The sequence below is a fragment of the Rhinoderma darwinii genome, chromosome 12 (assembly GCF_050947455.1).
Source record: "Rhinoderma darwinii isolate aRhiDar2 chromosome 12, aRhiDar2.hap1, whole genome shotgun sequence".
Classification (NCBI taxonomy): Eukaryota; Metazoa; Chordata; class Amphibia; order Anura; family Rhinodermatidae; genus Rhinoderma; species Rhinoderma darwinii.
Genome location: NC_134698.1, coordinates 66,959,084 through 67,103,262, shown reverse-complemented (window position 1 = coordinate 67,103,262; position 144,179 = coordinate 66,959,084). Strand labels below are relative to the sequence as shown.

The 144,179-nt window shown below is 43.1% G+C and overlaps 1 protein-coding gene and 1 long non-coding RNA gene across 6 annotated transcripts; both read right to left on the bottom strand.

Moving 5' to 3' along the window:
• Positions 1 to 59,564: 59,564 nt before the first annotated feature.
• On the bottom strand, positions 59,565 to 75,764 carry LOC142664574 (uncharacterized). The gene is made up of 4 exons (XR_012851320.1): positions 75,512 to 75,764; positions 70,293 to 70,398; positions 65,233 to 65,346; positions 59,565 to 62,014 (listed from the first exon to the last, which is right to left on the bottom strand). It is a non-coding gene; the product is annotated as an uncharacterized LOC142664574 (long non-coding RNA).
• A 5,603-nt stretch (positions 75,765 to 81,367) lies between these two features.
• On the bottom strand, positions 81,368 to 142,385 carry SYT16 (synaptotagmin 16). 5 transcript variants are annotated; one of them, XM_075843732.1, is made up of 7 exons: positions 142,126 to 142,385; positions 114,162 to 114,341; positions 99,188 to 99,400; positions 97,255 to 97,481; positions 93,722 to 94,156; positions 91,509 to 91,698; positions 81,368 to 84,690 (listed from the first exon to the last, which is right to left on the bottom strand). In XM_075843732.1, the coding sequence occupies exons 1-7, from the start codon at positions 142,136 to 142,138 to the stop codon at positions 84,377 to 84,379; spliced, it is 1,572 nt and encodes a 523-aa protein (XP_075699847.1). In that variant the 5' UTR covers positions 142,139 to 142,385; the 3' UTR covers positions 81,368 to 84,376. The 5 variants fall into 5 exon arrangements, with proteins under 5 accessions (XP_075699847.1, XP_075699845.1, XP_075699846.1 ...); XM_075843730.1 differs by lacking the exon at positions 142,126 to 142,385 and adding an exon at positions 108,711 to 109,290 and having other exon boundaries at positions 114,162 to 114,251; XM_075843731.1 differs by lacking the exons at positions 99,188 to 99,400; positions 142,126 to 142,385 and adding an exon at positions 108,711 to 109,290 and having other exon boundaries at positions 114,162 to 114,251.
• Positions 142,386 to 144,179: the final 1,794 nt, after the last annotated feature.

The following is a 144,179-nucleotide window of genomic DNA, read 5'->3' as shown; positions in this document are numbered from 1 at the left end:
CTACCCCTGGTCCCTGACACCACTATGGATCCCCGTGAGACCCTGGCTCAGCAAATGCAGGGTCTCTCCCTACAGGTCCAGGCCCTGGCTCAGAGGGTCAACCAGCCTGATGCTACCCTGGTAGTTCCCCTCACCGCACCTCTTGAACCCCACCTCAAGTTGCCCGACCGGTTCTCAGGGGACCGGAGGGCTTTTCTCTCCTTTCGGGAGAGTTGTAGGCTTTACTTTCGTTTAAAGCCTCATTCCTCAGGTTCTGAGAGCCAGCGGGTGGGTATAATTATGTCCCGGCTCCAGGAAGGGCCCCAAGAGTGGGCCTTCTCCTTGGCTCCTGACGCCCCTGAACTTTCCTCCGTTGATTGTTTCTTTTCTGCTCTCGGACTTATTTATGACGAGACTGACAGGACTGCCTTTGCCGAGAGTCAGCTGGTGACCTTACGTCAGGGTAAGAGACCTGTTGAGGAGTATTGCTCTGACTTTCGGAAGTGGTGCGTAGCTTCTCGGTGGAATGACCCTGCCTTAAGGTGCCAGTTTAGGTTGGGTCTGTCGAATGCCCTGAAAGACCTGCTAGTTAGCTATCCCTCTTCTGACTCCCTAGACCAGGTTATGGCTTTAGCGGTACGACTTGACCGACGTCTCAGGGAACGACAACGTGAACGTTTATGTGTTTTCTCCTCCGACTCCCCCATGATGCCTCCCGAAGCTCCGTTGCTTCGTTCCTCCCCGAAAGATTCAGAGATACCTATGCAACTCGGGGCCTCCGTGTCCCCCCAACAACGTAGAGAATTCCGCAGTAAGAATGGTCTCTGCTTCTACTGTGGGGACGACAAGCATCAAGTGAACAACTGTCCTAAGCGTAAGATTGCAGCCAGAGAACTTCCGCGTCTAAGTGATCATCGGGGAGGTCACTTGGGGGCACAGGTATTTCCCGTAAATATGAAACGTACTAAGATCTTGCTTCCCTTTCAGGTCTCTTTTGATGGTAGGTCTGCTACCGGCAGTGCCTTTGTGGATTCAGGGTCCTCTACTAATATCATGTCTGTGGAATTTGCTATGTCCCTTGCTATGCCTCTGATTGATTTGCCTAAACCTGTCCCGGTAGTGGGTATCGACTCCACTCCTCTTGCTAATGGTTATTTTACACAGCATACCCCTGTTTTTGAACTCCTTGTTGGCTCCATGCATTTGGAGCAATGCTCTGTACTGTTGATGCAGGGATTATCGTACGATTTGGTTCTAGGTCTTCCCTGGTTGCAGTTGCATAATCCCACGTTTGACTGCAATACTGGGGAGCTAACCAAATGGGGTAATGAATGTTGTACGTCATGTTTTTCTGTTAATTCTATTTCTCCCCCTAAGGAGGCGAATACGCTACCCGAGTTTGTTCAGGACTTCGCTGATGTTTTCTCTAGGGAGGCCTCCGAAGTGTTACCTCCTCATAGAGAATACGATTGCGCTATCGAATTGGTACCAGGAGCTAAGCTTCCTAAGGGTAGGATATTTAATCTTTCTTGTCCCGAACGTGAAGCTATGAGAGTGTATATCCAGGAATCCCTGGCCAAGGGTTACATTCGTGCCTCTTCTTCTCCGGTAGGTGCTGGCTTCTTCTTCGTGGGGAAGAAGGATGGTGGTCTTAGGCCATGCATTGACTACCGTAGCCTGAATAATCAGGTTCAGGGGGCCCAATGGTTTTCTAAATTGGATCTACGGGGGGCGTATAACCTTATTCGCATCAAAGAGGGGGATGAGTGGAAGACTGCGTTTAACACGCCCGAAGGCCATTTTGAATACCTATTCATGCCCTTTGGGTTGTGTAATGCCCCTGCGGTCTTCCAGAATTTCATAAATGAGATTTTGAGAAATTACCTGGGGGTTTTTCTGGTAGTGTACCTTGATGACATACTGGTGTTTTCCAAGGACTGGTCCTCCCACATTGAGCATGTCAGGAAGGTGCTCCAGGTCCTTCGGGAAAACAAACTGTTTGCCAAAACCGAAAAATGTGTGTTTGGGGTACAGGAGATTCCATTTTTGGGTCAAATCCTCACTCCTCATGAATTCCGCATGGACCCCGCCAAGGTTCAGGCTGTGGCGGAATGGGTCCAACCTGCCTCCCTGAAGGCGTTACAGTGTTTTTTGGGGTTCGCTAATTATTACAGGAGATTTATTGCTAACTTCTCGGTTATCGCTAAGCCCCTTACGGACCTCACTCGCAAAGGTGCTGATCTCCTCCACTGGCCTCCTGAGGCTGTCCAGGCTTTTGAGGTCCTTAAGAAGTGCTTTGTCTCGGCCCCGGTGCTGGTTCAGCCCAACCAAATGGAGCCATTTATCGTGGAAGTTGACGCATCTGAGGTGGGAGTGGGGGCTGTCTTGTCCCAGGGTACCAGGTCCCTCACCCATCTCCGCCCCTGTGCCTACTTCTCCAGGAAGTTTTCGCCAACTGAAAGTAACTATGATATTGGCAACCGCGAACTCTTAGCCATTAAATGGGCATTTGAAGAGTGGCGCCACTTCCTGGAGGGGGCTAGGCACCAGGTAACGGTCCATACCGACCACAAGAATCTGGTTTTCCTAGAATCCGCCCGGAGGCTAAACCCGAGACAAGCTCGATGGGCGTTATTTTTTACCAGATTCAATTTTTTGGTTACCTATAGGGCTGGGTCTAAAAATATTAAGGCTGATGCACTGTCGCGTAGCTTCATGGCCAGCCCTCCTTCGGAGGAAGATCCTGCTTGTATTTTGCCTCCAGGTATAATCATTTCCTCGATTGATTCTGATTTAGTCTCTGATATTGCTGCTGATCAAGGTGCAGCTCCCGGGAACCTTCCGGAGAACAAGCTGTTTGTTCCCCTGCAATTCCGGCTAAGGGTACTTAGGGAAAATCATGACTCCGCACTATCTGGCCATCCAGGCATCCTGGGTACCAAACACCTCATTACCAGAAATTATTGGTGGCCTGGGTTGCCTAAAGACGTTAAGGCCTACGTCGCCGCTTGTGAGGTTTGTGCTAGGTCCAAGACTCCCAGGTCCCGACCAGCGGGCTTACTGCGTTCGTTGCCCATTCCCCAGAGACCTTGGACACATATCTCCATGGATTTTATCACCGATTTGCCTCCATCCCAAGGCAAGTCGGTGGTGTGGGTGGTGGTGGACCGCTTCAGTAAGATGTGCCACTTTGTGCCCCTCAAGAAACTACCCAACGCCAAAATGTTGGCTACCTTGTTTGTAAAACACATCCTGCGTCTCCATGGGGTCCCTGTCAGTATTGTTTCGGACAGAGGGGTACAATTTGTTTCATTGTTTTGGAGAGCCTTCTGTATGAAGTTGGGGATTGATCTGTCCTTCTCCTCTGCCTTCCATCCTGAAACTAATGGCCAAACGGAGAGGACTAATCAATCTCTAGAACAATACTTAAGGTGTTTTGTCTCTGACTGTCAATTTGATTGGGTCTCTTTCATTCCCCTCGCCGAATTGTTCCTTAATAACCGGGTCAGTAACTCGTCAGGGGTCTCTCCTTTTTTTTGTAATTTTGGGTTTAATCCACGGTTCTCCTCCGTTTCACCTGGTAGTTCCAACAATCCCGAGGTAGAGGTCGTTCATCGGGAACTGTGCACAGTCTGGGCCCAGGTTCAGAAAAACCTAGAGGTGTCCCAGAGCGTACAAAAAACTCAGGCTGATAAAAAAACGTTCTGCTAACCCCGTTTATGGTCGGGGATCTGGTGTGGTTGTCGTCTAGGAACTTGCGTCTCAAGGTTCCGTCCAAGAAGTTTGCTCCCCGGTTTATTGGGCCGTATAAGGTCATTGAGGTCCTCAATCCTGTCTCCTTCCGGCTGGAGTTACCCCCGTCTTTTCGGATACACGACGTGTTTCATGCCTCCCTCCTCAAACGCTGCTCCCCGTCCTTGGCTCCCTCGAGGAGACCTCCTGTTCCCATCCTCACCCCTAAGGGGGTGAAATTCGAGGTGGCCAGGATTGTGGACAGCAAGATGGTCCAAGGCTCCCTCCAGTACCTGGTCCATTGGAGAGGATACGGGCCCGAGGAGAGGACTTGGGTACCCGCCCGGGATGTTCACGCTGGGGTATTGGTCAGGAGGTTCCACCTGCGTTTCCCCAGTAAGCCAGGTCCACTTAGAAAGGGTCCGGTGGCCCCTCATAAAAGGGGGGGTACTGTAAAGGATCTGCCAGGCACAGCTTCGGGGTTAACTCCCAGAACTAATCAGTCAGCACCTGAGAATACATCCCTGAGACTGACTCCTGCTTCCACCATTCAGGCTGGCAGGCTTAGGAGTGGGAGAACCTATCGTAACCTGGCCAGACTCAGCTAGCTCCCGCCCTCGGTCTATTTAAGCCTGCACTTCCTGTCCCTCGGTGCTTGTGATTCTTTCCTTGTGGTTTCCTGGCCCAGCTACAGCTCCTGCTATTTTTGATCCTGCTCCATACAGACCCTGGCTTACCGACTACTCTTCTGCTTTTCGTTTTGTACCTCGCACACTCCTGGCTTGACTCGGCTCGTTCACCACTCTGGTTGCTCACGGTGTTGCCGTGGGCAACGGCCCCTTTTTCTTGCTTGTGTTCCTTTGTATGTTTGTCGTGTTTGTCGTGCACTTACTGAGCGCAGGGACCGCCGCCCAGTTGTACCCCGTCGCCTAGGGCGGGTGGTTGCAAGTAGGCAGGGACAGAGTGGCGGGTAGATTAGGGCTCACTTGTCCGTCTCCCTACCCCCTGCCATTACAACCCGTCAGTCCCGCTGACCTGATGCATGCAAAATAGTAAATTGGAATCTTATGAAGGGAAATAAACATTGATTCAGCAAAGATACACAATATTTAAGCAATTTTCTGGTTTAAAAAAATATATACATATTGAAATAGCCTATTCTGAGTTAAAAGAGGGAGGTAATCGTTCAGGACCTTCATCTATTAGTGCTAAAAAAAGCAACTCTCGCTCTGGAGGACCCAGAACATCTGTGCATTACATAGGCAGCCCATTGATTTCAATAAGAGCTATGTAATGCTTTATTTCCCCTGCGGTGGCGCTGCTGGAAAATTCAACACTTCATACCAGGTTCTACCACAGATTACAGCTGATCACTGGGACATCCTGTCATCAGCTTATTGTTGGGGGACCTCCAAAGTGGACAACCCCTTTAAGACTTTCAGGACTGTACTGAGAAATAACATACACTCACAAAGCACTAGGATACCGCTTAGGTTGTCACAGAGGTGACACAGTTCTACATTTCTCAAACATATGTACAGTATCTGCCAACATAATATGTTTGTTCAAACCTAAACACTAAAACAAGCCCGTGCAGCATATTTTTATTCTTTCCACCTTTTTTTTCCTGTTTTAGAAAATAAATTTACAAAACACAAGTAGCTTTTTTATTTTTATAGGCAGCTAGAAATGACTATAAAGCCCAATCTTGTATCATTGTGTTAACATACAGAATCTTGGCATTGAACATAAGCTTCATGAGACAATAATGGCTCTTTACTAAACATTCGTACTAGTTACCTGAATAGCAGGAAGCAATTATACCCTGTGAGAACTCAGTACGTACAATAGACTTCCCATTCACACTGACAATACTAGTGGTTGCATGTTATATTCACAATACAGAAGCTGAACCTAGGTATTATTTATACTATAAAGGCTGTGTTCTATTGTACCAAACGCAAAATAAAAAAAATCCAAGTATGTAGCTGGTATAATTGCCAATAAATTATTCTTTTCGACCTCCTTTTGCATTACAATAATGATGGCTGTTACTGTATGGAATTACATAGTGAGACTCCAGTGCAAGCCAGTGTTCTGCATACGACACTATGAACAGAACACTTTCTTTAGAGTACATTATGTAGCAAGCCTGACAAAAATGATTAATTGCTAAGCTGGAGTCCTGGTATTCAGTATTTGCCAAAAATTGCAAATATCAAAGGACGGGTGTTCAATTTTGATGACAGTTATTTAGCAGCTAGATGGCTGTTGCTTTGTGATTAAAGAACAAACCGTTGTACAAGAACATCCAATAGATGAACTTTTGTTATTCCTGTTCTCTAAGATGTTGATTTATTTGTATTTATTTTCGTTTCACACATTTGTGGGGGGCCGTTCTGTATTTGTACGTATGCATTTGGTCATTGTTGGACATAGGTACCTTATAATTGTTTTGACATTTAGCTGTAATTTGTGTTTAGGGACTTTATCACCTTAATATTGGAACATACTCTCATTTTTCTGACCTGGTTTCTTTTTCTGATTGTATTTTTTTTTTTTTTATTCAATTTCCTTTACATAATTATGAGGCCAGTGACAGTCATTACATCACAGCAGCTGCAAAGGTTTCCTTTGCAGCAGGCACTAGACATTAGAAAAGATAGAAAATAACATATAGACTTCTATGGGAGAGTGTTGTGGGCATGCTCTTTGGCATGTACAGTAGTTACTGTGTAGTGAGGGGAAGAAAAGAGGAGGAAATGTTCTCATCATCTATTTTACTCTGTTATATGCCACCAGCTTAGGTGTTACCTTTTATTATAATCCTACTGTCAAATGCTCAACTCCATGCGATTGAGCGCCATCTGTCAGCCCCTCCAGGCCCCGTCATGGTGGGTTGGCTAGGTTGCCAGATAATACAAGGGCAAACTGCTTAGTGAGGAAGTATCTAGCTTCTCTTCCTTAGGTGAAATTCACACGAACGTGTGCGTTTTGCGTGTGCAAAAAACGCAGCGTTTTGCGCGCATTGCAGTTCCGTGTGGCATCAGTGTTTGGTGCGTGGCTGCGTGATTTACACGAATATGGCATCCTTATGACACACGGTTTTGATGCTTAGAAACTGCAATGAATGTGGTGGTTTTTTTTCCTTCATTTATTTAACTGTAGTGTGAATCACGCACGACACACGGAAGTGCTTCTGTGTGCTGTGCGTGATTTTCACGCACCCATTGACTACAATGGGTGCGTGATGCGCGAAACGCTCAAGTATGGGACATGTCGTGAGTTTTATGCAGCGGACACGCGCTGCGTGAAAATCACGGAATCTCTGAACGGCCCCATAGACTAACATAGGTCCGTGCGAGGTACGTGATTTTCACGGACATTAAATACACTCGTGTAAATAAGGCCTTATTGTGTTTTAACAAAATTCAATTATGCTGGGTGAATATAACTGAGAGAAAAGAAAAATAAGACACCCAACAGGGGCAGACATGCCATTGGTGCAACCTGTGCAGCTGCACAAGGGCCCAGCGGGTAAGGGGGCCCAGCGGGTAAGGGGGCCCAATGTCACCTTACAGCAGCATTCTTTTATCTTTTAGATTGCATGTAAATACCTGAGGTAGTATATTTTATCACTAACAATTACTAATGAATTGTTAGGGAAGGAACATACACAACATATTCAGGGCGTATCCACCTTGGACACAGCAGGGAATGCCGCCCGAAAATCTCACACCACACTGTGGCGCGTTATTTCGGGCGTACATTCCACTGCATATATTATCGCATATACTTAGCCCCTGCTTTCTCTGACGTCCGCTCTGGCCTCCCCGGATGACGTTGCAGGCTCATGTGGGATTGGCTGCAGCAGTCACATGGTCTGCTACGTCATCCAGGGAGGCCGGACTGGAGAAGAAGCAAGGAACTCTGGGTAAGTATAACTTTATTTTTTTCTTACTTGCTATTTTTGCGGCGGAATCACTGATTCCGCTGCAAATATCGCAAAATACACTCCTTTGTTGCGGGTTTAAGCACCCCATTGAATTCGATGGGTAAACCCGCAACAAAAGAGTTGTGTATCCGCAGAATTAATTGACATGCTGCGGTTGAAGTAACCGAACCGCAGGTCAATTTATGTACAGTGTTTTCGGCGGATATTTACCGCAGTGTGGGATTTACCGCAATTAATCCGTTGCGGAAAATCTGCAGTATTTACGCTGTGTATGTTTCTACCCTAAGAGAGACATAAGGTGGTGATCTATGATAAAACATCATCAAGGGGCCCATATATTCTTCTTACACAAGGCGCCCCAAGTTGTCTGCATCTGTCCTTGTGTTAACAAACCAATGTAGCATTTTTATTTTACACCCTGAGCAGTTTATGGAAATATGATGAAAAAAGATCTTCCGATTTCTAAAAATAAAGCTTTATGGGCGCAAAATCCACAAATAATAAACCTATATTTATATCTCGTGCATAGATTCCCTCCCATTTCTGCTGCCTCTCACATGGAGGATCTGCAAGTTATCTAGTCAGCCGCGGCAGGGGGGAAGGGAGCAGAAGGGAATCACTACAGTACATTTATTTGGCCAGAAAATCCATTTCGTTTCCATATGGATAGTGTTTCTCATAAATGTCTTATCCCTGTTTCGAGGCTTTATACCTAACCATGGTGCATTCATGATTTCTAAGAAAATCTTTTTTTAAACAAAATGTAGCAATTTTGTAATTAGTTCCATGCTTCCTTTTCTTATTTTATATTATATTTTATATTATTTTTATTTTGATATGTGCTTCCGTTCATTTGCATTTTTGTGCATTAAATGGAAAAATCTGATTAACAGGAAACCTCAGAAACTCAGAAAGATAAATTACTTTTGTTTAGTTGAGATAGGTTTGAGCTATGGGATCTGCTGTAAAGCCGTTCTATGCACAGCAGGGGAACTAGGCAAAATCCAAAACCGATTATAAATCCATTGAAGCTTGGCCGACACCTCACTCCTTGACAAACTGATGGAATACACTCCACTTGTGTTTTGTTTTCCTCAGATTTTCTGGAAAAGCAGCACAACTATGAATGTGAAAACATACATTTACTAAAATATATATTATATATAATATATATGTTCCGACACTATTCAGATTCCCCACCTGTGAACTGCAGGTTCAATCAGCAGAGTACAGGCACCATTTACAGCAGCCTGGATTGTGTTCATGGACTGCAATAGAGGCTTTCAGTCTGTGCAAGAATTACAAGGTAAGCCTATAATTTTACAGTTGATATATATATATATAGAGAGAGAGAGACAAAAAATAGGCAGCGCTCCGTAGAATAAAGTGGTACTTTATTAGCCTCAGGCAATGTTTCAGCTCTTTCCTCTAGAACCTTTCACAAGCCTTGAGAATGGCTCTAGAGGAAAGAGCTGAAACGTTGCCTGAGGCTAATAAAGTACCAATTTTTTCACTTTACTCTATGTTGTGCTGCCTATTTTTTGTCTATATCTATACGGGACAACGGTCTGTTCCCCAGGGCTTGCACCTACACGCTCGCTACCTGTGCTGCTGAACTTTGGATTACATATATATATACATATATATATATATATATGTAGACACTATATAGACAAAAGTATTGGGATACCTACTGTACACATTACACATACAGGAGTTTTTTTAGAGATCCCATTCTAAATCCATAGGCATTAATATGGAGTTGCATTTTCCCCTAAGATTTACCTTCACTGTGATTAAGGGACCTAGGCCGACCCCTGAAAAACAACCCCTCCTCCACCAAACTTTACAGTTGGCACAATACAGTCAGGCAGGTAACGTTCTCCTGCCATTCACTAAACCCAGACTCATCCATCAGACTGACAGATAGAGAAGCGTGATACATCACTCCACAGAACACATTTCCACAGCTCCAGAGTCCAGTGGCGGCGGCGGCTTTACACCAATCTATCCGACTCTTGGCATTGGGCTTGGTGATGTAAGGCTGGCATGCAGTTGGTCGACCATGAATACCCATGCCATGAAGCTCCGGGGGCACAGTTTTTATGCGGATGTTAATGCCAGAGGAGGTTTGGAGCTCTGCAGTTATTGAGCGTTGGCGACTTTTATGAACTATGCACCTCAGCAAACTTGCTGCGTAACTTTACGTGGTCTCCACTTCGTGGCTACGTTGCTGTGGTTTCTAAATGCTTCCACATTACATTAATACCACACACAGTTGATCGTGGAATGTCTCGGAGGGAAGAAATTTCACGAAATGGCTTGTTACAACGGTGGCGTCCTATTACAGTACACCGCTGGAATTCAGTGATCTCTTTACAACAACCCATGCAGTGCAACATGGAATAAAAAGTATGCCACAGTACAGGGTCTGTGCATGTGCCTTTGCCATGTGCATGGCCCTTTAATTTCACAGAGGACAGGCTGTTGTAAACAGTGTCTGTATTGTGTTATCAGATTTGCTGGTGCTCGTAACTGGAATGAATTTGGTAATAGGATTACATTGCATTTCTCTAATATAATATGTAACTTCAAACTGATTTCTTACTTTAAAGGAACACTGTCCATGGTTTTTTTCTGGTACTGCAGCTCTGCACAATTGAAATGAATGGAGCTAATCTGCAATACCATACACAACCTGTATATACAGGTGTGGCACTGTTTTGAAAGAAAGCTGTCATATTTTTCTAATCCTGGACAATCCCTTTAACCCCTTAATGACCGGGCATGTTTGTACCTTAATGACCAAGCCAGATTTGTCAAATCTGGTATGTCTGACTTTATCAGAGAATAACTCTGTGAAAGTTTTGAATATCCAAGTAATTCTGACATTGTTTTTTCATCACATGTTGTACTTTATTTTAGTGGTAAAAGTAGACTGATACGATTTGTGGAAATTAATTAAAAAATAGAAAAATGGAAGAAATTTTGTAAAAATTACAATTTTCCCCTATTTTTAACTGCAATATGTCACATATGTACACACATACTGCACAATTTTTTTAATTAAATATATATTTCTATCTCTTTACTCTATTTTGGCAGCACTTTTGAAAAAATAAAATACATTTTCAGCAATTTAGAGGACTTACAAATTGAATAATAATTTTATACATTTTGAAGTACATTTTGTTTTCCTGCACCAAGCCAGGTTTTCAGAGGCTCATAGGTCTCAGAGTGATGGAAACCCCCACAAATGACCCCATTTAGAAAACTAGACCCCTTAAGGTATTTACCTAGGGGTATAGTAAGTATTTTGACCCCACAGTTTTTTGCTAAATTTAATACATAGCAGGTGAAAAAAAAAAATATTCACTTTTTTTCATAAAAGTATCAGTTTGAAGACCAATTTCTTTGTAAAGCGACCATGAGAATGAAGAAACACACCCCAAAATCTATCACCCTGTTTCTCCTGTTTTCAAAAATACCAACATTGTGGCCCTAATGCGCTGCCTGGACACACGGCAGGACCCAAAAGGAAGGGAGCACCCGGAGGCTTTCAGGACTCATATTTTGCTTGAAAATGTTTTAGGCCCCACTGTACATTTGGAGAGGCTTTGAGCTGCCAGAACGATAGAAACTCCCCATAAACGACCCCATTTAGAAAACTAGACCCCATAACGTAATTATTTAGGTGTATAGTAAGTGTTTTGACCCCACAGTTCTTTGCTAAATGTAATGCATATCAGGTGAAAAAAAAATTAATTTCACTTTTTTCATAAAAGTATTAGTTTGAAGACCGATTTCTTTGTAAAGCGAACATGAAAATGAAGAAACACACCCCAAAATCTATCACCCTCTTTCTCCTGTTTTCAAAAATACCCACATTGTGGCCCTAATGCGCTGCCTGGACACACGGCAGGACCCAAAAGGAAGGGAACACCCGGAGGCTTTCAGGACTCATATTTTGCTTGAAAATGTTTAGACCCCACTGTACATTTGGAGAGGCTTTGAGCTGCCAGAACGATAGAAACTCCCCATAAACGACCCCATTTAGAAAACTAGACCCCATAAGGTATTTATTTAGGGGTATAGTAATTATTTTGACCCCACAGTTCTTTGCTAAATTTAATGCATATCAGGTGAAAAAAATAATAATTTCACTTTTTCATAAAAGTTTTTGTTTGAAGACCGATTTCTTTGTAAAGCGAACATGAAAATGAAGAAACACACCCCAAAATCTATCACCCTCTTTCTCCTGTTTTCAAAAATATCCACATTGTGGCCCTAATGCGTTGTTTGGACACACGGCAGGGCCCCAAAGGAAGGGAACACCCGGAGGCTTTCAGGACTCATATTTTGCTTGAAAATGTTTTAGGCCCCACTGTACATTTGGAGAGGCTTTGAGCTGCCAGAACGATAGAAACTCCCCATAAACTACCCCATTTAGAAAACTAGACCCCATAACGTAATTATTTAGGTGTATAGTAAGTGTTTTGACCCCACAGTTCTTTGCTAAATTTAATGCATATCAGGTGAAAAAAAAAATTTTTTCACTTTTTTCATAAAAGTATTAGTTTGAAGACCGATTTCTTTGTAAAGCGAACATGAAAATGAAGAAACACACCCCAAAATCTATCACCCTCTTTCTCCTGTTTTCAAAAATACCCACATTGTGGCCCTAATGCGCTGCCTGGACACACGGCAGGACCCAAAAGGAAGGGAACACCCGGAGGCTTTCAGGACTCATATTTTGCTTGAAAATGTTTAGACCCCACTGTACATTTGGAGAGGCTTTGAGCTGCCAGAACGATAGAAACTCCCCATAAACGACCCCATTTAGAAAACTAGACCCCATAAGGTATTTATTTAGGGGTATAGTAATTATTTTGACCCCACAGTTCTTTGCTAAATTTAATGCATATCAGGTGAAAAAAAAAATAATTTTGCTTTTTTCATAAAAGTATTTGTTTGAAGACCGATTTCTTTGTAAAGCGAACATGAAAATGAAGAAACACACCCCAAAATCTATCACCCTCTTTCTCCTGTTTTCAAAAATATCCACATTGTGGCCCTAATGCGTTGTTTGGACACACGGTAGGGCCCCAAAGGAAGGGAACACCCGGAGGCTTTCAGGACTCATATTTTGCTTGAAAATGTTTTAGGCCCCACTGTACATTTGGAGAGGCTTTGAGCTGCCAGAACGATAGAAACTCCCCATAAACGACCCCATTTCGAAAACTAGACCCCTTAAGGTATTTATCTAGGGGTATAGTTAGCATTTTGACCACACAGGTCTTTCGCTAAATATATTGGAATTAGTCTGTAAAAATTAAAATGTACTTTTTTTCTGAAACAACATAGAAATTTTTATTATTTACAAGGAATAACGAAGAAAATGCACCCCAACATTTGTAAAGCAATGTCTCCCGATTACGACAATACCCCATATGTGGTAATAAACTGCTGTTTGGACCCACAGCAGGGCTCAGAAGGGAAGGAGCGCCATTTGGATTTATGATTTTGCTGGAATGGATTTCGGTGCCATGTCGCATTTGCAATGCACTGGAGGGACCAAAACAGTGGAAACCCACCAAAAGTGACCCCATTTTGGAAAAACCTTCAAGGAATTTTTCTAGGGGTATAGTGAGCATTTACACTCCACGGGTCTTTTGCAGAGTTTATTGGAATTAGGGCGCGAAAATTAATATCAACATTTTTTCCACTAAAATGTTGCATTTTCTCATTTTCACAAGGGATAAAGAAGGAAAAAAACAACCATTTTTTATAAAGCAATTTCTTCCGAGGACGGAAATACCCCACATGTGGTCAAAAGTTTTTTCATTAGAAATGAATTAACCCTTTCAGGACTGATTCATTTTTTGCTTTCATATTTTAGATTTTCGCTCCCCGCCTTCCAAGAGCCATAACTTTTTTATTTTTCCATCAACAGAGCGGTGTGAGGGCTTATTTCTTGCGGGAGGAGCTGCAGTTTTTATTGGTGCCATTTTTTGGTACATAAAAAGTGATTCAAAAGTTGTATTACATTTTTTTTTTAGAGCGAAGGTGACAAAAAAAAATAATAGCGATTTTGGCGGTTTCAATTATTACATTTTTTTAAGGTGTTCACTGTGCAAATTAAATAATGGTATATTGTAATAGTTCGGACTTTTACGGACGTAGCGATACCAATTTTGTTCATTTTTTTACATTACTTTAGAAGAAAAATGCGAAAAGGTGTTTTGTTTTTTTAACTTTAAAAAAAAAAATTCTCACTACTAATAACTATAACTCTTCTACACATTTTATTAATTAATCCCCTTAGGGGACTTGATCCAGCGATCATTGGATCGCTGGTACAATATACTGCAATACTAATGTATTGCAGTATATTGTTATTCTTACAGGCTTCTGTAACAGAGCGATCGCTGTACCTGTCCGTTAGTACCGAGGGGACCTGCTGTAATACACAGCCGACACCCGCAGCATATGGAGCGGGCTCAGCACGTGAGCCCGCTCCATACATCAACCGCCGCACCATGACCGGCAATTAAGTCATAGTGCGCAAAGGGGTTAATGCACAGCGGATGGTTCAAAGTGAAAATTGCAATTTTCCACTGATACGCCATTTTAGTGCATAATATGTTGTGCCCAGTTTGTGCCACAGAAGACAAATACCTCATAAAACGTTAAGCGGGTTCTCCCAGGTATGGCGACGCCATATGTGTGGGCGCAAACTGCTGCTTGGGCACGCTGCATGGCTCAGAAGGGAGGGAACGCCATTTTGCTTTTGGAGCGCAGATTTAGCTTGGTAGTTTTTCTGTTTTGGGTTTCGCTGGTATTTCAGTTTATAATGTGGGGGCATATCTAATCTGTGCGGGGTACATCAGGGTATAATAAGAGGGTATAATAATGGGGTAAATAAATAATATTTCATAGATATGTGGTCGGTGTCGCACTGATAAATGGCGCCCGATCTTATCCACTTTTGGAACACTCTGCACATTTTGCATCGCCATATTCTGAAAGCCAGAACTTCTTTATTTTTTCACCACCGGAGCTGTGTGAGGGCTTATTTGTTGCGGGACAATCTGTAGTTTTCATTGGTACCATTTTGGGGTACATGCGATTTTTTTTGATCACTATTTATTCAATTTTTTTGCAATCCTGAGCAAAAAACAGGAATTCTGACACCGTTTTTTAGGTTTTCTTTTTGCGGCGCTCACCGTACGCTATAAATGAAATTTGTACTTTATTTTGCGGGTTGGTACGGTTACGGCGATACCATATGTATATAGGTTTGGTCCTTTTTTTTAGCGTTTGCACAATAAAATGACTTATTTATAAAAAAAAAAAATTCTGTGTCACCATATTCTGAGAGCCGTAATTTTTTAATTTTTTAGTCAAAAAAGCTGTGTAAGGGCTTGTTTTTTTGCGGGACGGATAGAAGTTTTTATTGGTACTATTTTCAGGTACATGCGACTTTTTGATCACTTTTTATTCTTTATTTAGGGAGCGATGGTGACCAAAAAAATTGCGATTCTGACGTTTTTTATTGATTTTTTTTGGGGTGTTCATCGTGCGGGAAAAATAACATTACAGTTTTATAGTTGGGTTTGTTACGAACGCGGTGATACCAAATATGTGTACTTTTTTAACGTGTTCATTTTTTTTTCTATAATAAAAGTCTTATTATAGGGAAAAAAAGCATTTTGTGTTTATATAACTTATAACTTTTATTTTTTAACACTTTTTTTAAAACATTTTTATTACTTTTTTTTACTTTTTTAACTTGTCCCACTAGGGGACACTTAGTCTTGCAGCTTTGATCGCTGCTAGAGTACATTACACTACACACGTAGTGTAATGCACTCTAACTGTCATTGTGACGTGACTGTCACACTGACAGGAAGCAGAGGAGGAACGGCCGGAGGCTGTTCCTCCGAGGCTTCCGTACATGGCAACCCGGAGTTCATTATCTGACCTCCGATTGCCGTGACAAGCATCGGTAGCCCCCACGATCACTTCGTGGGGGCTGCTGATGTGCTTCAAACCACTTAAATGCGGCGACGGCAATCCGTCGCCACACTTAAGGGGTTAACTGCTGAAAGCAGCGGCGATGGTCCGCTGTCCGGCGAGACTGATGTCTCAGCTGTCAGCGCGGGTCTGTCACTCTGTGTTTACACAGAGTGACAGTTTGAAATGCGGACGAAAATGAACGTCATGGTGCGGCAACTAGCAGCCGACCATGACGTTCATTTTCGTCCTTGGTCGTTAAGGGGTTAAACTTGCAAACTAAGCCATACATTTCTATAATTACCTTTGCATACAGAGCATAATGACAGCTAAAATGTAGATAAATGCCTAGATGTGATAACGCTGGTACGCTGTAAATCTAACCAGGCGCACTTATTCCAATTACATCAAGAACGCCATGAAAATACATCAATAAACACGAGAGTCCGACAAGTGCATTTCTTTCTTAGCAGCGGTTTTTTTCGCTGAGACATTGGTACATCTTCTTTATAGGCAAGTAGTTAAAGAGGCTCTGTCACCAGATTCTCAAATCCCTCTCTCCTATTGCATGTGATCGGCGCTGCAATGTACAGAACAGTAAAGTTTTGTTTTGTTTTTTAAACTTTCATTCTTGGCCAAGTTATGAGCTATTTTATATATATGCAAATGAGGTTTGAAATGGACAACTGGGCGTTTTTTTTTTCGTTATGTCCAACTGGGCGTGTATTGTATTTTTAACTGGGCGTGTTTACGTGTATAACGCTGACCAATCAGTGACCAGTCAGCATCATACACTCCTCTACATTGATTTACACAGTAGCGATGTGTAGCCACATACACAAGTGTCCTGATAATGAATACACATGAAATCCAGCCTGGACGTCATGTGTACTCAGAATCCTGACACTTCTGAATCTTTTCTGTGAGATTCCAGCAAGCCACGCGTAATCTCGCGAGATTACGGAGGTAAACGAGATTTCGTTTCCCATGCTGGAAATCTGAAAGAAAAGAGTCAGAAGTGTCAGGATTCTGAATACACATGACGTCCAGGCTGGATTTCATGTGTATTCATTATCAGGACACTTGATTAACGTTAATCTCTGTGTATGTGGCTGCACATCGCTGCTGTGTAAATGAATGGAGAGGAGTGTATGACGCTGACTGGTCACTGATTGGTCAGCGTCATACACGTAAACACGCCCAATTAAAAACACAATACACGCCCAGTTGGACATAACGAAAAAAAAAACGCCCAGTTGTCCATTTCAAAGCTCATTTGCATGTATATAAAATAGCTCATAACTTGGCCAAAAATAAACGTTTAAAAAAAAACAAAAACGTTACTGTTATCTACATTGCAGCGCCGATCCCATGCAAGAGGAGATAGGGATTTGAGAATCTGGTGACAGAGCCTCTTTAAATCTCCTTAAAAAAAAAAGATGAGTACACTTTACAATTCCAACACAAAAAAGAAGATAAAAAAAAAACACAGGGATGCCAATCCAGAAATATAAGAACAAATATAACAACTGCTTTAAAGTGAATGTCCACCCTCAAATACAATTTTATTGTGTTCACTTTTTATAGGTACAAAAGATCTCTAAATGAACTTCAGAAGCAGTGTAGCCTCCAACTTCATACTATTTATTTTATTATGCCCCCTAGGACTGCCCTATCAAAAATTATATTTCAACCATACCCTGCTTGTGGCACTTGTTTATCTCCTGAGATATAGACAATATTTTATTCAATTTTTACTTGTTACAAATCTGCTGAGTGCACAGGCGAGGGTGGTGGTTGCATCCGTGTTGTAATCTTTACCTAGAATCAGCAATATTGCAGAGCGCCTGCACCGAAAAATTGTTGTGAAGGAAGGAAAGTAGGGATAATATCCATAAGAAATGCAGTAAGAAAAAGCCACGGACATGGACCCCAATCTGTCTCACCTGCTGATACAACAGAAGCAGGAGAACGCAAAAAAAACAGACCCTTTTTTTTATAGGGAATGTATCACCTTTATTTCTATTTTCGTTTACTAATTAAAACCAGATAGTGAAACAATCTTTTTTTCAGATTTTATTTTGTTTGTTTTTATTTGTTGCTTGTAGATTTCATTTTATTCTATTTTCTCTACTTGATTATGGGGGCAGCCATATTGCCTGAGCTGCTGTTCACAGCATTTAGAGATATGCTTTACAGCAGCCACATAGACCACAGGAGGGGGATCCTTTGATTTCTATGGGAGAATTTTCTAGGCATGCTCTGTGACCTGTGCAGAAAAGGTGGAGGTGGGGTGCTGTGCCCATCACCTATTGTCAATGGTGGATCCTGTGTTATCTATATAGAGGTGTTACCTGCCATTGTAATCCTGCCTGTGATGATAATGAGATGACTGCTGAAAGGTCAGTCTATTATGAACGGTGGATCCTGTGTTATCTATATATAGGGGTGTTACCTGTCGTAATCCACTCTGTGATGATATTGTGATGTCTGCTGAGAAATGATCTCTACGGAACAGGAAGGGTCAGTATATTGTAAGGCTCAGTGGCCAGAATGAAAACTGCAAGACTAAGGCCTCATGCACACGACCATATTTTTTCCCACCCGTAAATACTGGCGTAAATACAGGTTCGGTGTCACACGTATTCGACCCGTTTTGCACCAGTATTTACGTACCCGTGCCCGTAAATACGGTTCCGGTGTCACCAGTATTCCACCCGTATTTATGGGCACGTTTTCGATGCAAAATTGCACTGTAGTAATCGGCAGCCCCTTCTCTCTATCAGTGCAGGATAGACAGAAGGGGCAGCCCTTTCCGAGGTAAAAGTAAAAGAAATTCATACTTACCCGGCCGTTGCCTTGGTGACGCGTCCCTCTCTTTACATCCAGCCCGACATCCCTGGATGACGCGGCAGTCCATGTGACCGCTGCAGCATGTGATTGGCCTGTGATTGGCTGCAGCGGTCACATGGGCTGAAACGTCATCCAGGGATGTCGGGCCGGATGTCGAGAGGGACGCGTCACCAAGGCAACGGCCGGGAGACCGGACTGGAGGAAGGAGGAAGTTCTCGGTAAGTATGAATGTCTTTTTTTTTTTTTTACAGGTTGCTCTATATTCTGCTCGGAATTCACTGTCCAGGGTGCTGAAAGAGTTACTGCCGAACAGTTAACTCTTTCAGCACCCTGGATAGTGACTATTTACTTACGTCGCCTAGCAACGCTGCCGTAATGACGGGTGCACACACGTAGCCACCCGTCATTACGGGAGCTCCATAGACTTCTATGGGCTGCCCGTGCCGTTATTACGGCCTGAAATAGGACATGTTCTATCTTTTTCAACGGCACGGGCACCTTCCCGTAAGAAAACGGGAAGGTACCCGTGGCCAATAGAAGTCTATGAGCCCGTTATTACGGGTCGTAATTACGACCCGTAATAACGGGAGTTTTTACAGTCGTGTGCATGAGGCCTTAAGGATTATTTTCTAATAAAGATGACGACAAAGAAAAGAAAAAAAACAAATCACTAAAAATTCTTTCAAAATTTGTTTAACATAAAAACTTAAACAATATGTCATTTTCCGATGACACATTTTATTTAAAGTGTCTTCAGCATAGAATTAGTATCCAGCATCTCAATGCGCTGAATACATAAACCCTGAGCCATGTGCCGAGAATGCTAATGTAATGCATTACAGGTTCTCCTCTGACAGAGAACAGCAAGCAGGATATGGGATCAATGTTACATATTAGGCAAAGTTACTGTTGGTGACCTCTGCTAATTATACATGTGAAGTTCATTAGAATTGGAGGTATGCTTTAAATGATAAAATTTGGTCTACCTGTAGTCACCACTAGAGGGAGCTTAGGAGTTTATTGCATACTGCTTATACATTGAATTCAATAATAACATGGTATGCCGTAAGCTCCTGAGCTCCCCCAAGTGATAACAGCAGGAAGACTGAATTCTATAATTTACCTCTACAGCTATAAAAAGTATTCGTAGCTCTGTATCAGAAAAATGGAGCACCTTCCACTAGAAAGATATATTAAGAAATTAATCAGGACAGATTGTTGGACCTTAAAACCACATGGTATTAAAAGGTGGAGATTCACTTTAATTTTACATTTGTTTTTATTCTCTTTTTTTTCCACTGCTCATATTTTGGACACTATATAATACTTCACATCCTTTTTTTTAATCTAATGTGTACACTTCTAATTCTTAGAAAAGCTGAAACCAATGATGCCTTAGAAAACAAATGGTCATAAAGTCCAAAGAATGAGGTATTGCTGCACTGAAGTTCATGTAACATCTGGCGCCAAGCAGGTGGTCTGCTATGACAAGGCTTGCTCTGATAGCTAAAAATCCCTCTGCTCATCTAACATATTGCATTGCACTCGTCTGGTGTGAAATTTTCTTGGATCAGAGAATCTACATCATCACAAACCCAGCGAGCATCTGCTTCCTGATGACACAAATTTGCTTATTCAAAAATGTGCATGGGAAAGATATAGGATCGAGTTAAGCTGATCTTAGGAGTTTCAATTACTTTTTTCTGCAACTAAAGTTCTAGCTTTATTATACTGCTGAGCCTCATTTCCCAGTAACTACGTCTGAACAAAGTTCTCTACTGAGGACGGAGCCATTGATTTATTTTATTTTCTTTATATATTTTTTGTATTTCCGCATGTTTTGTAGCATTTTGAACAGACCTCTACATTTTCATCTTTATACTAAGATCCAATTTTGCACAAATATAATAGGTTTATCAAAGGGATAATACAAAAAAATGGAACTTGCCATCCCTCCAGGGCTTACTCAAATACCATTATGTTACTACTATCAGCACTTACAACTTTAATACACTAAACAATCACTATAGACCAGGGGCCTCAAGCACGCGGCCCGTGGGCCGCATGCGGCCCCTGGGGCAGTCATCTGCGGCCCGCGGGACACAGCTGCTAGTACAGGCTCTGCTCCGGGACTCTGTGGAATTCTCTGACATCGCTGTCCCCATATGGACAGCGATGTCTGGGGCTACCCCAGAGCCGGAGTCCTGTGCAGAGCGCTAGTACAGGCTCTGCTCCGGGACTCTGTGAAATTCCATGACATCGCTGTCCATATATGGACAGTGTTGTCAGGGTCTTTCCAAGAGCGGAGTCCTGAGCAGAGCGCTAGTACAAGCTCTGCTCCGGCACTCTAGGGAATCCCCTGACATCGCTGTCCTCATATTGACAGCGATGTCTGTGGCTTCCCCAGAGCTGCAGTCCCCTTGCAGAACGCTAGTATCGGCTCTGCTCCGGGACTCCGAGACTCTGTGGAATTCCCTGACATCGCTGTCCATACATCGACAGTGATGTCAGGAGCTTCCCCAGAGCTTCCCCAGGAGTCCCAGTGATGTCAGGAGAACAGCTGAAGTCCCAGGAAGAGCCTACTAGTGCTCTGCCCGGGACTCCAGCTATGGGGTTGCCCCTGATATCACATTCCCGGTCCAGGAGAATCCCCTGATGTCACAGTGTATGGACAGTGATGTCAGGGGCTTCAACAGCTGAAGAATCCCCAGCCAAAGCGTCGACAATGCTCCGGCTGGGGATTCCACTCCTAGAGGGAGTGCCAATGGAGCTATCTACTTGGTGTGTGTGTGTGTGGTATTATCTGCGGAGGGCACTGTGGCAGCATCTGTTGCACCTTTCCGCTGGCCGTGCACCTCAATTGTGGCATAACCGCTCTGCTTTTTTTGGAGGCCTCATGGCTGGTCCATTAAAGTCAAAGGCCGACCATGTAGGCGACCATTCCTAGAAGGGGGTCACAGCAGTCGGCAATATCAGACTGGGATTCCAAGGTTCCAGCAGAAGAAATGATTCTAAGTTTCTACCCTCCGTCTATAAAACACTCAATCACTTTTAATTGCATCGTAATGTTGTCATTGTACACACAGGACATATCAATAAGATCAAATAGGTTATTTGTGAATTGATCCATAAGAAAAAGACACTTGTGACAAGTGATTGGTTCCAAAGTCACCACCATATGGGGTTTTCTTTCGCTGAACCTTTACGGCCTATTTTTGTGTCATTCCCTGGGCCCGCTAGAGGAACCTCTGGTACTTTGGCAGGCAGTCGGACCCTAGTTGTATGACCCCAACCATTTAGACATTCATGGCACATATTAGCGATAAAGTGAAATAACCCCTTTAAATTTAACACAAACACATTCATATATCGGAATCCCCAAGATCTCATCCATATTGAGATGTATAGTCGAAAGTTTAGGAATTTTCCGCTCTTCTCCTCTTCAACCATTAATGTCTATATTACCAAAGACAAATCACATTTTGCTGTTAACCCTACTCCTTCTTAAGTCAAAGCATATATTATCTGCCAGACCTAAGAAGGATTTGCAAATGAACTGGAATCATTATATAAGTCAACATTGTAAGGTTAATCAGATCACCATAGGCCCCAAATGTAGGATTAATGATGAGGTCAGTGACCCAATGCACATGATCCTAGCTGAATAATACCGCAGATGGACTGTGTTGCTGCTGACAGCTGAATAAGTGTCCGTAAGAATACCGAGCGCAACCGTTCCAACTCGGCAATTAACTGGAGCTGAAGCGCTGTTTTGGTTGGGAGAGGTGAAATGCTTTTACTCATTAAAAATCATGTTCAAGCTGATGTGGAGCAATTGTAAGATCAGCAGCCGCAGACATAAGGATGGCTCTGTAAAAAAAATAATTTGCACAGCTAACAAATGAGCGACCTTCTCCCGTACCGCTGAATACCTGTCTCAGCACACAACACGGAAGCTGAGCTGGTAGATTCTTGTCATTATATTTGTTCCTTGAAGATGAATTTGGCTAAAACATGCGCTTAAGTTTAATACACTCGCAGTTAGTGTATCTCACAGAATGGGCTCAGATAAATAAAGCTCTCATTCCAGCAAGGGTGGTATGTAAGGGCTGATGTACTGTATATACTGTATATTCAACCTGCCCTATATGGAAAACTTACACAATATTGGGACACCTACACATTACACCTACAGGAGCTTTTATGACACCCCGATCTAAATCCATAGGTATTTATATGGAGTTGCTCCCCCCTTTGCAGCTAAAACAACCTCCACTCTTTTGGGGGCTTTCCAAGATTTTGGTGTTTGTCTGTGGGAATTTTTGCCCATTCACACAGAAGAACATTTGTGAGGTCAGACACTGATGTTGGAGGAGACGGCCGGGCTCACAATCTCTGTTCTAGTTCATCCCAAAGACGTTACATGGAGTTGAGGTCAGGGATCTGTGCGGGCAGTCAAGTTCTTCCACACCAAACTCACCCAACCAACCATGTATTTATGGACCTTGTGCACTGGGGCACAGTCATGATGGAACCGAATAGGGTCAAACCTCAAACTGTTCCCGCAAAGTTGGAAGCTACAATTGTCCAAAATGTCTTGGTATGACGAAGCATTAAGATTTCCCTTCACTAGAAATAATGGTCCGAACCCTGAAAAACAACCCCATAGCATTATCCCTCCTCCACCAACTTCACAGCTGGCACAATGCAGTCAGGCAGGTAACGTTCTCCTGGTATTCACCAAATCCAGACTCGTCCATTAGAAGTGCAATTCATCACTCCACAGAACATGTTTCCACAGCTCCAGAGTCCAGTGGCGGCGGCTTTACACCACTCCATCTGACTCCTGGCATTGTGCTTGGTCATGTAAGGCTGGCATGCAGCTGCTCGACAATGGAACCCCCCATGCCAGGAATCTTCGGGGGCACAGTTTTTGTGCAAATGTTAATGACAGAGGAGGTTTGAAGCTCTGCAGTTATTGAGTCAGCAGATAGTTGGTGACTTTTATGCACTCAGCACCTCAGCACTCAGCAATCCCGCTCTGTAACTTTACGTGGTCTCCACTTCGTGGCTGAGTTGCTGTGGTTCCTAAACGCTTACACTTTACAATAATTTCACTCACAGTTGATCGGGGGGGATATCTAGGAGGGAAGAAATTTCAGGAACTGGCCTGTTACAACGGTGGCGTCCTATTACAGGACCACGCTGGAAGTCAGTGATCTCTTTAGAGTGACCCATTCCATCACAAATGTTTGTAAAGGCGACTGCATGGCGAGGTGCTGGATTTTATACACCTGTGGCAATGGGACTGATTGAAACATGTGAATTCAATAATTAAGAGGTGGGTCCCAATACTTTTGTCCATATAGTGTATATGTATGTGGGCTCTACCAGGTGTGCCAACAGGATTTGCTCAGGTACACCCTAATGCTGTAGAGTGCAGGACTAGTCCATACTAGTTTATACTATAGGTGAGAGAGTGATTCAAACATAAGACTGTTAAATATTTTCCATTGTCATTATTTATTAAGGGTTCCTTGAGGCGGAGAAGGTGATATATGAGATGCCTGTGCCGGAGTATTTATTTAAGAGATAAGTAAACTGTTTTTCACAATCCTTCCAATGTAACAAGTATAATAAGGTGACATTAAAGTGATAGTCACATTATTTTACACTGCGGTATATCAAGTAAACCGTACTTTGGCGCAAAATATTGATGTAAAGTACAACAGCCATGAGGTGGCATCAGAAAGAAACAGGTGTCTAACATGTTTAGCAATAGTGCCAAATTTATGATACAGCGTGCGCCACAGGAATTAATGTGGCACCATTTTTGCTTGTCTGGTCTAGTTTTAGCCTCACTAACTATTGGACAGTTGTACTAAATCTCCACCTCTGTGTTATGCCTTTGTGCAGGGCCTGAGGGGACGGTGCCTGACACAAAGATTCAACGAACATCAGTCAGAATCCCGGCACCATTCAAATCCCCCTCAGGCCCGGTACTAGGTATAACACAATGGCCCACATTTATTAAAGGGGTTTTCCAGCCAATAAGAATTGATGGCCTGTCCTCTGGAAAGGCCATTAATAGCTGAAGGGTCGGGGTCTGACTCCTGGGACCCCCACCAATCAGCTGTTTTGAAGGGGCTGCAGCGGTCCTTCCGTCCTTTCTTCTATCTCACTGTGAATCTTCGAGACGCATTTAGCGGTGATTCACAGGTATTGCAGCCTTTTCTCCTATTCACTTTAATTGGAGAAAAGGCTGCAATACCTGTGAATCACCGCTAAATGCGTGTTGAAGATTCAAAGTGAGCAAGAAGAAATGACGGGGAAGGACCGCTCGTATGAGCGCTGTGGCTGCTTCAAAACAGCTGATCGGCGGGAGTCCCGGGACGCAGATCCCGACCCATCAGCAATTGATGGGCTACCCAGAGGATAGGCCAACAATTTTTATTGGTTGGAAAACCCTTTTAATAATGTTGCATTTTGCACCAATGAAATTGTAGAGAGCAGTTGGTGAGAATTGCGCACGCCTCTTAATAAATCAGGTGCATCTGGAATTTTCTGACTGAATTTCTTTTTAGACCATCTATGAGCAGCCATAAAATTTTGACCTTTGACAAATTGGGCTAAATGTACTTCTACATTTTGGCCCTGCCTACTTTTCTCACCTGTTTCTTTTTTGGAGTGAGAACACAAATTTTTGTGCAAATGCAGGTCAATTTTAAATGCAACCCCCCTTCCAAATCAGGCATAAACTAACTAACAACTTTGGGCCAATGTATCAGTTTTGCATAGGGGGTTGCCCACTTTAGACAATCCTTAGAAATGTCCCTTGAAAATAAGTTGATCATAAAGTGTCTCCCTTCTGGGACACCCCAGAGATCAGCTGTAATCTGTGAGGAAACCGGGTGGTAAGTGTTTAGTTTCCCTGCAGCGCCACCACAGGAGAAATTAAGCATTACACAGTGCCCATTCATATCAATGGGCCGTCTGTCTAATGCAGGACAGAACAGGTCCCCCAGAGCGAGGGACGTTCTTTGTAATCACTCCTCTCTCTGGCTAAGAGATGAAGATCCTGAACAGAGGACCACCCCCCCCCCCCTCTATTAACTCAGAACTCCCTAGTATAGTGTATGAAAATGGGTTTTCCCAAACTAAACAGCCCCCATAAGCATTGGTAGCACCTGAAATTGCAATTTTTTTTTTGTCCTAAAAGCTGAGCTGGACAATTCTGACTATTTTTATGGAGCTAGAGACAATGGTGCGATTCACTTAGTACATTACAGTTAGATTAATCACTTTGTTTGGACGTGAATTACACCAATGCAATCAGAGCTGAAAGAGTTTGTTCTTATAAGATTGGCCAAATTTAATCAAGAATTGACTTAATGCTGTTATGATTCCAAATTACTTGGCACTACTCGTCCTGAGTAAAACAGATTGGTATCTAAAATATCAGATGCGCCTTCTTGGACACTAGAGGCTTCTGCAAATGCACTGGCAGCAAATTATTCCTGAACAGCATTTGGTAGATGAAACTGTTGTCATTAGATCTCCAGACTATGGAGCAACCCATAGAGACAGCGTTATTCATTGTATGGGCATCCTCTCATGCCACACATTGGATCATTGCTTTATTAGCCAGTATTGTGACTAGTGGTGGTTGTCATGTCATAAGAAATTGATGGCCTGTCCTCAGGATAAGCAATCAACATCTGATCAACATCTGATCGGTGGGGTGTCAACTCCAAGAACCCCCGCCGATGCCGTGGCAAGTGCTGCTTCCCCTTTATTCCTTATTTGCTCGTACTGTGAATCGCCGACACACGAAGGCTGTAATCAGGGGCGTAACTAGGAAAGACTGGGCCCCATAGCAAACTCTTGATCGGGCCCCCCCCCTGGGTGCCACAAGCAGCCCCCCTTATAAATAGTGCCCCCTGTAGAATGTGCCATACAGCCCCCTGTAGACAGTGCTATATAGCCCCGCCTATCGTCAGTGTCACACCCCATTTGTAGATAGTGCTTCCCCACCTCCCCCTTGTAGATAGTGCCATACAGCCCCCTGTAGATATTGCCATAAAGTCCCCACTGTATATAGCGCTATACAGCTCCCACTGTATATAGTGCCACACAGCCCCCTCCCTTGTATACAGTGCCACACAGCCCCCCCCCTTAGTAGAAAGTGCAGCACAACCCCCCCCCTTAGTAGAAAGTGCCACACACAGACCCCTGTAGATTGCGCCACACTCAGCCCACTGTAGATAGAGTCACAGCCCTCCCCCTTGTAAATAGTGCCATACCATTCCCCCATGTGTATAGTGCCACACAGCTCCCCCTTGTGTATAGTGCCACAAGGCAATGGCGCATCCGAGAATGTTGTATCAGTCAGGGAGATGTCACTCAAACATGGAAAGGTGGGTTTGGAGGTAGGACTATGTGACTCTTCAGGATAGCGGCACCGCTCCATGACCCTCTAATAAGTAATTAGCATATACTGTGCGCCGCTTTAAAAGTGGATTTTAAGGATTTTGCTGCATCTGAAAAAAACATAAAAGGGAATGTTTGGAAATCTTGTCAGGTCATGTATTACCGCATGTTGGCGGTTCAAGGGGTTAATCACTACCAGATAGGGTCCCATGAAATATACAATGAATTGAGAACAATACCATCTGCCCTGCAATTTTGTTATTATAAATATATCCTCTATAATTACAGATCCACAACCAAGCTCTGACATACATACAGTAACACAAGCAAGCTCAGTACATAAATACAGCACTAGAACCAAGCCCATACATATATACAGCACCAGAACCAAACTCAGTATATAAATACAGTGCTAGAACCAAGCTCTGACATATATACATCCCCAGAACCAAGCTCAGTACATAATTACAGTACCACAACAAAGCTCAGTACATAAATACATCACTAGAACCAAGCTATGACATATATACAGTACCACAACCAAGCTCAGTACATAAATACAGCACTAGAACAAAGCCCATACATATATACAGCACTACAACCAACCTCAGTACATAAATACAGCACCAGAACCAACCTCAGTGCATATATACACAGCACCAAAACCAATCTCATACGTATATACAGCACCAGAACAAAGCTCAGTACTTACATACAGCAACAGAACCAAGATCAGTACATATAAACAACACCAGAACAAATACAGCTCAATTTAGTGCAACTCCTGCCGTATAGGTTTGTACGGCGTAAAACTACAGCTCCCAGCATGGCCCGAACAATGGTAAGGATATGCTGGGAGATGCTGTTTCACAAAAAAAATCATATCCTAATCATCTCGCTGCAGATCATACAGTGACTTTAATACTGATTAGAGGCAGAATAAACATTTACATTCAGTGACTCACCGGTGACGTCTCAGATTCTAGTTCTTTTCTTCTCCCTCCGGTCCAGACATTTATGATGGATTTCTACCGGCCATGACCAATTTCTGCAGTTTTCCGCTCAGATGTCTTCAGCTTCTCACTTTTAAAACATTTCTGCACCTATAAACAAAGTTACAATTCTCAACACCTCTAAATATAATAAAGCGCCATACACTGCACCTCTAACTATAATAGCGCCAAACACTGTGTCCCTGATTATAATAGTACAATACACTGTCACACACACACACACACACACTGTGCCCCCTGTAGATAGTGTCCCCATAGCCCCCTGTAGATAGTGACCCCCATAGAGCCTCTGTAGATGGTGACCTACATAGAAGCCCCTGTAGATAGCATCCCACATACAACCCTCTGTAGATAGTGCCCGAATATGAACTCCAGAGCTGCAAGGCTATAGTGCTAACCACTAAGCCACCGTGCTGCCCTACATATAGTTTCCCCTGTAGATAGTGCTCCACGTATAGCCCACCTCTGTAGATAGTGTCTCACATATAACTCCCTCTGTATATAGTATCCCATATATATATATATATATATATATATATATATATATATATACCCCTGTAGACTGTGCCCTACATATAGCCACCCTGTTGCTAGTGCCCCACAGGTAACCCACCCCTGTATATAGTGTCCCACGTATAACCCACCCCTATGGAAATTACCCTAAAAAAAATAGCTCCCCTATAGATAGTGCTCTACATATAGCCCACCCCTGTATAGTGTCTCACATATAGTGCCCCACATATAGACCCCACTGTAGTTAGTGGCCCACATCCCCACATATAGACCCCCCCTGTAGATTGTGCCCCACATCCCCACATACAGACCGCCCTGTAGCTAGTGCCCCACATCCCCACATACAGACCAGCCCTGTAGCTAGTGCCCCACATCCCCACATATAGACCCCCCATGTATATAGTGGCCCACATATAGTTGACCCCCCCCTGTAAATAGAGCCCCCACTATAGATAATGCCATTCACAGTTTTATGAGAAAAAATACAAAAAACTTTACATACTCACATGATCCCGTTCCCACGGTGTGGCAGGTCTGCTGGAGCTGAATGAGCGTCGTCCAATGACGCTGATTGGCGGGACAGAATGACTGCCCTCATTCTGCCCCGTCAATCAGCACCTTTCAAGCATGGAAGCGGCGTGATGACGTCATCTCGCCGCTAGCCAATCAGCGTCATTATAAGGCGCTGAATGGTCGGGCCATTCAGTGCTAATGCATGTATTTGGCTGTCGCTAGTACCGGGGGCCTACGGGCATGAGAGGGCCTGTGTCGCCCGGCCCATACTTGTTGGTGGCTCTGCGGCACGTGCCCCATAGTAGCGGCGAAACCGCTGTAGCAGCCATAACGTATAGCGGAGCCATAGCGGAGGCACCTGGCATAGGGGGGTGTCGGCTAGCGCCGCGGCCCCGTATCGGCCGCTACGGCTGTTACCACGGTAGTTACGCCACTGGCTGTAATACTGTGAAGCACCGCTACAAGTGTGTAGGCGATTCACAGTACGAGCGGATAAGCAAAGAAGGGGAAGCAGCGTTCATACGAGCACCACGGCACCTTCAAAACAGCTGATCGGCGAGGTGCCAGGAGTCGAAACCCCACCAATCAGATGTTGATGGCCTATCCTGAGGATAGGCCATCAATTTCTTATGACTGAACAACCCCTTTAACCCCTTAATGACACAGCCAATTTGAGTTTTTTTATTTTTGTTTTTTTCCTCCCCGCCTTCCTAAAGCCATAACCTGTAGACCACTGTAACATGTATTGTACGAGCGCTGCTAAAAGGTGAGGCTTCGTTACTTTGACAACGTGACTATCTGGAATCTGATAGGCCATCATAGACTGTGGTCATGACAATGTGAGACGCCGTCTGCTGATTGGACGTTGGCCTGTCCTTACATAACGTTTTGTCACGCATGCGCTGTTGACTGTTGCAGACTCTGGAAGATCATATATCTTAATTAACCCCTTAAGGACACTGCCAATTTCGGCATTTAGGACAGAGCAATTTTTTTACATTTCCCCTCTTTGCATCCTGACGCTCATAACTCTTTTATTTTTTGTACGACGTAGTTGTATGAGACTTTGTTTTTTGCGGGTCGAGTTGTACTTTATGTAGATACCATTTTTTGGTACAAATACATTATCGTTTAATTTCTATAAATTTTTATTTTGGTGAAAATGCAGAAAAAAAGCCGTCCCACTGCAGTTTTAATATTTTTTTTTTTACACCATACACCGATCATCATAAATAATGTTATACATTTGTTGTACAGGTTGTTACGGTCGTGGCGATACCAAATATGTCTATATTATTTCATGTTTTGGGACTTATATTTTAAAAAGTTTATTTATTATAAAAAATGTGTGTTTCTGTGTATTTTTTTTACTTTTTATTTATTTATTTATCATTAATTTTTTTTTACATTCATTTAACTTTTTTTAAAGGGATTTATCATTTTGATTTTGTAACTGCAATGTACTGGCATAGATCTATATGCCAGTCCATTAGCCTGTGTACTGATTGTACTTTGGCAGTTGTTAGGGCATACCTCAGTATGCCCTAACAACAGGAAATATGTTCAGACAGCCCTGGGGTCCTTCAATGGACCCTGGGCTGTCTGGCCATACGAGTTGTGGGCTTTGATCGCGTCACAGTTATTTTCTGGGATGCAATCAATGTGCAGTCCCCCCTCTTTGAACGCCGCGATTAGCTTTCATCGCGGCGTTCAAAGGGTTAACGGCGGAGAGAAGATGTTTCTCTCCTCTCCGCTGTCAGAGCGGGGCCATGGCTGTGTATAAGGGTATGTTCACACGGCGGGGGTCCGTAACGGCTGAAATTACGGGGATGTTTCAGCCTGAAAACATCCCCGTAAATTCAGCCGTACCGGCATGTGCAGGCGCTTGAACGGCGCGTCAATTACGGCCGTAATTAGCGCTGCTATTCATTGGAGTCAATGAATAGCGGCTCCAACTACGGCCAAAGAAGTGACAGGTCACTTCTTTGACGCGGGCGTCTATTTACGCGCCGTCTTTTGACAGCGGCGCGTAAATATACGCCTCGTGTGAACAGACAAACGTCTGCCCATTGCTTTCAATGGGCAGATGTTTGTCAGCGCTATTGAGGCGCTATTTTCAGACGTAAATCGGGGCAAAAACGCCCGAATTACGTCCGTAAATAGGCCGTGTGAACATACCCTTACAGCCGTGGCCCCGCTCTCGATCGCGCGCACAGACGCGCACAGACGGCTGTCACACAGGACGAGTATGCTCGTCCTAATGCGCGAAGTGCTCGCCGCTCAGGACGAGCATACTCGTCCTGTGTCGGCAACCAGTTAACCTAGTTATTTCTAATATATGTCTGTGGTTCGGCGATTGGTGAGTGGCTCTGAACTCCTCCCCTTAATGAATATGCATATTTTTCGATGTTTTTCAAATAGTACATTATATTGTTTTTTTAACAATTTTTATTAGACATTGGACGTAATATGTTTGTAATAACGTTACACAGTGCTGTGCACAGATTTTTTTGTGTTGTATTAGCTAAATCTTGGCCTTATTTGTATGTTTTGATACTGATCACTGCTGATTATGCAATGTTTGCCCATGGGTATAAGGGTATGTTCACACGGCGGGGGTCCGTAACGGCTGAAATTACGGGGATGTTTCAGCCTGAAAACATCCCCGTAATTTCAGCCGTACCGGCATGTGCAGGCGCTTGAACGCCGCGTCAATTACGGCCGTAATTAGCGCTGCTATTCATTGGAGTCAATGAATAGCGGCTCCAATTACGGCCAAAGAAGTGACAGGTCACTTCTTCTACGCGGGCGTCAATTTACGCGCCGTCATTTGACAGCGGCGCGTAAATATACGCCTCGTGTGAACAGACAAACGTCTGCCCATTGCTTTCAATGGGCAGATGTTTGTCAGCGCTATTGAGGCGCTATTTTCAGACGTAATTCGGGGCAAAAACGCCCGAATTACGTCCGTAAATAGGCCGTGTGAACATACCCTTAAAACCCGGTTTTGCACATATCACTTTAGCTTGAGAAAAGTCCTGTCACAGGACTGAAACGTAGCTTAATATTGGACATGGAATAATAAACCACATCTTTGGAGTGCTGCGATCATTTTTGTATATATCTATAGGACCACTTGGATCAAGGTCAGGACCGTAAAGCACCCGCTATCATACTACGAAGTGCTGCTTTCTTCTACCTGTATATATATATATGTATATATATATATATATATATATATATATATATATATATATATATATATATATATATAGCGGACAAAGAAATGGCGACAGCACACTGCGAACACTAATGCCACCTAAGCCACTAACTATAAATAAATCTGCATTAGTGCTAAATCTACTTACAAATAGGGAGGTTCTTAGTTCACATTTTGATCAAAAAGTGTTTGCCCACCTGCCACGACAAGGCAACCTCTGTAAGGTGGGGACCTACTCTGCACATACACCCAGAACTGGGACTAAGCCTACATATATATCTGGGGATGGTAGGAACCAGCATTAAACTAATTAAAATCACCCAGGGCAGAATGGGAGGAGTGCAAGAACAAAAATGGAGGCAGTCACTAAGGGCACATATATGAATCACATAAATACAACAAAAGTTTGAACAGCACAGTCCAACAAAATGATACAAAACGTGTATTCAGGTGCAAGAACACCTGTGACTGCAAATATACAGCAGACAAAAAATGTCGACAGCACACTGCGAACACTAATGCCACCTAAGCCACTAAATATAAATAAATATGCAATATATATATATATATATATATATATATATATATACATACACACACACACACACACACACACACACACACAAACACTATATATGCACATGTACACAGCACAAACACACACAAATATGCACATTACATGCACACATTATACATATATAAAGTACACATTGTAAACACAAATGCACTTACTTTTTATGTAGGATATTTGTGAACGGAGTTCAGCAAGTTGATGGGGTGAGATTCTTCACTCAGCACTTCTCCTGCTCACAGCCCGACACAGAGCCCGGCCGACAGTCTCCCCTACCCCTCCCTCATGTCCCGACTGGTAACAGCAGCAGGATGGGAGGTTGTGTGAAGAGTAGGGAAGGGGGGCTGGAGGGGGAGATTTTAAAGTAGCACAGGGAGTTTTAGTAATAGCAGCACAGACCATGGCTGCTATTACAGTCGGACAGCAGTTCTTAGCTGCTGTGCCGCCCCCTTAGAAATGCTGTACCCTGCCGTCTGAGACACTGATCGTTTGGGCGGCCAGCAGGCGGTCCACTGTTCACGGGCCCAGTCCAGCCCTGCCGCCATGTATGGTCCGACACCCTTCCTTGCTTCATCCGGCCTCAAAACTAGTTATTGCACATGCGCCGCTATGGTGTTCTGTTGTGCTCACGCACCAGAACAGGACATTGAAGCGTAAGCTCGGGATTTCGTGTGTGCTGGGGGGAGGTGAGGAGCTGTCAATCAAAAGTAAGGAGGCGGAGTTAACTTCGGAAAGGCTTGAGGAATGAAGATATGACTCTTTTCGACTGATCTTACTCTTATGTTCATTAGCATAAGGTGCGGTGAAATGCTGGTGGAAAAATCCTGTGTTCCTAAACTCCAAAATAGGCTCACACCTGAAGGGTTTAAGGGTTTAGTCCTACAAACAAACTTCTTGCAGAAACTTCTGCAAACAAACATCAGTTCAATACAACTGAATGGGGTTGTTTCTGCCGTATTGAGATGAATGGGACAGTCGCAGAAAATTCTGCAACAACTCTGCAGCATGTGAATTTACCCTTAAGAGGTTCTCTTCTGTAAAAATGATTTCCTCTGTGCCCGGCCAGTCCTTGTAATCACATGTACTACTGCCTGCGCTGCCCACAATAGACTGTAATGTCTCTGTATACAGTGAAGGAAATAAGTATTTGATCCCTTGCTGATTTTGTAAGTTTGCCCACTGTCAAAGTCATGAACAGTCTAGAATTTTTAGGCTAGGTTAATTTTACCAGTGAGAGATAGATTATATAAAAAAAAAAAAAAATGAAAATCACATTGTCAAAATTATATATATTTATTTGCATTGTGCACAGAGAAATAAATATTTGATCCCCTACCAACCATTAAGAGTTCAGCCTCCTCCAGACCAGTTACACGCTCCAAATCAACGTGGTGCCTGCATTAAAGACAGCTGTCTTACATGGTCACCTGTATAAAAGACTCCTGTCCACAGACTCAATTAATCAGTCTGACTCTAACCTCTACAACATGGGCAAGACCAAAGAGCTTTCTAAGGATGTCAGGGACAAGATCATAGACCTGCACAAGGCTGGAATGGGCTACAAAACCATAAGTAAGACGCTGGGTGAGAAGGAGACAACTGTTGGTGCAATAGTAAGAAAATGGAAGACATACAAAATGACTGTCAATCGACATCGATCTGGGGCTCCATGCAAAATCTCACCTCGTGGGGTATCCTTGATCCTGAGGAAGGTGAGAGCTCAGCCGAAAACTACACAGGGGGAACTTGTTAATGATCTCAAGGCAGCTGGGACCACAGTCACCAAGAAAACCATTGGTAACACATTACGCCGTAATGGATTAAAATCCTGCAGTGCCCGCAAGGTCCCCCTGCTCAAGAGGGCACATGTACAGGCCCGTCTGAAGTTTGCAAATGAACATCTGGATGATTCTGAGAGTGATTGGGAGAAGGTGCTGTGGTCAGATGAGACAAAAATTGAGCTCTTTGGCATTAACTCAACTCGCCGTGTTTGGAGGAAGAGAAATGCTGCCTATGACCCAAAGAACACCGTCCCCACTGTCAAGCATGGAGGTGGAAACATTATGATTTGGGGGTGTTTCTCTGCTAAGGGCACAGGACTACTTCACCGCATCAATGGGAGAATGGATGGAGCCATGTACCGTCAAATCCTGAGTGACAACCTCCTTCCCTCCACCAGGACATTAAAAATGGCTCGTGGCTGGGTCTTTCAGCACGACAATGACCCGAAACATACAGCCAAGGCAACAAAGGAGTGGCTCAAAAAGAAGCACATTAAGGTCATGGAGTGGCCTAGCCAGTCTCCAGACCTTAATCCCATCGAAAACTTATGGAGGGAGCTGAAGATCCGAGTTGCTAAGCGACAGCCTCAAAATCTTAATGATTTACAGATGATCTGCAAAGAGGAGTGGGCCAAAATTCCATGTGTGCAAACCTCATCATCGGGACTGACGTTCTCTCCTTGCAGAGGAATACAATGGGTATGTCATACTTTCTATCTTCCAGGTTTTATCTCATTTGAACTTTTCTATATCATACACTTCAGGCACTGTGTGGACCACACATTGGATTTCAACAGTAAGCTCTGCATTTGCAGTCACACTTGCGCTGTTTGTAGCTATTTTCCTGCAGTCTCTCTTCCACAGAGGTTTTTTTGTATCATTGACTGCATCATGCCAATTTAACCTGGAAGTAATTTGTTATACTACCCATGACATTGTCAGTTACTGTTCCTTGTATGTCCTCTACATTGTAAGGGTATGTGCACACACACTAATTACGTCCGTAATTGACGGACGTATTTCGGCCGCAAGTACCGGACCGAACACAGTGCAGGGAGCCGGGCTCCTAGCATCATACTTATGTACGATGCTAGGAGTCCCTGCCTCTCCGTGGAACTACTGTCTCGTACTGTAATCATGTTTTCAGTACGGGGCAGTTGTCCTGCAGCGAGGCAGGGACTCCTAGCATCGGACATAAGTATGATGATAGGAGCCCGGCTCCCTGCACTGTGTTCGGTCCGGTACTTGCGGCCGAAATACGTCCGTCAATTACGGACGTAATTAGTGTGTGTGCACATACCCTTAGACGTCTCTTTGTTCATGCTCTGTATGACCTATCTTTTAATGTTGTGACATTCAATAAAATTTATACATTCTTTTTCAAATATTTGTGTTAATTGCGCCCTACACTCTATAGGTTCTATATTAGTTATTTAGGGCAATACACCAAGGTTTACTTGGCTTTATTGAGGTCTAGCCTTTATATATAGGCACTAGTGTAGCACATATTAACATATGTACACTAATTAGACCTTCCTCCTGCATGTACCAATCGGTTTATATAAGGAGCACACCTGTGGTTAAGACACCCGGTGTAGCCGAGGCGAATATGGGGGCACAGGCTGTTAGGGGGCTTTTGATTACTTCAGGACACTTTGTGGACAAAGAAAATGTAATGTTAAAAATATTGGCACGCCACATTAACGTAATTAGTATAAATTGCTGCCAGTCTTTTAACCCCTTGAAAAATACCTATTTTGCATATAGAAGAGGCTGGACGCAGCCTGCAAGGCTTAGGAGGGAAGCCTCCATGACGGACCTAGTAGGGAAGGGGTTAACTATGAGGGAGAGGTAGGGGGAGGTGGATTAGAGGCAGGGTGGAGTTAGGAGCCGTTACCAAGCTTCCCGCTGTTTTCGGCATTGAGCCGGAAGCAGCGGGAGGAGTAACATATACTGGCATAAGCTCCTCCGTTGTCCCGCTCTGTGCCATGTCGGAGGCCGACATACTTGCGCGGCTGCGTGCTGCAGCTGTTCACCACGGTCCCGGATAGTTGGAGGAGACCGTGGCGGCACTCACCAGGATCCCGGACGCCGAATCGTCGCCACGTCAGGCACGGCACACGAGGTCTGTTGCTGAAGGGGACAGGCTCCCCTCCCCCGGCCCCCTTCCTAGCAGTAATATGGCGGCGGGGGGGGAGTCGGCAACACCCGCTCCTGCTCAAGGGAGGCAGAGAACGCCTCAGCCCTGAGGTGGTCCCGCGGACACGGCGTCGCAGAGGGAGCCCTACAAAGGACGCTGCAGGCCAGGCAGCTGGGGGGGCCGCCTCTTCCCAGGCCCTGCGTCCTGGCAGGAATCCCCAGCCGCGACGGGGTCCGGCGGTAATCAGGGAGTCGCAGGCCGGGCTCCCTGTCACCCCTCCCCCATCGGATGCAAGATTTGGAGGACAATCTACGGCCGCCCCGCCTGGTGATGCTCCGGCCAGGGGGCAGACTTCATCGGGATCGTCTAGACGGACGCCTAGAGCTGCAGCGACGACGAGGCAACAGGTCCGGTCGGAAGTCTGGGTCCCAGCGGTCGGGCGGCAGGTTGCCGGCCCATCTGTCAGCGCGTCGTCGTCCCCGTGTAGGAGATGTTGGTGGGATGGCCAGTCGTCTGCGAGAGAGGAGCTGGAGGAAGGTGAACTGGACGTTTATCGGCGAGGTCAGGAAGGTCCGGCTGACGGGAACACAGCGCCTGGGCAGCCCGGTGAGTGCATAACTCCGTCTTTGTCATATCCTGCGATTTTTATGTCGGGTGTCGGCGGGGGGGCTGCTAGCGTAGCGTCGGCGGCCGGTAGCGGCGCGGTTGGGCGTGACGGCGCGGGTCTAGCGGACTTAGTGGGTTGCTTGCGGGAGCTGGTCGGGCGTCTAGATAAGGCGGCGGCTCCAGTAGTTACGGAGGTGACCCCGGCGGTAGTTTGGGAAGGCCCCCGGGAAATGGGATCGTTAAAGGCGCGGCCCGGGATGGCGGCGAAAGAGGCGGTCGCGGTGTCAGTACAGACCGAGGCACAAAAGGAAGGCGATAGGGTGCGTATTGATGATCGTGCTCGTGGGGAGGTGTATGTTTGCTTCGAAGGTCCGTTGGGGGCGCATTTAAAGCAGGAGGTGCGTGAGCGGATATGGAAGGACGAATATGTCGAGATTTTTTCTCTCCTGCCGCTTGCTAAATTCAATTTGGATAAGAGCAAGCGGGACGAGAGTAAGAAGGATGAGGAGGAACGTCGGCGGTATAGGCTTATCCCGCAGACGTTTGTCAATTGGTCGCAGGCGTTTGCCATATTAGCCAGTGTGATAGGGGAAAAGGTGCCGGAAAATTCTTCGGCGTTGTTTTGCTATTTTGATGCCATTGGGGAGGCTCATAGGGCGTACGGGGGGCAGGCGTGGCTAAGATACGACGAGCAATTCCGTCAGCGGAAAGCGGTTCGGCCGGCGATTCGGTGGGACCAGAAGGATATTGCTCTCTGGTTAAGGGTTACGGCTCCGGTTAGGCAGTCCTTTCCCGGGAGCGTCGGCCAGGGAGGCCAGTCCAGTCAGGTCGGGCAAGGCGTCGGGGCAAAGCTGGGATTCTGCTGGCAATACAACGATGGCCAGTGTAAGTTCGGGGCCACGTGCAAGTTCAAGCACGTGTGTTCAGAGTGTAATGGTGCATCCCACGGGGCGGCAAAATGTATGCGAAAGAAGAGGTCAGGGAACCAGTCCTCCTCGGGTTAGTCAAGGGGTTGTCAACGGTGAGGGTGGAAAGGATGGTCCCTTATCTAAATGAGTATCCGGATAGGGCGGCGGCCAAGTTACTTTACGAAGGGTTTTGTGTTGGTTTTATTATTCCTCCGCCTCCTTATGAGGTCCCGGTTACGCGGAGGAACCTTAAGTCGGCCTATTTGCATGCTCAGGTCGTGTCGGAAAAATTGTTGAAAGAGGTTTCGTTGGGTCGCATGGCGGGGCCTTTTGTTGATCCGCCAACAAAAGATTTAGTGGTGTCCCCGTTGGGTATTGTTCCAAAGCGCGAGCCTCGGAAATTTCGTTTGATTCAGCATTTATCGTTTCCCAGGGGTTCGTCGGTGAATGACGGGATTGATCACGAGTTGTGCTCCGTAGTGTATACCTCATTCGATAAGGCGGTGGGGTTAGTTCTGGCTGCGGGTCCCGGCGCGCTGTTAGCAAAAACCGACATCAAGGCGGCTTTCAGGTTGTTGCCAGTTCATCCAAAGAGCCAACGGCTGTTGGGTTGTTTTTGGAATGGGGCTTTTTACGTGGATAGGTGCCTTCCGATGGGATGTTCCCTTTCTTGCGCATACTTCGAGGCGTTTAGTAGCTTCGTTGAGTGGGTGACGAAGGGAGTAGCTGGGGTCGACTCTTTGATACATTACTTGGACGATTTCTTGTGCGTCGGCCCGGGGGGTTCGCCGGTTTGCGGTAATTTGCTTCATGCACTGCAGAAGGTGGCGGGGGATTTTGGGATCCCTTTGGCGCCAAAAAAGACTGAGGGCCCGGTATCGACTATTTGCTTTTTGGGTATTGAAATTGACTCGGTGGCAATGGAGTGTCGTCTTCCTGCGGATAAGTTGGGGGCTTTGATTCAGGAGGTACGCCGGGCTTGTAGGTTAAAGAAAATTACGCTGCGTGAGCTTCAGTCGTTGCTGGGGAAGTTGAATTTCGCTTGCCGGATTATGCCAATGGGGAGGGTATTTGGTAGACGTTTGGCGGCGGCAACGGCGGGGGTGCGTGCGCCACATCATTTTGTGCGGCTCAAGGAGGAGCATCGAGCTGATCTGCAGGTATGGGATGACTTCTTGGGCCAGTATAATGGTCGCTCGCTATGGATGGCTCCGGCACAGGATACGAGTGATTTAAATATTTTTACGGATGCGGCTGGGGCGGGCGGTTTTGGAGCGTACGGGGGAGGTCCGTGGTGCGCAGGTCAATGGCCGGCTAGCTGGGTGTCCAGTGGACTCACGCGGAATCTGGCCCTGCTCGAGCTGTTCCCCATCGTGGTTGCGGCGACCATTTGGGGGGACAGGCTCAGGGATAAGAAGGTTCGTTTTTACTGCGACAACATGGGGGTGGTGCTGGCCATTAATAACATCACGGCATCATCTCCGCCGGTAGTTCAGTTGTTGCGACATTTAGTGTTGGTGTGCTTGTCATTGAACGCGTGGGTGGTGGCGGTTCATGTGCCGGGGGTACGGAATTGTATCGCTGATGCTCTTTCTCGCTTGCAGTGGGACCGGTTTCGGCAATTGGCACCGGGAGCGGACCGTCTCGGTTTGGCTTGTCCGGAACATCTCTGGGATCTGGTCTCGGTCCCGTAGAACGATTGGTGGAAAGGTCTTTGGCGCGCACAACATGGAGTGCTTATTCTGCTTGTTGGAGGCAGTGGGAGGAGTGGGTAAGAGAGTTGGGTGACGTCAACACGGATAGAGACAGGTTGGTGGCACTTTTGTACTGGTTAGGGGACGCCTGGGAGGCGGGGTTTTCATTGGCAAAGGTTAATCGTTTCATGTAGCGTTTGGTTTTAAGTTGCGGGGCTTTCGGAATATATCTAAGGAATTTTTAGTGGGACAGGCTTTGAAGGGTCTGCGCCGAGGTAGGGTCGAGGCGGATTGTAGAAGGCCTGTGTCGTTTTCTCTGCTTAGCTCTTTGGGCGGATCATTAGCATCGGTCTGTCGTTCTTCGGCCGAGATGGAGTTGTTTCGGTTCGCATTTTCTTTGGCGTTCTTTGGGGCATTTAGAATTGGCGAGCTGGTGTCGCCTAGTACCAAGCGGGCAGGGGGGTTGAGACTGGGGGAGGTGAGCCTATATGCGGATCGGCTCGAGGTATGGTTGCGCCGGTCAAAAACTGACCAATTGGGAAAGGGAAAGCTGATAGTTTTGTTCGCCCTCCCGGGTTCAGCTATGTGCCCGGTCGCTTGCATGCGGGGTTTTGAGCCACGAGGGGGGTCTCCAGAGTTGCCATTGCTATGTCACGAGGATGGGTCATTTTTGTCCAGATTTCAATTTGGAGCTGTATTTAAAAAATGTTTGGCGGCGGTCGGTGTCACGGCTGGCCCGTATTCATCTCATTCCTTCAGGATTGGCGCAGCAACAGAAGCAGGGCGCTGGGGGTTGGATGATGAAGGGGTGCGGCGCATCGGTCGTTGGGAGTCCAACAGATTTAGGTCTTATGTCCGCCCCCATCTGTTATGAGTCATGTTGTTAGCGGTTAAAAAATTTTGGGTGTTGGTATCTAACTGTCTTTTCCGTTTCAGATCCGCCTCCGTGTCTGGTGTGGTTGTTGGGCCACTCTTACGTGCATTGGGGGGCTTTGAGGGCGGACGTCCGCCCGGACGGTCGCCAGTTGCGCATTCCGCGGCAGGATGCGGTTTTGCATTGGCTGGGATTTAGAGGTATGTCATGGAGCAGGGTGTTAGCGGAATTCCAGACATATTCCCGGCTGGATAGGGTTCCAGAGGTCTTGGTATTGCACGTGGGTGGGAATGACTTGGGGGTCCGCCCCTTTCGTGAGTTGGTGCGGGATATTAAACACGATATGTTGTGTTTGTGGGTTTCTTATGCCAGGTTGGTGATAGTGTGGTCGGACATTGTCCCAAGGAAACATTGGCGACTGGCTAGGTCAGTGGAAAGAGTCAATAAGGCTCGCATTAAAGTTAATCGGGCGGTGTCCCGTTTTGTAGCCAAAAATGGGGGCATTTGCGTGCGGCACAGGGATTTGGAGTCAGGAGTGGGGAACTACTGGAGGAGTGATGGGGTTCATTTGACCGAGGTTGGGATCGATGTGTGGAGCCTGGCAATAGCAGAGGGAATTGAAAGGGCGGTGGTGGTGTGGCGGAACTCACAGGCTTAAGGTGGTCAAGGCCTGTTTCGCTGTGGCGGGGGGAGTCCTTGAGGTCAGTCAGTACAAAATGGTGGGGGGGTCGCATCGGGGGTATGCGTCCCCCAAAAAAGGTACATGGTTGAAGACTTCATCGGGTGTTATCCCTTTGAAGTGGTCTTCTGGTGGTTGGAGCCATCTGCAGAGGTGAGCGGTGCCTCCGAGCTGGTTTACGGCTGGAGGTAATTGGTTGGTGGTGGTTGCAGATGGCTAACTCGGGGTGTTTAAAAAGGAATATCTAAAATGGCTTCAAGGACTTCCCCTGCTCGGATTAATGTTAACGTTAAATTGTTATTTATGATTCTGACCCATGTTGGGTCATGTGAATTATTAGAAGGAATTCTCTGGTTGGATTCCTAATTAGTTATCCGAATGTTTCGGATTTAAATGGTATTTTATAAAACGGTGAAATTAATAAACGACTGCTGTGGCCATTTCACATCCAACCTCGGTGTCACGTGTCTTTTCTAAAAGGTGGGGGTGGAGGGATAGGAAGGGATAAGTGAAGGTTCACTAACACACGACTCTACTTAGGCAGGTCATGGAGATATGCGCTGGCTTCCTCTAAAAAGCAGGTTAAGTTAACTTTATTCCTGTCCTTAGACCAGATTAAATCTTGTTTGAGGGACCTTTTAGTGTGCACCCACTGATTTAGCACTAAAGAGAACATATACATCGTTCAACCATAACATTAAAACCACCAACAGGTGAAGTGAATGACATTGACTATCTCATTACAATGGCGCCTGTCAGGGTTAGGATATATTAGGCAGCGAATGAACAGTCGATTCTTGAAGTTAATGTGTCAGAAGCAGGAAAAATGGGCACGTGTAAGGATCTGAAAGACTTTGACAAGGGCCAAATTGTGATGGCTAGACGACTGGGTCAGAGCAAGTCTTGTGAGGTTCTCCTGGTTAGCAGGGGTTTGTACCTACCAAAAGTGGTCCAAGGAAGAACAACCAGTGAACTGACGTCAGTGTTAAAGGGGAGCGAAGGCTAGGAAGTCCGGCCTGATCCTACAGAAGAGCTACTGCTGACTATCATATCATAAATGCGCCATTACACCCTATACATCTCAGTTTGCTACAATAGGCACATGAGCATCATAACTGGGCCATGGAGCGATGGAAGAAGGTGGCCTGGTCTGATGAATCATGTTTTCTTTTACATCATGTAGACGGCCGGGTGCGTCGCTTACCTGGGTAAGAAGTGAAGTAGACAAGCCGGCGGAGGCAGCGTGATGCTCTGGTCAATGTTCTGCTGGGAAACCTTGGGTCCTGGCATTCATGTAGATGTGACATGTACTACCTACTTAAATACTTTTGCAGACCAAGTACAACCCTTCATGGTAACTGTATTTCCTAATGACAGCGGCCTCTTTCAGCAAAATAATGCTCCTGCCACACTGCAAAAATTGTTCAGGAATGGTTTGAGGAACATGATAAGGAGCTTGAGGTGTTGACTTGTCTTGTACTTCCCCAGATGTTAATCTGATTGAGCATCTGTGGGATGTGCTGGGAAAACCAGTCCAATCCATGGAGGCCGCACCTCACAATTTACAGGACAAAAATGAGCGGCTGCTTGGTATCAGATACCACAGGACACTTCATAGGTCTTGTGGAGTCCATGCCTTGAAGCACAAGCGGGACCTACACAATATTAGGCAGGTGGTTTTAATCTTTTGACTGGTGTAAAGAGCTCAGAAATAGCTGCTGCATGCTGATACATCGACGTCACTTGCAAGACACACCACATGAAATTGTATCCACCGCGCACTTATACACATCACACGCCTGTGCAGTAAAATAAATCACAAAAAAGTATGCTGGAAAAACCAGCAAACCGTTCTGTGCACTTCACATAGTATTATACACAGGCCCCAGTGATGTACTGAGCAGCCAGTCTCATGCTCCGCAGTACGGGCCCATTTTTACCTGTTGGGTCCCCCAACAATCAGATGATCACCGGCGTTCAGATTCCGGCAATTCACTGTTGTCTCCAAAGCAGGGGTGCACTCTTAGGCTGGATTCACACAAGCATATTCGTTCTGTAAAGGACGGAACGTATTTCGGCCGCAAGTCCCGGACCGAACACATTGCAGGGAGCCGGGCTCCTAGCATCATAGTTATGTACGACGCTAGGAGTCCCTGCCTCGCTGCCGGACAACTGTCCCGTACTGTAATCATGTTTTCAGTACGGGACAGTAGTTCCACGGAGAGGCAGGGACTCCTAGCGTCGTACATAACTATGATGCTAGGAGCCCGGCTCCCTGCAGTGTGTTCGGTCCGGGACTTGCGGCCGAAATACGTTCCGTCCTTTACAGACCAAACATGCTCGTGTGAATCCAGCCTCAGTTCACAAAATGTAAGTGCATACTCAAATGTAATTTTTTAACCCAACCTGAGTGCATCACGGCTCTAGTGGTTGGCACAGGACCCATGACTTTTAATGCCCTGTGGGCAACATTACTCTTAATTCACCACTGTGCCAAAGAAAGCCATTGCTAACTATTCTTTATTCTATTGTGGAATAACGCGGCATTACATGGAGCCTATTGAAATCCATATAATGAACAGATACAAGAGAAAGCCGCTGCAAGGAAGAGGGTCCCAGAACTATGCGTTCTACTAGAAGGCTAATGGGTGGTGGTCGTTAATAGAAACTTTTTTTTTTTTTACTTATACCTTCTTATGATTTGAGGATTTATTTTTTTTATACTATAAAGACAAATTGGTCATTGTTTTGCAGCTTTTATCTTTGCCTTCCCTCTTAATGGATTTTAGTTTTACTATATACTCCTGTATTTTAATTTCACTGCATAAACTAATAGAATAGAACTAAAACAACATAGCCAGAATCTTTAGTTCTCAAATACACCAGATTTGTAAAAATGTTTTATTTAGAGATCATGGTGACATTTATTATCTCTGCTATGTTTTTCTGGAGTTTGTTAGCAGTACGTGCCAGTGGTGGACTCACATAAGTGAAGGTTATAGGCAGCCAGTGGCGTAGCTATAGGGGTCGCAGCGGTCGCAGTTGCGACCGGGCCCCTAAGCCTGGGGGGCCCACGGGCCCCCGTTGCCATACAGCATGTTTTCTGGCTAAATCTTCTGTGCCGTGAAGCCGGCACTTCCGGGTTACGGTCACATGGTACACTTAGTGTACCATGTGACCGTGTTGTCACGTGACACGGCTTCCAGACAGAGCAGAAGAGTCGGTGCGGAGGACTCCAGGTAAGCTGCAGTGTAATGTAATGTATTGTGTTGGAACGTTATGTATTGTAATGTAATGTATGTGATGCCTTGTAATGTATTGTGTTGTATGCGGTGGAGAGGGGGGGAGCGTTAAATCACAGCCCCCCCTCCTCCACCGCAAACTGCACAATACAGTATAGTACACATGAGTGTATGCAGGGGCGTAGCTAATGGCTCATGGGCCCCGATGCAAAGATTCTTACTGGGCCCCCCCCCCCCCGCAAACTTCTCATGGCCGATGGTCCGCAGCTTTCAGCTGCATCGCTGGGTCTCCTAAGTGACCCAACAATGCAGCACTAGCAGCCGGGGCATCACTACGGCTGGGTTCACACACCCTATTTACGGACGTAATTCGGGCGTTTTAGCATTGAATTACGTCCGAAAATGCGGCTCAAAAGCGTTGGCAAACATCTGCCCATTCATTTGAATGGGTCTTACGATGTTCTGTGCCGACGGTCATTTTTTTTTACGCGCCGCTGTCAAAAGGCTGGACCCAGGATAGGTAAGAATAATAATTTTGCTTCTTTATGTGTTACTGATTATTTTTGTGTGTTTGTGTTTTTTTACAGGTTCGGTTGTTGGACTTCGGATACGAGGACTTCAATGACGGCGTTTTTTTTATTCTCAATAAAATGATTAATGAGGGTTGTGTTTTTTTTTATTTCAATAAAATATTTTTTCTATGTGCTTGTATCTTTTTAAACTTTATTATCAACGCCTTAGTAATGGCCGCTGGCTGATTGACAACCTCCATTACTAAGGTGGGGCTTAATGTTAGCCGGTGCAGAGGCTACACTAACCCCCATTATTACCCCGGTACCCACCGCCACCAGGGGTGCTGGGAAGAGCCGGGTACGAACCAGTACCCGTCCATCTGTAGTGACGGGCAGGCACCGGGGTGGCCGCAGGCTGGTAGTATTAGGCTGGGGAAGGCCAAAATCAGTGGCCCTTCCCACCCTTGTAATGCTGCCTGCTGCTGCTGCTGTGTTGTATCCGGCTGGTTATGAAAATTGGGGGGGACCCCACATCGTTCTTTCCAATTATTTTTTTTTAAATGAAGTGGGGTCCCCCCCATTTTTCATAACCAGCCAGATACAATAAAGCAGCAGCAGCCTAGCATCACAGCATCACCAGGGTAGGAAGGGCCACTGTTTTTGGCCTTTCCCCTCCTGATAATACCAGCCTGCGGCCACCCCAGTGGCCGACCATCACTACAGATGGTCAGGTACTGGATCGTACCCGGCTCCTCCCAGCACCCCTGGTGGCGGTGGGTACCGGGGTAATAAAGGGGGTTAGTGTTAGCCTCGGCATCGGCTAACACTAAGCCCCGCCTTAGCAATGGATGCTGTCAATCAGCCGGCGGCCATTACTAAGGCGGTAGTAATATAGTTTAAAAAAAAACACAGACATAGAAAAAATATTTTATTGAAATAAAAAAAAAACCCACACAGCCCTCATTAACCATTTTATTGATAATAAAAAAAAAAAGCTGTCATCGAAGTAGTCCTGGAATCCGACGTAGTCCAACGACCGAACCTGTAAGAAAACACACAAAAAAATGATTAGTAACACGTGTTAGGCTTAGATACAGGGCCCATGTGTGATACTGTCTGTGGGACCCTGTATCTAAGCCTACCACAACGTAGGCTTAGATACAGGGTCCAGCAGACAGTAATCTTATACAGTATAAGATTACTATGTGCTGGGGCCCTGTATCTAAACCTACAGTGTGGTAGGCTTATATACAGGGCCCAGCAGACAGGATCACACATGGGCCATGTATCTAAGCCTACCATGTGATTGGCTTAGATACAGGGCCCAGCAGACAGGATCACGCATGGGCCATGTATCTAAGCCTACCATGTGATTGGCTTAGATACAGGGCCCAGCAGACAGGATCACACAATCTGTGATCCTGTCTCATGGGCCCCCTAAGCCTGCTACATCGTAGGCTTAGGGGTTGTGCAGTCCCTAAACATTGATGGCCTATCCTCAGGATAGGCCATCAATAGCTGATGTGTCTCCCGGGACCTGCAAATGAGCTGTTTTGAAGGGGCCGCAGCACTCGTACGAGAGCTGCTTCCCCTTCATTTCACTACTCGCTCACACTGTGAATCGCCGACACCGATTCACAGTGTGACCGGAATGAAGTGACAGGAATGAAGGGGAGCAGCTCTCGTACGAGTGCTGCGGCCCCTTCAAAACAGCTGATTGGCGGGTCCCGGGAGTCAGACGCCGCCAGTCAGGGCTAAGCTTACCTTCCTCTTCGGCCGCGGCGGGAGTTCTGTCGTCTCGATGCTGTGCGCGGCACATAGCGCTGTGACGTCATGCGCTGCGCACAGCGCTTGATGTCAGGACCTCCGCTGCGATCCGGAACCAGGAAGGTAAGTAAAGTATGTTACTATAGTAACAGGGGCCCGCGGCCCGAGTTACTATAGTAAGTTTTTATTGATGTGGTGCGGGGGGCCGTGGGCCCCCCTGGCTTCGGGGCCCGGTCGCAATTGCGACCGCTGCGACCCCTATAGCTACGCCAGTGAGTGTATGAGAGCGGGGCTGCGGCTGTGTAATACAGTCACTGCCCCGCTCCTGAGTCCTGACATGGATGTGCGCGCCGTCAGGATGAAGTGATGCGGCCGGCGCTGCACTAATGAGCGTCGGCACTGAAGACAGAACATGGTGGGCGCGCTACAAAACACCTCCATGTTCTGTCTTCAGTGCCTGCACCACCGCTCATTAGTGCAGCGCAGCCGCATCTCCTCATGCTGACCGCGCGCGCACTTATATCAGGAGCGGGGCAATGGCTGTATTACACAGCTGCAGCCCCGCTCTATAACGGCGGAGATCAGAGAAACCGCTCATCTCCGCCGCTATTCTCCAAAATGCTGCGATCAAAGCTGACTGCAGCATTCAGGGGAAAATGAGAAGGGGGGATGCCCCTGGATCACGTCACAGGGAATTCCTGTGACGCGATTAAGGGACATACCATATATGGGCAGACAGCCCAGGGTCTGTTGAAGGACCCCAGGGCTGTCCTACCATATTTCCTGTTGTTAGGGCATACTGAGGTATGTCCTAACAACTGCCTGTGTGCTATCAGCACATAGGCTAATGTACTGGCATATAGATATAGGCCAGTACATTGAAGTTTAAAAATAAAAACAAAGTAATGTTAAATAAAAAAAATACACATACACCTTTTTTATAATAAACATTAAAATAAGTCTCAATACATAAAACATACACATAATCGGTATTGGCGCGCCCGTAATAACCTGCACAACAATTTTTTTGCATCATTTATGATGTGTACTCTGTAAAAAAATAAAAATTGCTTTCAATCACTTAGGCCCCATTCACACGACCGTGCCCGCAATCAGGGCCCGCGATTGCGGGCACGGCCGGCCGCCGACTGCCACCCGCATTTTCGGGCCGTGCTCCCATACAAAGTATGGGAGAACGGCCCGCAAAATGCAAAAGGACGGACATGTTCCATAATTTTCGGAACATTTCTACGGCACGGACACCCATGAAAGTGAATGGAGATTATTTACGGCCGTGTGCATGGGGCCTAATTGTGAGGCACGAGGTGCGATGATGAATTTAACCTCCATGTGCCTCACATTAATAGTAATTAACACCATCATGTACCTTACACATTAACCCATTATGACTGAGAAACATGATGGGGTTAATTACTATTTATGTGAGGCACATTCAAAATTCATCATCACACCTCGTGCCTCACATCAGAAAATGGAAGAACTTTTTTTTATTTTTTTATTACTGTTGGCAAAGTAAACGAAGTATCGGTATCGAAGTCCAAATTTTGGTATCGGGACATCCCTACACTGTGGGTCGCGTCCCCATGGGGGTTCGTGAGTCACTCACCGAGGTCCCGTTTCCAATCAATGCTGGAGCAAGGAGCTGACATCTCCTTGATCCAGCATTCCCTGTGCTGTGAGCGGCTCGACGCAAGCAGGCGGGATGTAGCGACATCATCGCGCCTGCCTGCACTGAGTCACTCATAGTACACACCGGAGGAGGCGAAGGATCCTCCACTCGACGTGGGAACGGGGATAGGTAAGTAATTATGCACATATGGGGGCATTATACTGTATGGGGGGGCTGATATTGCGGGGGGGGGGGCCATTATACTGTATGGGGGGCTGATATGGGGAGCATTATACGGTATGGGGCTATTATGGGGGGGCAGTATACGTCATGGGGCATTATACTGTGTGGGGGCAGCTATGGGAGCATTAACTGTGTGGGGGCATTATACTATGGGGGCTGTTGGGCAAGGCGTCTGGGCATAGGAGCGCGCAGGGGCTGATGATGATGGTGGTGCTGCGGAGGGGTAGGGGGGCCCAAGCTGAATTCTTGCACCCGGGCCCATGAGCCTTTAGCTACGCCCCTGTAGGCAGCTGCTTATTAAAGCAGTAAATATCTGTAAAGGATACCGTGGAAACCTTCTTACGTCACAGATGAGTTTAGTGCAGCATTTTATTAAGTCTTAGAAGTTTGGGAAAAATAATTATTAGTTATTTTAAAATTAACAACATACTGCCACCTAGTGGAAAGAATAAACCATTGTCAGCGCCAAATACATACGACGCAACTGATTACAGAAAACAGGTTTTGCACAGGAATCCACTATATTGATACTGGTGGAAGTGCCAAGTATATAGACAGTTGCTGGATTGATGACTTTCATTCAAATAAATAAATTGTTTCATTTTGAATCATTTTACCATGGAAACTTAGACTTCAACGTCATGTCCAGGACCATTTTTTGGAAAGTAGTAGCAGTGACACTGTAGCCATGAGCCACTAGAGGGTGCTCTAAACCAATTAAATAATGGTGCAGATAAAGTTCTCAACCATGGCCCCAAAGTCCAACTGGGTTAGCCTAAAAGGGGTTGTCCACTTTTAGCAAATTAAAGAGTCTCTGTCACCACATTATAAGTGCCCTGTCTCCTACATAAGGAGATGGGCGCTGTAATGTAGGTGACAGCAATCTTTTTTCACAACGTTAGGAGCGATTTAAGTTTATGCTAATGAGCTTTCTTAATGCCCAAGTGGGCGTACTTTTACTTTCGACCAAGTGGGCGTTGTACAGAGGAGTGCATGACGCTGACCAATCGGCATCATGCACTCCTCTCCATTCATTTACACTGCACTAGCGATATAGATATATCGCTATGTGCAGCCTCATACACAAGCCCTAATATTACTACAGTGTCCTGATAATGAATACACATGAAATCCAGCCTGGACGTCATGTGTACTCAGAATCCTGACACTTCTGAATCTTTTTTGTGAGATTCCGGCAAGTGAAACCAAATCTCGTTTAGCTCCGAGATCTCGCGAGATTTCGTATCCGTTGCTGGAATCTCACAAAAAAGAGTCAGAAGTGTCAGGATTCTGAGTACACATGACGTCCAGGCTGGATTTCATGTGTATTCATTATCAGGACACTGTAGTAATGTTAGGGCTTGTGTATGAGGCTGCACATAGTGATATATCTATATCGCTAGTGCAGTGTAAATGAATGGAGAGGAGTGCATGATGCCGATTGGTCAGCGTCATGCACTCCTCTTACTTTCGACCAAGTGGGCGTTGTACAAAGTACGCCCACTTGGGCATTAAGAAAGCTCATTAGCATAAACTTAAATCGCTCCTAACGTTGTGGAAAAAAGATCGTTTTTTTTAAATAAAAAGCATTACTGTCACCTACATTACAGCGCACATCTCCTTATATAGGAGATAGGGCACTTATAATGTGGTGACAGAGTCTCTTTAATGTTATTTTTTTGTAAAAATCTAAATTTATAATATGTTCCAATGTGCGGTCTGTATTAATTCCTCATGGTTTTCAAGATCTCTGGTTGTTGTCATTCAGTAGGAACATTTAATGTTTACTACCTGAGGATAACATTCTGTCCATGGTCATGTGATGGACACGCAGGTGCATGGCTCGTTACAGTTGCAGTATGTGTATCAGACCTGTGTCTTCTAATAATCCCAGCACCTGTGTGTCCATCACATGACCGTGGACAGAATTTTACCATCTGGAAGTAAACAATGTTCCTACTCAATGACAACAAGCAAAGATCTTGAAAACCATGAGAAATGAATACAGAAAATATATTGGAAAAAAGTATAACATTTAATGACACAAAAAATAACATTAATTTGCTGAGAATGGACAACCCCTGAAATTCTGTCTAAAAAAAACAAAAAAGCAGAAGACCAGGCTGGACATGGTTGAAATCATGTTGCCAGGGTTTTCAGGCACAGAAGTGGGAAGCAAAGGCAGCATGTCCCCATTATTAGCCAGGCACTAGAGCCTCAAGGGGCTTTAATGGTCATCAGAGCCTCCATATATTATTAGCATTTATTCACCCATGTAACATTTGGGCTCAGTCTTTTTAAGAACTAGCTGCACTTTGTCTGCACATATCAGTGCCATGCAAGGATGTAGCTATAGGTGGTGCAGAGGAAGCAGTCGCCCCCGGCCCATTGTGTCTTGGGGCCTGTTCACGCTCTTTTGGCCCCCGTCGGGCTAATAGAAGCCTATGGACTCGTTTGGCGTGTACGTTGGAAGCTTTCCTGGCTAAACACTATAAACGTTACATAGCTACATACATAAGTTGAAAAAGGATCATCATGTTCAACCGTTCAACGTACGGTATAAAATGTTATGTAAGTAGGCCCTCAGAGGGCCCACGGGTGGCTCGGCCACAAAAAATAAACACCAGTATTATACATGTTAGATGGTAGGTGAGGTTCCTGCTACAGATTTTGCATTGGGGTCCAGGAGCTTCAACTTACCCGTCTGGTGCCCTGCAAACACGGGCAGAACATACAGCTCCAGGTTATAGAGCAAGGCCTCATGATCAGTCCTCTGACACTGAAGTAAACACATGGACACTTGTATTCGGGAAAATATGTCTACCCTTAATACCATATATATATATATATATATAGGGTCGGGAGTTATGAAAACAGCATAGCTCGCTGAGCTAAGCTGTTTCTGTAACTCCCAAAGTAGTGAATGGCAGTTACGGAAGCAGCGTAGCATGCGAGCTACACTGTTTCCGTAACTACCATTCAGTTCTACGGGACTTATGGACAGCGAGTTATGCTGTTTCATAATTCATCTGCTTCTGCCGCAACAGAGAGCGTCAGAACAGGGTTTAGGGGGCCCCATTCTAGAGATAGGTGCAGGTCCCAGAAGTGGGACCCGCATCTATCTGACATTTATGACATATCCCGTGGATATTTCAAAGAAGTAGTAGGACAACAGCACACGTCTTCAAATCATCAAAGTGGTTTTATTGTCAAGACATCCACAAACGACAGGCAACGTTTCGACCCATAGTGAGTGAGGGGTCTTTGTCAAGCCTGGCTTGAGGCTTTTTGTTAATCGTGTGAACATACCCTAACATAAACTGCCTCAAACGCAGATTATAAAATTCAGTTACAACTAAAATAACAGGCCCCCACCCCAAATCCTATGCAGCCGAGGGACCCAAGTAGGGACCTGAGATCATGTATGGCAGGGGTCTCAAGCACGCGGGCCGCATGCGGCCCCTGGGGCTGTCATCTGCGGCCCGCGGGACACAGAGCCGCTAGTATCGGCTCTGCTCCGAGACTCTGGAATTCCCTGACATCGCTGTCCACATATGAACAGCGATGTCTGGGGCTTCCCCAGAGCCGGAGTCCCGTGCAGAGCGCTAGTATCGGCTCTGCTCCGGGACTCTGTGGAATTCCCTGACATCGCTGTCCATATATGGACAGTGTGTCAGGGTCTTCCCCAGAGCGGAGTCCCGGGCAGAGCGCTAGTACAGGCTCTGCTCCGGGACTCTGTGGAAATCCCTGACATCGCTGTCCATATATGGACAGTGTGCAGGGTCTTCCCCAGAGCGGAGTCCCGGGCAGAGCGCTATTATCGACTCTGCTCCGGTACTCTGGGGAAGCCTCTGACATCACAGTCCATACATCGACAATGATGTCAGGGGCTTCCCCAGAGCAGGAGTCCCAGTTATGTCAGGACCACAGCTGGAGTCCCAGGAAGAGCCTACTAGCGCTCTGCCCGGGACTCCAGCTCTGGATTTGTCCCTGACATCTCTGTCCATATATGGACAGTGATGTCAGGAGCAGAGCTGGAATCACAGGAAGAGTGCTAGAAGCGGCTCTGCTCCGGGACTCCAGCTCTGGGCAAGCCCCTGACATCACTGTGGCAGCATCTGCGGAGGGCACTGTGGCAGCATCTACAGAGGGCACTGTGGCAGCATCTGCGAAGGGCACTGTGGCAGCATCTGCGAAGGGCACTGTGGCAGCATCTGCGAAGGGCACTGTGGCAGCATCTGTGGAGGGCACTGTGGCAGCATATATGGATGGCACTGTGGCAGCATCTACGGAGGGCAGTGGCAGCATCTACAGAGGGCACTGTGGCAGCATCTACAGAGGGCACTCTGGCAGCATCTACAGAGGGCACTCTGGCAGCATCTACAGAGGGCACTGTGGCAGCATGTACAGAGGGCACTGCGGCAGCATCCACAGAGGGCACTGCGGCAGCATCTACAGAGGGCACTGCGGCAGCATCTACAGAGGGCACTGTGGCAGCATCTACAGAGGGCACTGTGGCAGCATCTACAGAGGGCACTGTGGCAGCATCTAAAAAGGGGCTGCCCAATCTTGACATGTGTGTCTGCCAACTGAGCCGCCGGACTGCATTTAGCGACACTTAAACTGGAAAACAAGATTGTTGAAATAAGCTTTCAAGCCTTACTTAGCTGAACAATAGGTACAAACTAGGGAATTAGGGTACTAGTTGGGATCCCCAGTGATCAGCAATAATCTGTGGAAGAACCTGGCAGTAAGTGTTCAATTTCCCTTCAGCGCCACCACAGGAGAAATTAAGCATTACGTAGTCCCCATAGAAATCAATAGGCTATCCGTTTGATACAAGAATGTGTCAGGTACTGAGAAGCCTGAATAGGGACCTCCCTCTATTAGACCAAACTTCCTACCACCATTGGGATCCCCCATTGTCTGCAGAAAAGCCTCCCTTGAGAACAAAATTGTTGAGCAGCAAAAACCCACAGAAGTCAGGATAGGGATCCGCAGGACATCCTGCACATGAATAGAAACCTACAGGCAAAATAAAAGTTTTCCTAGCAGTTTTCTGTTCAACAACGCCCAGTCTAGTGACCAGTTCACATTTTTCAGTTTGTCCCCAGGCAAAATCCATTTCAATAACAGAACAGAATGAATAGAGATTTCTAGGACCCTTATAATAATTAAGTAGATGATAGAAGATAGATAGATAGATAGATAGATAGATAGATAGATAGATAGATAGATAGACAGACAGACAGACAGACAGACAGACAGACAGACAGACAGACAGACAGATAGATAGATAGATAGATAGATAGATAGATAGATAGATAGATAGATAGATATTGGATGGTTACAGTGGCTTGTAATAGGAAAGATCTGAACAATCGCAATAGTGAATTAATGTGGATATTGCATTTCGCTCTGCATCTTTATTAGTATACATACAATATATGTAGAAAAGTTTTTGTGCTAGTGAACATCATAGTTTGATGGTAGTTGGCTGGTGAATCTGCAGTGTTACTTGTTTTAACCACAAGATGGCAATATTGGTTCTTATATAAATCGTAAGAAATGTTTCAAGTCGATCAATAACTAAATGACCGCAGCAACCCATCACTAGTTACAGCGGTAACATGCCACCGATACTGACATTACTGCTGTGGCCATTGATTGGTAAGGATGTTTTTGATCCCTTTCTTGTTGTGATGTCCAACCTCTTCTCATTAGATTCAGCTCTTCACTGACTGTGGGTCATTGGCTTCAAGGATTTGTGATCATAAAGTCTCATCAGGCATTAGGTACGCCAAAGTTTTCTTTGTTGATCTGAATTGGGTTTCATAGAAACTCTGGGGGTCGGGGTGTTACGCCTGTAATACAGTCCCCTGAATGAGGCATGTTAAACTGGCATTTATCTTATTCCTTACAGTGACACTTTTGGCAAAAATTGATAATGCAGCTTTTTCCCGGCGGAAAGGCGCCCACCCCCAAAGTTATAATTACCTGTTCCCCGCTGTTCTGGAGATATCTGTAGGGGAAAGAACTCTTTCCCGTACATGAATGGAAACCATTGACTTTAATGGGTTCCCTTGGGTCTCCGACATGGTTTTCCTCATTGGGTCAAACATAATAGCGCAGCATGCTGCTCTATTTTGTCCGGCGAAAACAACGGAATCTGAGATGGAAACTATTGACGGAGCCTCCAATGCAAATGTGAACAGCCCCTGAGGTCTAAGGCCCCACATATAGGTGGCATTAGTGGACAACGCCAAAATAATGCAGCACAAATATTTTGTATTGGATCATATGGGTGTAAGGCTTAGTTCACATATGAGCTAGGGCTCCGTTCCGACGTTCCATCTGAGCTTTCCGTCGGAACGGAGCCCTGACAGACACAAACGGAAACCATAGGTTTTAATACTATCATACAGTGCTCAAATAATACCACCATACAGTGCTCAAATAATACCCCCATACAGTGCTCAAATAATACCCCCATACAGGGCTCAAATAATACTAACATACAGTGCTCAAATAATACTAACATACAGTGCTCAAATAATACTAGCATACAGTGTTTAAATAATACCACCATACAGTGCTCAAATAATACTAGTATACAGTGCTTAAATAATAAAACCATACATTGCTCAAATAATACTAACATACAGTACTCAAATTTTAATAACATAAAGTGCTAATTTATTACCACCATACAGTGCTCAAATAATAGTAACATACAGTACTCAAATATTACTAACATACAGTGCTCACATAATACCACCATACAGTGCTCAAATAATACTAACAGACAGTGCTCAAATAATACTAACATAAAGTGCTCATATAACACCACCATACAGTGCTCAAATAATACCACCATACAGTGCTCAAATAATACTAACATAAAGTGCTCATATAACACCACTATACAGTGCTCAAATAATACCACCATACAGTGCTCAATTAATACTAACATACAGTGCTCAAATAATACCACCATACAGTGCTCAAATAATACTAACAGACAGTGCTCAAATAATACCACCATACAGTGCTCAAATAATACTAACAGACAGTGCTCAAATAATACTAACATAAAGTGCTCATATAATACCACCATACAGTGTTCAAATACTACCAAAATACAGTGCTCAAATAATACTAACATAGAGTGCTCAAATACTACCACCATACAGTACTCAAATAATACTAACATACAGTGCGCAAATACTACTAACAATCACTGACAAAGTAACAGCTCTATTAAAATGTAAACATTGTATAACACTACTTTACAATTAATATTTATATTGATTTGTGGTGGTCACAGGCATCGGGTGCAAGGCCATTTGAGGCGACTCCTTCAGCAAGGGTAGCACACCTCTTTGACTGGCCCTGCCCTCTGGGACACTTCGGTACCCTCATCTATGAGAATGGTATCCAGTCAGTGTGTCCGCCCTCCCCATAGATGCGTATGAGTTATTAAAAGAGCCAAGCAAGCAGAGAGTCCACTATCTGAAAGTCACGTGGCCAAGTTCACACCTTGGTTGGGTGGAATTGGCTTTTGGGTTACAAGTGTCTTACCTTTTGACATCCCCCGAGGATCTGTTGCCCTTCTGCACTCTGTTGCTTTAATACAAGAAGGGGGTAAAGACATATTTGGGGTAGGTTTATTTTGTGGGGCAGTTAAAGTGTCTGGACTAAGATTCAATTTGCTTTGGGGTCCTTCATCTGTAGTGTACACCCCTAAATATCACGTATGCTTCATGTATGTCTCATCGCTGATAAAATAAATAGGATGTATTATCCTTCATTAGTTTAATTGTTTGAAAGTTTAAGAATTTACAGACAAATCACACACAGTCAGTGAGCCTCCGAACAAAAAATATATTTTAATGTTACAACATGAAAATAGATCAATTATAAAACCACATAGGCATTGTCTCCTCTTCACTCACAATATAAACCTAGCAGTATACTCTAAACCGTGACAACAAAGCATTTTAGCGTTGGCTTTATATTAAAGGGCATTTCCCCTGAACATCAAAAACTTACGAGTAAATAGAAGACCTTGAGCGGTCCGCTTCTGTGAAGTTCAACCTGATTTTTTGGAAACAAAGCAGTGAAAACCAAGAAGGCCGCCATTTAGGGACACCATTTGAAGCCTATTTTGGGTAAAGGGATCACACGATCATAATAAAGTGTAAATTTCGCAAAAATTTTGTAACCTACAGTCGCCTGTGGAAAGAAAGGAAGAATAATATGAACTTGGCTGAAAAAGACGTTAAAAGCACAATACAGTGTATTGTACCAGCGATCAAGTGATCACATGTTTAAGTCCCCTGCGTTTTTTTAAATTTCACCCCACAAAACGTTTTTTAAAAGTTTTTCCATACATTATATGGTACAAGAAATGGTACCATTAATAAAAACCAAAAACTTGTCTTGCAACAAACAAGCTCTCATAAGGCTATGTAATGGGAAAATAAAAGTTATGGCTCTTGGAGAAAAAAAAATGGCCTGGTCCTTAAGGGGTTAAAACATAATATGCTGGATACCTCTAGCCGCCACGAAAGGGGGCTTAAAGTGGCTTTCCCATAATCACTAATTATCACCTATCCTGAGGATAGGTGATAAATATCTGATTAGTGGAGGTCCGGGCGTTTGGACCTCCACTGATCACGGGAACTGGCTTACCTTGCCGTTCCTGCGAGCCCCATAAGAACGGTAGTGCGCATGCTCGACCACCGCTCCATTCATTTCTATTGGGCTGCCGAACGCTATCATTTTAAGCATTTTTTCAGACCTACACCATACATTTCTTAGGTCCTTTGGGATCGGGGCAGAAGTCTAATTTGCATCTGTGAAATTAAGGGGCCCAATGTTTGTATGTTACTGCCAATTAAATGGCACCTATTCCTTAAGTATCAGTGTAAATAGGAGTCCCATGCAGTGGCAAGGGGCAGCAAAAAGTTGAGCATGGGCTCATTTTTTAACTCATTAGCCTGGCCCTCGACTACAGGACCACCTGTAGTGCCCAGATAGAAGCCCGGTCACCATTACAGCCACTACAGGGGTAGCCACCCAATTTCATAAACTCCTGAGCGGCAAATCCACTTAGTTATGTAGTAATGCCGCATTGCACATTTATCGGAGCTGCAATGACTGACCTGCTTACCCAGAAATACTTACGAAGAAACAGAAGAAGACAACTCAAGAAGTCCGATATGATTTTCATGGCTGCTGAAAGCCAAATTATGTCTTTGGTATTACAATATGTTGGTTTCTCTCCTTTGGCAATTACTACTTCCAACGTATGCCCCGAATTTATACAATAGGCTATTTATGGGACATTAAAAACAACATAAGCAATTGTTATATGAAATAAAATAAATAATATCAAATTAGCACAACGGCGTCCAGCTATAATAAAATCCATCACATAGACAACATCTCAATGGGGGATCAACCCTCGAAACACGTTATTTCCTGAAATAGGTAATCTTTTTACAAAAATAACTGTTTTTCTTTTGAAGAAAGGAAAATAGAGACATATTATACTATACATCATCAAGTTGGACATGATTTATCTCATAGTCGGGCCCTGTTCAAACTTGTGTTATAATAAAGGATAGTATTTCAACGCAAGTCATTGGCATAACTGACATACATTGCGCACGAGTTATACAGGAGGGTATGGGTAAAATCAAGGAAATACTAGCCAATACTTGCTTACAACATTTTATAGGCACACTCTGGCCAAAGCAGATACACAGTGCCATGCCTAGTGCCAGGCTTAGGAGGGTGGTGTACACAGAGATTCTTGCTTTGGTGTTCTTTAAATCCTTGTCATACTGTACACCGCCCCCTTATGCCCCGCACTAGGCACGAAGCTGGCCACATAAGGTGCCTGTCAGCTGAATATTTATTTGGTCGACATGTATCTTCCCCAATCTTTCCATAGACCTCCCAGCAGAACAAAGGATCGGGCATGTTAAAATCCATACGCTCCATCCATGTTTCCCTTGACATCGACGGGGGAGACAGTAAGGAGACCCCCATACACCTTTGCTGTATCTGCTTTTGTTAATGGGGATCTCCCAAAATTAAGAAGGATAGAGGATGAATGTCTAATCGCTAGGGACCCCACAGATCACTGTAACAGGGATCTTGTGCTCCCTGTTCTGACTCACTACACCCCCTTCAGTGAGGAGGAGCTTGAAAGGAGCGGCGGTCGATCATGTGACCGTCACTGCATCAAATGTCAATAAGGCTGGATTCACACGAGCGTGGCGTTTTTGCGCACGCAAAAACGTGGCGTTTTGCGTGCGCAAAAGCCACTTAACAGCTCCGTGTGGCAGCATCATATGATGCGCGGCTGCGTGCTTTTCGCGCAGCCGCCATCATTATGACACTCCATTTGGATGTTTGTAAACAGAAAAGCACGTGGTGCTTTTCTGTTTTCATTCATCCTTTTGACAGCTGTTGCGCGAATCACGCTGTTCGCACGGAAGTGCTTCCGTGCGACATGCGTGGTTTTCACGCACCCATTGACTTCAATGGGTGCGTGATTCGCGCAAAACGCCCAAAGAACGGACATGTCGTGACTTTTTTTCAGCGGACTCACGCTGAGTAAAAATCACGCACATGTCTGCACGGCCCCATAGACTAATATAGGTCCGTGCAACGCGCGTGAAAAACACGCGCGTTGCACGGACGTAATTCCCGTTCGTCTGAATAAAGCCTAAGGCTGATGAAAACTGCTGAGCGCTGTTTCTGTCAGTACCATAGACTTTAAATGGAGCGCCAGGGCACATGCTCGACCGCCGCTCCTTTCAAGCTCCTCCTCACTGCTGGGATACCTCCATTCTAGTGATCGGTGGGAGTCCCAGCGATCAGACATTTATCACCTATCCTGTGGATAGGTGATAAATGTTGATCTTGGGTCAACCCCTTGAATCTAATGTGCATGGCCAGCTAAATACATTGCATGTGTTTTGTCCGGAGCGTTCCTTTAAAGTGGCTGTCTTATCATAGACATTGGAGGCATATGTGGGGTCCGACCACTTTAACACCCCACCAGTCACTAAAACAAAGTGGCAGCGGCACTAGGAAAGCACATGGTCGTCCATTGAATATAATGGAGATAGAGAAAGCAGAGCTGACAGAAGAAAGAGTGGCTATGATAAGACAACCCCTTTAACATAAAAGATTGCTCTTTTCTTCTCTATTAAAAGGCCATAAGCTAAATGGTAGCTAGCGGTTCCGACATTATACCCTCTCAGTCCTATAGTGGGCGCACTGCATAATTCATGCCTAATTTGCATCAATATGCCAACCACTTGTGTTATAGTTGCGTACAGTATTTTAATGCAAGTGTAAATTTAACCTTACATAATAATAAACTGAAATCTATCAGCTTAGGCTATGTTCACACGGAGTATTTTGCCGAGTTTTTTGACGCGGAAACCGCGTCGCAAAACTCGGCAAAAACGGGCCGAAAACGCCTCCCATTGACTTCAATGGGAGGCAGAGAAAGCGTATTTCACTGTGTTTTATGAAAGCGGCGCTCAATGGCCGCGGGCGAAAAACGGCACGAAAATTGCCACGAAAATCGGCGTGCAGGGAGAGGAAAATCTGCCTCAAACTTCCAAATGGAATTTTGAGGCAGATATTCCTCCTGCAAAATACTCAGTGTGAACATAGCCTTATAAAGACTTGTAGCGTTAAAAACACTGCCCGGTGACAAAACTATATTCAAACGCTCAGAATAAAGCTGAAACTCGTTTGTTAGGGTATGTTCACACGCACAATCAAAAATGTCTGAAAATGATGGAGCTGTTTTCAGTGGAAAACAGCCTCTTATTTTCAGCGATTTTGGTAGCCGAAAACATTTTTTGAGGCTTTTTTTGAGCCATTTTTGGTGCTGTTTTTCCATTGACACAATGAAAAACAGCTCCAAAAACGGCTGAAGAAGTGACATGCTCTAAAAAAAACGCCCCGTCTGAACTAAACGCTGTGTGTTTGTAGGCGTTTAGGTAGCGTTTTTCAAGGCATATTTCGAGGCGTTTACGCCCCAAAATATTCCTGAAAAGTCTGTGTGTGAACATACCCTTAGGCTACATTCACACGAGCGTATCAGATTCATGCACGTGAAAATCGTGCGTGAATCTGGTCCGTGTGTGTTGCGTTATGCATCAGTCTGCTTTGCGAGTGGCACGCGTTGTTCACGCACTCGCAAAGCACATCTTTTTTTTAAATTATTTTCAATTGAATTGATGCGCAAATCACGCACCGCACAGGGATGTAATAACGCACCAATATAGGACATGCAGTGACTCTCGCTGCACGAAAACTCCTGCATGTGTGAACGGCCCCATTGAAATCAATGGGTCCGTGTGCGGTGCGTGATTTCCCTGCGCAGCTCACGGACGTTATTCACGTTCGTCTGAATGAGCCCTTAGTGTTCGGTGGGGTCTAAAAGTAAATATCCAAAAATATCTAAAAATGCAATGATCTCTCATACAATATGTAGCATCATCAGCGACAGACACGTGCATCATATGCATACAGTCCATGAGAAGCAATGTACAATCACATAGGTAAAGTGATGGCCAACAAACTAGTTTTGTTTTGCTAATTTCACCCGTTAACCTTTGATCTGCCATAACTTTTTTTTTTTTTTTGCAAGCTGTACCGTACAGTATCGCGTTTTCCACTCCAGGACGCCAATGACTTTGACAAGTCAAAGTCCGGGTACATTGATGATCACTCTTTCATCCTGTATATTAGCAGCGGAGAGTTCTGCGTCAGGTGACTGTTAGAATAGCCCATCGGATAAATAATATTTTCGGCAGCATAAGGCACAATATGATATGAACACAACTCCTCATAGTGCAGCGATTGGGAATAACAACCTTTCACCATGAGCTTCACCCGTTTTCTAGCGTCTGTATAGGGACTCCTAGCGCTAGGGCTTCCCTTGTAGCAGTCATAGTTTTCTTTATCGGCTTCCAGGTGGATCTTCCTGAGCAAATTATTGATCAATACTGATCTCCGTAAGTAGATTTCTGGGTCTTCAAGGAAGCGAAGCTTTTCTAGAGACAGTTTGAGGATGCAGCTCCGGTCTTCTGGGATTATCAGGTGCTGGAAGAATAAATATCACATCAATGCAAATGTTATGTAATAAGTATACAACCTCACACTAAAACAGTTGTATCATCAATGAGATATAAAAGACGTTCTCCACCTGAATTTATAGATAATATGGCAGAAGATAAAAGGTATGGTTGGACTGTAGTCACTGCTCCTAATTTAGTGGTAATCGTTTTGCGCTCGTAAAAAACACAGCGTTTTTCCTGCGTTGCAGTTCCGTGTGACATCAGTGTATGGTGCGTGTCTGCATTTCTTACGCGCGTATGTCATCCGTATCTCACGCGTTTCACGTCAGCAAAATAAACTGAAGCAGGTGTTTTTCTTTTTCAAAATCATTTCTTTAGCAACTGTTGCGTGAATCACGCACAGCACACGGATGTGCGTCCGTGTGCTGTCCGTGATTTTCACGCACCCACTGACTTCAATGGGTGCGTGATGCAGAAAAACGCATAAGTATAGGACATGCAGTAAGTTTCACGCAGCGGACACACGCTGCGTGTAAAACACTGAATGTCTGAATTGCACCATTGACTTACATAGGTCCGTGTGACGTGTGTTATTTTCACGCGCGTAACACGGATGTGAAATGCGCTCGTGTGAATTAGGGCTAAGGATCTGATTCCTGACAATCACAATGAAAAGCCTGTGGTTGCTAGGTAGTTTTTATATAGCAACCAGAATGTCAGACATAACTCAGCTGTAGACAGGAAAAGCAGCTGGGTAGCAGTCCCACCATGCCGAGCTAGTTCAAAGTTTAATATATTTTTGATATTTTTCAAAAAAAAAAAATCTTAACAATAGAGTGCCACCAATAAACAATAGTGCCAGCAGTGTCCCACATTAAGGGTATGTTCACACGCCGTGTTGTCAGATGTATTTCGGGTGCGTAAACTCCTTGAAACACACCTGAAAAAAACGGTATCAGTATGTCCGACACGGTCTATCTATCTACATTTTCAGTACTAGCAAAGTGCCCCCAGTCAATAATAGTGCCCACAGCGTCCCACATTAAGGGTGTGTTCACACACACACTGTTTTCAGACGTAATTCGGGCGTTTTACGCCTCGAATTACTCCTGAAAAACGGCTCCATTACGCCTACAAACATCTGCCCATTACTTTCAATGGGTTTTACGGTGTTCTATTCCCACGAGGTGTTATTTTACGCGTCGCTGTCAAAGTACGGTACATAAAATGACGCCTGCGGAAAAACAAGTGCGTGTCACTTCTTGGGACGTTTTTGGAGCCGTTTTTCATTGACTCCATTGAAAAACAGCTACAATAATGTCTGTAAAAAATGCCCGTGAAAAACGCGAGTTGCTACAAAAACTTCTGAAAATCAGGAGCTGTTTTCGTATTTTCAGACGTATTTTGCTAAGCCGTGTGAACATACCCTTATACGTCACATCTTTAGTATGAGGATGGAAATATGAAAATTTGTCATTTTATATTATTGATAATAAGTGAAAGGACTACGGATATAATGGTTGAGATTTATTATTACTGTCTTGAAGTTTGAATGATTAAACTAGGCCAGAGACCGCACCAAATTTATCACAATGGCGCACGCTGTATGATAAATTTGGCACAACTTGCTAGACACGTTAGACATTTTCTCTACTATATGGCATTAAATATGTACATCAATATTCTGCGCAAAAAATTGTGCATTCGTACTCCTTAGCCACACCCCTTTTTCCAGACGCTATTCAAAATTGTCTAGGAAGATACAAAAAATCTCTAAAATACATATTAAATGTGGCGCACGGCATGTACACCAGTTTTTTTCTGAACTTTGTATTAAAATTCGGCCACATTTTGCTTCGTAAATTTCCCGGTGTGTTTATATCATTTTAAGGCTGGGTTCACACGACCTATTTTCAGACGTAAACGAGGCGTATTATGCCTCGTTTTACGTCTGAAAATAGGGCTACAATACGTCGGCAAACATCTGCCCATTCATTTGAATGGGTTTGCCGACGTACTGTGCCGACGACCTGTAATTTACGCGTCGTCGTTTGACAGCTGTCAAACGACGACGCGTAAAAATACAGCCTCGGCAAAAGAAGTGCAGGACACTTCTTTGGACGTTTTTGGAGCCGTTTTCTCATAGACCCCAATGAAAACGGCTCCAAAAACGGACTTAAAAAACGCCGCGAAAACGCCACGAGAAACGCAGCGGAAAAACGTGACCTGCTCAAAAAACGTCTGAAAATCAGGGGCTGTTTTCCCTTGAAAACAGCTCCGTATTTTCAGACGTTTTTGGTCACTACGTGTGCACATACCTTTATTGTGTTTTAAGGAAATATCCAAAATGGATTATTTGTCTTTATTTGAAAAGCAGCTATTTAAGCTAAATAAGAAAGAACAAGCCTTGTATGACCCGCAAGAACCCGAAAGGGCGAAATCCAGGGTCCGGCTAAAAACGACAGGAAATTGTGAAATTGATCGGACTGTGGTACTGCACATCATAGATTGGTGAGGTGAACTGTATTAGGGTATGTTCACACGGCAGCGTCCGTAACGGCTGAAATTACGGGGCTGTTTTCAGGAGAAAACAGCCCTGTCATTTCAGCCGTAACGGCATGTGCAGGCGCTTGAACGCCGCGTCCATTACGGACGTAACTGGAGCTGGTTTTCCATGGAGTCCATGGAAAACGGCTCCATTTACATCTGAAGAAGTGACATGACACTTCTTTGGCGCGGGCGTCTATTTACGCGCCGTCTTTTGACAGCGACGCGTAAATATATGCCTCGTGTGAACAGACAAACATCAGCCCATTGCTTTCAATGGGCAGATGTTTGTCAACGCTTTCAAGGCGTAATTTCGGACGTAATTCGGGGGTTAAAACGCCCGAAATACGTCCGTAAATAGGCCGTGTGAACATACCCTAAGTCTTCAATTTCCCAACAGTGCCACCACAGGGGAAATAAAGTATTACACAGTTCTCTTTGAAATCAATTGGCTAGCCATATAATGCACAGAAATACTGGATCCTCCGGAGCAAGACTCGGTCTTTTGTAGACACTTGAATAGGGAGGACTGAGCAGATCATGTCGTTCCTTATTGCAGGTGTAAATGTCATGCTTTTGTTGGGTCAGGTCGGGAGAATTAGTAGCCATCGCTGCATTTCAGACCATGGGTATTTTTAGGTGTAAAAAAATAAGCCTTTACCCAGGTAGAACATATATATTCATCTGGGAACTTACTTTTGGAAAACACCCCTGGTACTCCTGATGTAAATTTTCTTCTTCTGCATATTTCCTCTTAAAGTAGGCTACTTTCGACGTTGTTGAAATGGATTTGTCTTTCTAGAGATGTTCCTGTTGAAGAAACATAAACCAGTGTCATCCTATTAAGGGTTTTCTTAAATAAAATTGTTAAAAAAAATTGAAGTCTTCGCACACCGAGCACTCACCCCATAGTAAAACCAATAATCTTTAGGATTGGTTAATGGCGTTGGACAAGGGGGGCCTATAGCAAAGTTCATACTGGGACCCCATTATGGTATCGGGTTTTGCCTATTGTTTTCCTATATGCCCCTTTCCATGACCCATGGGACAATTCCACAACCCCTTGCTTGCTAACAATGCAGTTTCTCTGCGGAGTGGAGGGGGATGGGGACAAATAGGACTGGGCCTTCTCTTCTAAGGGCCCCATAACAGCAGATGGCAAATCGCTAGAATATGGCATTACTCCTCCACAGCCAGGGCACCGCTGTGCAGGTAACTGCAGCACCATCCCATTCATTTTAATGGAGCTGATCCTGCACAGCTGGTGGCCGGGAGCGCCGCTGTGGAGGGAAAAACTAAGAAGGGGACACAGCGCTAAAGCAGCACTGCAGCCCCGTCAATAACAAGATTGGTGGCGGTCCCGGTAACACATTGATGGCATGTCACATAAATATGCTGTCAATGAAAAAAGACAGAAAACCTGTTTGACTGCAGTACCCTAATAAAACCACTAGAGGTCCTCACTAGCCCATAGAAAGAAAATAAATCAAAGCCAAATAAAAAGAAAATTTTTGCGATAGATAGAGATAGATAGATAGATAGATAGATAGATAGATAGATAGATAGATAGATAGATAGATAGATAGATAGATAGATAGATAGATAGATAGATAGATAGATAGATAGATAGATAGATATGAGGATAGATAGATAGATATGAGGATAGATATGAGGATAGATATGAGGATAGATAGATAGATAGATAGATAGATAGATAGATAGATAGATAGATAGATAGATAGATAGATAGATAGATAGATAGATAGATAGATAGATAGATAGATAGATAGATAGATAGATAGATATTGTTTACATACATATAGATATACTGATATGTTAATGTTAAGTCTGCTGACAATAATGTTAGGAACTCTATATGGAGTAGATGACAGAAAATGTAGACATTTTTATAAGAAACATTTATACTTGTAATCTTCTAAATATGTAAAGACAAAAGCCCCTACAGTAAATGTTTAAGCCATTTCTATATCTTTGGCATTTATGAAGGACAGAGACAGTCAGGGGTGACAGAGGAGTCACTGGACCTTCCACGCGACATCTCCAGGACAGACAGACGCAACGTTCACCATCGTCAGCCATATTTAACACGGTGCAGCTAAAGATTCTGCAGAAAATGTATTTGCCTGAGAAATCCATCTGTTGATTTTGGCTCCGGAATGAGAATAGGTGAAGAGCCGGTGTTTCAGTATGGAGGCAAATCATGGCATTGTATTTGTCAAGTGTAAACAGCACACAAGACCATCTGTTTTATGGAGCTCGATCAGTTCTATTACTATTAATATCACTACGGGCGGGGGGAGGGGGTTCACATGAGTTTTTCCTGTGTACGTACCAAGTTATTAATGATCAAATAACAGCGTATGGCTGTAAGAGAATAGCGGAGCTCACAGATTAACAAATGGAAACCTTGGGGACCCTTGGGCACTGGATTGGTGGTGGTCCAAAGAGCCATTGCCTTCCGTGGCATTATTCAGTATGGCATAAAATAGAGATAAATACTTAAAAATGTCAATAAACGTTGACATTACGGTATCAGATAGGTAAGTAGGGGAGACTGCCATGTCCAGGCGAAATCACAGTCTAAGCAACGGGATTGGTGATGGAAGTATCAACCGTGCAAGTTGATGTTGGAGGTAGAACTCTACAGGGGCGGGTGACCTCCACCATCTAAGAACCTCCACCACCCATTTTATAGCAGGAATTGACTACATTATTTGGCCACAACATGACATTGTTACTTAGGCTTCGTTCACATCTGCGTCGGGGCTCCGTTCACGGGTTCCATCGGAGCTTTCTGTCAGGGGAACCCATAAACGGAATCCAAACTGAAACCATAGGTTTCCGTTTGCATCACCATCGATTTCAATGGTGACGGATCCGGTGTAAATGGTCACCGTTGTGTAAGAGTTCCGTTATTTTGACTGCGCTATTCATTTTGTCAAAACCACGGAACCCTTACACAACGGTGACAAACAGAAACCATTTGCACCGGATCCGTCACCATTGAAATCAATGGTGATGCAAATGGTTTCCGGAAAGCTCCGACTGAACCCATGAACAGAGTCCCGACGCAGATGTGAACGAAGCCTTAGACACCGTATGGCAGTAGTATGTGAAAACTTTTTGGCACAGTTATTTGTGCATTTTATGGTGGTATTATTTGCGGCAGTGTCATTTAGACGGTGTATTTTCTTGCTACTTGGGCACTTTATGATGGCTTCTTAATGCTATGCCTGTACAGCAGTATAATGTTTGCCTTTTATCGGTCGCGGTTACCTGGCATTGAAGGGAAGCTACTTCAGTATTTTATACAGACAGATAGAAGAGGCAGTAGACCAGGGTGATTAGGCAACAACTCTCCTAAGGATATGTGTTTACAGAGACTAAGATGCGTCTAGGATACAAGTGCAGCACTAGAGGAGTTTTTGGCAAAAGGAAAAACCAGGTTAAAATGCAAACAGTACATTGCCTACAAATACAATGCACGTACTGCAGATAGATATTTTGATTCAAGCTCTGATAGTTGCAATATAGAAAATATAAGAACAGAGAAGACAATTATTCTTTTCAAGAGCTTGAAGGGAAATTGTCTTCAGGACTTTGTTCAATGTCCTACCAAAGGTGAAGCAGCGGGAACTTTTGTGCCTACTTATGGATCCCTTGAGGTACCGGTACTTCCCTGCCCAATGACTTGTACTGCAGAACTCCTTTTTTGTAAGTACAATTGTGCCTGATAGTTTAATAGGTTTCCAGGTTCCCTTTAAATAAAAGGTAAAAATAAAGGGGCTGTCTCATCAAAAGAAATTGGTGGCATATGGCTAATATATGCCGCTAATATTTGATGTTCGGCGGTCCAACTGCTGTGATCGCTAGAATAAAGTAGCAGCGGCCGTGCCACTACACCTCCTGGCGGCTACACTTAGTTTATTATGGAGAGTTGCATGGTCGGCAATGGACTACAATGGTTCAAGCTTTTGAACTAAGGGTATGTTCACACGGCCTATTTTCAGGCGTAATTCGGGCGTTTTACGCCTCGAATTACGCCTGAAAAAACGCCCCTAATACGCCTACAAACATCTGCGCATTGCTTTCAATGGGAATTACGATGTTCTGTTCCCAAGAGCCTTTATTTGACGGCTCGTCAAAAGAAGTGCAGGACACTTTTTGGGACGTTTTTAGAGGCGTTTTTCATTGACTCCATTGAAAAACAGATCCAAAAACGGCCGTAAAAAACGCTGCGAAAAATGTGAGTTGTTAAAAAAACGTCTGAAAATCAGGAGCTGTTTACGCCTTTCAGACGTTTTTGCTCACTGCGAATGAACATAGCCTATTTTCACACAGCCTATTTTCGGCCGTTTTTCGGGCCGTAAACGCCCGAAAAATGGCCGAAAAATCGGAAGCAGACGGGCCGAAAAACGGCCGCGTAAAAAAACGGCCGCGAAAAAGAAGTGCAGGTCACTTCTTGGGATGTTTTTGAAGCCGTTTTTCATAGACTCTATAGAAAACAGCTCCAAAAACGGCCATAAAAAAACGCAGCGAAAATCGCGAGTGGCTTCAAAAACGTCTGAAAATCAGGAGCTGTTTTCCCTTAAAAACAGCTCCGTATTTTCAGACGTTTTTGAGTTTGCGTGTGGACGTCCCCTTAATGTTATACAAACCTCAAAACCAATTGACAAAAGGTAAAAAAAAAATATTCAAGCCTCCAAATTGAGATTATTTAATTAAAAGCTTTAATAAAACTTTCTTGGTGTGAATCGCAACGGAAAAAGTTGATGTTTTTCAAAAAGTTACCAAAATACTCCCCTCAAATCTTCACTGCACCAGTTTGCTGTTCCCTTTAGCATTTTATAATCTTTATAGTATAAAATAAAATGGTAGGCGGAAAAAAACAAACAGTTGCCACATACCTAAGTGTCCGTCTTTTATATTATTATTTCCTGTTTTTAACCCACATCCGTTTTTCTTTTTTGCTTTCCAAAGTGATTGATTCCAGTTCTCACACGAACATTGAGATTGTTTGAACTTTATGTCGGAGTGCTGTGATAGTGCAGTGTACGATACAGAATGGTATTGTGCACTATATTGCGGGTTGCTTAGTTCCAAATTCAGTTCCGTTTTACTCATCAAGTTTTCCTCCTGAAGAATTTAATTCTGTTCTTCCAGGGGAGAATTTAACCATATATACGGCATCCGATGGAGCATGCTGCATATATTTTGTTACGATGGCATGCAAAGCCCCATTGAAATGCATTAACATTGTATTCAGACTCGTTTGATACCAAAACCCGCTCGTGTGCATGAGAACTTTCCCTGCAGAGCTGTAAGCAAACTTGTATTGACCTACAAGGGACATTCGGGGTTATATGAAATTCTCCACAACCCAACAGATCATTAGACCTCTCTTTAAAAAAAATACATAAACGCGTAACTTAAATTACCTGGGCCCTTATGCAAACTCTGTATCAGAGCCCCTAACCAACTATGTGCCATTTATAATACTGGTGTCCTCTTATGTGGCAGAGGGTCCTTTGGGCTCCCTTATAGACCAGGACCAGGGTGTGACTGCTGCCTATTGCCATGCCGCTGGCAATATACAAGGAAATTTCCATTCATTTACGCTTTTCTTTACTATAGTCTTAAAAGTGGCTCCAATGGTGAAGGTGGATTTGATATTTGGCACACAAAGCTCCACACATCATCCAACACAAAGACAAGTAATATATCAAATAACCCACCTGAAAAGTTACAGTTCACTCTGCAATACGACTCGCGTAGAAATCATCAATGATCCCTCTTAGCCATTTGCATAGCCAAGTAAACATTTCTTTAAAAGCTCGCCTGCTGAGAATAAGAATGAGGTAACTGTAGATCCTATATTAAACCAGAGAGGAAAATGGTGATGCAACAGTCCCCGTGAGACAGGAGAATAGCAGTAATGAGCGGTGAAGACGATTTCTACCTGTAATCTAGTTTAGTTAATGACTGATCAGTCACACGTGTGGATGAGAAAACAACAATTCCATCGTAATTATTCTTCTTCTCAAAAAATATTCTATATCTCCATGAATATATTGCTATTATGTCAGGAGTGTAAATGGAGAGGAAAGTGCTCCACAGCTGAAATCAAACAGCCCCACATCCTTCCCCTTATCTTGTGGGAGAGAAGTGTGGGTAAAGGGTTAGTTCTCACCCATGAGGAAAGGGGATGAGGATAACCTGAGCTGGTGCTTCTCATGGTGCTGGTTCAGGCTACCAAACAACCACTTGGCCATGGGGTAAGAAGGACGGGCACTTACTTTTTCCCCATCCTTTCATTTTTTTAAACGTAGGACAATGTGATCATTGGGTTGGTTCTTAACAGATGGGTCACCCATGAGAAAAGTGGCTAAGGCCAACCTATGATGAGCTAGCTCTCTACTCTGATGTTTGCTATGGGGCCCCCCTCCTGATTATAATTCCCACTACCCCCATCATCATGGGATCGGAGGAACAGGCAATTATTCATTCCCACCACTAAGGACATACTCAACATAGAGGAAGATCATATTGATGCTTAGGGGCCCCAGGTTCCCATTTTAATAGGTGATTTGAACCAGTGCAAGTTAAAAATGTACTTGGGTCATTAAAATGGCATAGTGGCACCCAGGTGGTTAAGCAGAACTGAAAAGAGCCTATTTTTCAAGTTTGCTATGTGGCCCCGTGTCCTCTATGTACAGCAGTGCCCCCCACTACCCATGCCTTGAGAAGAATATTATGTCTAATTCCCAGACATGCTGGTTCGCAGAAGGTCTTACACATGAGGAAGGAACATGAGGCCTGGACTAAGGACCATCTATTAGCATGGGCTGCCTCTAGGATACAAATGTACTTTTTGTTGAAATATCTAAAATCCACATATCCCCCCCCCCCCACACACACACACACACACACATCCCTAATACACGTGTAACTTGTAGCGACTTTTTATATTAAAAAAAAAGGTTTTATTTCTGTCTTATTTTATATAGTCACAAGAATAAAATAAATTACGTTTTGTGAAAATAAAGTCATGTTCTATCACATAGTTCTGATACATAATAACTGACATCAATATCAGTTATAAATCATTGATGTGCAGTAGTACACGCGTCACCGAGAGCAGATTACATACATGAACTTGTGTCAGTGTGCTGCGGGTATTTGTAGAGGAGTTTTATTACATTGCAAGGTTTGCTGACGTTTTATCCATCCATTAACTTACATTAGCAACTCTGGTGTGAACTGAATCTACCAGCAGCTGTGCAAATGATTGTATCTATAAGTGACCCACAGTCCAAGTGATAAAGTCCCAATGAATGGAAGAAATCTCAGATACAAAATTATCTCCTTATTTCACACACAGATACAAAGTGCAAAGTGGTCTTTATGCTGGTAGGATTAAATACATATGCATACATATCATTTATATATATATATACACACACACACACACATATATGTAGCGTCCACGACCGCAGACCACCGTTCCTACTCACTCCTTGGCGGCCGCGGATCTGTGAGTGCTGGCCGACATCTCCTTCCTAGGAGACACCAGCACTCGCTTCCGCTCTGCTCTGCTGTGTCCCATAGGGTGCACACGCACGCTTGCACCCGGCCTTAAAAGTCCAGCGCGCGCACATGTAAAAAATCACCAATTAGCCCATGATCACCCTGGACTATAAAAAGGGCTCTGCCCTTCTACTCCTTGCCTGAGCGTTGTTGTGTTTTCCCATATTAGTCTTAGCAAATGGTCCCTTAGTGTTATCCTGTTCCCAAGTGTTCCTGTAGCCTACTACCTGTTCCTGTATCCTGTGTTGTGTTGGTTCCTGAGCCCTATCGAGTGTTGGAGTTGTGTTGTGCCATCGGTCACGCCTGCTGTCGTACACCATGTCTGGTTTCATCTGCCACGCCTGATATCCTCCGCCACGTGTGGCATCCTCTGCCGTCAAAGTTCCATCTGTGCCTAGCCGCTGCGACTGTCTGGACTATTCCAGGTACCCTTGTCATGGACTTTGTATTGGTTGGGTACTCTGTTGTTTGGCCAGCCGCTACTCCGCTACGGCGGTGCGGCCTAGTGGGTCCACATACCCACGGATCGTGTATATATATATATATATACACACACACACACATATATATATATATATACACACACACACACATATATATATATATACACACACACACACACACACATACATTATATATACACATAGATACATTATATATATATATATATATATCTCATTTGATGAAAATGCAATATCTCAATTCCGATTCCGATATTTTGCTGTCACACATACTGAATCCCTGATGGAACCCATTTAAGTCAATGGGATCAGTGGAGTTGGCCAGTATCCATTTAAAAACTGATCGAACATAGGTGCCGTAGTTCTGGTATAAATGTAAGCCATGAAGCCAGTATAAACAGAGCCTAACGGATCCATATGATATCATTACTTTCATTCGTGGTCTGCATAGGTGTCTGTGCAAGTGATCCCTAGGATAGACATCGATCAGAACAATCCTAAAACATGAAATTTAGGATGTTGGCACTGCTGACACAAAATATCCAAACGACTGTGTTTTAAGGATTGCTTCCTTTCTTGGTCAACAGTGGCTAAGCGTTTCTATACCGAAATAATATCTTCTTCATGCTGTATAACGCTACAGACAAAAAAGGGCACCAGGAAGATGCTCTTCCTATCATTCTTTTTTCCTATTTATTGTACACTCTTGTCTGTAACTGTATACGGCCTGATGAAGATATCAATTCGGTATCGAAACAAAGCAATACTGCAAATACAATCGTTAGCTATTCTGTTTCAGCAGCGCCCGCATCCTACATTTTCTATTCTACAATTACCTATCCAGCGGTGGTGCGAGATTCATCATACGTCCAAGCTTCTATAGTTCATGCTACACTACTGGGGGATGGAGACCACCTCATCCTCCCAAATGCGGGTATTTAGAAGTCCTGGTGTCCCATATCAGACTAAAAGCCCTACTCTGTAGTGGTGACACCACCAGATCTTTACAGGAACATGGAGATCAGTAGTATTGCCCTCTAGCGCCAATGAACAACTTTGGCACAAAGTATTAGGGTTTTCCCTTTAACAAGTTTTCAAATGTCTTTTTGTGAGCACTAAATTTTACACTAAATGCTTTAATCCCTTTCTAGATCTACAGAACAACAGACAACCCTTGTTTAATTTGCCAGTACACAAGTTTTAATGCGAAAGAAGGAATTCTTAGAAATGAAAGTTTAAGGTTTCCCCAAATAAAGTTTATTCATTGTGTAATAAAAAGTGATGCAGTTTTCCGAAATATATCTCTGCTTGCTATCATTGTATGGGATCCCACATGGTCTACTATCAGGGGTCAGCAACCTTCAGAACTCCAGCTGCTGTGAAACTATAACTCCCAGCATGCGCTGACATCCAAATGCTTTATCATTCCATCCAAAGGCTGGCAGGGAATGCTGGGAAGTGTAGTTTTACAACAGCTGGTGTGCTGAAGGTTGCTGACCCTAGTCTACATCCAGCGGCTAGAAATCTGTAGAGAAGACAGAATTCTGATAACTGTACTATAACTGTAACGAACCATGCACTGGTGTGATCATCACATCATCAGGACAGATTGTCAGTCTCTAGAAGTAAATAGTGAGGGATCTCATTCAATAACTGCAAGCAGAGATCTTGACAACCATGAAGAATTAATGCACAAAGTATATTAGACAATTGTTAAACTTTCAATTATAGAAAGAATACATAAATAAAATGATCAGAACACACATTTGGACAAGTCTCCTGTGCTTGCAGGCTGGGTATATATGGAGAAATTTCTCAGTGACCCTTATGGTCACCTATGGAGAGAGGAATGGTAAGCAGCTGCCACACATCTCCAGCACCGCTCCGCCCCGCAGATTCCCATGACAGATCCAGCATTATAAACCCCAGGTTTAGTTTTACTTTAGATTATAGATAAAACGACAGTGTATGGGGAGCCTCAATCAGAAAGCTACAACAGGGAAATGTGAGGACTCTTACTAAGTGCAAATGTACAAGCATAGACTTTGGGCAGATGTACAAGTTGCAATATAAAGCAATATAAAGCAGTGACCCAACTGATGCCGAGCCTCTTATATAAGAAGTCAAAATGTCCCTGCAGCTGATACATTCAAGAGGTTCAGCAGCAGCTGCTTTAGTAGGAAGGAGTTTCCAGGGAGGATTACATAGAGATGATATGGAACATTACAAATTTAGCAGGTCAAATCCCTTCTCCCAGATAGAAGTGACAATTTTCCCCACTACAATTGGACATTGGTATTTTTCAGTCCGACAGACAACACTGTGTGGAAGACCCCCCCCCCCCCCCCCCATACACTAAGTCCAATGGTATACGGCAGATATAGCCTTATACCACAATTGTTCAGCTTCTATAACACAACTGCTGCAGAACATCTTGGGGGGAAAAAATTAAAGGATTTAAAGACAGAAATGTATACCCATAAGAGGTTCTACAGCAGCTGCATTAGTGCTATAGGAAGGGCAAATTATAAGTGTTATAGAAAGGGCACCCATTCTCATACTGGGCATTAAATATATGTAAGATCAGATGGTAATCTGCATAAAATCCCTGCTCTAGATCATTTTATGGGTAAAGGGATGAAAATTACCCTGAAGAAATGGAGACATTCAAGAACTTCTGCAGAGTTAGTGCTTTACTGAGCAGATAAATGAAGCTTTCAGAAAGTGCAATAGGAAAATGTATTGCAAACTTAATTGATGGGCATCAAACTGGGCATTTGGAGGGGCAGCAATGGACTTGGTCCTATTCAAGTAAATGATGGTAGGGTGGAGGGTAGTAACAAAAGTGCTGAGATGGGCACAAGTACTAATTATCATGATGGGTACAAGTGGGCACAGGTCTGTACCTGGTAATGTGGTCACCTCGCAGCCAGCTTCTACGAGACCCGTCCTCTCATTGCTTCTTCCCAGGACTCACACGTGTCTCCGCGGCTCTGGACGCCACCAGCTCCAGCTCCTTCTCCCAGATCAAACATCAGCTGCACGCTGTCAGCTCCCCGCCAGCTGATTGGTCCAGGGGCGGAGCTGCTGCTACAATGTTGCTAAGCTGCGTTCGATCAGAAGCGTTGCTAAGCAACGGTGACGCTCAGAGCATCCCAAGAGCATCTTTAGCTGGAAGGATCTGACTGGTGGAGCAGGAAACATCATGTGCATTGCTGTCAGATACTGTGTTAGTGAAAAAGAAACACCAAGGCAGTAAAAAAAAGAGCGTAGGAGGTGTTTTCCCCAAAGGCTTAAAGGATTTTTTTTTCTTACAAGATATTCCCAGGTTTTGCCAAGTATAACTTGGGTGCAGCCTTCACAGCTGCTCATTAATGGCTTTAGTTATAGAAAGTGTCTCTGAGTCACAGCCATGGTGTCAGGAGTCTTATCATTTATTTATAAACATTGTTAGCTGCTCTGTACAATGCAAGACTTGTCATTCCCAGACAGAAAGGAGAGAAAGAACAATCTAAAAGCAATTGGAAATATACTGGAAAAAATGCTCAGGAGGAGTTATGTGAAGCAGACAAAATCAGAGGACAGCCATTGATAGAGCACTATTCTATAGTTGTTCCATAAGCCATAGATCAGATAATATTAAAGAGAGCAGGGTATTTTTTTACAGAGCACCAACATATTCCACAACACTGTACAGAGATTGTCTTCAGTCCCTATCCCTATTGGGACTCAATCTTAAAAGGGGTTATCCATAAAGTGAATTTTTCTTTTAAGCAGGGGCTGCAAATGACATTAATAAAACTTAAAGCAATTCTTACCTATCTTTGCACCCGGCCATCCAGCGCTGTCACTCCTGGTGGCAGTCCCTACATGCACGTAGCATGGGACCGCTGCAGCCAATCAGAGGGCTCAGACAGATGTGTTGTATTTCTGCAATAATGCCAGAAATCTGATTTGTCACTGCTGAGCCCTCTGATTGGCTGCAGCGGTTACATTCTATGTGCATGTAAACAACCACCAGGACTGCCGCCAGAAGGACAACACTGGATAACCGGGGGCAAGGATAGCATAGTATTGCTTTTTTGTTTTATTTATGTCATTTGCAGCCTCTAAGAAATGTTTTTCACCTCCCGGATAACCCCTTTAATTCCTAATGAACCTATCCGCATGTTTTTGGGGTGTGGGAGGAAACCAACAAAAACATGGGAAGAACATACAAACTCCATGCAGATGTTTCCCTTGGTTGGATTTGAAACCAGGACCCCAGTGCTGGAAGGCAAAATCACTTATCACTGAGCAACCATGGATGACCACAAGTATAACAATTTTAGGCCAATCAAACAAGTTTTCTGGTATTACCGGGCTGATGGTTCTGGCAGAGCACACATGCAATTACACTGTGCCATGATGAGACTAATGTCAGGACTGCAGGAATCAGTGTCAAATGACGTCTATGCTAAGTGGCTAAAATGACCCATTCTTGAAAGTCTCCTTTTGCTGTGTGCCCAGAGCCTGTACAGCGGCACGCGGAGTCCCTATGAGTACGTATCATGGAGCTGTAGGGACTCTAAATGCCGCCATATGGCGCCTCTGGAAGGCACTATAGTTTACCTACCAGCAAAGCCTGTGCATGAAGGCTAAGAGGTTCACATATCAATTATTGTTCATAAATGAAAATCATCATTATTATTAGTGAAGTTGTTAAATGTGAATGTTCATTGACCAACTTTTCCTGTTAAAGTACATTACCGTTGAATCTGTGTTAAAAATGGCAGCATAATGGTGGAAGTGTCCATGCGATACTTGCAGACAATGTTCAAACCAACGATTGTGCATTGGTGAATTATTATTATTATTATTATTATTATTATCTTTTTTTAAAGGTTTAAAAAATTGTAATGTGTAAATGCAGCATTAGTGTGTGTAATTTCGCCATATAGTGCAACATTTTTAGGGCACCTGTCAAATATGCTAATGTAATGGTACACGTCTCATTTACAGACTTCCTCTAAAGCATAAAAGAGGACATATATATATGCAAAAAGGGGACAAGCTATAGACGATGTGCAAAATAATCACGTTCACAGCAGTATTGTAAATGCTACAATATTAGGGCATATGGACATCCTAGAGGGGGGGGTTCCCGCTCAGGACCCTTTTCGATGAGCCACAGTGGAGATCTGCTAAGTAAGAATGACTAACGCTCTGATGGACCTGGCCCGTTCATGTATTTACTCTTGGCTGGCATGTAACACTACATTTCCACTGCAAAGTTGGACAAACTGTTATCGCCGTGGGTTGACCCATGAAGCAGAGGTCTTTATCGGAGTACCCCTTTAGGCCCCCTGCACGCGGCTGTAGCCGTGTGGACTGTCTGTGATTACGGGCACGGGCGACCACAGGCTGTCACCTGCATTTTCGGGCCAGGCTCCCATTATAAAAGTATGAGAGCACGGTCTGTAAATTAAAAAAAATAGGACAAGTCCTTTTTTTTTGCAGATCATTTCTACGATGCAGACTCCGTGTCCGTGGGCCATAGAAATGAATGGATCAGTATTTTAATCATTTTGATTAAATTGATGTCCCTTATCCATCCCAGTGAAAGACAAATAGCAAATCTTTTTCACAATTCAGGCCAATTGATTCGCTCGTCTACGTTCACAAAATACAAACCAGCGAAGATTCATTACTAGAACGGTTTATAGTTGGAACAGTAAAGAAATAAAGTCACCGCAGATGTAGTTGAGTTTGTCTGTAGACTTGAAGCAAGAACTGTATGTGCTTGATACACTAAAATTAGCAGGAGAGATAAATTAGAAAAGTGAAGATAAAAGAGGCTGTGTAAGATTAGAAAAAATCATAACAGCGCCACTCTTGTCCACAGGCTGTGTCTGGTATTTCAACTAAGCTCCATTCCCTAGAATTGGGCTGAGCTTCAATGTCCGATGCAGCCTGTGTACAAGAGTGGTGCTGTTTTAGGAGAAAAAAAAAAAGATCCCTTTAAGAATAGTAAATCGCAACTTCAACAGTGGAAAAAAAAATGTATTAGTACAATATAAAAGTCACAAAGCTTGTACTGTCCAACTTGCATGGTCCTACAATGTAACACAACATCTGGAAACAAGTCACTCAACAACCAGGTCATACAGAAATCGCATAAAAAAACATCTCAATGGGGCCCCAAATCCCATGACCAGACTTATTTTATAAGAATCAAATCCAAGGTCTCATTCACACATTGCAGATTTGGTCCGTATTTTGCAACAGTATTTTGAAACCAAAACCAGGACACCTGTGAAATATATTGGAAAGATTTAAAATTCTCTTCTTGGAATCCACTCCTAATTGTGGCTTAAAAATACTGATGCAAAAGACTGACCAAATCTGCAATGTATGAATGAGGCCATATTCTGAACTTTCAGGTAATTTTACCATATGCAGCAAATTGATGCCCTTTCCAAACTTATAATAAAAAGCAGAGAGCAGTTTCTGTTTATGCCATTTATTATAAAGTATTTCCTTGGTTTTCTGAAAGAAGAAGAAAAAAAAGTAGAAGAATCAAACGTCTCATTCAGTTACCATGGAAACCACTGTAAAAATGGCTCTGAAAAAATCATGACTGTCTGCGGACTACTGTTTACTTTATGACTCATACAAACCCAATGCCTGTCAATGTTAGACCTGAGCCATATATTTGTCTTATTAGAAGTATTGAAGGTAAATAGCGCCACTTTTGTCCATAGGTTGTGTCTGGTATTGCATCTCAGCTTCATTCACTTGACATATAGACAAGCCGTAGGTGCTCTCATAAAGTGGCACCATACAGCAACCATACAGCATTAAATTAGGAAGCAATGCTGCTAGGGCAGAATTTCTCTGTACTATAGCATCCAATGGAGTGTGGCACCATTATATTTCATTCAGATTCGTATTGTGCATTATAGGCCCATAGACTTCTATAAGCACCATATTATGGGTCCATAGGGAGCTATTATATGGCCATGTGCATCAACCTAATGCCTAAACTAGCCCATTTCTCTTAGGCCGAATTCATACGACCATAGTATACGTCCGTGTGACAAAAACAACAGGTGTCACACGGACACATGTATTTCAATGGGGCCGTTCACATGGCCGTTATTTCAACAGACCGTGTGAAGGGTCCGTTGAAAATAGAACATGTCCTATTTTCTTCCGTTTTCATGGATCCCTCGATAGACTGTGAATCTGGCTTTAGTTACATAGTTGAAAAGAAAAAGACACAGGTTCATGAAGTCCAACCTATAATCCTACCGTGTTAATCCAGAAGAAGGTAAAGCCCCCATGAGTTTGATGCCAATCGCCTCAATAGGGGAAAACCTCCTCCCTGACTCCAAACATGGCAATCAGAACAAATCTCAAGAACATAGTTATATAGTTAGTTCGGTTGAAAAAAGACACATGCTCACGGCTTACTGGTCTATAATTACCCAGGGAAGACCTAGAGCCCTTTTTGAAAATAGGCACCACATTTGCCCTGCGCCAGTCCCTTGGCACTATACCAGTCACGAGAGAATCTCTGAATATTATGAATAGGGGGACAGAAATAACTGAACTAAGCTCTTTAAGAACTCTAGGGTGTAAACCAGCTGTGTACATTTATTTTATTTTATTTAGCTTGGACCAGATCTACATTCAGCCAATTAACTATATTAATCAATATATTAACATCACTGGCACCGGCTTCATCAGCTGCTCTTTCTTCTGTTGTATATACTGAGCTGAAGAACCCATTTAGTAACTCTGCCTTCTCTTGATCTCATGTGACCAACTCCCCATTACCACTATCTAGGGGTCCTACATGTTCAGACCTTGGCTTTTTTGCATTTTTATACTTGAAGAATTTTTGGGATTTGTTTTACTATCCTTGGCCACCTGCCTTTCATTTTGTATTTTTGCTAATTTTATTACATTTTTACAGATTTTATTACGCTCTTTATAATTTAAAAAGGCTACAGCTGTACCCTCAGATTTGTATTTTTCAAATGCCCTTTTTTTGACATGTATTTCCCTTTTTACAGAATGTGTAAGCCATGTGGGGTGTAATTTTAGTCGTTTATACTTGTTACCTATAGGAATAAATTTTGCAGTATAATTACCCAAAGTAGATTTGATAATCTCCCATTTATCATTTTTACCATTATTTGACACTAGTTCTTCCCAGTCTATGTCCTGAATTGCAGCCCTCATCCTGGGGAAATTGGCCTTCTTCAAATGAAGTGTTTTTTGCCCTCCCAGCCTGTGTTTGTTTTTTACAGTATAGGTAAAATGTAACTATATTATGATCACTGTTACCGAGGTTTTCACGAACATTGACGTTCCCAACAAGCTCTGCATTATTTGACGCCAATTAATATCCCAGTAATTAAAATCTCCCATTATCACTACAGTACCTGCCTGTGCAGCCCGCTCCATCTGTTTATATAGCTGATCTTCCATCTCCTCAGATATGGTGGGATCAACGTCCCATCTCCACAATCTAGTACTAATAACCTGTAATATTATATTTTTCAAGAAAGGCATCAAAGCCCTTCAAAGAATCAACCATCACAACATGTTGTGGCAGAGAGTTCCATAGTCTCACTGCTCTTACAGTAAAGAATCCCCATCTATGACGGTGGTGAAACCTATTTACCTCTAGACGTAGAGGACGCCCCCTTGTCTCTGTTATAGGCCTAGGTGTAAAAAGATCATTTGAAATCGTTACAAAGTTATTACACAAATTTGTAAAGTATATTCTTTATTGCTTTTCATGCATCTTGAAAATATAGAATCCAGTCTAAATCAGTATCAAAGACATTCCAAATCATTAAAAATACTGGTGGAGACAATGTTCGTTTCATGCAGTAATATATGTAGTGCTATCAAACTACTATATGACAGTAGAAATTGTTAATAGCCATTGTAGATCTGACATCACTTATTTATATGATTCAATGTGAGACCCCATGGATATCTCTCTCCACCACTTATTACTCATGGATCAATTCATACCAATATAGTTATTTTGCTCTGCAATGTATTCTGTGCTATTTACAAAAACATTGTGCTTATATAAGTGTAAACCATTGTCGATATTTCATGATCACTAGTTTTCACTGCTTGCCTAAAGGAAAGGGATGACATCATTGTATTTAAAGGGACCTACATTAATGTAGAAATGGGTTACATAACACGTGCTAATGTGGGGGGGGGGGGTGGGGTGTAAGAAGCGTCATCCTTCGAGCTACCAGCACTGACAAGTCTATAGATCCGGGATCTCCAACTTCCGGGTCTCTAGCTGCTGCAAAACTACAACACCCAGCATGTCCTGATATCCAGCTTGTTTTGCATATGCTGGAGAGCCGCAGGTTGGAGACCACCGATATGTTCACAGGGCTTATTTTCAGCCATATTTCGGGCCGTAAACGCCCTGTAAAACGGTTGAAAATACAGAAGTTGAACGCCTCCAAACATCTGACAATTGATTTCAATGGGAAAAACTGTGTTTCGTTCCAACAACCCGTAAAAAAACACCCCGTAAAAACAAGTGCATGTCACTTCTTGAGCCGTTTTTGGAGCCGTTTTTCTTTGGCTCAATAGAAAAACAGCTCCAAAAACGGGCGCAAAAAATGCTTGATGTTTAAAAAAAACGGCTGAAAATCAGGGGCTGTTTTTCCTTTAAAAAAAACGTGGTATTTTACAGACGTTTTTTTGTTTAGCGTGTGAACATACCCTTAGCATGCATAGAATCTCTAACTTCCAGCCCTCAGAAGCTGTAAAATTGTAGCCAGACTTGCATCAAAACCTGCACTATGTATCTATTCGAATGCAAAACAAAGTCTGTTTCATAATTTTTTCTTCTTTAGAATCCAGCCCTGGCTTTGATTAAAAGAGAAAACGCTTCAAAAACTGCACCAAACTGCGCTGTGTAAACCAGGCCTAAAGGCATTTCTACCCAGGGCCATGTGTACATGTGGCGGATTTGGCACCGATTTTCTGTGCAGATTCCACCCTCAAACAATCAAAGTACAAGGTTTTGTTATAAAACCATAGTCTCATGCTATGGAAAAAATCCTATGTGTATCTTATCAGTTGAGTTTGCAGCAGAGTTTCCCACCTTATTAGGAATGGCCTGAATTTAGTTTTTCGACATTCAGTTGTTGAATTCAAGTGTTACCATAGCAAATCGCCCCAATGCTTTATACACAAAGAAAAGAAAAATGTTAGCAGAAAAGACAATTTCACATTCAACATAAAAGAACTGGGATCACGGTATGCGTCATTGCTGACTCAACACCTCTAGTTTACTATATTTTAGCCCCCATTGTGCCAATAAGATATCAGGCTCTGCCAATCTGAGGTCAATGAGTCTAATACACTGACGAAATCCCCAAATCGTAATTTTCCCACAATAAATACAAAGAGAATAGAATTGTCATTTCTAATTGGACTGTACTTAACTGTTACTATGGTAATTAAACTTATTTATTAACCCCATTCTATATTTTAGGTCAGTTTACAAGACTTAAGCAGCACCTTAGAGCCTCCCTTAATGAGGATATTAAAGAACTGCATGAACAGCAATTCCTTAAAGGAGACCTGTCACATTAAACATGCTGTTTTATCTGCAGGCATCATGTTATAGAGCAGGAGGAGCCGAGTAGATGGATGTATACATTTGTTGGGAAAAATTTAGTATAACTTGTATCTTAGCTATTTTAATCCGCTCTCACTCTGGGTTTAGGAGTCCAGTGGGCGGTCCTATTAAATGATTGACAGCAATCACACAGGGAAGGCTGTCAATCACTGGGTCACTCCGCCCACTGGACTCAAGCCCAGAATGAGTAGGGATTTAAATGGATAAAATATACTTACTCTTTCCCTGCAAAACTATATATCAGTCCTGCTGGCAGATAGAGCAGAATGTTAAACCTCACAGGCTCCATTTAACATCATGTATTCATAAAAATTGCTCAAAGGCTCAATAATAACTCTGCCGGATTGAGTTTATATTCCCCACCGTTACCCTGCCCCTGCCGTATCCTTCATAATCTAGTCGCCATATACCACAGCCTTTAGCATGCCACGGCAGTGACATCACAATGTGCTGGTCGGTACTGCACTTGTACAGGAAGCAACTATCTAATATCTACATTATATTGGGGAACCATCAGTAATGCAATTCCATAATACGACCATTAAAGTGTCTACAAGCGGTAGCTTCATTTGTGGTCCTCATTTATGAAAACCGCCCCGCAGAACAACTAGGCTTGTTGCCCGTAGCAGCCAAAGTGCAGCTTTAATTTTGAGCTCTGATTTGTTGCTATGGGCAACAAGGCCAGTCTTTTCTGTCTAAAGGTTTTGATAAATGAGACTCCCAATTTAGTACATAGCATTATTTCTACTATCATACATGTATTTATTGAATACAGGTGATCAATCCAACAGGTGTGAAAGAGTAGAAAATCTTAATATTAGAGCCTAGGATATAGTTCTATATAGTTGATAATTATTCATTTAGTATAGGATGCCAACATTTAGTATAGAATGCCAACCACTGGTTTGGACTGGCACAAGAGGTTCTCCAAAAAAAATCTGTAGATGAATCTGGTAAAGTGCAAACGATTTCTAGAAGAACATATTGTATAACATAGTATGGTTAAAATATATCCTTCCTTTTGACTTTTCTCATCCTAAGTTTTACACATATACTTCTCCATCTTTTTAAGTCCTGATAATTAACGAGTTCATTAGGCTTCGAGTAGAGTATGCCATCGACACACTTCTTGACCCTTTGACTCCTTCATTTCCAACCAATGACTTTGCTCTTCTTCTCCGCTGCTGTTCTGACCCAAGGAAATCCAACCAATCATCACCTTTCTTTTCATGGTGCGTCGGTTATATATGGAAATCATCAGCGTAACGTCAGTAAGCTGAAACAAAGCCACTTGAAAAATAAAGGTTTCTTTGTAGACTGGATTTGGTTGGCCCCTTCGTATGGACGTTTTACATCGTGATAGTTCATGGCCCACAGAATTTAACAGTGAAAGTTTTCCATAGGTATCTGCGAAGAGAAAAAAATCTGTAGATTAGGCTGCATAATATTAGATGATATAATTATTTATTATAATCAAAATGTATATATGTATTGAACACTTAAACCCAATGTGCTGCCCTTGCTCAAAGGAACGACTTTGATATCGTATCTTCCGAGGGTTGTGACCACCACAAATCTTAAAATTACCTGTTTATCAGTATTATTTATTATTAGATCACTGTATGTTGCTATTAATCGAGTACTGCATGGTTGTATTTACTTGGGCATTGAGTGGCACTGCTATTTGGGCATTGTACAGTATATTATTTTCGCACTGTAAAATAACAGTGCCATATGTTGGCCAAATAATGATATGTGGTATAGTGCCTATACTTAAAGAGGCTCTGTCACCACATTATAAGTGCCCTATAATGTACATGATGTGATCGGCGCTGTAATGTAGATTACAGCAGTGTTTTTTTATTTAGAAAAACAATCTTTTTTTACTGAGTTATGACCTATTTTAGCTTTATGCTAATGAGTTTCTCAATGGACAACTGGGCGTGTTTTACTTTTTGACCAAGTGGGCGTTGTGGAGAGGAGTGTATGACGCTGACCAATCAGTGATCAATCAGCGTCATACACTTCTCTCCATTCATTTACTCTGCACATAGCGATATAGCTATATCGCTATGTGCAGCCACATAAACACACTAAAACATTACTGCAGTGTCCTGACAATGAATATACATTACCTCCAGCCAGGACGTCATTTTTATTAAATAGCTAAAATAGGTCATAACTCCGTCAAAAATGATTGTTTTTCTAAATATAAAAAAACACTGCTGTAATCTACATTATAGCGCCGATCACATCATGTACAATATAGGCCACTTATAATGTGGTGACAGAGCCTCTTTAAGCACTGTTTGGTGTTGTTATTTGCACACTGTATGACAGACACCATATGGTGGTGTAGATACTTCTATCACACAGGGCATCTATAATGACGGGGGTAGGGAAACGGACAAGTGAGCCCTAATCTACCCGCCACTCTGTCCCTGCCTACTTGCAACGACCAGCCCTAGGTGACGGGGTACAACTGGGCGGCGGTCCCTACGCTCAGTAAGTGCACGAGACAAACAGACAAGGGAACACAAGGCAAAGGGAAAGGGGAGGTTGCCCACGGAAACACCGTGAGCAACAAGAGTGGTGAACGAGCCGAGTCAAACCAGGAGTGCACGAGGTACCAAACGCAGAGCAGGTGAGTAGTCAGTAAGCCAGGGTCAGTATGGAGCAGGATCAAATAGTTAGAAGCTGTAGCTGGGCCAGGAAACCACACGAGAAGAATCACAAGCAAAGGAGGAACAGGAAAGGCAGGTATAAATAGACAGAGGGTGGGAGCTAGCTCCGTCTGGCCAGGCTGCGATAGGCTCTCCCACTCCTAAGCCTGCCATCCTGAGTGGTGGAAGATGGAGTCAGTCTCAGAGACATAGACTCAGGTGTATTAGACTGATTACCTATGGGAGTATACACAGAAGTTGTGCCTGGCAGATCCTTTACAGTACCCCCCCTTTTATGAGGGGCCACCGGACCCTTTCTAAGTGGACCTGGTTTATTGGGGAAACGAAGGTGGAACTTCCTGACCAAAACCCCAGCGTGAACATCCCGGGCGGGTACCCAAGTCCTCTCCTCAGGCCCGTATCCTCTCCAATGGACCGGGTACTGGAGGGAGCCTTGGACCATCTTGCTGTCCACAATCTTGGCCACCTCGAATTCCACCCCCTCAGGGGTGAGAACGGGAACAGGAGGTTTCCTCGAGGGAGCCAAGGACGGGGAGCAGCGTTTAAGGAGGGAGGCATGAAACACGTCGTGTATCCGAAAAGATGGGGGCAACTCCAGTCGGAAGGAGACAGGATTGAGGACTTCAATGACCTTATACGGCCCAATAAACCAGGGAGCAAACTTCTTGGACGGGACCTTAAGGCGCAAGTTCCTAGACGATAACCACACCAGATCCCCGACCATAAACAAGGGGTTAGCAGAACGTCTTCTATCAGCCTGAGTTTTTTGTACGCTCTGGGACGCCTCTAGGTTCTTCTGAACCTGGGCCCAGACTGTGCACAGTTCCCGATGAACGACCTCTACCTCGGGATTGTTGGAACTACCAGGTGAAACGGAGGAGAACCGTGGATTAAACCCAAAATTACAGAAAAAGGGGGAGACCCCTGACGAGTTACTGACCTGGTTATTAAGGGAAAATTCGGCGAGGGGAATGAATGAGACCCAATCATATTGACAGTCAGAGATAAAACACAGCCTGCCATCCTGAGTGGTGGAAGATGGAGTCAGTCTCAGAGACATAGACTCAGGTGCAGACTGATTACCTATGGGAGTATACACAGAAGTTGTGCCTGGCAGATCCTTTACAGCATCATTCAACATAAGACCAGCCCTGAGTCCATATTAGGTGAACACAACGGGGGAATATAAATAAACAGGTTTACGCCAGTTTTCTGGTGTACAAAAAGGTAACGGATTATGGTGCACGCCATAAAATTTGCAACTTCTTACTTTTCTCACCACTTTCCAAAAGTGTTTAGAAAAGGAGGACTTTAGCCAAAGGGGACGTGGCCTTAACCGTAACAGATTTATCACAATTGTATTTCTGTCGCACGGACAGCTAAAAATGTGCCAAATATATTAAGAGGTGTACAACTCTTAATGTATTTAGGGCTTTTTCTTGCCAACGTAAATTAGTTTAAGACTGGCGTTTGACATGCCAGTATGAATATATTTCCCCCTGTATGTTCTGTTTTTCAAAGTAGTAATGAAAAGTTTTGAGCACAAGACACAAACATAAAAAAAATACTATCCATAAAATATTATTCCCATGTACCTACAGCTCCGATGTTTTACGTCTTTTTGTTTATCGTTTTCTATTTCAGTATGATGTGTAATTTTGCGCTCTGCCAAGAATTATGTGCTGAAGAGAGTGTGAAAACACTTCCCATCTCACTTCCTGTGACACCTGCGAAGAAGGGTCTAAAAAGAATATTCTAGTATTCTAAGTGCTAAACTGGAAAATAGGGCTGTTATATTTAATATTATTAGAGCTTACTTATTCCTTTCTGAGGACGGCTTTGTCGGGTCATCATAAACAATTATAAAGGGAAACAAATATACAAGGACAGAAATAGCAATTGTTAAATTTCATACAAAAAGATCTGTCTATAAAAAAATGTATGTTACGGCCTCCATGGCCAAACATCAAGATGTCCACCCCCAATCTTTTTGCTATTTTTATTGTAATCTTGAAGGTCTTACATACACCAATGATCTTCTATCTTCTCTATTGATGAGCCAATTCTCTGTGAATTGGGTCTTTTTGCTATTGCTGGAAAGCGTTATCGTGGACCCTCCAGAGGATATTACCTGAGGGCCCATCCACCACTATACATGGCTAATTGCATTGTGAACGCTTCTGTTATTTCAGACCATATCATTAATAAAGGGCTTGTCGATTATTTGCTAATTTATCCCAAAATATGTTATGCCCTACAACTGGCCACATGCCTTGGTAGCCTATCAAGTCAGATTGTCGTTATGGATGACAATGCCATTCATTACAAAGACAAAAAGAAGATACATTTCTGCATAGGTCTGGGACTAGATGAAACCAGAGAATACTGTCGGGATCACTACAACTATGACGCGTATTTGTACCAATCTGTCATACATAATGTGACAAAGTGACAAAAACAAATAAAATATCAAACAAGTCAGTTTTTGACAGATATATCTGCATTCAGGAGAGAGCCAATGGCAATAAATGGTCTAAAATCACTAGTGTATGGTAAGAGCTCAATTACAATAGTAGTTCGGCGGCGGTCTAGTCTGTCCCGCCTTTTTTTATCCAATATCTTCTCTAGTCTGGTACTTACTGTTCTGATCATGACTGTTTTACCTGTGTTTAAAGTCTTAAGAAAGACTCTTAGCAAAATGTAAGTGTCCCTTGAGACATGTGGTCCTCATGCGAGATAAAATAAATGTAAATAAATTGCGAATAATATTGCTTGTATTAAAAAGTAATAATAATAGGTACATATGTAGCGATTTCTGTTCAGTAGCCCAGTCACTAAGAGCAGTCCTTGGGGACTGTACTTAGATCTGTCAAAATTCTAAAATGTTCTACTACATCAGCATTTTCTATACTTCAAAAATGATGGTGGAAGGGGCGTAAAACCATCACCATATGAAGAAATTATAAGTAGCAACACGAAGATGCAATTTTTTTTATTTTTTTTCCAAGCCTACTTAATAATGGACTTCCAAATAAAAAAAATACATACCAACAAACTTCACCTTGATTATTTCAGAGCTTTACATATATTATTAAAATTGTACAGACAAGATCTATGTACAAGGACAGCGAGGAAGACCAGGTCATGAGTCATTTAATACCATGCATATACAGAAGTCTGAAAACGTGGAGAAAAGCAGCTTCTCCTACACTGTGCTTTAGAATAATGTGTCATAAATATGCGGACCCCGAGAATATTACCACTAAAGCCATATTTGCTATTACACAATCCTCCATTCAAACATTCATTCAACATCCTTTCATAAGGCATTAACTATAGACATATGTCCTTGGACCTATGCAGCTTCTTTGTGCTTTGTACAATCCATTCTTTTGCTCTAGAATTTGTCAAATATTATACCCAAGGATAATAACATCCCATTACTGCTCTGGGAAAGGGATATGAAATAAATAGGTTACATTCTATTGAGCATAATAGAACATTTCTCAGTTATCTTATCAATAATAACTTTTAATGATAACTTTTTCAATTATTTATTTCTTACCCCACTAACACAGCTGCTTACAAATGATCACTTTACATATACTATAAAGTGAATGTGGTTTCTAAATCATATATAAAAGTGCCAAATAATGCCAAAAAGCAGTGATTTCGAACTTAATATTGTAATGATGGGGGTAAGGAAACAGACAAGTGAGCCCTAATCTACCCGCCACTCAGTCCCTGCCTACTTGCAATGACCCGCCCTAGGCGACGGGGTACAATTGGGCGACGGTCCCTACGCTCAATAAGTGCCCGACAGACAAGGGTACACAGAAGCAAGGGAAAAGGGGCAGTTGCCCACGGCAACACCGTGAGCAACAAGAGTGGTGAACGAGCCGAGTCAAACCAGGAGTGTACGAGGTACCAAACGCAGAGCAGGAGAGTAGTGAACAAGCCGAGTCAAACCAGGAGTGTACGAGGTACCAAACGCAGAGCAGGAGAGTAGTCAGTAAGCCAGGGTCAATATGAAGTAGGGTCAAATGGTTCAAGAAGCTGCAGCAGGGCCAGGAAAAAAAACGAGAAGAATCACAAGCAAGGAGGAACAGGAAAGGCAGGTATAAATAGACAGAGGGCGGGAGCTAGCTCCGTCTTGCCAGGCTGTGATAGGCTCTCCCACTCCTAAGCCTGCCATCCTGAGTGGTGGAAGATGGAGTCAGTCTCACAGACATAGAAGCAGGTGCAGACTGATTACCTATGGGCGTTGACACAGAAGCTGTGCCTGGCAGATCCTTAACAAATATTATTGACAATTTCTTGAGACCAGATTGTCAGCAAATAAAAAGACATATTGAGTCAAAGAGACACAGACTGAAAACACAAAGACTCATTTGGTCTTATTTTGTTGTTAAAATTGATTTAAAAAAATTATACCATGGGAATCAAAATATATGATGGAGCTAAATAAAACTGTGTTTGTGCCCCTTCCTAATTTTGGAAGAAGGGACAAGAGTAACAGAGACCAGACTTTATGTAAAAGATGGAAAATTTACAGCCACAATGTGCAGTTCTTAGAATACTACTACTAATAGAAGTAATGGTGCTAAACAATGTTAAAAAAAATTGGGCCATGCCTAAATAGTGCCATACAATGCCCATAGAGTAGTGGTATACAGTACCCAAAGAATAGTGCCATGCAGTGCCCAAAGGGTAGTGCTATACAATGCCCAAATAGTTGTGCCATATAGTGCCCAAAGAGTAGTGCCATACAGTGCCCAAACGGTAGTGCCATACAGTGCCCAAAGAGTGGTGTTATACAATGCCCAAAGAGTAGTTTCATACAGTGCCCAAAGAGTAGTGCCATATAATGCCCAAAGAGTAGTGCCATACAGTGCCCAAATAGTAGTGCCATACAGTGCCCAAATATCATTCTCATACAGTAACCCAACCTATGCTGAAATTAAGGAGTCTCTAGGGCATTTGCCACCCCTTTATTGAGATATTTATTTTATTAAAACTTGATTATAACGCATTTTAAAGGGGATTTTACATGGTTATACATGGGGGTGAACTTGAGTATTAACTTTACAGTGCATTTTTACCTTAGGCAGATGCACATTGAATTATTGCCATCTACAAGATGTCTATGAAAGTTTAAAGAAGTCGATGGTTGCTATACATTCTGGCCCATAGTGAGCGAATCTGTTGAATGGGGGGAGGTGCGTGAGTAAATCTCGCTCTATTGATCTCAAATGGCATTTTGTGGGTCTTTATAGTGAGTACATTTAGTGCCACTACAACCCTTTATAAACTGCTTACAGATGTCAATAGTTGTAAGTTCATTTGTACCATACTAAAAAAACGGATTTCAATCCAGGATGAGTTATACTTTATATACTCTGATCATCCAGCTTGAAAGCCGCCATGCAATATATTATTGTTTCATTGACCTTACCTAAAGATCTGTCTCTGCTCGGTAAACAAAGTTTCCTTTCATGCACTGTTACATAATATATTGATATTAGCTGAGTGTCTACTTACCAGGGGGTCTATTGATAGCGAGGTTGCGAAAATGACTTCCTTTGATCATCTGTACAGAAAGCCGCCCTGTTGTTGCATTATATGACAGCCCTACCAACAGCTCAGGCACACCGCCGTGTGACAGGGATTGAGAGGACGAGACACTGTCACTGTGAGAAATGGCAGAGAAACTAAGCTGGGAATCACCACTCTGAGAAAAAAAGATCCAATAAGTGTTATAATTATTTCCATCAAAAACATAAAACATAATGGAAAGCAAAAAGAATGGTGGATACATACAGGACAAAGTCATTTATGCATATTTGTTATAGAAGTTTCCCTCTATTTTGGTACTGGATTTTGCCACCCAGAACAGAAGGGCCTGGTATTTGTTTTCTGTCTTTTCATGACCTTTGGGACAATTAACAACCCCCTTGGACAGAGGAGTAAGGCCTTGGAGTAATAATGCAAAACCTATATCTGGTTCAGCCACTTGATCAACAATGACACCACCTGTTGTCATATATCACAATATCACTATGCATAGTACCCATACACACTCTCTCAGTCTGATAGTGTACCTACAATAATTGCTGTTCATTTAGCCTGATTTAACATTGTGTCTCTTTACCGCTACCTTTTAGTGCCCTCGTTATCGAGGCCAAGTCGGGACTACAAACTCTGCACCCCAAAATCCGTTGATGAAATACCAAGGGATCATACAGAGAAGTAGAATTAAAGAGGCTCTGCCACCAGATTTTAAGTGCCCTATCTCCTACATAATGTGATCGGCGCTGTAATGTAGATAACAACAGTGTTTTTTATTTTGAAAAACGATCAATTTTGAGCAAGTTATGCACAATTTTAGATTTATGCAAATTTCTTAATAGACAACTTGGCGTGTTTTTACTTTTTTACCAACTGGGCATTGTGGAGAGAAGTGTATGACGCTGACCAATCAGTGTCATACACTTCTCTTCATTCATATTTAGTAGTACTTGCAACACAACGTGATCTCGCGAGATCATGCTGTACTGTCACATACTCCCACATTAACTTTACCGAAGTGTCTTGAGAGTAAATAGACATTGCCTCCAGCCAGGACGCGATGTCTATTCACACTCACGACACTTCGGTAAAGTTTCTGTGAATGACATCACAGCGTGATCTCGTGACATCACAGCGTGATCTCGCGAGATCACGCCGTGCTGTGTGAGTAAGTCTCCAAGAAACTTTACCAAAGTGTCGGGAGTGTGAATAGACATCGCGTCCTGGCTGGAGGTGATGTCTATTCACTCAAGACACTTCGGTAAAGTTAATGTGGGAGTATGTGACAGCACAGCGTGATCTCATGAGATCACGCTGTGTTGCGAGTACTGCTAAAAATGAATGGAGAGAAGTGTATGACGCTGATTGGTCACTGATTGGTCAGCATCATACACTCCTCTTTACAACGCCCAGTTGGTAATAAAGTAAAACACACCCAGTTGTCTATTAAGAAACTAATTAGCATAAATCTAAAATTGTGCATAACTTGCTCAAAATTGATCGTTTTTCAAAGTAGAAAACACTTATCTATATTACAGCGCCGATCACATTATGTAGGAGATAGGGCAGTTATAATCTGTTCGACAGAGCCTCTTTAAGTAATAATTTGTAATATTCTTAGGTTTACAGTATTACTTGAATAACCCATCAGTTAGCTTGTCCTTGTGCTAGAAAGCATACTACCAGTAGAACTATGGATATTTTGGGAATGTGGCCCCCACAGTTGACTATGCATGGCTCAATCCTGAAGTTCAACCTCAGTTTTAGAATTCCTTTTGGTCAAGGTTTTCAACCCCCATCATCATTTTTCCTTTAGCACTTTTTTACCTTGTACTAGAAGAGTGTTCAAGTAGTACTAGACTCTCTAGTTACCCCCATAACTTTACAACAATTACCGTTATTCTTTAAACTTTCTTCAAAATATCTGAATGGAGGTTCTCACATCAAAGATATTTTAGGAATATCAAATTGATAGTCCATAAAAGTCCCATTCGTGGAGATCCAACTTCTGTTGACCCTTACCTATCTCAAGGATAGGGATACCCCTTACCAGTTCCTGACAAAGTGGTCGCACATGTACAGAAGCAGAACACGCTCACTCATCTGTTTCCAAACTCACGGGAAGTGTCTCTTTGTCAGGTCTTATATTGTTTTAGCATTATTTTCGACAATACACATATACTTACACTTAAATTGCTTCTTGGTTCTAGAACCAATGTCCTTCTGATTTCCTCATCTGGTTTAATCTTTTTTAAGGAGAACAGCTTTTCACCCATCATTTTTTCTCGAATCATCTTGTGCACAGCGTACAAGCGGAAGCGAAGGGCATTGTTCCCCATTTCCTCAAGCTCCAGTTTGTTGAATGTAAAGGTCTCATTAAAGACCGGCTGAGGGCTTTTCTGGATAGCGGTCTTCCCTCTTTGCTTTTTGTTTGGTAGTAACACAACATGAACTTGCCAAGAGTTTACTCCACTACGATCCTTATCTGGGACATCTTTGGCTTCCACAATGGTCACGGTCAACTTTTGACTTGCAGCTTTGTAGTGGAGAACAATATCTAGGTCTCCACATTTGGAAATTGGCACATGGATGATGGGAGAAGCAAGGTCATCCACTTGTTCCTGGAGGCAAAGGACACTTTGTGTAACATAGGTATCGACTAGGCAAATAATGTCATAATAATGAATCGTCTACTTAGAAAACCAGAATCTTGCAATAGGAGAATGCGAGCTGACTTGAGAGACAGTAAAGGAGAATTTAGCATTATCTTTAAAGGAGAATTCAAGTTTTCCTATCTTCTCACATGTTAAATTACAAAAAAATAAGACAGTGGACGCTAGATCAGCTGGCATTGTGTGCAAAATTAGGAAATGTTCAGAAGAAAAATGTTTACGGTCAAAAAGTCTCTGTTCACATCTGTACCATGGCTTCCATTTATAAAAGAAGCAACAAAGCTGTGCCAGGTCCGTTGTACAATGGATAACAATGGTGCCAGATGGAACCCAGTCAGGGTCTCAAGGTGGTGTCCCTCATTTGACAGGAAGAATAGCTTGCATTCATCTATATTCCTTCCATCAAATCTGATGTAATTTGGGACAGAGACCCCGACGCAAATTTTATCAGAGCATTCGATAATTTAAAAAGGTGTTATGTCTAGTGGAAGTTTTGAGGGGCATAACATGAATCAGGGATTTAGGGTTTCTTGAATCCAGGTGCCATGCACTAGACATAACACAAAATAAAAGTTTTGCGTCAAGTGTTTTTTATAAGGTCCCTTAGTGATGAAGCCCATTGTAAAGCTGCCCATGAGTCGGGTAGGAACTTCTATGGAAGTTGCAATGTTGTTTGGTTGGCACCCAACTTTCTACAGATGGACCTAACCAAGAAATTACTAAATAGAATTGTGAACCTTTTGACATAAGAGGACGACCCTGGGACTCTTTTAGCAGTGATATTTCGATTGTAGATGAGTATGTTCCTTAATAATATTTATGTGATAGTATAGGGAAAGTTAGTTATTTCCATTATTATAACTAAAAAGTAAATCACGCATCCTCTACCAGCATTCCTCGGAGGCATAAAATTATAAAGTAAAGTTCATGTTGGAACAAACATCTCTATTCTACGTCTACAAACCACTTAGCAATTTACTTATATAATTACAACACTGAAACAATTGAAGTGTATGCTAATGTAATATTATTCAAAATGGGATAATCAGACATTTGGTGCTCAATGTTATAATTATAGGGTGGGGGTGTTTTTTTGTATTACGCAGCCGACGGGAAACAATTCAAAGGAAATGCAGAACAGAACAAGCGAGTCCTGATTAAAAAGAATTTATAGGTAGAGGATGATCTCCCTCCATGCTACCGAGTTGGAAAGTTTAACCCGGCACCAGATTGATGATGTAAATGGTTTCCATGGATAACGGTTAACTTTACAAAAAGTAGACTAAATAGGATTATGTGTTCGCATGATCTGAGGGCACGCTGTTCAGTAAATGGAGAAGGTATGATGGTTCGTGTTCTGTAAGGGAAGTCCAGCTTAAAAGATCATCTTTTTCCAAGAAGGTGCATCTGCCTTTTTTCCTTTGTTTGCTATTTGTAATTAATGAGATTAGATTAAATGAAAATTATACAGAGAAGGAATAAGCATAGAGAACACGTTCAACGAGTAAATGAGGATAGATTACCGGTACAGCGTCTCAGCTTTGTAAATGTTGTTCTTTGATTTTTTTTTTCTTCATTTTGCTTTTTTATACTTTACGAGACTTTGGCAAGACTCCTCACTGTGAGTACGGCGCTTGTACGGCAGGACGCGGAGTCCCTGCGACACCATACTTTGGAGCTATAGACACGCCATGTGCTTCTTTATGGTGTTTCCACACGGCACCTTATTACAGAGGTCTTTTCCTCTTAAAGGGGTTGTACATCGATAGACATTTATTACCTATCCCTTTGTATAGGTGATAAATGTCTGATTGCTGGAACACCCACCAATCACTAGAACGGGGGTCCTGATCGCCCCGTTTCCCCTCACTGCTCGGCCGGAGTGAGTAGAACGGTGGTCAAGCACACGCGGTGCTGCTCAATTCAAAGTCTATGAGTCTAACAGAAGCAGCCAAGTACTGCGCTCAGCTGTTTCTGACAGTCACATAGACATTGATTAGTGTGTCAGGGCTCATTCTTGACCACCGCTCCATTCAAGCTCCTCCCACTGAGGAGAGTGCAGTGAGGAGAAATGGGGGGGGCCCAGAACCCCCGTTGTAGTGATCAGTGGGGTCCCAGCAGTGGTGTCCCTAGCGAGCAGAAATGTATTACATATCGTGTGGATAGGTGATAAATGTTGTACTAAGGACAACCCCTTTAAAACAATGCTTCTAGAGAATGTCCCAGTAATATGGCATCTGATGGAAATATGATGCAATTAATATCTCTCGGATTCTGTATGTATCCACGAGATACATCTGTATTCCTCTGTAGGAAATTGGTAAGGGCCCATAGACTTCTATAGGTTCTGATTTAAGGTTCTTTACAACTTGAAACCTATTACGGTCCTGTGCACGAGGCCTACATTTTATGTACCTATAGTTCAGAATTCATCTATCTTGATCAATGGCTTATGGATACGAGGGGTCTCACAAAGCAATTGAAACACGATGTTGTAGAATGTTTAATTTTACGATGATTTAGCATTATTTGGGATTGTACACCTGCAAAAGCGATTTATTTTTTAAATAAAAATTTCGGTTTGGTGCAACTTTCTAATTCGTTTTTATTAAGAATTATTTTTACTTTTGGAGGTACAGCTGCTTTGCATCCTGTTTACAGAGCAGCTGTATCTTGCGCTGAGACCTGAATTCGTCAGGTCAGCGGCACTGACAGGTTCAGTGTCAGCGGGTCTATCCACCTGTAAATCTATAACATCCAAGTTATAAACTTAGATGTGATCATTAACAGCTCGATCATGCGTGTTATTAACCCACAGGACCTGCAATCACTAAACCCGTCAGTTCCGCTGACCTGACGGATACAGGATTCAGTGCAAGATACAGGTGATGTGTATACAGAATACAAAATATATATATAGCTTTCGTACATGTCCTTTAAGCTACAAATTCCAAAATGTGCTTATGGTCTACATAGAGAGATAGAACACCACATCTTTTGTATTAATCCTTCCCTTTACAATGATGGACAAGAGACTAACGCCATACCTCCTGACTCCAACCTGATGAGTTATCTGTAGCATCATGTTCTTCAAAGCCATTGTTGCTGAAAGCGGTCTCCATTTCTTGACTTCCCTCTGTGACCTGGTGACTACAGATGGACGCAGCTTCTTGCCTGGTTGCACTTTGATTTCCACCAGCCGCAGATGCCGGGGCAGAGTGTACCGATACATGATCATCTTCATTGTAGGACTGGTAACTAAGAACATCCAAATCTAAACAGATTACATGACCAGATTTATGAAATTGCCCTTTTATTACGGCCATAAATAATAAATCTATATCATTCCAGTGTCCATTCACTTCATTGGATAGCATGCATCTCATGCTGGGGTCTGACTAAAGGCGGCCATTGATGCACTACAATCAACAAGCATTTATGAATATAGAAAAGAAAATTATTGCTGACCAATTGAAATCTGACCAATGGGCATTGAGTATTTATTGGAAAATTAGTTTTATCTATTATCGTAAACTTGTACCTTAGTTAAATGGTTCACTAACTTATTAAACATAATGTAACTATTAATGTGACTATTATGATCCAAATTATTTTTCTCTGGGAACAATTGCCTTGCGGAAGGGAACATTTACAGATCTATGGCCCAAGTTTGTGCCTAACCTGTTTTTTTTTTCCGTCTTTTTCCATTACACTGCCTTTTGAAAGTGCATAGTTCTTTTCTCCATGCCTGCTGAGTGGGCGGGCTCTTCCTGGTATGATGCAAGTAATGTGCTTAGCCAATCAGATGTCTCCCTCTTCTGCTCCCCATTCTCTTACAACATGCAGCCTCACAGACACAACTGCAGCTGCATCCCCCTCCTTCCTGAGGATGTTTCTAAAAATTTACAAAGATCCAGGAGATGGAAGGGGAAACTACAGGCTACTAAAAGGTGATGAAGATGCCACTATCTCACTGATGACTGTAACAAGCCTGAAACAGCTAGCCCCTCATCTGGGGCTGTATCGGTGCTCCACACTGGTGGTATAGATGCCTCAGGTGGACATATGCCATGTCTCTAGCATGTACTTTCAGTATTGTATGCTGTGCTTTGAAAGGTGAAGTACAGTGCATGATTATAGCCTTGGGGTACTTTGATGTCATTTATTTGAGTAGGGGGTACTTGTCTTAGAAACACTGCCCTTTACCAGCAATTCTAGTCATAGGGGCTCTGCCTATAGCCATAAAATATATTTTTTTTAAAGAAGTCCAGATTGTAGTTTATGGTAAAGATTCTGAAATTGATCACAATCTTGATATTCTAGTACAGATATTGATAAGGCTCTGTTCACACTATGGTTAATACGGTCCGTCTGGCTTTCAAGTATTAGTTACAGCAAAAATAGTGCAATCTGCAACTCTATACTACCAAGAAAACCCAAACCTTGACGGAACTCCAACAGACTGCGGTAAATTAAACGGGGTCTATCAGGATCCGCCAGTTTCTGTTCGAAAAAAGATTCAGTATAGCGCTCATAGCTCCAGTATAAATCGAAAACAATAGCGCTAGTGTGCACAGAGCCTTACAAAAGCAATACATACAACGTACTGTAATATATCGTTGTATAAAAAAAGGAAATAAAGAAAGTGAACCCATGAACTGCGCAACTTTAGTCACTACATGCACCACTAGACTTTCCCACAACCTGTACAAAAGCGTGAAAAGCCAATTACATAAATCAGAACTGCAACGCACATGCAAATATGAAAGAAAATGAAATGTTCCAACAGAAAATCACAAATGTAAGAAGCACACAAAGGGGTGAAAGGAAACATGAGGGGAAAAAGAAATATAAAATGTAGATCAATGGGGTCGAATGGAAAAAAAAAATTTGGGAAAAATAATGTGATTTTTCTCATGCATCAAAAATGTCAAAATGCTGCAGATTCAAAACAAAAATGTTGCAGATTTCCAGCAATACCTTCACATTCCGAGGCCTCTGTGCTCAGCTCCTCGTGGTTTGACAACAAGCGGCTGAACTTTTGCTTGCCCTCAGAGCCAGCCTGTGTTGCCTTTTCAGACACTGTGGAGCGAAAGCTCTGAGAACGCGACACTGATATTTGAAATTGCTTAAACACTTCTTCATCACTGTCTGAAGATGTAGTTAGTTCTTCATCTTCCCCATAACTGTTCACTAGGAAAGATAAAATACAGGGTCTAGACTTTCCTTTAGGTCCAATAATCACCAGTAGAAGGTCTACATCCCATGGTATTCAAGCTGGTAGAGGAACATGGACTCAAGATTCTTTGGTTCAATACTTAGTAACCCATTGAAAATCATCAAAACTTACAGCTTGATCTCCATCGATCGAATGACTTAGATCACTCCATGACCTTTCTGGACAAGCAAATAGACGCTTCATGCCAGCGGTCTCCAACCTGCGGCCTTCCAGCTGTAAGGAAGCTCCAACTCTCGTCACCATGCTAGGAGTTGTAGTGGCGCAACAGCTGGAGAGTCACAGGTTGGAGACCACTCGTGTATACTAGGATGATAACTTGCCTTTACAGATTTACTTTCCCTAGTTTTCCATGATTAATACTTTGCATCTACTCCATGCACATCCAAAGCAAAAATAAAAAATTGACAAGCGGACACCAGTAGTGTGTGTATTATATCTAAATTTCAGAGATGGTCCTAAAAGTTTATAATAGTGAGTAATGGTCATTGGGATCCCATAATTCATTGCACTCTGGTAGCAGGAAATTTGCATTATTTATCTTTTGATGTGAATGGATTACAAACTCAATATCAGTACAGAAGATAGTAAAATACAATAAAATTCCAGAAACAGATATCCCAAAAATTTGGAGAATTAAGCACTTGTTTAGAGAACTCCACGATAATCTGGAGTCTCCCATGTCCAGAAGACGAGAGAAGAGAGACGAGAAAGTACCAATGTTGAGACTCCTTTTTACCCGAGTCTCTCTAACTTTCGCAGTTAATTTTCTTTTACCACCTGATAACCAAGAATATCTCATAATCCAGCACCCATCAGGTCCCGTTAATGCCGGATTAAAGACGTTTTAATAAATTTGCAAGATTTTACGTTGTTTTATTTGTGAAATGAAGGTCAATAGTGTAAGTGTACTTATGGGTTCATCCTATACAAAATTGTCGCGGGAATGTGCCCTTATGTGGAGCAATAATGGGAAAAATACATCTTCTGGGAGGAATCTTCTTTCTCTGCGCTCAAATCGATAAGATCCATCATCCCATACATTCAATTACAACTAGTTACCTTAGTGAGGCATGAGAAGAGTCCTTAAGTCATAGTTCTAAGTCAACGTATTCTCCTTAATATTGATCCTGGCAAAAAATGGCTCATTTGCGAGAAGTCAAAAAGCACAAACCAAAGCCAAAAAGAACTACTTCTCCAAGGAAATCCATCAGACCTCAGAGGATAAATCAATATCGCAGCCCCTTCTCCCCTCGCTGACATTTCGCGTTGTCTCATTAATAGACTTTGGAGAACATGAAAACCTTTTATGTTAGGAAAACACAGGAACGCACTGCACCTGAGGCAGAAGGGACATTTTATGTTCTTGAATGGGAAGAATGGGGGCACTTTAGAAGAGCCCGCACTAGATAAAAGGCAAACATATACTATAGTGATCTACACAGTGTAGCTGCAAAGCAAAAAAAACATCTTCAGAAAAGCCAACAATGGGAATATAATGGATTTGGCACTTGATTACTTCTGAATATGATGCACTTGTTATGCGGTCATCAAATCAGACTCACGCTGGGTCGGAAGAACGGTGACTGATGTGAAGAGGTTATAAAGGACGTGTGCTTGCATAGAGCGGAGGCATTAACTGCAGACATACAACAAACCTCTGCTATCCAAAGAAAATTGTAGGCTATGTAGCCGTACGAGAGATTGTTTTTTGCAATGACACCATTTTTGGTGTACGTCTAAAGCGAAGTTCACACTTGCGTTGTATAATCAGGTACTCTGATCAGTTTTCAGATTAGAGTAAAGATAAAAATGGATCCGTTAAAAATCCTATTGAAATCAATGGGATTTTTAATTGCAACTGTTAGCGTCCGTATGTCAGTGATCCGTTTTTCTTGAAGGAGATAAAAAGGCGCAGAGTAAAGGACAATTTCTTTCTTTTAGACATTCGTTGTTTTTTTATTATTATTGTTGTCAATGTAAAACTGATACAAACGGATTGTAAATCCATTTGCATCCATTATTTTTATTTTATTGGGATTTTTAACAGATCGGTTTTTATCCTTATTCTGATTTAAAAATGGATCAGAGTAACGAATTATATAACGCAAGTGGGAACTTAGTCTTAGGCTTCGTTCACATCTGCATCGGGGTTCCGTTCATGGGTTACGTCAGATCTTTCCATCAGGGGAATCCATGAACAAAAACCAAACTGAAACAAACGGAAACCATTGCTTTCGATTTGCATTACCATTGATTTCAATAGTGATGAATCTGTTGCAAATGGTTTCCATTTGTCACCGTTCTGTAAGGTTTCCGTTGTTTTGACGGAATCAATAGCGCAGTCATGACAGAAAGGTCCAAAGGAACTCATGAATGGAACCCTGATGCAGATGTGAACGAAGCCTTTTTTAGGGGAAATGAGAAAAAAAAACAAATAGCAATTCTGCTATTGTTTTTACATTCTTAATTAACGCTGTTCACCATGCGGCATAAAAAATATGCTACCTTTGTCCTATGGGTTGTATGATTACAAAGATACCAAAAATGTATCGTTTTTTTATGGTTCACTACTTTTGCAAAATTATAGCACATTTCATAGACAAAAAAATCATTTTCATGTTGCTGCATTCTAGAAACGACAGTATAAAACCTTATTTTTACACTGATGTAGCCATATGTGAACTTTTATCTGGAATAAGTATATATATTTTTTAAATAGAACCATTATGGGCTCATATATACACACACATACATATATATATATATATATATATATATATATATATATATATATATATACACACACACACACACACACACACACACACACACATACATACATACATACATACATATGCAAACATATATTTTTATAAACTTTTTTTTTTTTTTTTTAGGAGGGGTGGGTTGGAAAAAAAATCCACTTTTTTTTTTACGTCATTCACCGTGTGTTTTAAGTAACATGTTATATGTCTTGTGACGATTGCGGCAATATATTGGTTTGCTTTTGTTAGGCCGCCGGTTGCTATAGCAACTCATCAACGCATTTCGCGGCACTGATGGGCTGACAGAGCAAGCCCCGTTAGAGACTGTGATCGCTCTTAACCGCACCATCCAAGGAGATAAACGGCCGGGATCAGAGGCCTCTAATTCGGGCCGTTACAGTGGGAGCCCGGCTATCAATTATCTATTCATCGATGTGTTCCATTTTAAAAGATCCAAGGGCAATCCTGTATCTAAAGGATTACATGCAGGAGAAATGATCCCGAAGCAAAATCTAAATTCCCCCCTACTCACCACCACAAATATCCATTCAAGGACACAAGGACTGCATATTTGTCCCCCACTTTCTATCCCTATACGAGATAGACGGATGATGTGAGCAGCAAGAATGTGGATGGGGCCACCCAGAGTTGTAGCTATGCTTATCTTCAGACTGAAAAAAGATCCAGTTCACTGCCCTAGCCAGAAGCGTTCCTATAAAGGGATTCAGAGGTAGCAGTGGCACCTGGGTCCTTGTCTGTGAGAGGGCAATTCCCATAGAAGAGTACACTAGTATTAAACATGGCATATGGTAGGTGGGGGAGCCCTGTTAAAGATTTAGCTTCGGGATACTCATCTGGCACCAGCCTGTATCTAGATACCCTGGCCAAGGCAGAGTGGCTTGATGCGCCTCCCTTGAGCATATGACACAAAGGGGTCCCCTTTAGCTATGCTTCTCGGGCCATCCCTCCTGTCCAATATCAGTCATAGGGGCTGCATCTTGGTACAACTGTTTCCAAACAGTTGAGGGGAAGGCACAGCACCCTTCCCCCAAAAATGTATATTAAAGTGTGACACTCTGCTGATGAGATTTATTGTCAAAGTGGTTCCCACTTGGCACCAACCCCAGAGATCATGCCATGGTTTCTCATAAGAAAAGACATCATATGGGATGCCATTTACCACTGCTGAGGCCCCAGTGTAGGGAACTTCTGTTTATAGGTTTATTATCAGGAACACAAAAAATTCCAAAAATATTTGCTATCTGATCTTGAATGAAAAATTCTCATTCTGCAAAGCAATTAGGACGATTTAAGGAATTCCTTGATTCATTCAGCAAGATGATTAAGTGATAGGAGGTGATGGTATATCGCTAGATATGCCATCACTTACTGATCGTGGGGGATCGGAATGCCAGGATCCCAACCGATAAGCATAAAGGCACTGGAGGGCTGACTTCCCTGTTTCCCTGCACCCAATGTGTAGGGAACTACAACACCACCCCATGACTGAGAAGAATATGTATTTCCCGATACATGGGGAAAAGGTATAATCCGATATTGAAGCTTGTCCTATAACTATTAGATAAATACAGTCATGGCAATGATTGTGTGTAGGCAGCTGAAATCAAGGTTAGGAACATGTACTCCCACACAGTTATTACCTCACCGTGTAAGCTGAGAATCGAAAAAAATGATAGCCAAAAGAATATCGTAATCAGAGGGCTGTCAGTCATGTATACAGGTTATCATGCATGCGTATGTAAATTCAGGAACTGCTATACAATAAAGAAGTAGCAGAGCAGAATTTGTTCTGTAAAAGTTTCCTTTGCGCACAGAAGTGCTATGGAAATCCACAGAGAACACATTGTGTAACGTGATGAGTAGTGCTTAATGGCAAACTCAGCTCTGCTATATCTATGTATGTACTATACAGAACAATTCTGAAGTGCCAGAGGTTACTGACCAACCATTCTTTACTATCCAGTATTTCTGTAGTATTCTCCAGTTTACCTTTTATTAGTACTGATCATTTCATGGTACAGAACATCTAGCTTGTTCGTTGTCTTTATCAGTGGCGAATCCCCATAGGTCCGTTATGGGCGGCCGTCCGGTGCCCGATGCTCCCGGGGGCCCCATCCCTGCCCAAAGACATCACATCACAGTTTTGTCACGTTTTGGCTGCGAATTGCAGCAAAAAAAGGGACAAAACGGAAGACTCCTGGGAACAATTGTATCCGCGTCCAAAGGTTGTGGATACAATTGACATCGCTGGCAAGGCAAGGGAACTGTCGGTTCCCTTCCTCCGCCATTCTGCTTTTTTTTTATATGCGTTGTTCCGCTCAGAAGAGGACCAGGGCTGCATCGTTAGAGAAGAGAACCATGCTGGAACGGGGACAGGTATCTACAGAGGCTGTGTGTGGCACTATCTACAGAGGCTGTGTGTGGCACTATCTACAGGGGACTGTGTATGTGGTGCTTTACAGTGTTTGACACAATTATATTCAGGGACTGTGTTTGTACTATTTTATTCAGGGGCGCAGTGTATGATGCTATTATATTTAGGGGCACAGTGCGTGGCACTATGAGAATTTTATCTTCGTTTATAGGTGTGGAAATGTTTGAAAAGTGAAGAGCCGAAGACATCTGAGTGGCAATTAATGCATAAATGAGTCATGGCCGGGAGAAGTTGTCATGAGGTGTGGACCAAATGGAGAAGAAAAGAGGAAATAAAACTACTAGAATCTGAAGAGACGTCACTTGTGAGTCACGTGGATTTATAGAAAATGTGTCACCTTTCCTGACATATTTACTATAGGAAATCCTTGTATTTCACAAAGTCTTGTGCAGTTCAGGACTGATAGACAAATGGGTTTTACCATTCCCCATGTCAGGAGGATGTGTCCCTGCACAGTGTGATACTGTCAGTGATGGTTGGACACTGTCAGTATGTAGGGACACAGCCCTTTGACAAGGGGAATCGTAACACCCATTTGTTAATGCTTGCACAAAAATGTAGTGTTAGCAATAGTTATGGTGCGACACGGCGGTGGTGAAGAAGTGGGGCCCAATTTTAAGCAACAGCCCAGGTCCTATGGTCTACTTAATCCGCCACTGGTCTTTATATATTATGGTTTTTCCTCAATATCTTATTTATTTCCTCTAAAATAAAAAATTCAAACAACTTTGCAAATAGTTTTGATTCAAAATAGCTTAAAATTGTGTTGAATACAGCTCCTATAATTATGTGTATCCATAGTTACAGACTACATACATACCTTATGTAGAAAGAGAGAAACACCTCCAGCTCACCTTCGTTGCAAATGTAGTTCTGGGGGTGATCGTGCACGGATCCTCGTGTCGGCACACAGTAGATAGACGAGACCAGGAAAAGCCATGATTAAGGACGCTCGCAGCGTCTGAAACGCGTAGGCTTCTCATTTACCACTACCACTTTCTTCCTTACACTATCAGGATGTCACGCCGTGCTCTTCATTCCTGATTTTAACTTGCCAATTGTACTGGCCCATTAAACTTGGAAATATTCCTTCCATTTTATTGAATCGTCTGTGCTGGATCCAAACCCAATTTTTCCTGGTCTCACATACCTTATGTAGTCTGGTCTCGCAGTCATACTTCTGTCGATCTGTCGGAAGGTTTTAAGATGTAGGGGGGCAAATGGAAAGTAGTATGGCTACAGCAGCAGACCATATAATGTTAGTAGTCTATAACCATTGAAACATCTGCATAGGAGCTGCATGCGACAGAATGATTAATATTATATATATATATATATATATATATATATACATATCCTATTTAACTGTAGAGTAAATAAAAAAAAACTGAACAGGTTGTTGGATTGTTTTAGTTATTTAAGGTCATTAAAAGAACTTTGTCCAACACAGTGAACTTTTTTAAAGAAACTTTAAAGAATGTTTCCAGTTCAAACCAGTCTTTTTATCCCCTTCATACAAATAAAAAGAATAAAGGGAATGTCTGAGACTTAATTGATGGCCTATGCTTAGATGCTTAGAATAGGCTTTCAATGTATGGGTCCCCACGATCAGTAGATCTATCCAGACACAGCTCCTTACATACAAATGTGGCTGTGCCTGGTACTGCAGCTCCACCTATGCAAGGGAACGGGACGGAGCTGAACTGCAATACCAGGAACAAGTATACTCATTTGTATGGCGTGGTGCCTGGATAAAAGAATGAAGGAGCCGTGGTGCTCGCTGATCATGAGTTGGACCCCACCAATCATACATTGATTGGCTATCCTAAGGATAGGCCACGAATTAAAAGTCCTGGACCACTCTTTTAAGTTATACAATCCTCGTACTATCGGCATACTGAGCAAAAAAATAGGATAAGAAATTAGTCATTGAGGTAACCTGTAATTTCTCTTTAACATCTATATGGAGAGTTTACTCTCGAGCAGAAGTCAATAAACTCAAAAGTTGACTGAAAAAAAAAAAAAAAATCTAAAAAAATACCCATTTAAATCAATTAGTGAAAGTATACTGGTCCGGAAAGCCGGCTTTTGAGAGCGCCATTTGTACCGTATAATCAGCGTTTTTTAAGTGGTGTATCTATTTTCTCTGTTACATCACCATTGACAACCATGTCTGTAATAAGTGTCCGAAATAGTTTCCATGGAAACAAAAAGCATTGTAAAGATAGAAAATGGGCCAGTGAGTATGAAAGGGCTGTGGACATAACATTAATCGACAGGATATATGATTATTCCGTAAAACAAAACATCATATTACAATGTAACAAGGAGAAAAAAATACATATATTTCTAATTAGATACAGGCCAATTATACTGCTCCATGTAGCAGCAGAGAGAAGGCAGAAGGGTTCTACATCAATAGGAAAATATTTTTAAAGGGGACTTTATCATTATTCATTAGGTTATTGTCTTCAACGCTCAAGTAGTTGTGAAACTGCAATTCCCAGCATGCCCGACAGTCTATGACATGCTGAGTGTTGTAGTTGCACAGCTGCTGGAAAGCTACAGGTTGAAGACCTCAGCATTAGGAGCCCTTAAAGGGGTTGTCTTCATGAAGACAACCCCTTCTCTAATAACAGTGATCAGCAGTATGTCAGGCCATAAATGTTGTATTACATGCCAGTAATGGCTGGTCATGTAATACATGGACGGGCCGGATCCTCCAAAGAAGTAGCCACCTTTAATTTGCCTTCTCACCCTGACCTCCCATATGTCGTCCTAACTGAGCATATGGAAAAGAGGTAATGACGTAATGAGACAACCCCTTTGAGACTCTCCAATGAATTATATTTCATTCCATCGGAAATTATTATTATTATATGGTATTCCCACCTTGGAAATTTATGGCATATCCACATAAACGCCTGACAGGTGTGGGTCCTGCTTTTATGTCCCTCACCTATCATACGAAGGGTCCCATGATGCCTCTTCGCCGATTCAAAGTGGCCATCAGCGGCCGCTTTTCTTCAATGCTCAGCTATTTCCATAACTAGCATAGACATCAATGGAGAGAGAGCGCTCAAGTGCCTTCCATTTGTGATATAATTGACTTCTATTAACACTTATTCTAGTGGTTCCTAATCTTATCATCATGTGGGAACCCCTGAAAATTTTTGTTTCTCCTGGGGGAACCCCTGCTTTTATTCCTGCCTCAATGAAGCCTAATATAGGGGGAGGTAAAGCATTCTACTGTATAATTCTTGACCAGTGCTATAGTCTGTCCTGGATTTGTTGACTGCTTAGCCAAGAATCTTGGAGCAGGATGAAATGACTCCATCTCGGCTGGAAACAGTCGAATTTAAACAGGCTAGTTCTTCAAGATGCATGGCGTTCAAAGTAGGAGGAGTAGGCCACGTTCAGACGTGGCGGAATTGCTGTTAAAGTCCACAGTGGAATTCTGCAATTTTTTACATTTGTTTCTATACATTTTTAGGAAACTTAGTTCAGACGTTGCGGAAAATAACGGTGCGCAAATTAGGCTGCGGTGCAGATTTTTCCCTCCGCAGCATACTCATTATGTTGCGGAGAAGAAACGGAAATTCACTGCGGATTTCAGCCTTTGCAATGCAAAAACTGAAATCTGTGGCAAGTCCGCTGTGTTTTCTGCAACGTCTGAATTACTTGTCAAATATGCAAATGTTGGTGCAGATTTGTTGCGTAATTGCCCCAAATCTGCACCAACATTTGCAGTGGAGAAATTCTGCCACGTGTGAACGTGGCCTTAAAGAGTTAAATCTATGTATAGAAATAGCATGTCCATTTCATGGCAATTATGGACTTTCCAACACGGCATTATTATGTGCTTTGAATCTGCAGCAGATAAACATTTTAGACATAATTATTTGGGAAAATAGCTTTGTGGTGTAACTGCATTAACTAGAACATCAATTTCATACACTCCAGGGGAGAAAAAGAAGGTATTAAAGATAAAGAAGAAGAGGTTGGGTAGAAGAGGTCGATGATCTTACCTGAAGAGTTTCTTACCATTAATTGTTCCTGCAGAACTAAAAGTTGGTGTTTCAAGGTCCCTCAAGAGAGTTTTTATTTGGTTATTAACATATTCTTCATCTCCTGGGATTGATGAAAGCGTTTCTGTTAATAAGCTGTCCTCCTGGGTGTTGGGGGTTGACTTGGGTGTTTCACAACATGGAGTATCTCCAGAACTTTTCACTAATTCACGAGTGACTTGACGTTGTTGTTCCAGGTTAATGGATTCCTCTTCTTCAGATGTCCATGACTCAGCATCAGAGGCATGGACCACTAGTGGTGGGTTCTTATGGAGAATTTTATCTTCTTCTCGTTCTTCTTCTTCTTCAGGATAATCTTCAAAGTTGTGATCATATTCATTTATTTCTGAACTTTGATCACTAACGATTCTTGAGTCAGGTTTATGTAAATTTGTGGTAGGGACAGATGTGGAGCCTCCAGTAAGATGAACAGCTTCACACATACGAGAAATCCAGGAAGAAACCGGCTGTAAGAAATTCTGGCCGGCCATGTCTAAAACCATGACCGGAATTTGATCATCGGGTATTCAAATTCGATCTCCACAATAGTCCGTGAGCTACAGAATAAGCATTATGGAAATTAAGGTGCTTTTTGGCTTTACGATGAGCGACATACATTATATATATATATATATATATATATATATATATATATACATACATACACACACACATATATATATATATATATAGAAAAATGTCACACACTATCACATCCTACCACTGTATACAACTAGACTATTCTGCACACTATACTTCATGAGCAAAATATTGCATCTTTGTATTTTATTATGTGATTCTACCCCAATATTTTACCTTAATTGTATATATGTTTGCTAATCTACAAAACGCAGACATAAGGTTTCATAAAAGTTTAATCCATTGGATTCGCTCACTTTATGCAAACCCTTTTTTTCTTCTTCTTAACTAGTCATGTAGGTTGAATAAAGACACAGGTCCATCAAGTTTAACCTTTCTCGTCATTCATTGCTTGATTAGTTATAAATCTCAATGCCATCCGTCAGTAAATAATCACCAAATTTTTTTTAGATGCTGATATAGTATCTGCCATTACTACCTCTTGGGGTAGGGCATTCCATAGTTTGACCACTCTAGCTGTAAAGAACCCTTTCCTATATTGATGTCTGAACCGTCTTTCTTCCACACGCAATGCATTTCCCGTGGTCCTTTGTAGAGTCCTTGGAAAGAACAGATTATGTGCTAGTTCTCTGTATTGACCACACATATTATTAATAAGATCACATCTAAGGGCCCATTCACATGAGCGTGAATAACGTCCGTGTGCTGCGCATGGAAATCACGCACAGCACACAGACCCATTGATTTCAATGGGGCCGTTCACACATGCAGGAGTTTTCACGCAGCGAGAGTCCGTTGCGTGAAACTCGCTGCATGTCCTATTTTGGTGCGTTGTCACACACCTACACGCCCATTGAAGTCAATGCAGTGAATTGCATGTCACTTCTTGGGACGTTTTTGGAACCGTTTTTCATTGACTGCATTGAAAAACAGCTCCAATAATGGCTGTAAAATACGCTGCAAAAAACGCGAGTTGCTACAAAAACGTTTGAAAATCAGGAGCTGTTTTCGCCTGAAAACAGCTCCGTATTTTCAGATTTTTTTGGTCACTGCTTGTGAACATACCCTTAGAGACACCTCTTATCTCATTTCATAATCTAGTCGCCCGCCTTTAAATACTTTCCAGTTCTAATATATCCTTTTTACAATATGGAGCCCAAAACTGAATTCCATATGTGGCCTTACAAAATATTTATAGAGGGGTAATATTCCATTCGAATCACAGGATCTTAGGCCTCATTTACACGAGCGTAATATACGCGTGTGCTACGCGCGTGCATTTCACGCGTGTCGTACGCACCTATATTACTCTATGGGGCAGTGCAGACGATGCGTGAATTTTGCGCAGCGCGAGTGCGTTGCGTAAAACTCACAACATGTTCTATAATCGTGCGTTTTTCGCGCATCACGCAATCATTGAAGTCAATGGGTGCGTGAAAACCACGAAGGTCGCACGGAAGCACTTCCGTGTGAACTGCGTGATTCGCGCAAGAGCTGTCAAACTGAATGTAAACAGAAAAGCACCACGTGCTTTTCTGTTTACAAACATCTGAACGGAGTGTCTTAGACATGAGCGAACCGAACTTTACCGGGTTCGGCCGAACTCGTTTTGACCGAACCCGGCAGGAGACAGTCACTGTGCAGGGTGCTGAAAGAGTTAAACTGTTTCAGCCCCCTGGACAGTGACTTCCGATTCCAATATACGTGAACGTGTAAAAAAAAAAAAAAGTTCTGACTTACCGATAACTCCCAGCTTCTTCCTCCAGTCTGACCTCCCGGGATGACAATTCGGTCCAAGTGACAGCTGCAGCCAATCACAAGCCAAGCACAGGCTGCAGCGGTCACATGGACTGCCGCGTCATCCAGGGAGGTGGGGCCAGATGTCAAGAGAGGCGCGTCACCAAGGCAACGGCCGGGAAGTTCTCGGTAAGTACGTACCTCTTTTTTTTTAAACAGGTTACTCGATATGATGATCGGAATTCACTGTCGAGGGTGCTGAAAGAGTTACTGCCGATCAGTTAACTCTTTCAGCACCATGGACAGTGACTGACGTCGACTAGCCTCATCTCTATGATGGCGGCTGCGCGAAAATCACGCAGCCGCGCATCATACACGGATGACACACGGAGTTGTCAAGTTCCTTTTGCGCACGCAAAACGCTGCATTTTTTGCGCGCGCAAAACGCACACGCTCGTGTAAATGAGGCCTTAGGGTGTAAAAAGGGAGATAAAAACCTATTTGCTTTTTCAGCTGCTGCTTGACATTGAGTGCTGCTTTTAATAAATACTTGAATTCCCCATAAAACAACAATTCTGGAATATTTTATCTTAGAACTCTGCATTATATTTCCATGAGGAATAACAAAGGAACCACATAAAAATTGACTGCTGGGCATTATGTAATTTTTTGTCAATTGGACATGTCCCTACAGAGTTTCCTGAATAAGCAATGTGAGATTGTGATATGTTGAACTCATTTTAAAAAGTAATAAAGTTACAGACAGAAGAGAAACAGACAACTTTGCAACTTTGTCTGGTTATCCATGGACTGCCTCTTTGACGTGTTGTATCAGATACGGGCCTTTATTTTCTTCTTGTGTCCCTACATACTCTGACAGTCCAATCAGTACTGGAGTTGTCAAACTGTCGGGTAATGCCCAGTTGTCAATGTAGTCATAAATTTCCAGGAGGAATTACAGAGGAACGGCAGAACGTAGAGCTCTAAGAAAAGATGCTCCACAATTATTATTATTATTTTTTATTTTTTTTATGGGAAATACAAGAAGATGGGACAAAGGGGAACATTTGCCCTTCTGTGACACGGTCCAGTTTTTGGTTAAAAAAGGGTATAGAAAACAGATCCCTCTGATCCTAATGGGAACATGAGCTTTGTACAGCACATAATAAAGCAAACAAAAAATAAAGTCCAACAGACTCACTGCGTCTTGACGAATGTACGTTATGGGGAAATACTCAGACGCAAAGAAGACGCCATGACAGGAAGACAATAGAGATATCAAGAGTCCCAGAACTTGGAAAACAAACTTAGCACGAGTGACAGACGTTAGTAACATTTACATTTCAATCACACAAGGAAGATGAACAGCAAAAAGTTTCTCTACAACTTTACAAGAGCTGGTTGTTAAATTTGACACATGTACAAAAGATTCATGCAGAGAAAAATACATGAAACCCGACTGATGAAACTATTTATACAATAATAGCAATACAAAGTAAACCAGATTCAATGGTTAATCTCCTTACTGTCTACTACTGTGTATCTTGGAGCAATGTTTTATATCATTTGATCAGTTGATGCTAGTAAAAAAAAAAAAAGTTACTCAAAAATGAGTTAAAAAGTTTCCTGATTTGGCTTAAAGGGGCTTTTCCAGAATCAAAAATGATCACCTATCCACAGGATAGGTGATCGTTTTATGATTGCTGAGCCCATACTGCTGGGAACCCCGCAGAGTGCGAGAACTGGGGTCCCGAACTCCCCCCCCCCCCATTCTTCCTCACTGCGCCCCCTGCAGTAAGAAGCTTGAATGGAGTGTCGGTTAAGCATGCACATTCTCGCAATAAGTGGGGGCCGCAGCGATCAAAAAATTATCACTTATCCTGTGGATTGGTGATGTTTTTGATTCTGGAAAACCCCTTTAAACCCTATTAGGGAAAGCTAAGTTAAACCTCCCCCCTCTATAAACTGGGACCAAGAGTTGCACCCACCATGGTTCTCAAGAATTATCATTGAGGCGATTTCCCTAAAGATATCAGCTGATTAGGTTGTCTCCAGGTGGCCCGCAATATATTTTCACTGGTATACTTACCATAGAGGCATTCAATGTGGCTGCTAAGGGGCACCTGGCTCAACCCAGGTTGTTCTCAACTCCTATTTTAATAGGCGGCGAGAACCTGTGAAGGGATCCCCTCTCCACAAGCCCGAGAACAAAAGCAAACAAGGTAGTGGGGAATCAACCCAGATATTATGGGAAGGGGATGTGGGGCAAAGAAGCTTCAAGACCCGTTTGGTGCTTAAGGTTGCGGTGATGAGAGCCAACACCAAATGGGTTTCACCTTTTAATCTTTGCTAGTGGAGCTCCTCTCTTAATGTACACCCCTGCTCATGAAATAATTTTATCATCATTACCGCTTGACAAATCTTATCCTTTTATTATTTCCAATTTTAAGAGTCTACGCCAAGGTAAATGACCCCCCATACACAATGGATTGGCGAGACGTCTCCCTCTACCCACTCCCAAGAAAAGGAAAAATCACATCATCACAAAAAGATTTTCCAACATATTGGAAGTCCATTTACCTGAGCTTTCACTTTTTGGTTGGATACATTTTTTATAGCAAAGGAGCAACATAATGAATCTTCGCTTCTATCATTGGGAATTATATGATTAACAATTCTGTAATACACAGTAGTCCTATAGTAGGGCATCCTATAATGCCTTTCCCTTCTATACAATTCAGGTTCAATGTAAACCTTCAATTGAAAATCATTGAAATAAAGATTTAATTATAAAAGTTAGGACGCACTATGTACATTATCAGCATACATAAAGCACATATAGACAGTCTCATATAGCGTCACTCACACGTATCGGAAGGCATGCAGTGATATATACAGAACGTAAATGAACTGGATAGAAAACAAGGAACATGTTAGGAGATCATTGTAACACAAAATGTAACACTAACCATGACATAAGTTATTACATTGACATTCATTTTGCTATATTTTTCCTATAGATAATAGAAGGCAACTAGTGCAAGAACCTAATAAAGTTTCCAAAGTTGAGCCTCGCCAATGCAAAACTTACCAAGTCCTTGCAGAACTCCAGATTTCTCTTTTGGGCGCTTTCTTTTTCTTCGTTGGTCCAAACATGGGAAGTCCCCAATTTTTTCAAAGCACAACTTCTTATTTATTAGGAGGAAAAGAACGGCCAGGAGAACAATGAATACACCCACTGCAGACAGAAAACCAATGGCCTCTGGGGTGACTAGAAAAGAGAAAACGTTCCATAATTGATTGATGCAGAGGACTGTGAGACACAAATCTACTTTTACCAATATATACAAGATTTACTCCGCTGGAGTTATGTCCTGAAGTGGTATGTCACATAAGCCCCCTTCTGTGAGCCATTGAGCAGAGCTGGAAGAGCCGTGACAGTCTGTTTCCATAAGGCGACTCTCCGGTTTGGCTCTTCGGTGGTGCCATTTGTTGGCCACAATAGTCCTAACTAGTTGAGCTTTTAGAAGACATTGTGCAGATGTCCTAAATCAAAGCCTACCATAGACGTGATATGACAATCTTATCTCTATCGGTCAGCCATGGGTGCAACTATAGGTGCAGCAACTGCTATGGGGCCCATAGGTTTAGAGGACCCACCCAGGTGCAATAACATTGTTCCTTTTTGTGGGGTGGATAAAAAGTTGGTGTTCTTATGATATTTAGAACTACTGTGTGGCGCTCCGATATATGGCGCTATAATCCATACTTTTATTACTGCCACTAATGCTGCTATTTTAATTTCCTCCACTAGGTGGTGGGGGCCCATCTTATTTAGCTATGGGGCCCTATGATTTCTAGTTACGTCCCTGCGGTCAGCTCAAATTCCCTGAGATTCTTAGAAAAAAAGTGACTAGGCAGGTTGAGTTTTAACCCATCCAATACCTTGTTACACCAGATTTGTTCAGCCGCCATCTATTTCCCTCCTTCAGTAGAAACAACATGTACATTTGTCCGAACGCACAAAATATTTTAATGTCTATGGCCAGATTTAAGAGAGCCAGATTATGACGTCTTTGTTCGCTCAAAAGCCGTCATGACAGGGCGGGGGCGCGACTTATGAATGGAGGAAAACGGCACAGAACTTCCAATAAAGAAATAATACTACGTTTACAATGCTTTTCTCAAGATTTATTTTAAAGCGGACAACCCCTTTAATTTCTCACGTTTTTCCAAGATCTCTGCTTGTTGGTATTCAGTAGGAACATTCATTGTTTACTTTCAGTAGATTAACCGGTTCCCAACCACTGGCTGTATATTAACGTCCGGCTCTGCCTCTATTGGTCCAGGTGATCATATGACTGGTCACATGATCGCCGGCATGCCATTAGTGACATTATGCTGCTGGTCTAACCAGACCCAGTGACAATATTCACTAAGAGGGCCGACTTCCCCTGTAACTGGGGCTGCTGTGCAAAAGTGTAAAAGATTAAAAAAAATGTATTTTCTGACCTTTGAGGGTCAGACTATAATAATAAAAGAAAAAGAAAATAAAGTAAAAATAATAAATACACATAAAAAACCCGCCCAAAAAAAACATTCCCCCCGTCAATTATTGTTGTAACGCTAGCGCTGACCCAATTACCCTACAATAGACATGTAATAAATTAAAATTTATGGTAGACAATGACGATCACAAATAAAATGTCTATTGTAGTGTAAACCTATGTTATTACCAGAAAAAATTAGCTGAAAAGTAAGAAAAAAAAGCTTCTTTTATTACTATTATTTTCAAACTTTAAGCCTACAAATTCTAAAATAGCAAAAAAGGAAGTGTATAAAAAAGATTTAAAAAAAAAAAGGCCAATAAATAAAAAAAAGTTATAGCCGTTTAACGAACGCGTGCTAAAAATGTCTAAACGGTGTCTGGCCCTAAAGGCTTGAAATAGCCCGGTCCTGAACTGGTTAAATTCTGTCCTGGTCATGTGATGGACACAGGTGCACGACTTGTTACAGTATGTGTATCAGAGCTGGGTCTTCTAATATCCCAGCACCTGTATGTCCATCACATGACCAGGACAGAATTTTATCCATTGGGAGTAAACAATAAATGTTCCTACTGCATAACAGTAAGCAGAGATCTTGAAACATGGGAGGTATGAATACAGAAAGTACATTGGAAAATTGTATAACTTCATTATGCAAAAAATAAACAATAATTTCCTGAAAGTGGACAACCCCTTTAATGGGCCCTTGTACTGTACTGCTGTATGCCCCCAATTTCATACAGAGTTTTTTTTCTTTCAGAGGTCATATAAATGCGACAGAAAAAAAATAGGACATGCTCTATCGGATGCCGCATGTACAGAGATATTCTCACCTGACTATGGACGCTATTCCAAAGTGCCAAAATAGCTCTCGTGTCAGCGTGGGACTAACATCACTCATTCTAGTCTGTCATTATAGGGGAGGGAATACTATATCCAGGGTCTAAATACAAACTTTGGGTTAGTATTTAATGGCCACGGTTGCACCCAGTGGTTCAAGTCTCCCGGGCAGCACCCATGCTTTGCCTCGTGACGGGTTCTTCTTTAAAAGCGGTGCCGCAGGCCCACAGAAATGACTATTACAGGCGAGATATTTCATATCGTGTCAGGGAATTGTAACTTGGGTTGAACAGTAAGTAAATCCTCACATGAGTCATCAGCGCTGTCCTATACCCACAGATTTTCCTCAACACACAGAGAATAAGCAGTGAAACCCTTTAAGTAAACAATCTCTTACATGGTATTCATCCTTCCAACGTGGATCACAATTAAGTTACAGATAAAGGTGAAGGCTGGATGTATTTTACTACATGAATTACATCTTTATAGAAAATGTAACACAAAGGAATGATTATATTTCTCTTGATGAACTTGAACTTCCTGAAAATAGACAACCTCATTAAATGATGGTATTATATAGATGCCCCTGTAAAACAGAATTGTGGGCACAATCATCTCGCACATCAGAGTCAGTAAGTGTTGGGCAGAAAAAATACCAACAAGGTGCTACGTGGGCCACCATGCTCTGCTGAATTGCCATCTATATCCACCCACGTAAGGTATTTTTTTTATTAGCGGACCATTGTGATACTTACTTTCACATTATGACGTCATTTCTAAGATGCCCTAATTTAAAGCGGATCTGTCACTAGTTTAGTAATGCCCAATCTCCTAGATAATCTAATAGGGGCTGTCACACTGATAATACTAGTGAAAATTCTGTCCCAAAACTTTTATTATTTTATAAGTTATGTGCATTTTTCTAAATATGCAAATACAGCTATACTAGACAAGTGGGTGTCTACACCAGCGATTCTCCTGAGGTGGAGCCTCCTCACAGCCTCTGACGCTGTCCTATCAGCATGAAGCTGCTTCACACAGTGTGAGAGACTGAGGCTGGAGGGAAGAGGAATCACTTCAAATAGCCATATCTCGGGCTGTGGACAACCTAGAAGGGTGGTTCTGGTGGCATATGAAAGATGAGATTCTAATCTTTCATATGCCACCAGGATCAGCTGTGAAACACACAGAGATATCACCAGTTGAAAACACAGTCGGGAATAGAAGCTGTATACTATAAGATCAGGCTGTGTTGCTGGGCAGGGAAGGAGGAGAAGCTGGATGCTGATTGGACAGAGTCATACAGAAAACATTACAACGCCTAGAGTGAAAAGAAAGAGTCACCTCCCATTTGGCAAGTATAGCCAAATTAGCATATTTAGAAAAATGCTCATAACTTTGCAGATAATAAAAAAAAATTGGGAAAAAAATTACACTGTAGTTATCAGCATCATAGCGCCTATTAGATTAGTTAGGAGATAGGGAATTAATAAACGAGTGACAGATCCTCTTTAAAGGGGTCTGTCCTGGTGGCGATTTCTTTTGAATGCCGTAGGTTATTTGTCAGCACAGAAGGTGGCAGTGAAATGAGCACATAGTGGATTGCATCAGTGTCTGGCTCGACGTGATCAGATGACAATTCACATGGTAATATGTGTTTGCTTTGATTGTTAACACCTACAGTGGCTGCTATTTACTTGTAAAGACGCTCTAAAATCACACGTTACTTTGTCGCAATGTGAAATCAGATCAGACAAACAGCAGAATGCATTATATAAGAATGAGTAAAAAAAATCTATATGTGAAAATAAATATTTAAGTGTTTCCTTCCCCTATCTGGTGCTATAGATGTGGATTATTCACAGGAGCCCTGGGATATGTAATGATACCTACTTATGTCTAGCAGAGTTAGAAATCATGTAGCCAGAGGTGAGATAGCGGATGCACCTGCGTCCACTTAGCCATCAGTCAGCCCTGTGGGGGATGGGGGTTGCTGTCGTCCAGCGTGTGCTATATGTACAGTGTGCAAGAGCCCTCTTGGTTGGTCACATGAAACCTTGTAGACATCTTCATAATAATTCCAGCTTTGGATTGGCAGAGAGGGCTCAATGAGAGGACAATTTGCGTACAGCGCACACCACATTTCAACCTCCAGTTGGGGGGCACTGTTACTGACCTTTTTGCAGGGGTATGGTAGCTGATGCTATTGCAGGGCACTTTGGCTGGTGCTATTATTGGGGCACTGTGTGCGGAACTATTTATGGGTTCCTGTAGCTGGCAGAATTGTTTGGGCACGTTATAGTAATAGTATATTGTCAATAAATGGCTGTATTATTGGGCACAGTGTTATGTGGAAAACCTCAGGTACCTTTTTGTCTTTTTTTTTTCATGTGGCAGAAGATGTGGCAAGTAGGGTAAGGCTGGTTTGGACAATTGTTTTTCTTTTGGGTAAACTACCAGTTATAAGTTTTAACTGGCAGGGGATCTGGTGCTCACCACTCATCTCCTCTGGCTAATAGAGGGATCCAGATCTGCCCCCTACCCCTTTTATTAATACAAAATGCCCTAATAGGAAATTTTACAAGGGTCACACAATCTCTTCAAGTCGGACGTTTTTTTGGGTCCGATTTACGAATGTTGTTGTGCCATAATTCTGGCCTAAGTTGCGCCATTTTGCTGGTGCAAATCATTGTAGACATTATGGATTTGCTCCAAAAAGAACTGATGCGGCTCAGAAGAAAGGACGTGGCTTAAAATGCACCCAGAGGAGCCAAAATTGTGGTGCAAAAAAACTGTCATACAATGATCCAACCAAAAGTTGGTAAAAGGAAGAGAAGAGAGGTGTCTAACAGGTCTAGAAAGCTGCGCTGAATTAATAACTTTAATAAATTTGGCGCATCTTCTGACTGCCTGATCCAAGTTTATGCTGTCTATGGGTTAATGTGTGTCCCTTTGTGTGGGGAGGCACTGTGGGGGCATTATACAGTGAGGGAGGAACTATGGAGGTATTATACTTTGTGGGGAGGCACTATGGAGGTATTATACTTTGTGGGGAGGCACTATGGAGGTATTATACTTTGTGGGGAGGCACTATGTGGGGGACACTATGGGTCCATTATACTGTGGGGAGGAACTATGGGGCATTATACTGCGTGGGAGAAGCAATATAGTGTGGCACTACATGGGTATTAAGCTGTGTAGGGGACACTATGGGACATTATAGTGTGGCAGGGAACCATGAGGGCATAATAGTGTGTAGGGGGCACTATGTGGGGGTTATAATGTGTGGGGGCATTATGGGGGTATCATACTGTGTGGAGGCAATGGGGGCATGATACGGTTTATGGCATTACTGGGGCATGATACTGTGTGGGGGCACAAAGGGAACCTTGTGTGTATGGACAGGGATTGGGCGGTGTTAAAGAGGTGCTTTAATGTTAAAAAATAATGCCCCGTTTTGCACGTGGCATGAGATGTCCCCCTTTACAATAGTTGAACGTTGGGAGGCATGTGTATCTAACATAATCAGCCGCAGTGTTCTTCATAGCAGACCTCCGGAGTCTGCCTGTATATGCTTCCCCCATGTTACGGAGTCAAATAATACTCTCCGCATCCTTACTTCACGCAAATGTTTGGTTCAAAATGACAAAATATTATGCCTTATTACCTTAATTAATTACACCTTATATATGTGTGTGCAACAAGCTATTATTTTCTCACTGGTAGAAAAGAGATTTTTCATTACCGGATCATAATGATTGTACATGCAAAGAAGATGGGGGAGGGGCTGTTGCGTAGGAAGAAATTCTTAAGGAAACCATACAAAGTCAGTGATTAGCAGCGAGGCTTGTTCAAATGTTCACACCCACACTTTGTGCTACGTCGTACACTTATCGGAACGGCTGGGCAAAGAGGCATCCAGAACCATCTGCAACGCGCAGTACGATCAGTAATTATCACATATCAAAGTGACAAAATAATCACTTAGGTAGCAATTGGGGTTCTACAAAGCCTATCGTGTGCGGAAACAGAAGGTTTGAAACGCTGTTATTTTCCGTGGATATATATTATATATGACACATTTCATTTTTCAATCACCACCTCAATATTTCACGATTTGAAGCAAGAATGTGGTCCTTAAAATAAGTTAGTTTTGATTACTTAAATATTGCCTTTCCTAATGCTGCAATTCTTTTTAAGGTCTACAACCTAAGGCCTTATGTGCATGGCAGAGCCTATACGGCAGAGCACAGGGGACGTGGGGCTCCGTAGTATCCTCCGTGTGCTGCTGTACATGCTCCGTCAGGTGTCATATGTCATATGTATCCTCCCCTACGTATTGAGTTCTATGGAACGTGACACAAGATGCGGAGATACAAGAGGCCCCTCAACATGAGCCGTATTAGCTGTAATATGGCCGGGTAAATGAGGCCTAAAATTGAGAGCTAGGGCGCATACATATGGCATGGAGTGAGACTATTAGTCCATATTACAAAACCGTAAGGCACCTCATGCGCCAAAGAACAGTGCACGAGACCGTACATAGTGAGATTTCCAGTGGCGACCATGTTTTTTTAATCTCATATAACCCCTTTAAATTTATTTCACAAACAAGAAAGTTCAAGTACTAAAAATCTTGATACCAATTATTTAAAGGCTATGTACACCTTTTTTTTTCAAATAAAATTGTGCATCAATGTGATTGGTGCAACTTTCGAAATACTTTATTAAAAATTGTATACAGGATACAAAGCAGCTGTATCTGTAGAAGTAAAAATAGAGCAGTTGTATCTTAGGCTGGGTTCACACGAGCATGTTACGTCCGTAAAGGACGGAACGTATTTCGGCCGCAAGTCCTGGAATGAACACACTGCAGGGAGCCGGGCTCCTAGCATCATAGTTATGTACGACGCTAGGAGTCCCTGCCTCTCCGTGGAACTACTGTCCCGTACTGAAAACATGATTACAGTACGGGACAGTTGTCCTGCAGCGAGGCAGGGACTCCTAGCGTCGTACATAACTATGATGCTAGGAGCCCGGCTCCCTGCACTGTGTTCGGTCCAGGACTTGCGGCCGAAATACGTTCCGTCCATTACGGACGTAACATGCTCGTGTGAACCCAGCCTAGCACTGAAACCTGTATCTGTCAGGTCAGCGGGAATGATGGGTTCACTGTCAGATCGAGCGGCTATCAATCACATCTAAGTTCATAATTTAGATGTGAGAGATTACAGGAGGATGCTGTGTGTTAGAGACACGCAGGACCTGCTGACAGTGAACCTGTCAGTTCCGATGAACTGGCGGTTTGAGGTCTCAGCGAACAATACAGATACTCTCTATACAGGTTTCAAAGCAGCTGTATCCCAAAAACTAAAAATAATTTTTAATAAAATGTATCTAGGAAGTTGCACCAATCACACTTATGCACAATACACAAGCTTATACACACAAATATATATACACTTTTTGTTTTATTTTTGTGAGACTATTCTTTTCCTCATCTTTAAAGCAAGGCAATCTGTGCTGTAATATATCCACCTACACAACACATTATTTGTTTTCTATGCTCCGACTGTCCGCAGCATTTATTTAATCTGTTAATAGTTCCCTCTAATATATTATGCATCCAATATAGCACACAAGCTAAGGGACGACTGGTGCTTAGTATTCACAGACGCGGCTATCTAAATGAAACGGTTTTTAGCCCCGGTCTGATTTTAAGTCTTTTGATTATATACAATGAGCAGATGGAAAGCTCTGATAATCTACCAGCTCCACTCGGCCTCCTATACATTGTGTACAAATTATTCCCATCTACATAAGGCACTAAATACCTTCATTCAGGTTCCCTTTGAGATCTTGTGTTTATCTTAATTGCTTAATGATCTGTTCTTGCAGATTAAAAAGCCATCATGGCAGCATAGACCGGCAACTTACTCTCGGGTGCGCACTACATGTCCCAGCAAAGTTCTAGCTAGGATTTGCTTTACCTAAATTACAGTTCGGAGCTCTAGTCCTGTATTGACATCTGGGGAATGTGGAGGCCAAGTCAACACCTTGAACTCTTTGACATGTTCCTCAAACCATTCCTTGTGACATCTCGAGAATCTTTATATCACTCAAGAGGACTATATAATGTCTATATAACTCATGAGGACTATGGAATATTTATATCTCTCATGAGGACTAAGTAATCTCTATATTAGTTATAAGGACTATGTAATTTCTATATTACTCATTAGGACTATGTAATCTCTATATAACTCATGAGGACTGTGGAATATATATCACTTATGAGGACTATGTAATCTCTATATTACTCATGAGGACTATGTCATCTCGATATAACTCATGAGGACTATGGAATCTTTAAATTACTCATTAGGACTATGTAATCTCTATATAACTCATGAGGACTGTGGAATATATATCACTTATGAGGACTATGTAATCTCTATATACCTAATGAGTACTATGTAATCTCTATATACCTAATGAGGACTATGTAATCTCTATATACCTAATGAGGACTATGGAATTTCTATATAAATAATGAGGACTATGGAATCTCTATATAAATAATGAGGACTATGGAATCTCTATATACCTAATGAGGACTATGGAATTTCTATATACCTAATGAGGACTATGGAATCTCTATATACCGAATGAGGACTATGGAATCTCTATATACCGAATGAGGACTATGGAATCTCTATATACCTAATGAGGACTATGAAATCCATTTATAACTCATGAGGACTATGGAATCTCTATATAACTCATGAGGACTGTGGAATTCCTATAAAACAACTACTTGTACGATTCTTTCTGCTTTCCACCTTAATAATCATCATTTAAATAGTTCCCCATAACAAGATTTGCCAATCACAAGTGCTATGGGATAATAAAATAACCCAGCTTACCTTGCCCCCATAGGACAGAGCGCACTACATGGGTTTAGTTCTTCCAAAGTCATTTCATGGGTTTAGGTTTTGTATTGAGCGCAGCAGTCGCCCCTTACACCCATTTCCTTTCTTCCTTCCTGCTTAACAAGTCAAGATTTCTCTGAACTCCTTTGGCTGTCAGACTGGGGAGTGGTGCTGCACTTTTCACAGAAGTCGCTGATAATATTTGCAAACAACGTAGAGAACGGCAATCACCTAAGGAATGTCAGCCGACAGGCGCAGAACTGACCAAACAAGTTTTCTTCCTATTTTTACCACAATCGCCGAAGACCGCAGAATACTAGTGACTCCTTACACACCGTAGTGAGAGTTTGTCTCAGATATCAGTATTAGGCCTTGTTCATACGGCGCTCCAAAAAAACAACGTGTAAATGCGTCAAAAACGCTAGTATTTTCGCAAAGCGCTTTTTAAGCGCTTTTCGCTGCATTTTTTTACACGTTTTTGTAATTCGAGACTCTCATTGACTATGGGAATTAGGCGCGTTTTTTGCGTGTTTTCGGCCCTTTTTCGGCGCATTTTACGCGCCAAGAATTGACCTGACGCTTCTTTTTATACACAATGTATTTTTAAAACGCGTGAGCGTAAAAAAAAAAAAAAAAAACACATCGTATGCACTACAATGCGTTTTCCCGTTGATGTCAATGGGAATGCATTTTTGACGCATTTTTGAAGCGTTTTTGGGCACGTAAAACGCGGCAAAAACGCATCTAATACACGCCATGTGAGCAAGGCCTTAGGTGTATTACCTGTATTGTGTATCTAGTTCATAAGGGTTTCATTGGTTAAAAATTATTTTATTGCTAACTTGCATAGCCGGAATAAATGTGTTATCTAGATCACTGGTGCCAAACTGGTAGCCGCACCTGCTCACAATGACGTCAGGGCCAGTATAGCAAGTAAGTGGATGCAGAGTCGCTATCAGTGCGGTACAGATATGTGAAGGGCCCCCCCCCCCTGCATCATGGAGGGGATCTAAGGATGTGGAGCAGCCCTCTTCCCAATAAAAATGTTACTGTCTCTTTAAATGCACTGATTTATGTTGTTTAACTACTTTTCTGCCCTACAGGTTCGGATCCTGGAGAAAAAATACTGTAAATACTTTCTTTGTTTCAATGTGAAATGCTCTTTATTGCCTTCTACTGGCCTTTTATTAACAGATAATGGGGGGCTCACTCACATATTGAATCGGCACTGGGTGAAACGCCATCTTTGAGTAGAATTTACTGCACCAAACCAGGGTGAGGACACAAACAGCGTAGGGACGCGGAGTGTTTCACGTTGAAGGTGCTGCTGATTTAATAAAAGGCGGATGTTCCCTCCTAATGGGGTTCAGTGCATGGGTTGCGGCCCTGAAAGGATCACAGCGCTGTGGGTACTAGAGAGAAAAGACCATGAAGTGGGTCTGGAAAGGGTGCGTGGAGTTGGCAGAGAGTCTCCCCGCGATCTGGGGGTTAGCGTTGGCAGGTAGGGGTGCCAGGGACCTCTGCGCGATAGAGATTTCAAAAGACCAGAGAGAGCGAGAAAGTGCCTGGAGATTAGAAATAACGCTCCCGTCAAGCAGAGAGGAGTTGAAAGCTCTGTTCAAAAAGCAAGAAACGATAGTGAGCCACTATTATTGTATTTCCACCATTTGGATTGTGTAACGTTGCCGAAGAGACTGTGCCGCTCATCTGCTGAGAAGATATTGCACCCCTTGTGGCCGTTCTGTGTACCACAGGCCCAGTAAAGATGTCCGTTACCGCCTGTCAGTAAATAGACTGTTGGATTGCACATGATCTGGACTCTCATCACTGCGACTTACCATGCGGTCCTTGCCGCTACTCTACGGCTTTACACTAAACTAACTGGACCTGTGCAGATTCACATAACATTCAGGTTGGATTCTCTCATAGCGTTTCGCTGCATTTTTTGTGGCGTTTTTGTTGGCGTTTTCACACGGTCAAAAACGCTGCAGCCAGATGTTTATAAAGTCTATAATGAATTAGTAAAAAGGCTACATACAAAGCAGTTTGGTTTGTGACTTTTTTGGGCTATTCCATGGCATGAACCTGTACAGGACTCTCCGCAGGAACTGCATTGCTAGCATACAAGTGGGGGGGGGATTAACCCAAGACTCATGGAAAGAGGGTGAAGGGGGAAATTGGGTGACAATACTCAACACCATAACGAGAAACCAGTTTGATCTTAGCTATTGGGCCCCCCTCTCTCCTGTGTATGCCGCTAGATGCTCTCCCTAAAGGATCTGCATGGAATATATTTGGCAGGTTTTTACAATGGATTGGTCACTATAATATGATCCCCTAGTTAAAGGGGTTTTCCACGTTCTGACAACTGATGACCTATCCACCGGAAAGGTCACCAGTATATGATTGGTGCGTGTCAGACACCTGGACCCCGCACCGATCCATGCAACGGATGTTTGGAACGGTATGCAGAAGTTGGAGCCGGAAGCAGTTGGCTCTGTACACTGCATAGCGGTCGTTCGGCAGAACTGCAGCACTGCTATTGTCTTGAATAGGAGCAGTACTTCAGTACTGCAGCTTGGCCACTATTCTTTGCCGGAGCCATCTGCTTCCGGCAATATCGTCCAGTGCCCGGAGGTAGCCGGAGTGTCGGACACGCACCGATCATATACTGATGACCTATCCGGTGGATCGGTCATCAGAACGTGGAAAACCCCTTTAAGTGCTGCATAATATAGCGACAGGTCAATGTCATTTGGTTAATAGCACTTAACTATGAGTCCGCTGTATTCTGTGTTAAGATATTTTGTTTTTACCATAAAAAGATTCACTAATGTCGAACGATTTTATTGCAGCTCATTCAAGTAAATAGGGCTGATCTGCACAGCATTTCTCCAAAATGGGGACAGGGAAACCTCGTTGTCCATTTTAATATATATATATATATATATATATATATAAACAAACGATATTTGGATGGATGACGTCAGACGCCAACACAGGCGTTCATTCCAGCATTGTGGGAACATGTGCTGCAAAGATTCCCTGCCACTGCAGAACCTGACAACTATATTTCGCACTGCTCCAGCATACTTTGTTGAGCCACTAGTTGAAGGGGCCACTTGGCCATATCCCTGATGAATTTCGTCCATAAGGAAACGCGTCGGGAGAAAGAAAAATATAGTTTGTTTATATATATATATATATATATATATATATATATATATATATATATATGGACAACGAGGTTTCCCAGTTCCCATTTTGGAGAAGAGTATGAACTTTGCTGTACTACAGAACGGGTAGGGGGGTTCATAACCCCAGAAATACCAATACCTAACTTTGAGTGACCTGAGAAAATACTTGCCTTTTTGTATAAATCAATACTATTCTTTTCTCGGAAAGCCGATGGAGCGGTGTATGGACTCAATAGAAAGTCTATGTACACCGCTACATCAGCTTTCCGAGACAAGCCGAACAGAACTAAAGCGGCTCAGCGCTCACACAAGCGCTTCTGCCACTTTGTTTTAACAATCGGTAGGGGTCTCAGTGCTCAGACCGCCACCGATCAAATCTTCTGACATGTCAGAAGTTTGTTGAACGTTTAGTTACCCAATAATAATAATAATTTGCCTAAAACCTAGCATGTTCCAACAGATGCCATATTACGCACGTTTTCAGCATTGCTCCTAGGAAATAATATGGTGCCGCACAAAGGCACTATATGGTGGTCTGTAATACGGCATCGTAGGTGCCACCATATAAGTTGTAATGCACGGACCCATACCATCATAGCAACTGTGTGGCCACCAATTCCCTACAAGTTGCTATATTCACTGGTGGTGATGGAAAGTTCTATCTGCTGCACAATATACTGCCTCTTCATACTGCACAGACTTGTTTTAGTCCCCTCCCTCCCGCTCATTCATCAGGAAGCAGCAGAAGACGGTTGAAGAAATAATTCAAGATCAGGATAAAAACAAGAAATATTGAAGGAACAAGAACAACTTGTACGTTGCATGTTAGACAAAGTGAGATGTGAATAGAGTCACAGTCCTACTACAGATCGTCAATAGGTGTGTAATGGGTCAATATTTTATGTGCAGAGTAATAAAAGTGTCCAATCGACTGTACAAAAATTGCTTTCACTGTAAATTTACGACCTAAACTCCTGTGTTTGTTCCCTGCTATTAATAAGGTCGGCGCTTCGCTTCCTCCCCATCTGTGGAAGTGTTTTATTGTTTTATTTCAATGCCAATATGGAAGAGCGATGCATTGCGCAGCAACCTTTGCTCTTCTCTTTTACCTGAGTACCGTATTGAGTGCTCAGTTACCCTGACAACTGCCCGGCCTTCCGAGTATTAAGACCGGCTATTACATATGATCTTGTAACCAATCGCCTCAAGCAGCGGCCTCTCCGACACTTCTCAGAACTAGGCCTGTTGCAATGGCCTCACATATATATATATTTTTCCTTTATAGTGGCTTATTGCATTTGATTAGGTTTTTGTCCATTATCTTTTTTTATTCAGGGGTGCACTCGCCTCTGAGCAGTTCAGGATAAAATAACTAGTTAAATGCCGAAATTATTTTTATCACCACTAGGGGGAGCACACTGCATGTGAATTTATTATTAAGGGAGCTGTATAAATCACTATGCAGTGAGCTCCCTCTAGTGGCAGCTGCAGGCAGGCAAAATGTTATCTTGTAATTTTATGACTGAATCTCTGTATAAGGGCGCGTTCACATCAGCGTTAGTCTTCCGTTGATGGGATCCGTCTGAGATTTGCGTCGAAGGTACCTATCAACGGAAAGGCAAACGGAAACCATTGATTTCACTGGTAATGCTTCCGTTGCTAAAGTTTCCGTTTTTTTGGCGGAATCAATAGCGTGAATCGACTATGCTATTGATTCCACCCCAAAAAAATGGAAACCTTATGGAACGAGAACAAACGGAAACCATTAGCAACGGAAGCATTACCATTGAAATCAATGGTTTCCGTTTGCCTTTCCGTTAATGGGTACCTCAGACGGAAATCTCCAACGGATCCCATCAACGGAAAGCGAACGTTAATGTGAACAGGCCCCAAGAACCCTGGACCTATTTAGATGAAATATAATATAGGTACACTTCCCTGCCCTAGACCACCACTATTAACCCCTTCAGCATCCTAGATAATAAAATAATGACAACCATTTACGGACCTTCAGACAGATTTGTTGCAGATCTTCGTATGCAATGTAAGTTTTACATACGCCTATTCACACACAGCAGATTTTTCCACCATAGACCACCAGAGATATTAGGTATTACCCTGCTAAACCACCAGGAGAGTGTGACAGGAATACGATCACTAATATCTAAACCAACGTATGATGTCATTTTGAATATGTTTCCTGAGTTCTATAGGACGTACTGTAAACGTATTGAAATAAATGGCCACATCTGACCCTCCACGTGTAACGTTTCTGTCCGTGATATACAGATTCTCATCTTTACTCCTAGAATTTCTGGTACTGCTGTTTAGAGTTTTTTAGTCCAGCCACAGATTAGTCATATGATCATAGTCCTGTTTTTGGTGGGACTATTTCCGTGAACCAGACCTCCAAAGAGGCATTTCCAGACTAGTTTGGGGGTGTTCCTTGGCAGGGGGTGGGTTAAAATGTCCCACAATTTGGGAGTCGAATGTTGGGACTTGTGGATTTTATGAATTTCCAGTGTTCATATCACAGCGGTGGGCTAATGTACAGTGAAGGAAATAAGTATTTGATCCCTTGCTGATTTTGTAAGTTTGCCCACTGTCAAAGTCATGAACAGTCTAGAATTTTTAGGCTAGGTTAATTTTAACAGTGAGAGATAGATTATATTAAAAAAATAAAAAAAATAACATAGTGAAAATTATATATATTTATTTGCATTGTGCACAGAGAAATAAGTATTTGATCCCCTACCAACCATGAAGAGTTCAGCCTCCTCCAGACCAGTTACACGCTCCAAATCAACTTGGTGCCTGCATTATAGACAGCTCTTACATGGTCACCTGTATAAAAGACTCCTGTCCACAGACTCAATTAATCAGTCTGACTCTAACCTCTACAACATGGGCAAGACCAAAGAGCTTTCTAAGGATGTCAGGGACAAGATCATAGACCTGCACAAGGCTGGAATGGGCTACAAAACCATAAGTAAGACGCTTGGTGAGAAGGAGACAACTGTTGGTGCAAGAGTAAGAAAATGGAAGACATACAAAATGACTGTCAATCGACATCGATCTGGGGCTCCATGCAAAATCTCACCTCGTGGGGTATCCTTGATCCTGAGGAAGGTGAGAGCTCAGCCAAAAACTACACGGGGGGAACTTGTTAATGATCTCAAGGCAGCTGGGACCACAGTCACCAAGAAAACCATTGGTAACACATTACGCCGTAATGGATTAAAATCCTGAAGTGCCCGCAAGGTCCCCCTGCTCAAGAAGGCACATGTACAGGCCCGTCTGAAGTTTGCAAATGAACATCTGGATGATTCTGAGAGTGATTGGGAGAAGGTGCTGTGGTCAGATGAGACTAAAATTGAGCTCTTTGGCATTAACTCAACTCGCCGTGTTTGGAGGAAGAGAAATGCTGCCTATGACCCAAAGAACACCGTCCCCACTGTCAAGCATGGAGGTGGAAACATTATGATTTGGGGGTGTTTTTCTGCTAAGGGCACAGGACTACTTCACCGCATCAATGGGAGAATGGATGGAGCCATGTACCGTCAAATCCTGAGTGACAACCTCCTTCCCACCACCAGGACATTAAAAATGGCTCGTGGCTGGGTCTTCCAGCACGACAATGACCCGAAACATACAGCCAAGGCAACAAAGGAGTGGCTCAAAAAGAAGCACATTAAGGTCATGGAGTGGCCTAGCCAGTCTCCAGACCTTAAAGGGAATGTGTTGCCAGAAAAACATGTTTTTTTTAAAAAAATTAAACATTTAGTGTGTGGGTGATTAAACATTGTTCAAATTTTTTTTATTTTTTTGCACGAGTCCATGTAATATTATAAATTATTTCTAATTTATAATACTACCCATTTTTGGTCACTAGATGGAGCTGTTCCCAAAATTGCAGCATTGCAACATTGGGTTAAAAGCCCTCGCTCTAGTGAGCTCTCAGCATCCCCCCCTCCTTTATCCTGGCTAGTGCCGGGATAAACGAGGGGTTTGAACGATGTAACCTCCTACACTGTGTGTCGCCATTTTTTGAGCTAACCCACAGTGTAGTAGGTTTACATACAGTAGTAAACACACACAAACACGAACATACATTGAAATCTCTTACCTGCTCCTGCCGCCGCGGCTCCCTCCGGCCCGTCCGCTCCGTTTGCTGCCGCTAGTGCAAGTGCACAAATCCGGAAGCCGCGACCGGAAGTAGTAATATTACTGTCCGGCCGCGACTTCCGGTCCACAGGAAAATGGCGCCGGACGGCGCCAATTTCAAATAGGACTGTGTGGGAGCGGCGCATGCGCAGTTCCCACACAGACGCCGTACACTGCAGTCAATGGGACGGGAGCCGTTCGCAGTCCCTATGGGACTGTGGCTGCCGTATTCCATGTCTGTATGTGTCGTTAATCGACACACACAGAAATGGAACAAAAAATGGCAGCCCCCATAGGGAAGAAAAAGTGTAAAAATAAGAAAAAGTAAAACACAAACACACAAATGAATATAAACGTTTTTAATAAAGCACTAACATCTTTAACATATAAAAAAATAATTTGTGATGACACTGTTCCTTTAATCCCATCGAAAACTTATGGAGGGAGCTGAAGATCCGAGTTGCCAAGCGACAGCCTCGAAATCTTAATGATTTACAGATGATCTGCAAAGAGGAGTGGACCAAAATTCCATCTAACATGTGTGCAAACCTCATCATCAACTACTAAAAACGTCTGACTGCTGTGCTTGCCAACAAGGGTTTTGCCACCAAGTATTAAGTCTTGTTTGCCAAAGGGATCAAATACTTATTTCTCTGTGCACAATGCAAATAAATATATATAATTTTGACTATGTGATTTTCTGTTTTTTTTTTATATAATCTATCTCTCACTGGTAAAATTAACCTAGCCTAAAAATTCTAGACTGTTCATGTCTTTGGCAGTGGGCAAACTTACAAAATCAGCAAGGGATCAAATACTTATTTTCTTTCACTGTACGTGATGAGCTGGGACTATTAGGTGGGCATCTAGGGTAGACACCGAAGGGAGTAGTTACTACAGGGGGCTACTGAACCAGGGGCACTGCAGAGGAGAACTAAAGGGGGTACTTGAGGCGGGGACCGTAGGAGGCACCTGGGACAGAAACACACTGGTATAGGAGGTTCCGTAACTAAGGGCCTGTTCACATCAGCGTTGTCTTTCCGTTGAGGGGTTCCGGCTGAGGTTTCCGTCGGGTGAACCCCTCAACGGAAAGGTCCGACGGAACCCTTCAATGGAAACCAACGCTGATGTGAATAGGCCCTTATCTTCAGGTTTTAGGGCCAAGAAAAAAAATAGTAACGCAGAAATGGGGCAAGGTGCCTAGATAATTTGCTCCATAACCTCTGCCACTGTTCTGCCATGGTTGTGAGGCGGGGTACCTATTTTCTCATTTTGGAAGTAGATGCATTGTCAAGTTAAAGGGAAACGCTAGTAAAAGAATTAGACAAAAAAAAAACCTCCATAGGAAATCGGAGGCATATGGAGGCACGGAAGCAGATTAGATCCGATACCTTATTACAGAGATATTCCCCCCTAGAAGCATTTATTAGTTATATCTATTTCTGGTAATGCTGCTTGACAACCAATATGGCTGCCAGAACAGCTTTTGAAGTGGTCACCCAGCTTTTCCAGAATCCTGAAAGTCTCACTAAATATATTACTGCATAATCAGTCTTTACGAGAAAGAACTTTAGTTATTTTTTTGCTTATGGGGATAACGCTCATGTTGGTGGTTGATAACTATAAAGCATGTGCTGCCATCTAGTGGAATAAAGAATGAATTGCCTCCAATGAATAATTTTACAAGCAATGATTTTCCGCTCATACATTGCGCCACCTGTTCACCTCCTGTGTGGGAGCTTTGTATTCAGTCTTGGCAGAGATAATCTCCCATAATTATTCACGTCCTTAGCACCTATAATTGTGTTTCATCATCCTTTCATCATCTGTGTAATGCCAACTGGCATGTTGCTATTTTAGCAGCGCAGCTTTGCTGTTGCCATGGATCCATGTGATAAAAGTGTGGAAGGCCAAAGAAAAGCAGAGACTAGCGGAGTCTTAGAAATGAGGAAATAATTATATTACAGGAAGGATCTTATGGCCTAATGGTCGTAACGTTAAACACTAAAATATTACAGATATTAAATCTTTGCTAGTCGTCTCTACACCTCGATTCCACCAATAGAGGTGAATAAGACCAGGGTTAGCCTTAGGCCTCATTCAGTTTGCGTTTTAGCCCTTCGTTTAGTGTGGATCAGGAAAACCCCCGACGTACACGCTAAATGTGTTTATAGGGCTACATTAGCTCAACGGAAGCCAAAAAATAAATTAAAAAAGTGTCCTTTTGGCCTCCCTCAGGCTGATATATGTCCATATACCTTTTTTTGGGAGGATGGAATAATGTGGTAGACTATGCTATTCAATCCTGATACCGCAAAACAAAAACAAAAAAACGTATATCACGCGGTATAAGTTGTTTGTTTTTTTTAAACATAGGAGCCTATGCGTGACGGAAAATACTGTATGGCATCCGTCAGATGTATATATGAAACTTAGAGTTCAGAGAGCTTTCTCAGGGTGGGTGTCCCCGGGAAGAGCATCGTTTAGCCCTCGGTCTTGGGATTCCCAACCTGGGGAAGCCCCTGATGTCACTGTCCCTATATGGACACTGATGAGGGAGGCTTTCAACTACGCTCTGGCCGTGGACTCTGGGACTGGAGAACTCACTGACATCACTGTACATATATGTACAGTGAAGTCAAGGGCTTTCCCAAGACTGGAGTCCTCGGACAGAGCTCTTGCAATGTTTTGTCCGGGGATTCCGTAGTTGAAAGCCCCTGACATCACTGTCCATATAGGGACAGTGATATCCAGGACTTCCCTGAGTACAGTAATTCCAGTAGTGATCTGCCCGGGGGGGGGGGGGTGACGTATCCCACTGTATGCCTATCATCTGGAGGTATACGTGTGCCTCTGATGGAAAAAAAGTAACGCAATGCAACCCATTATTACAAAGGCCTGGCATCAGCTGTTATTACGAAGGAAAGAGGCGGCCGTCTGCAGGAGAAAAGCAGAATTACATACGGGCCATTTAAATTATTGACTGACCATGTAGTAGCAGACAAAGGTCCCGGGTCTACCAGAGCAAGAGCAGCTCTTTTTAGGGGAACCCCACTCTGTGACATCATGTACCCTAACAGGACATATTGAAAGGCATGGCCTCCATGAGACAACCTCATTATGGAGTCCGCTGCGCTCCTATTTATACGCCATCCTTAAAACGGAGAATAGCAAGAACATTGACGTCAATGAGATGATCGATACAGACATTTCAGGAGACTTGTTCTGATCCAGTGACTCGTGCAGACGTGTTAGTATATTCGGGGCTACCTATGATATGGACAGTATCGTGGTGTGAGGAGAGGTAGATTCTGGGAGGATGCGGATATAAATTTCTATTGGATATGAACTTCCTCCAACTTTGCGGCACCCTGGAGAAAATATTAGGGAATTGCTTAAATAGCCGCACCCCAACATAATGCTAATTAATAATCGCTCCTGTCGGGTACATGAGCTGTCTAGAAATCCAGCAGGGCCGCAATGTAGTGAGGGACTGGCACAGTGATTGTAGATCTGCCCAGACTAGGAGAACGCATGCAGCGCCCGCCGTGAAGACTCCCATTACCTTTCACTTATTAGGACCAAGGCTTTTATCAAGCAAAATGCATTAGTAAATATTCCTATAAAGCGCATTAGTGCACACGGCTTCCTCCTAAAAGCTTTATGGTGTCGATTATTATCCGGGGCCTGATGATCTGAAAGTATTACGTTTCTTTCCAAAGGACGGTATGTGCGCACACAAAATCAAAAACGTCTGAAAATTTGGAGCTGTTTTCAAGGGAAAACAGATCCTGATTTTAAGAAGTTTTTTTTAGCAACTCGCGTTTTTCGCTTCGTTTTTTACGGCCGTTTTTGGAGCTGTTTTTCTATAGAGTCTATGAAAAAACGGCTCAAGAAGTGACATGCACTTTTTTTTCGTGGGCGTTTTTTTTTTTTACGCGCCCGTTTTGAAAATCAATGGGTAGATGTTTGTAGGCGTTCTGCTTCCGATTATTCATCCGTTTTTCAGGATGTTTACGGCCTGGAAACACTACGTGTGCACATACCCTTAGGCTGGATTCACACGGGGGTTGCGTATCTCGGGACATGAAAAACAAGATTGTCAAGGTCCAACTGTAAGGGGGTTGTATATGCGGAGTCCCTGCGACTCTACTACTGAGCTATAGGAGATCTGTGTGCCGCCCTATGGTGCCACCATGAAGATCTATCTAATGTCTATGAAGATCCTCACCCTACAAGGAGAAATTTAATCAGATTCCATTTTTCATGTCAAATTCTATTGTTTCCTTCGAGATAAGTGGCAGCAGGTGTAACTGACTGACGCTCATCTCTTCACAACTCTAAGTATATGTCAAATGGCCAATGAAAAGACACAATTTAAATGGGTAATAGACTAAATACAAAATGGTGTGAAAGACTGGAATCAGGACAGGGGACATCATATATAACACAACCCCATTCTGCTGAGGGGTGAGGGGCCGTATACAAACATGTCCTGGATATTCTGTCCGACATTTACTCTCCAGCGCGGAGAAGAACTTATTTTATAATGATAATAGACTCGTAATTGAGATCAGGTAGAAGAGATACGACACAAGTAGCAAATAACCCTTACCCCAATACTGACCGTACCTCAATCAAAATAGAGTGTCAATATATGTGACTGTGGCCCATAACAGTGCCAGATGGAGAGTCCTCATAAATAGATTCATCCACAGTGCCCCCATAACAGTGTCGGCACGAGTACCCACATTTAAGATAACAGCCAGAGTGTCCTCATAAGTGCTAGACGGAGTGCCCTTATAAATAGTTCCATGCACAGTGCCACCACTAATAATGCCAGCCAGAATACCTCCATTAAAAGTGCCAGCCAAAGTGCCCCCCATAACAGTGCCAGTCAAGTTGATCCAATGAAGAATGCCAGCAATATTACCACCGTTAATAATGCCAGCCAAAGTACCCTTATTAATAGTGCTATCCAGAGTACACATATGGCGTGAGTGGTTGGGAGCTTCAAGAACAACATAGGAGGGTTGGCAAGTGCGACTTATTGCATCAAAGCAGCTAAGGACCAGCACAGTGGGGGCATAGAAGAGAGCCAAAATGGACCCCACATTATAGTGCCGGCATTTGCCACCCAGGACAGAAGGGGCTGGTGTTTATTTCCCCCATTCACACCCGTTCAATTACCCTTGGGCCAATTCCCCGCAATCATGTTTTCTAGAAATGCCTCCAGAGAGGGAAGTCCAACATTTTTTTTTTCCACGGGAATGAGAACAATTAGATCTGGGCCTCTTCTCTACAAGGGCCGCAGAGCAGCCACATGGTCACCTCTATGGTGCGCACAACCTTGGACCGGCAGCCATTCCTTTCTGGAAGGGTCTGAGGTCTATATGAATACATAACACCAGCCCGTCACAAGGATAGCCAGTGACACCCCCCCTCCCCCCATCCCTCCATTTCCACAGCCGCAGGGAGAATGGGCCCCATCACCGGCATCCAGTGCTGTCTGTTGCTAAGCAACGACCTCAACCCCTCCAGGCGACTACTTTTCAGACAGTAAATAATAAATTATTATAGGGAATGAAGTCTTCAGCTCATTTTACTCCGTCCATCGAGTGATCTGACTGGAATATTCTGGGCCATAAATAATATATAAGATGGCGACAGTGGAGGAGACAAATACGAATCTTACATTTGTACTTCCAGTAATCTACACTAGGAAAACGTCTTCCATTGACTCCCCCCCCCCCCCCCCCCAGTCTCATTAATGCCGCGTCCAGGATATAAATCTCTCTGTGAACTGAGCAGGAGCCAGGATTTCCCCCGACCATCCGTAGCTTCCCAGAAAGAAAAATATTTATAAGACGTCTTGACACCTTAAAGCGCTTTTTCGTAAAAGGCGGTCGTCAATAAGCACTAAACCATGAATGATATTCTTCTGTTTATTAAAGGGTTTCCTAACGTGTCTGTTTTAGTAAATAATTCGTATTCCCCATGAAATAACAATTCTGGAGCATCTTTTCTTAGAACTTTGCATTGTGCAGTTCCTCCTGGAAATTTATGAGTAGATTGACAACTAGGAGTTACCATTTCCCTTGCCAATAGGGTGTGTCTCTACGTAGTGTGACCATCTCAGCACTGATTGGACAGTGCCAGATTGTGTAGGAACACGCCCTATTGACAAGGGGGAAGAGTAGCACCCAGTTGTCAATTTATTCATAGATTTCCAGGAGGAGTAACAAAGGAAATTCTGGAGAATTTTTTTTCTTAGAACCCTGCACTGTGCCATCTGTTATTCATACTGGAAATGTATGAATATAATGACAACTGGATGTTACTATTCCTTCCGTCAATTGGTGTGTCCCTACACAAGCTAACAGTGTCCAAACAGTGCCGTCAGTGTCAGACAGTGTAGGGACACACCCCTATTGACAAGGAGAATGGTAATGCCTGGTTAATTTATTCATACATTTCCTGAAGGAATCACAGAAACAGCACAATGTAAAAGATGTTCCAGAATTGTTATTTCATGGGAATACTAATTATTTACTAAAACCGACAGGATAACCGTCAGATCCTCTTTAAAGGGGTTGTCAGGTCTGCAACTTTCTGATATACTGTGAGTTTCAATTCCTTACCACTTCTAAGATCTCTGTTTGCTTTAAAGGGATTTTCTCATGAGAGACATTTATGACATATCCAAAGGTAGTTATTGAAAAACCGTAACTCGCATGCTCCGCTGCTTCCGTAACATTCACTACTATGAGACTTACGGAAACAGCACAGTTCAGCGAGCTACGCTGTTTCTGTAACTACCATTCAGTTCTAAGGGACTAAGGCCTTATTCACACGAACGTGTTATACGTCTGTGCAACGCGCGTGATTTTCACGGGCGTCGCACGGACCTATGTTAGTGAATGGGGCCGTTCAGACTGTCAGTGAATTTCACGCAGCGTATGGGACCCGCATCTATCTGACATTTATGACATATCCTATGGATATGTCATAAATTTCCCTCATGGGAAAACCCCTTTAAGTGAACGAAATTTTTTTTACAGCTAAATACCCTTCTTGATCTGGTCCTGTTCACGCAACTGATGGGTTTGTTACAGTATATCAATATAGATAAGAGCTATCATCCTAGAGTCTAGTACAAAAGTGATTTGTGCAGCTGCTCCGTTCATGTCAGAGATAGGACTGCCTAAACTCAAACACTGTAACAAGCTTTCAGCTCACTATGGGCAACTGTTTACAGCGGATCTGTCAGCTTAATATGTGGTCCTATGTAAGGGCAGCAGATTACAGCTACAAGTCCGTACTTCTAGTAGCCGAAATGGCAAAAAAAATAATTTGTGCTGTTTCGCTAATAGGAGCGCTGAAAGAATACGCAGAAATTATAGTTATGACTCCGCTGTATTCATGAGGGGAGAGCACCCCCTGCCTGCCACATGGCTGTTGATTGACAGCCTGCTGTGTATACATTCATATACATATATTCGTATACAGGGGCAAACAGCACAGATTTTGCATACCTCCCAACCGTCCCGGATTCCGGGCGGCCAGTGGTATGTCCCGGTTTAAACTTTAAAGCCGTCAGCTCCCTGCTCCACTATTCATTATGTAAACGCAGGCCATGAGTGGCTCGGCACAAACAGGTGCGATGCAGTGACGTCATCACACCTGTCTGCACCGAGCCACTCATAGCACAGACCAGAGGAGACCTGCAGGGGGATCTCCTCCACTCGTCGTGGGAACAGGGTTAGGCGAGTATTTATTTCATTTGGCACTGTGGGGGATTTATACTGTGGGGAGTCACTAAGGGAGCATTATACTGTGTGGAGGCCACTATGGGGGCATTATACTGTGTGGAGGCCACTATGGGGGCATTATACTATGTGGAGGCCACTATGGGGGCACTATACTGTGTGGAGGCCACTATACTGTGTGGAGGCCACTATGGCGGCATTATACTGAGCGGAGGCCACTATGGGGGCACTATACTGTGTGGAGGCCACTATGGCGGCATTATACTGTGCGGAGGCCACTATGGGGGCACTATACTGTGAGGAGGCCACTACGGGGGCATTATACTGTGTGGAGGCCACTATGGGGGCACTATACTGTGTGGAGGCCACTATGGGGGCATTATACTGTGTGGAGGCCACTATGGGGGCATTATACTGTGTGGAGGCCACTATGGGGGCATTATACGGTGGAGAGTCACTAAGGGAGCATGACATTGTATAGGCAGGGATTGGGTGGGGTTAGAATCGTGACTTAACAGGGAAAACAATTTGTCGTGGCGCCCTTACATAGGTCAGCATATTAAGTTGACAGATCTGCTTTAATTTTTCCTTAGCACGAGTTTTGATAAATCTACCCCATTGCCTCCCCCAGGAATGCTATATTGTGCATGACACCACAATGGATATTCGGCTGTAAGAATGTCAATTCTTCAAAATTCTGTTCCTAGATCATAATGCAGAAAACATCTCTGTATATCCCTTCTGTGCGCCACAATCTTGTCACGCGGGCAGCTCATCTAGCTGTGTAATGTGTCCCAGTGCACGGTCCTAGATCTAGGCCACAGACGCATGCAGAGAAAAAAGCCAATTATTATAGAGATTGATGTCTGATTACCGTATAAGAATAGTGGAAAACTAATGTACCAATTCAATGCTGTATGGATCCATGCATATGATTTAGTAGCAACGCAGCAAATCCACAAGACCGTAAAGATCAATCAGCAATGAATATTTCTCTCTAGTAAGGGACCAGATTGATACATAGAAAGTGAAGAAGCTACCTAGGGCACTGCCACTCTCGAGTGATGTGGCCATATGCGCTGCCACCTTGATCTTCGGTTTAGTTGTAGTGTACATGATCCTGGAGCTAAGAGCCTGGACCTTAGTGCGTCTGTTTGGCTTTGCGAATGTCTAAACTTACATGATACCCCATTGGTTTCTGTAAATTCATAGTCTAGACCAGTGTTTGCCAACAAGGACACATGGGAACCTGGGGTTCTTTGGACCCTGGTTAAACACCCAGAAAAACGGATGAAAAATCAGAAGCTGAACGCCTACAAACATCTGCCCATTGATTTCAATGGGAAATACGACGTTCTGTTCCGACGGGGCGTTATTTTCCGCCTCATTTTCAAATAATGGCGCGTAAAAAGACGCCCAGTAAAAAGAAATGCATGTCACTTCTTGAGCAGTTTTTGGAGCCATTTTTCATTGACTCAACAGAAAAACAGCTCCAAAAACGGCCGTAAAAAACGCCGCAAATAACGCTAGTTGCTTAAAAAACGTCTGAAAATCCGAGGCTGTTTTTCCTTTAAAACAAAACCGTATTTTCAGCCGTATTTTGTTAAGCGTGAGAACATACCCCAAAGAGTAATGTCATGATACTGCCCTCATGGTGCCCCCATCATTGCTTGTCCCACACTGTTCCCCATCCATTTATGCCCATACTGCGCTGTAGTTATTGTTAGGATCATCCTGTGAACTTTTATCCATGTTCACACCACAATCTGAACTATCTACCCACCAGAGATGGAAGTGTCAGCAGAAAGGCCATTTGTTTCTAGCTGATATTTTTCACATAGATTATCATATATTAACCTAGAATATCAACATCTGTCTGTCTCTGGTCTAAAATGTGCTGATATTGCAGAAATGAATGCATTTTTTTTATATGTTGCAAACATTGCCCAAAATAGGAAGTCTCACCTTGGCATACGCAGTCGACTTCTAGTACGTGGCCGATGAGCCCCCTCAGTGCCCAGGCGTGACTGCAACCTCTGCATCTACTATAGTTAGAGCCCATTTCTACTGCATGGAGGTGACCTCTGCTCCTGCACAGAGGAATATGACTTCTCCACAGTAATCTGGAGGTTATGCCCAGCACTGACTGGAAATTAAAGGTTCCCCAACAAGTTCTGCAGCTTTATTGCAGCTGTCGGGGCATGCTGGGAGTTGTAGTTTTGTAACAGCTGCCGGAGATCACTGGTCTACAGAATAGATACAAAGGGACCTTAGGTCACTACCCCATTGTCTCTTGTATTCAATGAGTTAAACTCTAGGTGACGTCACGCAGGCCACAGCTTCCACCTACAGCATCAAATTCTACTAAGCACTGCAGCCCTGACACGTCCATTACTGCTGGGCAAGAAACCAGTAACGGTTGGATGAACACCACATTTCTTCCAAACGGACACAAAGCTTTAATGTCCCATCAATATCTCTGACTATTGAATAACTTATCACCCTGGGGGGTTACTGCCAACACCGTGGCACATGTATAGGGGTATCAACAGGCTACACCTGTAATATATGCCTCACACATGGCAGAGTGGCTTGATGGTGCCCCCCCCCCCCGGCACTCAGTACCTGGTGAACATGCCTTGCCAACCTCCCTAGCTATGCCCCAGATGCAAGGAACATGGTCTATATAATATGAATATTAGATAGACACATGAGAGATCAATAGAAAATCCCAAATTGACTTATATACTACACTCACATTCTATGCAACTCTTACATACACATTGGCTGTATATACTGTATACCCGGCTTGTTTATATACACTATAGATATGAAATAGATACAAACATGCTTGTATGCGACACTCACATTCTATACAACATTTGTTTGTATAAATTGATCGTGAACATAGACATGAATAAATAGCCTGGGCGTAACTATAGCCATAGCAGCTGCTATGGGGCCCAGAGGTTTAGGGGTCCCACGCCGGTGCAAGAACGTTGTGCCTTGTTTTGGTGAATAAGTTGGTGGCTTTCTGCTATCCAGCATTACTATATATATATATATATATATATATGGGTTCTCTAATATTATTATTCATATTTTTAATTATTGCTACTGAAACAGCAACATAAGTTTCACTAAGTGGTGGGGGCCCCATCTCATTTTGCTATGGGGCCCGATGAATTCTAGTTACACGATAGACAAATAGGTAGATATGAGATAGATACAAAATTGCTTGCACAATCTATACAACACTTGTTTGTATAAATACATCATGAACATTACACACACACATACGTTTATATATACACACTGTAGATGAGCATGGCGCGCGTGTGCGCACGCACACACACACGCACACGCACACACACACACATATATATTATATATACTCGTGACTAAATTATAATCAGACACACATACAATTAACACGCATACCATAGTCACATTGATTCCTCCCTCTCCTACTAACCTCCCCATCCTCCTTCATAGCGTCTTAGTGCAGATCTGCCAGGAGGGGTTGGTACCTGCTTATCAAATGTAAACAAAATGACTGCACCATCCCCTTCCTTGCCAGTTTCCCCATCACATGCATATACTCACTGTCTGTGGCCATGGTGCTTGGCGCAGAAGAAGCCCACCCCCCTAGCCCAGCAGCTTGCAGCGAGGATGAGGAGCAGGGATGATGCTGAGAGGCTTCATATTACACGGGCTGGAGAGCAATGCTGGTGGATATAATGCAGCTAGCCTCAATGCAGGATGACCCTGCTCTGCTTCCCTACCCATCACACACCACAGCTGCAGCCTCACTACCTCCTGTGAGGTGTTACTACTCAGGGCTGAGCAATCCACTGCAGATCTAGAGCGGAGAAGTCACTGGAGAGTCAGCAGCGGAGTCAATTATTGCATATGGGGACTGCACATCATTTCATGTTGGCATCAGGACATCTGTCATAACATTTCATTACTTCATGTCCGTCCGTCCATCATAATCGTTGTGTCTGTGGCGCCAAAATGGTCGCAGACCATAATTATAAAGCCATTAAATTAGAAAAATGTACCAGATGGTTGTAAAATCCTGATAGGCGGCTGATCGTTAGGGTATGTTCACACGACAGCGTCCGTAACGGCTGAAATTACGGGGATGTTTTCAGGAGAAAACATCCCCGTAATTTCAGCCGTAACGGCATGTGCAGGCGCTTGAACGCCACGTCCATTACGGACGTAATTGGCGCTGCTTTTCATTGGAGTCAATGAATAACGGCTCCAATTACGGCCAAAGAAGTGACAGGTCACTTCTTTGACGCGGGCGTCTATTTACGCGCCGTCATTTGACAGCGGCGCGTAAATATACGCCTCGTGTGAACAGACAAACATCAGCCCATTGCTTTCAAAGGGCAGATGTTTGTCAACGCTTTCAAGCCGCATTTTTCTGACGTAATTCGGGGCAAAAACGCCCGAATTACGTCCGTAATTAGTGTGTGTGAACATACCCTTATGGTCTCCGCAATTAACATTTTTCGCACGTTTTCTGTTTGTTTGTTTTTTTTAATCGGGCAGCACTAGAGTTGTAGTGCTGTCTATTGACCCATAATATTGCACTAAGTAAGCAGGTCATAAATGATGCCTGCAATCAAAGGAATTTCCCTAGACTGATTTCCTCTGTTGCCTAAACTACTATTGTCTGAAGGTTGGAGGAAGGCAGATGTAAGAGAGTAATACCAGACTGCAGGATCAGACTACACACAGGGTTTATTTGTAGTCTGTTACCATGGAGACACAGGTATAATTAGGAACTGTCAGGATTATTTTTGTAATTAAGATTTGCAAAGTTACTGGATGCATCGGAACAATAATCGTACGTATTATGTAACTTCATCAGTACTTTTGGGTTATTTGGATTATTGTCACTGAGGTGACATGACTAAACATATTTTACCTGGTGATTGTTTTCATATTTAACAGTAAGATTTCTTCTGTGGTTGCCTTGATTTATATCACAGAACTGGTACTTTTAGGGTATGTTCACACGCAGAGTCAAAAACGTCTCAAAATACGGAGCTGTTTTCAAGAGAAAACAGCTCCTGATTTTCAGAAGTTTTTTGTGCTGTCGCTGCGTTTTTCGCAGGGTTTTTTACGGACGTTTTTAGAGCTTTTTTCAATAGAGTCTATGGAAAACGGCTCCAAAAACGTCCCAAGAAGTGTTCTGCACTTCCTTTTCACGGCTGTTTTTTTATGCGTAAAAAAACGCCGCGAAAAACGCTCCTTCGGAACAGAACGCCGTTTCCCATTGAAATCAATGGGCAGATGTTTGGAGGCGTTCTGCTTCCGATTTCTCGGCCGTTTTTTGGGCCTTTACGGCCCGAAAAACGGCAGAAAATAGGCTGTGTGAACATACCCTTAGTCTAGTTGCACACGTACTGAAAACGCTGCAGATATTCCGTACAGATTTGCGGATAGAAAATCTGCTGCAAAATATAGAACCAACCATATAGATGGGATCTGAACTGCGCGGATTTGCGGCATATTTTTCTGTTGCGTGCGCATCTAGCAGTATACATATATTAAACTGCTGGAGGTTTTGATGTGTTTCTTGTTTATGTCTGTTATAAAAATGTGAAAACGTGTATTAAATATTGTAACAATTTGTAAAACTT

What these genes read in the sequence shown, in the direction of transcription:
- SYT16 (XM_075843730.1), bottom strand. Translation starts at nt 109,236, where the DNA reads ATGGTTTTAGACATGGCCGGCCAGAATTTCTTACAGCCGGTTTCTTCC. An exon ending in AGAGGCCTCGGAATGTGAAG is followed by an intron (nt 97,482 to 99,187) that starts GTATTGCTGGAA and finishes TAATCTGTTTAG; the next exon opens with ATTTGGATGTTCTTAGTTAC. An exon ending in AACCAAGAAGCAATTTAAGT is followed by an intron (nt 91,699 to 93,721) that starts GTAAGTATATGT and finishes TTTTTTTCTCAG; the next exon opens with AGTGGTGATTCCCAGCTTAG.